At 42.6% G+C, this 112,791-nt stretch overlaps 3 protein-coding genes across 13 annotated transcripts; 2 read left to right on the forward strand and 1 right to left on the reverse strand.

Annotated features, from left to right (window-relative positions):
* Positions 1-5,568: 5,568 nt before the first annotated feature.
* URB2 (URB2 ribosome biogenesis homolog) lies at positions 5,569-53,066 on the reverse strand. 5 transcript variants are annotated; one of them, XR_010883715.1, is made up of 12 exons: positions 52,934-53,066; positions 51,040-51,216; positions 45,518-48,902; positions 43,348-43,508; positions 41,940-42,050; positions 40,731-40,973; positions 39,604-39,694; positions 38,297-38,436; positions 37,365-37,460; positions 35,559-35,621; positions 35,390-35,442; positions 35,239-35,315 (listed from the first exon to the last, which is right to left on the reverse strand). XR_010883715.1 is itself a non-coding variant. In XM_067293430.1 (10 exons), the coding sequence occupies exons 1-10, from the start codon at positions 53,057-53,059 to the stop codon at positions 6,020-6,022; spliced, it is 4,779 nt and encodes a 1,592-aa protein (XP_067149531.1). In that variant the 5' UTR covers positions 53,060-53,066; the 3' UTR covers positions 5,569-6,019. The 5 variants fall into 5 exon arrangements, 2 of the variants coding, with proteins under 2 accessions (XP_067149531.1, XP_067149532.1); XR_010883714.1 differs by having other exon boundaries at positions 35,390-35,621; XM_067293430.1 differs by lacking the exons at positions 35,390-35,442; positions 35,559-35,621; positions 37,365-37,460 and adding an exon at positions 5,569-6,253 and having other exon boundaries at positions 35,205-35,315.
* Positions 53,067-54,061: 995 nt separating this feature from the next.
* Positions 54,062-75,857, forward strand: TAF5L (TATA-box binding protein associated factor 5 like). Of its 3 annotated transcripts, XM_067293432.1 has the most exons (5): positions 54,062-54,112; positions 58,935-59,079; positions 64,028-64,132; positions 67,060-67,784; positions 73,852-75,857. In XM_067293432.1, the coding sequence occupies exons 2-5, from the start codon at positions 58,938-58,940 to the stop codon at positions 74,647-74,649; spliced, it is 1,770 nt and encodes a 589-aa protein (XP_067149533.1). In that variant the 5' UTR covers positions 54,062-54,112; positions 58,935-58,937; the 3' UTR covers positions 74,650-75,857. The 3 variants fall into 3 exon arrangements, with proteins under 3 accessions (XP_067149533.1, XP_013801583.1, XP_067149534.1); XM_013946129.2 differs by lacking the exon at positions 54,062-54,112 and having other exon boundaries at positions 59,011-59,079; positions 67,200-67,784; XM_067293433.1 differs by lacking the exons at positions 54,062-54,112; positions 58,935-59,079 and adding an exon at positions 66,241-66,331 and having other exon boundaries at positions 64,114-64,132.
* A 7,960-nt stretch (positions 75,858-83,817) lies between these two features.
* ABCB10 (ATP binding cassette subfamily B member 10) lies at positions 83,818-107,734 on the forward strand. 5 transcript variants are annotated; one of them, XM_067293436.1, is made up of 14 exons: positions 84,218-84,627; positions 91,022-91,097; positions 91,569-91,769; positions 92,114-92,316; positions 93,841-93,975; positions 95,580-95,726; positions 96,558-96,693; positions 99,142-99,237; positions 103,296-103,505; positions 104,183-104,262; positions 105,581-105,761; positions 106,007-106,050; positions 106,517-106,551; positions 107,127-107,734. In XM_067293436.1, exons 3-14 carry the CDS (start codon positions 91,607-91,609, stop codon positions 107,416-107,418), a joined length of 1,722 nt encoding a protein of 573 aa, XP_067149537.1. In that variant the 5' UTR covers positions 84,218-84,627; positions 91,022-91,097; positions 91,569-91,606; the 3' UTR covers positions 107,419-107,734. The 5 variants fall into 5 exon arrangements, with proteins under 5 accessions (XP_067149535.1, XP_067149537.1, XP_013801542.1 ...); XM_067293434.1 differs by lacking the exons at positions 84,218-84,627; positions 91,022-91,097 and adding an exon at positions 83,818-84,118; XM_013946088.2 differs by lacking the exon at positions 91,022-91,097.
* The last annotated feature ends 5,057 nt before the right edge of the window (positions 107,735-112,791 follow it).

Genomic DNA, 112,791 nt, shown 5'->3' on the forward strand with positions numbered 1-112,791 from the left:
CACCATGTAACCCACAAGTTGAGGTGAGCCAGCCATCTTGTCTAACTATTATTACAACAAGGTGAGGAAGGCAAAGGTCCGAAGAACCTTGTGCCAGTGGCTGCACCCATCTTTAACACTAAAGAACACTCCTGTAGGTGATGGTCACTAGGGAACAGGCTCTGAGGTAAGGGAGTTTCCATAACATTTCCACAATGGGGTTTTTCCAGGGATAGGGAGGGCTTTATATTCATAAAGGTCCCGATACAATCTCATTCTTGATGGCTCTGAACCCCAAACAATGGACGATCTTAATCTGAGCCAAGGGGATGTCTTTCATAGTCTTACTTATGCAAAGGAAATGAGGTTTTTCATCAGTTCCTAGAGTTTAAGACTGGAAGGGACTATTAAATTGTCCAGCTCAACCTCCTCCCTACCACGGGCTATGGAGCATGCCCAGTTGCTCTCAATTGAACCTAAACACTTACGTCTGACAGCATTGGCTGTGTTAAGGTGAGACTTCACTCTGCTTTTTACATGAATGAACTAGCTGGCCTGCTCAGAGAGAGGAAGAATTTCTTTCTCCCGAGTCTTCTCGGGATAAAAGGTCAGGAGAAACACCATTGGCCTGTGTCAACAGAGATGTGCTAGCCTCTGGGACAAAGGTCTGGTAAGAAAATGACTATACACACACAGGACTGGAACACACTGAATTGTGTTTCCCCAGACATTACTATTCAGTCAGATACAACCTGACTTTATGAGTCACCACCGTTCACATTGTGAAGACAAATGACCCAGCACAGCTCTTGTGTCAGTAGATGTAATTCCAATGACTTCACGGGGATGAAACCTACTTACCCCAAACTTGGATTTGACTAAGTGCACATAACATGGATGAGCGTCCTGCAAGGAAAATGTTCAGCAGCATTAAATCATTCTGCCAGATCTATGATGAACACTTGATCAAAGTTGTGTACGCTTAAAAAATTCCATTGAAAGAATGTTCCTTAACAGGTAGGCAGTGCATTAATGAAAGAAAGTATTTTCCTCAAATTATGCCAGAGGAAGAATTAATTACTGGAAGAATGGGGGAAGAAAAGGATCTCCACCTTCTGCAATCTCAGAGTACTGTGCTATTTTTGCCTCTTGAAATCTAATTTCCATGAAACATTTCTGCAGAGTGCATATTTTCTGAATATGAATTGATTTGTAGACTTGCTAATATGAATGCTATAATTCCAAAATAAAGAGACAGTGCCCTGCTCCAAACCCTTTGACTGGGAAAGACTGTGTTTCAGAGGGAACCTACAGCTCATGCCATGGTATTGTGAGCAACCAGTACCCAAGTAGGAGTCAGACTGACACAGAGAGGCTTAGAGCTCCCTCAAGGTGGGTGGTGGGGAGGGTGTATATTATCTCCAGTGGTATAGGTTTAGTTCCTACCCAGAATATAAATACATCTCCACTTTGATGCTAATGTCTCCCGCAAACTCATGCTGATGCAAGATTCCCATGTAATACAGTACACAGTGTTTGCCTGTGGCCAGTTGCATTCAGTGGAGTTTACAAGACTAACAAGATAACTTGCAGAGTGTTCCTAAAAGTCTGTGTACGCTTTGAGCATTGCAGCTTGAATGCCCTCTGCTTCTTCAGCTTCCCTTCCATATCCTTTTTATCCCATCTGTACCAGTCTCCCTAGCTCCTGCTACCCAGTAGATACTAGAAAAACAGCGGTGCTTTTCCCAGCCAGCTCAACTCTCAGAAGAACATGTGTTGCAGATCGGTGTGCCAGGACCATGTCACACCCCGTGAAGTGTCCTCCTGAATGCACAGCTCTGCAGATGCTACACCCAGGGATGGGCTCTGGGGGGGAGTCTGCCCCATGGACAGGGGACCCAGGCACAGCGAGTGCTCCTGAGACCCCCATGACAAAACTGCCAGGAGTTTTATCATTGCCACCTAAAGATGGAGAGAGGGACCTGGCAGAACTCTGTTTCTAGAGCTTGGTTTGGGGGATTGGGCAGGACTTGAACCCAGATCCTACTCCACACCAAGAGCTTGCAGTGCCATCCTGTGCCTTCTGCCTCAGGAACAGGTGGGAAGCCAGCACAGGAGAACTGGTGTGGGCAAGAGAAACCATCTGCTCGTCACCCCATCATCCCTCCCTCTTTAAACTCAGCACTCCAGCATATACGTGCGTTTTGATCCTGTCATCATTAGCCAGTCCTCTCCCCACAGGTGGGAGCCCTTCTCCTGGCATGCACAGTATGGGAAGGAGGAGGGAGGGGATGCCAATTTCCCCAGCGGGTAGGCAAGGTAGCTCTCACCTATGCCCTAGTCTCCAAAGAGCCATTGGCCGGAGGAAGAAAAGTCCTCTCTGCTGCTACCCCAGGAGCCAGAAGAAAGCAGAAGTTGGTGCTTCTTGTTCTCTGCTGTTAATATTGCTCTCTCCTGGCCTGAGCAATTGGCCAAAGCTCAGGCCCTGCAGGTTATTGCCATTCTTAGGGGAAGCTGTGACAGTCTGTTGCTTCTTTGATGGATCCCTGCTTATCAGCACAGAAAAGTCCTGTTTCCCCGAACACAGTAAGACTCAGACAACTGGAGATAGTTCCTTCGCCCACAGCCTCAACTGAGAAAGCCTCCTGCCTCTGGCTTTTTTCTTAGTGTCGGGCTCTCAGCACCTTTCCAAGCTATGGCTAAGACCTCCTCTGCTGCCTCCACCCCCAGTTTCTCTGGGCCTCCTGTGTGCCTCTCCCAGGCATACGAGCTCCCTTTGCTCACACTGTGCCCTGAGCGTGCCTTGCATTTCGGGCAATGACCGCGGCTGTTTCAGCTCCTTGACTGCAAAGAGGCCTTACCACCTCCTTATAGCTCTTGGAAAAAAACATCTTACCCCCTGTCATTTCGGAAGGAAATGTGAAATATTATTTAGACATGCCTCAGAGGCCCACTACACCACCACAGTCTACACACCAAAGCACAATGGAGAACAGAAACAGGTGTCAGAGTGTAAAATGAGTTGGACCCCCCTTGGAAAGGACTGCTGCGTAAGGTGGAGCAGGGACCCCAAACTGTCCGTAGGAAACTGTCCTCACGCATAAGTCAGAGACCTCAGCGAGAGCCAAGAGCCAGCACAAAGCCAGGCCTGTGCAAAATACTCAGGATAACATTTCTGAAGTCTCCAAACATCACATTTCAGTTTCTTGAAAACAATCTCATTCAGCGATACAACTTGTAAAATGTTGGGGGTGGGGTGGGATGGGGGGAGAGGCCTATTGGAAAATAGGATTATTTGAATTTCAATAGACTTTCAAAGTAGATTTACTTTTCAAGTCAAACTCATGCCCTTCCTCCAAAGGAAGTTGTATTAGAAGGAAATCCAGTTTTCATACAGGCAAGTTGGGGTGAAAAAGCCCTCAAAACCAAAACCCAGCCCTCAGACTGAAGACTACTCATGAAAGTACTTTTATTTTTCTTTTCATTATTGTTTATCTCAGCTATTAACATTCTGCTCATACCTTCATTAGCATATGAACTGGCCACATCCGGTCTTTTAAATCTCTTTGCAGAAACAAAAGAAATACTCTTGCTCTAGGTAAATACAGCAGTGCAGGTGCTCCTTGCAGATAAGGTAAAAAAGCAATTTCAAACATTAATAGCAACTTATGAAAGCCATGGCTGAATTTTTAGTAGCTGAATGCCAGAAACAAGTCCTGGGATATGAGTACATATTTCAAATTCATCTTTATTCCAGCACAAAAATCCAGGTTCAGGGTAAATTGAACAAAGGGATTTCTCTTTTTGTAAGAAAACACAGTACTGCGGTTATGTTCAGGTCTATCAGACATGAGCATCCAGTCTGTTTCCCATTATGAGATCAAAAAATATCTAAGGAGATGCCCATTTTGCAGCTAGCAGCTGAATTCTAGCAATGGCAAGAGGCCACCAGAGAAACGGGCTAATTTCTGAAAAGATATAAAAGTGGTTGCTCTGAATCCTAGACCAAGGTAATGGTCTGTGGCAGGGTATGGACATGCCACAGCCAGCAGCTAAAGCAGACACATCCAGCCCAGAGAAGAGCTCACAAAATACCCCACTCCTCCATCTCTCCCCCAAAATAAGACAAAATTGCAGAAGCGTCAAGCTTGCCTTGCAGTTCCCTGCCGAGGTTGATTCCCTCTGGGAGGGCGGCCACTGCGGAGAACGAGGCAAGGAGACGCTGCCCGGCCCCTGGAGTCGCAGCACCCCTCGGCCAAGCACTCATCTAGTGCTGACATGGGGCTCGATTTCCAAGCTGACCCATGTCCAGGCACTGAAGCCCACCCTGGGAGCTGGCTGCTCATGCAAGCTCGCCTCCCCAGCCGGGACCCTGGCATAGGAAAGGTTTTGTGGAAACCTGGCTCTTACTGTCCTTGGCTCTTAACCCCACGGCTGTGTTTCCCAGGCTTGGGGGAAGGCAAGGGGCAGAGGTGCTTATTAGCTGCTTCGGGGAATAGGAAAGTTTTGTGCAAAGACATGCGCTTTGAAACGTCTACCTTTGGGCTGGTGGGGAAGCTATCACACCAACAACTGCAGCACCGCTTCCCTGTGCACTCCCTTTAGGCACATGAATGGGATTTTTTAAAACTAATTAGCTGCTATTAAGTGTTTTAAATCTCATACACTGAATTATAGTTTCCCAGATCTTTTATGTGTTGCAGCTGAATTTCTTTTTCGATATCAAAGACTGCATTCTTTTTCTTTGTAATATATTTTTAAGAGTGACAAGAGATCGATAAAACCATGTAATTTAGGGATCCATAAAACCCATGTAATTTAGCATCATATACCATGCTTTAATAAAACAAGACATACCAGTCAGTTGGTATGCATGCAGGTATATACATCTATGTCTCTGATTTGTTTTATGTTCTGCTATGTGCTTTTAAACCCTGACAGCTATTTAATACTTTATTAGGAAAAGCAAAACTTAATTAAAATATTGTGAGTTTCCTCTTCTCCTCTTAACGTAAAAATAACGATGTGCCCCCATTTTTGCATGGGAAAGAAGGAAGAAAGGGCGTTAATCATTCCCCATCCCTTAAATTTTTTATGAGCATTTATGCAGTTAAACAAACCAACAGAGTTTTTCTATAGACTTTCCTCTCTGGACCCAGATGACTGTGACAGACAGTCAGCAACCAACCTCAATTATAAATAACTTTTGGTTACTTAATGTGACCCTGCCTGGGAAAGGGAAAACTATGAAACAGGCAGCCTTGAGTCTTTTGGTAGGGATATCCGTCTGCTTGTAAAGGACAGAGCCGCTAGCCAGCCACAGAGCTCCAAACAGCTGGGTTGTTTTGCAGTCATTCAGTATTAAGACTCAACCAGCCATACGAACATGTCACTTGATAGCTGGCCATGGTCACACCAAGCCAGGGAAAGAAGTCAGGAGTAAACTTTTCTTCTGTAAAAGTGAGTGGCAAGCTGCTGAATCACTCTGGCAGGCAGGAGTCAGCGTGTCTCAGGGAAGGGAGAATCAATGTCTCCTGCAGGGAATATTAATAATAAAAACAACAGCAAGGACATTCAGGACTCCAAAGAATCTTTATATTTAGTAAAAAACATTCCAAGAGTGGCTCTGTGCAAAAATTAATATTTCAGGAGCCATAAAACAATATTCATTCTATATTTATGATGCAACATAATTCATCCACTAGGATTTCAAAGTGTTTTACAGTCACACACTGAGAAAGCATCTCATTTGCCGTGAAATGCAGCCGCCTTGTCATGGGAGCAAAGCAGCTGACAGAACTGTCTTGGGCGTAAGGGAAAAAACGTTGCCATCAAGGGAGCTTGACAGAGCTCGGTAGGGCTGCTCCTGTGTTTAAAGGCTACGGTGGACCTAAGTATTTGCAGGAGCTGAGCCGAGGTAGATGAGACTAATGGAAAATTTAGGTACAGCAACCACAAACTTAAATAGAAGTTTTAGACAAGTCTTGCTGAAATCTATAATAATTCATGCAAAACAGATTTTATCGTCCTTTCCTCCCAGTCAGGTCTCTGTTAAAACCTTGGTGAAATGACTTAACAAAACCCAGCAAGAGCTGTGAGGAGCAACAAGTGGTTTGTAACCCAGGAGAAATCCACCTGGGCCACCACAACTGCAGCAAGTGAGGCACCAAGATCCCGCTCCCTGGCGCAGGAGAAAAAATTGGAGGGGAACTCTCCAAATAAAATTGGAGGGGAACCCCCATTTCTTCTTCACTTGATCTGTAGCAGCCTTTCCCTAACAGAGGAAAAGGAATTCGAAGTTACCACTTTGTTTATTGTGGACACTCAGTATTCATCAGCCCATATGTATTTCCACCAATTCCATAAGATTGAATTTTTGTGAATAGTACATTCAATTTAATCAGTAACAACTAGAAATACCCTTCAAAAGAAAAAATGCAAAATGCAACACCTCTGACACCAAACTAAATAATCCTATATGCATAAATATCCTTGAAATAAAGTTGTATCAGATGCAACAGAAGCTGTGACATGGGGCATGCTTTGTTCCAGTCTGATGTACATGAAAAATTAAATAATGCACTCCCAAAGACAGTCACAACCCCAAATCCAATCTCCCTCTAAAAACAGAGGCATAATAAATAAAATAGGCTGCCAAAACTGCCTACATAAGTCCCAGCAATGCCATGCATTTGTTATTTTATGTGTATAGGTATGTAAAATTTACATATGCATGGACACACACAGTTAAAAATTAAAAGATGAAATTATATTTAGTCAGGGACAGAGTTTGATTTTGGACTCTCTATGAGGATTGAGTGTTTCTAAAATAACCGTCAGAAATACAAATATATGGAAAAGGAAAGAAGTTCCAATTTTCATTAAAAAAAAGCTTCTGCTTATTAACAGGGCTTATCTTTGATACAAAGGTTGCTAGGAAAAGAGGAAAGAAAATGTTAGCCACAGTTTACATAGTGCCAATGCAAGTACCATTTGGTGGAAATGTGTATGTTAATGAGCATAGAGGAACATTGATTTGGAGCACAGCAAAGAGCATAAGAGCATAAAAACCTCTATAGTTCTTTGAAAAAACAATCAACATGGGCTGCTGGAGGGTGTTCACTGAGCCATGCAGTATTTTACACAAATAGCAAAGATTTCTTTCTCCCTGGCTGTGGTATTTCAGCCAGCACTAGGTTCATCTTGAGGAAGTTCTACAAGCCTTTCGGGACAGCAGGGCAAATGTTAGCACTGTTTTACAAGGAGGGGGAAGGAGACATGCTGGAGTGACTTGCCATGGCGAAGGCTGTGCACGGGAACCTGCTCGCCAAAATCTGCCTCCTCCTGCCCAGCCTCCGCAGTGGCCTCACTGCCCTGCTCCTGCCGAAACACCTTCTGCTCTTCTGCCCCTGCTTCTGTCTTGAAACAGGTGCTCAACATAAACTTTCTGAAAATCTGTCCCCTTACACCTCTGTGCACACTGTAGTATCAATAATGTGAGTATGGTGTAAGTGCTTGCAGAGGACGGTGGTGTATTTTGCGTAAAAATATTTAAGAGTCCAAAGGTGAATTAGAAATATATCAGATGGGCTTTCCAGGGGAAGACACAATTCAACAGAGTTTAACTAGGCCTGGAAGCAGTAGACAGAGGTTGTATTTATATCTAAGCTCCCAGCAAGATTATCTGTTTAGTGGTATTACATAGCCTAGGCAAATTCCCATTGGTCATTCATGCCTCAGCACTTTATATTTTTTCTGGGAAAATAGTAACTTTTGGTGGATGCCAGTTAATGTGTACGGCAAAACCAGCATAGATGAAACAAAGAATTGCAAGTGGTCATCCCATATTTTAGTCTCAGTCCTAGAACCTCTTATAAATAATACGAACAAGCATTTTTCAGATCAATACTGTGATGCTCTGTTACCCAGGTGCTTATATTTTTCATGACCCCTCCCACTTATCCAGGCACTTTCTGTAAGCTGGTTCTTTCATTTCAGACATGAAAATATTTTTAAAGCAATTCACTGCCACTCTATTATAATAATGTTCACTGCTAGTGAATCTAAGCCAAGGACTCCTGGGACGGTGAATACCTTAATGTTCTTGGAAAGGCATTTAACATCTAGCTCTTTCTATTTAAACCCCACCGATCACCCCATAGACTTAATTTTCCCAGCCATTAGGTGAGGCAGTAATAGCTACTCACCCGGTTTGGGGGCAGAGCTCTTTGCAGGGAAGGACTTGAAGAGTTAAGCAGTTAATGAAGAAGACCTTTCTGCCTGCCACAGGGATCACTGTTCCTGTGCGGGACAGTGTGGCGATGGAGCCGAGCAGTCCCACCATACGGCCTTCGGCGTCTGACGGGCTGATTTACGTGTTCAGCCAGACACCTACCGCCAGCGCAGTGCCCCTGTTTGAGGCCTTGTGCTCAAGGACATGTCTCTCCCCTGCCTCAACACTGCAGCATGAACCACAGCGTTCGATCTGATACCAGCACAAAAAGTGTCTCCATCCCGGATTCCCCAGCCAAGTTACAGCACAAGGACCATCGTCCAAGCACAGGGAATTTCTCTATCAGCAGTTGCCCTTGGTGGACGCTTCGTGCCGGGCAGGGACATCTCTGCGTGCCCCAGAGCAAGCACAGGGAGAGGATCTGCGCTGCTCCCCTGACAATCACAGCACGCGCTGAGGACCGCGTTTCAGTGCCACAGCTTAGGCAAAAATCAAAAGGCTGCACTTTGCTCTAAATATCTAATTGCTTTTTCTTTCCATGCTGTTTAATCAGCAATAAATACAAGAATAAAATGTAAGAAAGGCCAGCTTGGGCATACCCAGAGAGCTCCCTGCTCTGGCGTCTGGTCAGTACACCACGCCCTTGGCTCTTTGCTTTCCTTGCTTAAAGCATCGCCCCCTCTTTTAGGGCACAGAGCCTCATACGTGCCCATCCAGCACTGCTGTGGGCTGCTCATGAGCCTGGTCCCTGTAGCCGTTAGGCATGCGTGGCAGCCCACATTATTGTCTGGCTCACTGAAATCTCCTCCTAAAGCATGCAACTGCGCCAGCTCAGCTACTTCATGCCACCGAGAAGGCACCCGGTGACAATAACTGAGCATTTATACACTCTTCAGAGGAGGGAGAAGGCTGCATGGGATTGGCCAGGAGGAAAGGTAGATTTGGTGGCCAGAGGCAGGGCCAGATGGCAACATAGGGCTCATCGCAAACACAGATCCCTGCACAGACTTTCTGGTTGTCCAACAAATAATTACCATGTCCCTTTAGGATGTGTATAGTGTGTGGCAGTCCAATTACAACCCATGAAGCAGGAGGAGACTGCGCCATAAAACAGTAACTAATAATGAAAATTAGCCTGGAGGGAGCAGGGAGGGAGAGACTTTAACTTAACTCTTTCTTTCCTTTTTTTTCTTCCTTTCCCTATGTTATTTCCTTTTCATTTTCTTTTCCTCAGCTTCTTTTGTTATTTTTTCAATCATTGCACAGTTCTTTTGGAGTCAAGTACTTTCAGTGTTTTCAGTGCTTGATTAGTGCAGGCCTCTACTTCTGCCAGGCAGGGACAGAAATGCTCGAGGGCAGAAGCACTGCCCGTTTCAAGACGGTTGCCCATGAAGCCGTGCTCCAGGTGATCCACCAGCTCTGAGAAGGCAGCAGAGTCTCTGAGTGTAATGCTGTCGTAAAGCTGCTTATGGTAATGGAAACTCAGCATTCATTATGAATAATCTCAGATTTTATTTATAGTGACAAAACGAGAAGGCCTTTTATGCAATATCCACTAAGGTTACCCAGGTCAATAGCAGCCTAGTCATAGTGACTCATACTGTGGAATTAAATATTTTATACATAGCACAGTTATCGTCTGAGTCTGGCTTGCCTTCCAGTAACTGCCTCTATCTCATTTTCCTCCTTCCCTCCCCAAAACAGACTGGAGAATACAAAGTGTTGCATACAATGCAGCATTTGGTTCTCTTTGTACTATGTCAGACAAGAGTCAGTGATCAAAGACACAAAAGGGAGAGCTTTCACTAGTGCTGTCTTTGGAAATGTCTTTGCCTACCGGTCCACAGGCAACAAACACATGGGTATAGGATGGGGCACCGAAGGCTCCCAGCTGCTGTGCTCGCAGGCGGTCCTTGCAGGGTCAGATTGTTGCCATCCTCACAGCCAAGTGACTTGAGGACCAGGCAGCTGAGTGACTGTGCAAGGCCACTGGTGAACCTGCCAAGAAGAGCCGGGGACGGGGATTAAAAGTTCTGAGCTCAAGGTCCCGCTAGGGGATCACCTGTGAGCTTTTATGCTTCAGATGACTGAAGGGCGAGTGATGCTTGCTGAAGCCTTTTGCTTTCCAAACCCCCTTGATGAAGGAGCTGGTGCCCTTGGTCCTGCCCTGCTGTCCCAGTGCTGCTTCAAGGAGGACATCAGGACAGCCCCTGCTGGAGGTGCCAGTATAAAGGCTATTTTAAAGGGAATAGAAGCCTCAGAGAAACAGCACCATTTGGGCTGGAGGACTTTCTTCACCTTGGACTTGAGAAATCTGCAGCAAAAAGCTCAGGCCAGCTGTCAGAAAGGATCTGAGCTCTATATAATCGAAACCTATAAAAGTAACTGCACTGAACTGCAGAGCATTGGTAAGTTCCCAGTCTCAGGAAGATCTACCCACTTTTGCATGTTAAATAAGGATAAAGAAGAACTACTGCACAAATCCATCCAAAATCACTGGAAAGAAAGAAGGAAATGGATGTATGATTTTTTGTGAGAGTAAATGACCTTCTGTCACAAGCTTCCATGCAAGGATGAGCTCCCTTATTTTTTACTTTATTGGGTTAACTTTGGCTCTTACTGAATACACGGATCCAAACTGTGGACCTAAAATGCCTTGCAAGTGAGCACAAATCAGGACCGATTCTGCTGGAGGCAGTAGTACCATGGCCGCTGGAAGGCAGTTCAGCTGCCGGCTGTCTCGTGTTGCGCTCAGCTATTGATTGAAGCCTGTGCTCTGAGCATACAAGCTGTACTCTGGCAAAACAGGCACCGGGGCAGAAAGTTCAGTGGCTTGTGCGAGCCCCAGGAGGCAACATGTGCTCTGCAACTGGTTTTTAAATATGTCATTGAGAAGCCTTTCTGAGGCCATGCAGCATGGAAGCTGGTACAGTTTTTCCCTACTGACATGAAACTGTGAACATATTTTCAGGGTTTTCTTTTTTCTTTTTTTTTCAGTAGAACTGGCCAGAAGGGAAACTACAGTGAGTAAAGGGCTGAATTGTTTTGATTTGAGTCTTTCCCATTTGGAAGGGACATTATGGGAACAATGGATATAATAAAGTGATACTTGTTTACATGACTTTTCCATTAACAGAGGAGAATTTGTGGGAGGTGTAAACTTTTCCAGACATTCAATTTGGGCTCTTTAATGAAACATTTTAGCTAAAGCATCAGGGTATAAAAGGGTGATTTACCACAGCTTATTGCTTACTGAGGGCAGTGCAGAACATTTTAAATAACTGTGAGTAAGGGATGGAGCCTACACATCACAGCACTTGACAGAACATGCAGTCTTCTCTGCATTACTACCCAGCTACAAACCCAGACCACAGTTACTATTTCCAAGAGATCCATGATGGCCCTACTGAGTCCGCTCAGGGAAGTAAACACTTCACTCAGAAATCCCTAGTTACAGGGCTGGGTCCTTCCAGGGCAGCAGAGCACCAGTGTTGTTGAAGGAATCATTGCTGTGTGTCATGTAGCAGCTCCTTCTTTGGCCTGAGCAATGGAACCTCTTTCACTAAAAAAAACCATGTTCAGCTAAAAACCTAGGTAATCCCTTTCCTCTCCAGGAGAATCACAGCTCCAGCAGGGCTGGGCAAAAGGACTGTCCATTTACTCTACAACCAAAAAGTTGTTTACCTCTGCAAGGGCAGCAACTCTTCACCACTGCCCTAACTTGGCCAAAGTGGGGTGAACCCAAAACTTTGGCATGAGACTCGAACCACAATCTGTCACCTACCATCCAGGGACTCACCAAAAGGCTCAAAGCGATTTACTGTGCTCTCCTCTGTATGGCCAAATCTCTCTGGCTGCTGAGATGATGCCTTTTTTGCTAGGAGCCGACAGCAGGTAGCAGTTCTGTCCTAAAGCAGTGTCAGTTATCTTACTTTCTAGGGCGCCTCTTCACTGCCGGGGGAAGAATGCAGAAAGCAGAAGGAATTTGTAGTTCAACATACTGCTAAACCTCCTGACAAGGCCAGCATGCTCCAGAGGAGCTGGAGTGTAAATGAAACTGGAGGTCAGAGTTGGGCAGGACACTTCCCTCAAGGCCAGGTATCAGAAAGCACTGATAGCCATTGCACTGCCTTGTGGAAGCATCACTTGCTCTAAGTCAGTTATTGATCCTTTGTACAACTGCTTTTTGTGTAATTAAATCTCTAGAGATGATAGGGGAGAAAAATGACTCAGGAAAAGAAAAGTATCAACAGCTGCAGCTGAGATGCAGCAGAGTTTTATGGATTCAGGATGCTGAAACAAGCACCATGAGCTTCTCTAAAAGAGAAATGAGTTTCTTACACAAAGAAACACCTGGGGGTCAGATTATGGTAACTGTCACTTCAAATGGAGTTATAAAAGGGAGGAATTCATACCCTGGAGTTTTAGCCTTTGGATATATCCCTGTAAATATGAGGTTCTATGGAGGAGATACTGACTTCTGTGACTGGGGAAATGCTGCAATTCCACAGCACACAGCACTGAGCAAAAGGTCTTTGGCCTCTCTGAGTTTTCCAGGACTGTAAATGACTCTAATAATGAATTTACAGTGTGTCATCACCATGCTGAAAAAGTGTGCATGTCTGTCCTAAAAAAACAGGCTTTTCCACACAAGGAGTTCAGTAGCACTAATAGCTGCCATTAACTAATAGCTAAGAGCACTTGTCACTTCTTTGTGGGTCAGCTGTGAGTTTGTGCACATGACATCCATAAATGACATGAGGAAAGGAGGTTCCTGTACATAAAACACCGCAGAAAAAAAGTGTGAAAAAGAAAACATCTCTGGAGGGAAGCTGTATAAGGGAAATACAAGTGATTAGGCGGCACCAAAGTGGCCAGCGCAGTTCTCACAATTTTGAAGGGTCTAGTGACCCCACAGTTCTCACATTTGTCATTACAAAACAGAGAAACTCTGCCACAGGAATAAATCTTAAATGCAGTAGGATGTCCTAGAAGTAAATGTATGAATAGCTTGATTTGTCCTGATGGATGGATAGACATTGTCACAGTCTACTTCATCTGACAGGGCTAAGATTCATACATGGTACAAATTAGTTCAGAAGAAGAGGACTGCCATGTGCTATTAGTGTTACAGTTGATCTTAATAGCTATGTACTATAAACAGATTTTGGTGCATGGCTGCTTCAAGCGAAAAATGAAGAGAAGCCCAGCATATCTACACAAAGCAAGAATCAAAACCTCTCCTGAGCACATTCCTCTTGACAGAAGACTTTGAAACATGGGAAGAATCAAGCTAAATCCTGTCCTGTTTTCCCCCTCTTGTCCTCCCCATCCACCCCGATGATAACTGTATTTGGTGTTCTTAAAGGGTGCTGTAAAGGCAAGGGAAAGAAGGAACTGAATCTGTGCTGTGCGCGGCTTCCCGACATCAAATCTGAGCACTCCTAACACTGTTAATTGTTCGGCTCCTACCCTTTTCACAGTAGAAATTCAATTTTTGTTTATCCCTCTGCCACCCAAGATAAGCAGGACTTTTGGGTTCCCACATACTCTGGCCATGCGCCATGGTTTCGTTGCCTGGACATACAGCAGGGCTGCACCTCCAAAGGAGGGGAATTTAAATGAGAAGAGGCATCAGTGAGCAGTTAATACAAAGCAGTTAACCTTTCTCTTGACTCAAGAAAAAGAGACGGTTGCAATACAGAGCTACAGGTTGCATCCTTCATTCCCTCACCCACTGTACACCCGAATAAAAGCTGGGGAAAACACACTCCCAAGTCCTGTAGCCAGCAAAGGCAGCTTGGTGCTGGGGGACTCTCTGCACGCAGCTAAAGAGAAGCTGCACAGCCGGGCAGGCAGGGTCCTGGGTCGTGTCCTAGGAGAGGTGATGCTGTCCCTGGCTCTGCCCATGACTTGCAACACTAGGTGAGCCCAGAGGTACCACTGCCTTTCCTTTGGGCAGCGGTAGTGCAGCTTCCCATAACGAATGGGGAAAAAAAAAGACATATTTGTTTACATGTGATCAGCTTCTGAATATATTTGCTTTTTTTTTTTTCTCATGAATAGCTCTTATTTCTTCTTGGGTACTTCCTGCCAGCTAGAGCAGAAGGGAAGGGAAACAGAATGTAATCTGGGTGTTAGTAAAAGTCACCCTTTGCAACCAGAAAAGATACACACGTCTTCCTTTTCCTTTTTCTCCCTTTTTTTTCTAAAGCAAGCAATCAAACAAAATCCACCGGGGAGAGCAATTCATCATAAAACCTCTGTGTTTATTCAGCATGTCCAAGAAGATTTCTGTCTTCTTATAATTATTTGCAGCATAGGAGTTTTAAGCCGTGCTCCTCTGCAGTGCAAATGAACCAGGTGGGAAATTCCTTGGAGTCCCACACCGCCCTATCTGATGGGCAGCCTCCTTCTCTAGTCACTAAGCAGGAGTTAAGATTGATTTCATTACCGTCAAGGGTAATCACTCTGACTCCAGATTATGATACTTCTTCCCACCTCCCTCTCGTCTCCTAATCCTGTCACTTGCAGGCAGGCATGCATGCACACACACACACTCAGCCCAATTTCCGCATCTATGTGACATATTAACATAGGATTTTGACAGGTATCCAAGTAGAGGCTGAGAGCCGAGTATCTTTATGGAGAAAATATTTAGCTGTAGTGCAGTAAGGCAGAAGGCAAGGGAGTTGGACCAACGTGATGAAGAGAGCGGTAGTGAAGGAAAAGATGGGGTGGATAAGCAAAGAAGAAAGAACCTTTAACACAAAAGCACAACAAACAGAGGAATGTGAAAGATTGTTTCTATGGCAATGTAAGTAAGCCTGCAAAGCTGCTGTCTGCAAGTAAACCTACTTAAAATGAAATGTGGTAACTGAGGTAACAGAGTCTGTGCCACTAATGGCAAAGTAATTTAGCAGCGTTAAGCTTCGTGAATCCCCCACCCCTTCGTCCCCAGTTACAGCGTAAGAGCTCTGCCGCCAGGGTTAGTGTCACGGGGGGCCGTGTCCTTCCCAAGCGGCTGCAGACCACTGGCCTCCTGCAAACTCTGCTCTTCACTGATCACTCCTAAATGGATGCTAAATGCTTCCTAAGGCATTGCTCAGTGCTACAGCTCTTCCTGTGCACTGCACATGGTGGCTGCAGGAAGAGACTCTGGAGGCCAGTCCCCGCTCTGCCCCAACGCCACCCTGAGGCCCTTGCACCCCATGCTGTGGGCACCCCTGGGAGGTCAGCCCCGCAGCTTCAGTCAGGGCCTTACTGCCCTCAGTGCCCAAGGGAAACGCATCTCCTCACGTGTAAACCAGGCTCAGGGCTTGCTCCAGCAAGACGGCCTTGAATGCTCCCTTCCCACATCATTTTTTCTGGTCTTAAAAAAGGAGTGCTTTAGACACTGGCTGAAGCCCCAGCTGAGCTGTGTAATGGACATTTGCTCCTCCGTTTCTGCTGTTGCCTCCTCCGTCTCAGCCTGCGCTTTGCCTCTGGCTCCAGAAGCCTTTTTGGGATGGGGGGGCCTGCAGGGCCCTCTGGCAGAGGCAGGCAGGGCAGCCGCCGTGGCAGGCAAAGCCCGGCATGAGCTCCTTAGCCCCACAGCAGGCACGAGCTGTCTGGCCTCTCGCGTCCTGTCTTCCCGACACCAGCGTCACTGATTCACCAGCGCTGCATTAAGCCTTCTCTTTAGTGTGCCTTAAATCCGTGACAAGAGCTTGTTAAGACCTTGAAGCAGTGTGCATTGGATATACCATAAAACAAAACACATTACTTTGTATATGGTAAATTAGAATTCCTTTTCAGGTCAAACAGACTGAAATAAAAGCTTAAAATAGAAAGGAAATGAACTCAGATACAGCTACCTGACTAATGAGCCTGTTCCTAGTCTGCTGTAAAGAATGAAAGATTATAAAAAAAGAAATCAGCATTTCCTTTCCATGACCTCTCTCATAGAGCCCCTGTCTGACAGAACCTGACAGCTCCCTCCTGGAGATGTGAAAGACCATTCTTTCCAAACCATGCCTCGAATGACAAACTCTCCGGGCACTTATTGCCAAATCCTAACCCCAGATGCACCTGGCCAAGTGTCAGCAATGCAGATGTCCCCGTCCTGGGAGATGAGCCCCTCCTGCTCTCTTACCACAGACAGTCTGTGTTATACCAGGAAGGGCAACAGTAGAAGCAACAGGCCAAATTCACAGGTGACAGGTAAACTTGTCTAAATTAAACATTGCTGAGTGGTTCTCAAGTATAGTAAAGGGCCTGCAGCCAAGCATAAGATGTAGGTTGAAGTGCAAAGACAAGATCACTTCAACTTACATTCTTTTCTTATCAATTTTGCTGTTAGATACTTCTCTTTCAGCTATGTGGCATTTCAGTTCCCCAAACTCTCTTACGACTATTTATTTCCACTTTCTAAAAGTTGTAACCTAGCAGCTTAGGCACTGGGCTGAGGCTTTGGAGAGCTGGGTCTGGAGTGGCATACCACTGCAAATGCAACCACGGTAATACCTTCAGCCAAAAATCAGGGATAATACTTCAATACCGCAATTAAATCCAAGTTATGAGATCCTCATTTGAGGGACCTTTAAGTGTTGAGGGCTTATGCTGCTATATTTATTGTCTTTGAACCAAATTCAGCTTCTTTTCAACCTAAGACTGTTTGCTGTTAGGAACTACATACAGAACTGCACAACTCTAGCACTATGCCACTATCATCATATTGAAATGCACCTAATTTCCTTGGTGTCCACCTGAACAAAGCAGCAGTGTATCTGGCCCTTCCTCTTTAATTAAACCACTTTTGTTCCCCAAAATACTGTATCTGGATATGGTTTGTACTATATTAACCAAGTCATACTAAGCCTTCCCACTGCAGTCCCTCTCTCCAAAACGTATGGACACCAGTCACTTAGTCATTTAATTCTAGCTGCCCACTTTCTACTGGTTAGTGGAGCATACCCATGACCAGACCACGTATGTAAGGAAGGGAAGCGGTGCTGGTGCCTGAAACACTCTGAAGTCGTGACACCTTCTTGTATTTCTCAGTGATCTAGTCTCTGTTTCAGTTGTACTCTTCCCTCCTACTTCACAAGGCAAAGGCATGCTCAGCCTCCTGTTAGGACGGGCTGAAAGAGACGTCTCCTCCTTAAAACAAATATTCAGTAATACAGCATATCAGAGACACCCCCAAATTCTCTCTTTTTCTGTCCCCTTCAAGTTTTGTTTTCTGTGGGTTTTTTTTTGTAATAATAGTCCTTGTGTAAGCAGCCTGCTTGACAGCTCTGCTGGCTAAAATCTGCTGTTTATCCACAGAACAGGAACGGCTTGTGCTGCTAAAGCTTTCTTATTCTCATCACCTACATGCCTCTAGTCTGCTTTGAAGAAGCACCTCTAGGGGTGAAAGCACACTTCTGTCTCTAAGCTAAATTCAATCCCTGATCTCTTTGCAGAGACTAACAACAAGGGAGACATTTGGCATGATTGATGGGAGCCAAATGAATAATTCATGGCAGATCATTTATTTTGATGAATTTTAGCCTCTTTTTCTGTTTGTAAATTGTCTGCAAGTAGCTTATGAACATCTCAAATGTATATGGGTTTTGAAATTAACTGCTGGATACTTTCCACAAATAATTCTTAGCCTGTATATTGCTCATGAACCATTCAGTGGAAGCATTGGAAATTTCAAATTCTAGCTGTGTCAATTAGCTTTGATTGCTCTCATGAGCCAGAAGCTCATCTACATAGTACCGGTGTAAATGCAGAGAAACGCCACTGACTGTGCTGGGGCATGACTCCAGGTTTATGTTGGTGTCACCAGCCTCAAAATTGGCCCAGAAAACATTTCTGTTCTCTAAGCAGGCGGGTAACATTTTAAATCAGGTGTCCTCAGTGACCAGGAGGGGAGAAAGTAAAACAAAATAATTACATGTTTACATTTCTTTTCCATGAAGCATAAAATGTTTTGTTCCAGTAACCAGCCCTGCCAGTAAACACCCATATCTTTAAAATGTGTGGCTATCAGTCAGACACCTATCATTTCTTACCTGATGCATTTCCCATCAGTCACCATGACCTACCCGATTCTAGAAATCCATTAAATCAGTTTGCTAAAGCAAATCCCACACCTGATTCACCATCAAGCTATGTCAGTTCCACACCAATGTCATTCAGCTAAAGTCAATGGTATAAAACTAGAGGGATACGACAGTGGACTGCACTTACATTATGCATGTCACAGAGTGCACTGGCCCTTTTGGGTGCCTAAGATCATCCCCTGGCTGGTCCTCGGTGGCAGGGCCAGGTGGCATGGTGAGTGGGCTTTGCATCCTGGCAACCTAGTAGACCCCTTATACAAGGGTGACTACGCTGCCAGAGAGGAGAGATCTCTTTTGTGAAGCCCGGGATGTGGGAAGAACTAACTCCCTTGGCTTGGAGAGATCTAGAAAAGAAGGAGGGAGACCATGCCTCAAAATCCCAGTCTTCCTGACTGGGGAGAGGCACCAAGTTCAGACGAAGCTCAAGTAGGGTCAGGGGCACCAGGAAAAGCTGTGTCTGGGACCAATAAGGTGAGGTTGAGGTGATGCTTTGATACCAGGAAAAGATCCAGCTAAAGCTGTCTGCAGACCAAGGAAACAACAAATTCAGGAGTAATGAGTTTGGGGGATCCTGCGGGACAGATTGTGTATTTTGGGTTGTGTGGCTGAGCCTGGTAAATGGCTATTACAGTCTGCCTGGGGGACGAGAGGAAGTTAATTTTGATTGAACGTTTTAACTATAGTCGTTTAGTAACACAGACTCCAAGAGAGGGTTTCAGTTGATGGGATGTTGGCTTTGGGAAACAGAAGGATCTAACATTGGACTGGGTACGTCCAGATACACATCCATTTAGTGAGTGCCTAAGTGATACTCATCCGGACCTAGTGGCCCTCGTGCTGAATCCCCACTGGCTTTCTAGGGATCACCACACTTATTTCACACAAGCTAAAACTGAGAAAGCAGATGGTACAGCCTGTCATACTGCGTGTGTGGATCTGATCTGAACAAATGCCCCAGCAGGGAAAGGCTGTCACCCAACACCCAGACCCACAGTTGCTATGGCTAAGCAGGCAGATAAGAGTCTTACTTAACTGTCTTAAAGCTGAAAATCTGCATGAAAATCCTCTCAGATCAGGTTCTCTGGCTTCAGTGAGGCCACAGTTACTCAAAACACACTATTTCAAACATCTTGACAGAACCCAGTTCAGGCTCTGAGTGGCATCTGGATTTCTATTTTCTCCAAACTTCTCTGAATGCAAACAACCTGCTTAGGACAGCAGCACAATAAGGGAAAAACACTGGTATTATTCCTTCAACAGAAACTAGCAACCAATGCTGCTCCTTCTTTACTTTTTCACACTTCTGCCCTTGAAACCCTCAATAACAGACCTCTGCTGCTAGCATTCCTGCTCTTTTTTGCCTCCACCACAGCTGTGCTTTTCCAGGCTTGCTGCATCGTATTTGTTTTCTCACTAGGGTCCTATTGCATCAAACTCCAGGGATGGAGGATGAGGCAGGACTTCGACTGCAGATAGCAAACACGAAAGTCTTTCACTGGCATGATAACATAGGTGGAGGTAGGAAGGTGGCATGTTTGGGTGGGGGTGGCATTTCCTCATGGCACTCCTGGCCCATCCCACATTTGTGTGAGCCTTTTTCTCAAATGCTTTTAAGCCTGTCATTGCCGAAGCCTTTTTGGCAGCCAAGTCTTAAATACAGACTCTAATCACAACTGCACATGTTGTACAATCAGCCTAAAAACTGATTAACTTTATATAAGCTTATGTTCAAGGTGCCATTCAAGATGGGGAGCTGGCACCAGTTCAGGGTCTGAGTCTGTGTCTTTTCCTCATGCATGCCGTAAAAAGTGCATGCCATACTTAAAAAGAGAACCAAATTACATATAATGGGAAATTAAGAGGAACAACCATGGAATAGCCTTCATAAATTAGATGGACCATCAGGCTATATTGCACATACATATATATATATATAAATGAGGGAATGAACTGCTGTGAAAACGCTTATTTTACTGAACACACTCAGTCTTCATGTGTTTTATTATTCAGTAGTTTTATGTCATCAACAAGGGGGTTTTCATTTCATTTTTAGAAAAATGCAGGAGGGGATATTAAACCACTTTAGCCTATATTGTTTCTGTAGAAGAAGGAAATGGGCGGTGGGAGCAAATTAAGAGCAGGAGATATTTGTTAGTGCATGTATCCAAACCCATCACAGAGGTAAATAGCCCTGTGAGTTCAGCTCAAACGCATTACACCTGATGTCTGTAACACAGCTAATGTTGTAAGGGACAGCAGTCATGCCTCAGGACATAAGCTGACCTACAGCTGAGGTCTGCCAAAAATTTCCCTCTGGAATAATACTGAACTCCAGAGAAGTCTGCATCTTTGTTTGAAATACTCAGCACTCACCATGCTGGGAGACAAGGAGTTTGACTCGACGGCCCTTTGTTCTGTTCTGGTACTTTCATCGTGCACTGTGAGTTTCTGGTTTTCTTGAGCAACTGGACATTATTTTCCATGCAATCCTCCATACAAAAATAACCCCTTTATGGCTCTGCAGTCCCCACTGGTCGTATTTCATATCCCAAGTCCCCAGTGCTTCTCATTGACTCCCGGTACACCGAAAGTGAACTGTAAAGCAGCTAGTGTTTGAACAGCTGCCAGGAAGTGCTCCTACTCACAGTGCTACTGGCTTTCTTTCCCAGGCAGTGGGTGCTTCATCTTTAAAATCAATCTGATGCATTGGCACGAGCCCAGGGAGCGTTAGGCCGTCTGCTGCCTAACTCTCCCCGTTTGTTTGCAGAGGCTTGCCATCAGCTGTTCAGACCCCTCTTTCTTCCCCTCCACAAATTTTCTTTCTTTCCACTAGCCTCCACCAGGATCCCAGTAATCCCCACTTTACTTTCTCTCTCTTAATCCGCCTCCAGAAAGCCATGGAAAGAAGCTTAGGAACACACAGTGCAATTAACACTGCTTCTAATTTACCTACCATGGTGAGCACAGTAGCACGCAGTAGGAGAGGCGGGAGAAGCTCGGGTTTCATTGACAGTGCTTGGCAGAGGCAGGCCCCAAGCTGAACATTATTTCTCTGTGGGGCTAGAGAATAGGATCCTGCTTCCTACACTTTCCCCCCTCCTGTTAACAGCAGACCACAAATCACTCGGGGTGAGAAACCAGCAGAACCCCCCACCAGTCACCTGTGGCCTGCTGGTGGTCTCAGTCGAACTCCCACTGCTTCGGCATCTGTAGCAGAAATACAGCTACCATAATTAGCAACGAGGTGGGGAGGGAGAACGAACAGGACTGCTGGAGCAGAGGCCTTTTGGGTATGAGACAAGGTACTTTCGTCTGGGACTGTGGGGAAGATTATGTCGCTGCTGTCTGCAGTGTAACTCGTTCTGCGGCTGTTAGAGCGCTCCAGCCTCCAAAGCCTTTGGGGATGGGCTTTTCGCAGCCCAGTGAATGCCAGAAGGACTCTGGGGAGGGTCTTTCCATGCCGCAGCTCTGCAAAGGGTGTTAATCCGAAGGACAGGTTCAGCGCTGAGCCTAGCCCAAAGAAATCTGGAGGGCCTCTTAGCCACCCTGTAAAGCCTGGCTAAAATCAGGTATCTGCTAGAGAAACAGGGCTCTACATCACTCCTCACACTCCTCCTCCATCCCTACCCTCCTCACCACCTTATGAAGGCCTCATCTGTGGAGGAAACCCTATCCCCGTCAGGTAATACTAAGGGCTCCTCAAGCTCTTGGGCAGAGTCCCAGCTAGCAGCGGGAGCGGGATGCACCCGCTGCACTGCCTGCCCTCCCCAGCATCCCTCCGGGAAATGCCCAGCCAATTTCTCTTTCCCTTGGCAGTGCAGCACAGAAGTGATCCCTTCGCACACAGACCCTGTAACCCTGCTGGAGTCACTTGAGGATGGGGCTCATTTTCCTTTGCTTTCTGGAAACAGTAGGGCCTCCCAGCATCCCTAAACACCTCCCCTGGGATGTGAGGAGAGAGGGGGTAGGCCTTACCAGCATCCAGTTTCTCTCCCTCCCCCATCTCATGCTTGTGGCAAAGCTGTATGACATGGTGCTTTGGTCCCAATTTGCAGCGCTCCTGCTGCTCTGGCGCAGCCCTCTCTTGAACAAAGACAGCCATTCAACCCAGCTTGCACAGTGGTTTAATGCTACAGATGAACATCTACCATTGTTGCCAGCACTTCAGTCCAGAAATTAAATGCAAATTGTCTTTGTCCCCAAACACAGATCCCCATTTCTTCATCCCCAGGAGCCTAACAGACACCCTCTGTGCTCCCCATTTGTTCTCCGAGTATCACCTGCTTGTCAGCTAATACCCTGCTAGGCTGTGGGGATTTAGCCTTGGGCACAGCCTGGTTGTGTGCAACAGCACACAGACAATCTTTTCAGGCTGTAGCTACATAGACATCTTGTATAGTAGGATGCAGTTCAAAATCAGAAAATCAAAGATCAGCTGGAAGGTCAGCAGGAAACAGTTAAAATGCAGCATGTTTCCTGTTCCTAAGGGATAAGCATCACTGCTTTGAAGCCTGACCATCCACAACTCCTTCACAGTTGGGGTAACTGCGAGATTGTGCCTCCAAATCTTGATGCAAGAAATCCTACCTCTCCTGCCAATGTCCCTTGTATCCAGGTATAAGAGGATAAAACTAAGCCAAGGAAAGTTAGGCTTGAAATCCAAGAAAAGTTTCCATGACACTAATCTATAAAGGTAGGAAATAACTTCCTGAGAATGCAGAGTGTTTGGAGTGCTTAATTCTGTAACAGAAAACAACAAGGAACACAGAAAACAGCTTTTTGACAGTTCAGCTGAGAAACCACAAAATTTAATGAACCTGGTTGCCAAGGCATTTCTAATTTCCCAGAAGCAGCCTTCCAGTAATGACCCTGAACATACAGATCTGGACTCACGCAAAGCTCCACTACGATCAACCTGATTCCCTGCAAACACAATATAGGCTTATATGAACCACACCTGACTGCAGCTGTCTCCTTCTTGTGGCTGGATCACAAATACTGCTGAAGACATTTGATTCCTGGGATAACAAAGATGGGCCTCTTAGCTCACAGTCCAGATACTTGAGTTGCTATAACTCTTACAAGACACTGCATATCTCCTGAGCTGCAGTAGCAGACCGCATACATGCTTAGCCTATCACAAAAATGAGATAAAATGTATTTGCTTAAACCTTTTTCACTGAGGCTTAAGCAAATATGCTTTACCTTATGTTGGTAAGAACTAGCGCAGTTAAGTCACAGTGCACTGGCCTGACTGAGCCTTCAGTTCACAGTGCATTGCACTTTTAGATCCAGAAATCCTGGGTTCATGCCTAGATGATGATAAAGCCTAAGGGCATGACGTTGTATCAACACAGGACACAATACCTGCACACAGCTGACAGCAGGACCAAGGTTTGTATCAGACTTATCATCATGGTATCTGATCACCTCAGTCCACTACCAGATATCACTTACCTCTATAAAGCAACAACATTCAGGTCTCCAGCTATGCAATCTGTGAGCAATGAAGCAGACAAATCTCTGATTTAAAAAAGATGAGCCTGCAATTGGCTGATGCATAAAATGAGAAGTTTTACTTAAAGTAGCCAAATATGTTTTTTCCCCCCACATTCAGAAATCTTCATCTGCACATTGGCTTATTAGTTTCCTCACACCACACACGTGCACACAGACACACACACACAGATCTGCTCTCCCAACATGCTGGGGGAAGACTCCATTTCCATGGGTCAGTTCCTGGTAGAGAGCACAGAGAGCTGGACAGTCTCATGCCAAGAGGAAATGATTAAAGCCACAGATCAACCAAAACCATATGGCACCAAAATGTTGGATTTTTTTTCCCCTGTAAGGGCAGCACAGGGTTCTTGCAGATGTTAAGGAGCTTTTTTGGCCTACAAAATGTGAATTAGCCCACTTGCTTGATTCTTAGCTGCCAAAACACCCAACCCAAGATGAAAGGAGCAAAAGGACCAACACAGTAGTTTAGCTTCAGGCAGCTGGCCTGTAAAAGAAAAGCAGTCATCAGACTGACAAGTGTCAGGGCTTACGATTTTCATGCTGTTGCTGGAAACCCCTGGAAACTGCTGTCAGTGGAATCAGAGAAGGTGAAGGGATTCCAGAAGATGCACGTTGAAAATGAGAGTGGAAAAAAGTTGGAACACTTAGAGCAGGTTAAGCTGCTCAGAGGTCTTCTCTAGAGACTGGCTTCCCCTCAAGTGGTCTTACACACTACATTAATTTCTCAGACTGATTTAACATCTCAGAAGCATGACAGTTACGGACGTAGTTACCACCCCTGACTGGGAGAATGTTTCACAGTACATACTGAGCTGCAGCTTTGTTTATCTTTAACAACCACAATAATAGCATGCGTTTCTGGAACCTGCAGAATGTTGTACGCCAAGCAGAAATCACTTCTCTAGTCACTGCACAAACACAGCAAGTGCATGAGGGGGTGAAATATGGCTGATGCTGGGATACAGCACTTCACAAGGAATACAAGCAGCCTGGAGGAGATGGCTCTGCCCAGGCCCAAGGACTAGAACCAGGACAAGCTGAAGACCCAGGAGCCAGAGTGCTAACAAAAGGTGAGTACACCCATCTCAAGCTTTGATCAGTGGAAGAGTAACAAAAGACATTGCTTTGTACAAGGGTACAGCACAGGGAGCCCAAACTCATCACAGCCCAGCTGAAAGGACTGACTCACACTGCTGCTGCTAACAGGCCACAGCTGGGTAGGGCTCATGTCCAGCACTGAAGACTGTAACCACCCATACTGTAACACACACTACGCAGTCTTCAGGACCTGCTTTTCAAAGCTCTAGAAACCACATATCCAAGTTAACATGAGCTGCAAGAAATTAGTCTCTCTGTGCTGTTTTCACCTGCATTCCACATTGCCTCTAAAAGACTAGGAAGAAGGGGCTACCCCGAAGTGCTTTTTTTTTAACCTGTCTTGTTCCACACTGCAATTCCCAACCCAGCTATCCCCTATAATAAGAAAATAAACACATTCTTAAAGTAGTATAAATAGAAACAGCAGAGCAGACCTTGCTTTGAACTGAACTTCACTGGGGATTTCTACTTGGGCTGTCTTCAGGCCTGCTTCCCACTTGAACATTTCCTACTAGCACTGAAACAAAGCTCAGAAGCACACTTTTATTAGAACCTCTAAAATTTTCATTTTAGGACTGCCTCAGAAGGACAGACTCCTGTCCTGTTTAGCTCCCAAACAATGGGTTGTTATTATTGCACCTTAAAGTAATGAAGCCTCAGCAGCTTGTTGTGTTCCGCTCATTCACTGAACCAGTTTGAAAAATCAGTTCTGGCTATGGAGAGGAAGCTGCATAATCAGCCCTGCAACCATAAGCCTCATTTCACTCCAGTCCACAGACCCTTTTCTCTCTCTTGCTGCAGAGTTTGAACAACTCCCTTGCTGCTGCAGAAAAGAGACAGAATCCAGTCTTGGGCTGAAGCCCAAAGCAAGGCCTTAAAGTCTAAGGTACACCATTCTGCTATCAGAGGTATGACTGCAGCACTTCTCAGTATGCTTGGGTCAGCTATAATCAAGGTAGCTGTGGTGGCAATAGCTACAGTGCTAGGCTGGTAGGAGCTACAGGGAAGAGAGCACCCCTTCCCACCCACCCCCCAGGCAATTAGGTAGCTCAATGAATTTTGAGCTTTGGAACTTGTGGGAAACTACATGAGAGGCAGTTTAGCTATGCCTGCTGCTGTGGGTTTCTCCTGCAGCACAGCTGTACTGCCAGGCAATGCCCTAGGGCTTTAGGGGCAGCCCTGCCAGATTTAGCTGCACCCCTTTAAGATATTACTTTAGGTTTTACCAGCTGCGTTTGTCCTGCTTGTCTGCCACAAAGATTACTGCCCCACAGCAGGGACCAGCAGGAGTAAAAGTGCGTTAGCTGCTCTGCCACTTGGCATTTTATTTTAAACTGCCCTCCCCAACAGTTTGGGGTAATGCACCAGGCCCCGAGTTGCAGGGTCTGAGGCAAGACACAGCTCCGTTCCGCTGATGCTGCTGTGGGGACAGTAACCTCCAGCAGGGTGCAGTGAGGGTGACAAGGCCTTAAACTGCTTCGGTTAAGCCCACCAGAGCCCCTCTGCCAGAGCACTGCAAGAAGCTACAGCTAGTGACATGGGGGGGCTGCTCCTATTGCAGCTAATAAATTCAGGCCACTTCTCAGTGTGCTTTGCGTGCAAACCCCGCACAGCCAAAGCAGAAGGGACGAGCTCCTCTTACAGCCATGCAGGTGAATAAGGAAGATCCTTCCATCCCTCCAGCAACCCCTGGCCCATCACAAACACTTCTATTTTAACTCAGGGTTTTCTTAAGATTTCAAACTAATTGAGCTTTTTCAATAAAAGAACATAAAGAAAAACATCTTTTGGGTCTGACAAAGTTTTTGAGTGAAGCTGTGGGAGTTTCAAATCCACATTAGTTAGAAGAATTCTTACCAAAAATATTTGCTCCATTTGGCAAGCCACTTTCTGTCAAAGTGACACGGGCAGACTACTTCCTACTTGCTCCTTTAGAAGCAAAAGCAGGAATATTACTATTTTCAGGAAACTTGAACTTTAAATAAGGAGTTAAGGGATACAAGAACAGGGCTGATTTTCTGTGTTGTTTAATAAAATCTGCATTTCACAGAATCATAGTATTTGTCCTGGATGCTATCAGCTGTAACTTTTCACTCCCTTATTGTTGTGTGGAGCTCAACAACAATTTGTACCTTTTTGCAAATATGCATTTGCTGGAATACAGCTCCTAGCTTTTTTTTTTTTTTTTTTTGTGCTACATCCTCCTCCACTGCATTAAAGAGCCCTCTAATACCTGGTCTTTTTGCCCTGCAGAAATATCTGCATACTAGAATTGAAAACCCATCTCAATCTCCTTTCTGCATCTCTGCACTTTATAATTCTGAAGGCTGCAGATCATGTATAGTGCCTGTCTGGAGTTTAAAAAATATATATATTTGCAGACTTAACCAATAAAACATTAATACCGATTTTAATTATAATAATATCTATTATCCTTATTGTTGTTTTTATTGGTGGTAATTTTGGTTTAATAACATTGCTGAAAAGCTCTGCTCAAAGAATGAGTAGGAGAACACCAATCCTGCCCTGAAGAGCTTAATGTCAAAAATTTGGCTTTGTGGAAGATATGTTGCAACTGCACACAGGTTATTGGGCTCACTACAGCAGAACTTTGTCATGCTCCATGGGCTGTGATGTGATACACAAGAAGTCCAGCCAGATGATCTAATGGTCCCTTCTGGTCTTAAGCTTGTGAATCTAAATAAACAAGGCAGTAGGAAGACAGAGGTGAAATCATTTAGCACGCAGCAGAGCACTGCCTAAGATGCAAATTGCTAAACTCGTAGTGTGGCATCCAAACCATGCAACCACCAAGCCTCAGCCCTTTTCTAAGGGGATGCCCCTATTCAGAGGCAACACTTTTCATGTCTTTCACCCACCATTTACTATCAGAGTAAGAGCAAAAGAGCATATGCGTGATAACATCCTTACACCATGTATTTGTGTGTGCTTTGAGAGCACAACAGACAACTCTTGAGGGGGTAAAGATGAGAAAGAAAGAAAGATTTCATTTGCTTTAGATTACTTTAAAAATTTCAGTGCCTTAAATCCCCTGCCATAGTCTTTCATGACCCTCTACCTCCTGGGTCCTGCAACTCACCTACTGTGAAATATTCTGCTAGATTATGCTGGCTCTCCTAAATACACCAAAGACATCATCAGCATAGGTTCAAGTCAAGCTTTCAAAAAGGCTTTTTTCAACTTCCAACTGCAAGTTATTTTCACTGTCTCCTTTCCTGAAGATCTCAGTCATTCATGACCTCCTTTTTTGCATTTGTGCATGCTGGCATACATACTGCATGGATGTGTGCAACATACGTTAGGCAAGAGAGAAGCTGCAGAGGCTGCACAGCTGCCATGTGGCAATGGCAGAGGAAGGAAGAGATGCACCTTGAAGGAAATTGCTCCTTTTCTTTCACAGTGCAGCTTTATTTACCTCTGTCCCCTGTTCTTCTCATCATCCCTGTTCCCTTTCATGTCTTTGCTATTAAAATTATAAGGAAATTTATTCATTTAATTGCTGTAGAAGCTGCCCAAAGATAAATACATTCAGCTTAATAAACCTTGTTAGCAGGAAGGAAGGGGAGAACGCCTAATTAATGTATTAATGATTATAATGCACTTTGAAGATGAAAAGTGCCATGAGCTGTGAGGGAGTGTTTCTGCCCTCAGAAGTCCCAAGGAACCGCATACAGAAGCTAATTCTAAACATTATTGCTACTACGTGTGTCAGGAAGAGTTCCATGTATAACAGCTCCTCAGCACCCTGGACCTGCATGTAGAGGCTGACCCATCTTCCAGCTACTGCTTGTGTTGAGACAACACAACTACAGATTCTTCTCCTGGAAGAGAACGGAAAAGTGATGCAGGCAGGAACTATTTAACGCAACTCATCCATGCACTACAGACACATGGCCCAGCTATATATTATCACACTTACCTAGAAAGAAGGGATTGGTACTTCAGACCTTGACAGTTAAACACGACCATTTCTTACCACTCACACTGATGAGTTGTCTCAATCCATCCTTAAGACTTCCCCTCAACCAAGAGCTACTGGAACAGTCCCATTGTTAACAGATGAGATGTGCGCTCCAGAGATGCTCTTAGAATAAAGACAGTTTAGGGCAGGTGTGAGGGTAGAAATACTGTGACAGTTGATAACCTCTAGCTATTGCAGAGAAAGGGCAAAAGGGTCAAAGGAGATTTCCAGCTGGTGAAGTTTCTGTGGCTCAGGAACAAAAGCATTTCTTGCCCCCAGATTTCTCCTCATCCAGACAATACAGCACAGGCTGAGATCCAAAGAACAGATTTGTCCCTTGCTGCTGTAAGAGATGTGCCTTTACAGTAAGGGACAATAAGTAGCTTAGAAAGTCTTTTATATGTCATTGCACAAACAAAATATGAGCTGCTAATAACAGGTTTCTTAGACACACATTTCCTTTGGATGTAGTACCAGGAGGCACATACTCTAGGCTCTCATTATTATTGGTTGAGGTTATAAAAACATTAACAAAAAAATTTTAAAATGCCAGTCTGAAGAAATCAGGTACTAGCAGCTCACATTTGCATAGCTGTCTCCTGAAAACATTGAGTAGTCTTGAGTAATCTTAGAAAAGAACCTAAAGTGCATGCAGACGCAACAGTAAATTTCATATATGTGCAGTGGGAGGGCAAGAGAGGCAGAAATTATGCTGTCAATCTATGTGCTTTCTGGTGATCATTTGGGATATTGTGAATAACACTGCACTTTGAATAACATTGCAACTGTAATAACACTGCACTACTCACCTCTGGAGCATTTAAAGGTCTCAGTCTGCCTAAGTACCCATTGCACATTAAGCATTCTGCAAACCTCAGAAGTCCCTAATATGGAAGGCTAACATCTGTGTCAGAGACCAAAAACTAAAGCATAGGCAAGCGAACCGCTATACCCAAGTGACCTGCAGCAGATCCAGGAATAAAGCCAAATCGGTGCTCTGAGCTTTACTCCCAATAGTGGGTGCTCAGAATCAACTGCATTACCGTCTTGTTGACTAGAACAATCAGCAGTCACTTATATTTGGGACCGACAAGCTGTGTTCAAGTGGCAACCCTTCTTGTCAGGCTAAAGCATCTGTTTGTTCTAGTCTTTCCTCAGATGATAAGCATAAATGGTTACTTTCCCTTTAGGGGATTAAGGACTGACAATTACTGAGTGGATGCAGAGTAATAAATCAGTCTCCCCTCCACTGGTTAATACACTGACCAGCAGAGCTGAGGCTTTGTTTGCACAGGCCATGTAATTCGCCAGCAATGGTAGCTGATCAAATTTGGTTTTATGGACTTGTCTGTTTCTTGTGTCACTAAATAAAAATTTGATTGTTTTGTTACCTAGTCATTTACTCTCCCATCCTTCTTCTAGGGAAGAAAGAAAAACTAACACCACTATTCCCTAAGGTTACTAAAGGGAACTCCCACATGCTGCTCTAAAACTGGTATGAAAAACTAAACATAGATCAGTCACTTCTCCCTGCACTGTTTATTTTCCCACCCACTGTCTCTCACACCTGGTAGCATGTTAGGACAGCAACTGCCCGCTCACAGCACACACTGCCACACACAGGGGAGGCCCTTGAATGAAGCCTCTGGGTCCTTGTAATACCCAGTAAAATGATGGATGTTTAAGATGCACTGGGAGAAACAACCTGGTGTTCAGAGCTGCTCTGCTTTCAGTTACCAGGAGTGTCTTCCTTTCTTTTAAGCCGCTGATGACTCAGGATCTGATCATTAACAAGGTCACCCCAACAGCAAAGAACCTGGCGATAGTGAGACTGCACCCCAGCTCTCCATTCCCACTCTCCTCCTTTCCTATAGCAGAAGCAGTCCACATTTGGTCCTCATCCTTATGGATAATACCAAATATTGCTGTCCTATTCCTGAGAAACCTTGGTAAAGCTCTCTGAAAGTCTGAGGAACCAATCCCTCAAGTGAAGACTGTAGGAATAAAAGAAGGGGTGCCTGAATCTAAAAGAAAGAAATCTGAGCTGATGAATGGATTAACGGGGACATGTTCATGATTTCCTTGTCCTTTTATTCTTTTCTTGCTCTCTCAATCCTCCCCTCTCCACCAGCAATCAGCAGAAAGACTCCTGTCTCTTCATTGTGGGGAAGAGTCAAAAAGCCATTACAAAGACTACCCTGCAGGAAGAAGAGGGCCCCAAATATGTGGCAGCCTCCATGAGAAACTGTTTAGCTAGGAGTGAAAGATCTGTGGAGCTCCCCGCCCTGCCTCCACAAAGAAGCAATTTTGAATACAACTTTTGCAAGAAGTAACCAAACCAGTGCCAGTTGCTTTGGGGTAGTATAAGCTGGTCTCCACCAATTTTAAAAGGAGAGCCCCAGAACTGTGTTGGAAGAGGCTTATTCTGACACACAAACAACTCTATACCTAAAGACCAAGCAGCTACTGCTGAAAAGTTATTGCAGACCCATACTTCTTGCCACTCTACCCTTGTGCTGAAATGGGCATCCAAAGGACAAAATGCATTTCTGCCATTTTCTTTCCTTATTATCTTTAGAAATGTGTAAAAAAAAAAAAAGTTAGTGTCCTTTTTCAGGAAGAAAGGGATTGCAATACAACTTAGACACTTGGTATTTTGGGAAGAACAGATTGAATGACAAATCTCCATGAAGAACCCCTGAAGGGTTTGCTAGAGGGCTCTCCTGGACTGCGGGCTTTCTGAGAAGTTCACAGGGACACATTTTCTCTCATGAATTTTCCAGGCTTTAAAGTTACCAAGAGAACTTTTTTCATACTTTAATAATGCACGAATACAAATTGTTACTACTCAATAGCAAATCAGGTTTCACTTCCACTCACTTGCATCTGACAAGTCTTCCAGCGCAAATGCAGTTAACAGAAGTGTCTTGTTTTCTGGAAATTGTAATTATTTGCATAAGATGTCACTGAATACATAGTGCTAAACGCCAACACTGGCAGAAATGTTACAATGGCACTTTTTTTTGTTTCTTTTTGAAAAATAGAGCAGACATCTCACTGAAAGCCCCCCAAAATCATTTCCCCATTCTTGCAAATACTGTTTAGGACACAAATGCAAATCTCCATCTGAATGGCTAGAATCTACTTCAAGTGCAAAAGCAATTATTGCACCTCAAGGCAAGTGTCCTTACAAGTCAGTAATACACTAAGATTAAACAGTCCCAGTATAGCTATTATCACTGCAGACATTTAATGGTACAGTAATAATGATATGGGAATCTATCAAAATACTCCTTTCTTCATACTGTAATGTTTTAACCCATAAAGGAAGTTTGGAAGGAGCCTTTTATTTTCCAACAGCCACAGACCCACATCAAGAAGTAAACAAATATAAAGTTACTTAACCATTTCAAATTCAAAGGAAAGTACTGAGCATGCTGTCTCCTCCAAATAGTTAAGACTAGGAGAAAAAATTCCTTCTAAACCAGCAAAATAAATTCTACCACCTTACATCACCTTTTTTTTGAGCATTTTTATCCACTACAGCAATATGAACTAAGCATCAAGCCCCAGCCCCAGATAAATAGAAAAATCTGGTGATTTCCACTGCAGCAGAAAGCAGCTACAAAAAAAAAAAAATATATATATATATAGGAATAAATAAAACCAACATAATCTTTGCCAGTTGTGACTCTGCTCTTCTCTTCCATCCTGTCTCTTTATTTGAACTGTTTCTGTTTTGTTTTTTTTGCATAGCAGAGCCAGCCTCTGCTGGAACCTTAGGCACTACCCTGGCACCAATAACAAACCATACGCCCAGGGACACAGGCTGAGCCTGTGGCAGAGCTAGTAGGACCCACATCTCACCACCTGAGAGCACTGCCTATGAGGGATATTCTGTCAACCCAGCAGCAGTGAGAGAAACCCTCAGAAGAGATAGGTTGCATCAACAGTTGGAAAACAGGCCAAGATTCTCTGTTGCAAAGGTCTATAAGGACTCTGGTTTAGGTCCACTCACATGCAGCCAACGCTAAGCTTAAATAAGGTCTCAGTGTTGTCCTTTAGACATGAGACAGTAGTTCTTCCAAATCCATTACCCTCCTAGTGCTCAGAGGTCCTTAGCTAACCCAGCCTCGGAAAAGACAACTCTGAAGCAATGATTTCACGAGGTGCTTTTATACCTTTGCAGGATGGCTCCATCATGTGGCAGAAGAGGAACACTGCACCCAAACGGGAATGTACTCAGTAAAAGGAAGTCTGCCTTCTCAGTAGGTGGTCCTATGCCAGTGACTTAATTTATTCTAGCTAAAAACCCCAGAGCAGTTCTTGGACAAAGACCTAGGATTAGTGAGTGAAATACAGTCTTCTTTTTAACCTCCTTGTAACTTCTATACAAAAACACTGCTTTGTGTTTTGGATTTCTGATGGTTAGTCCAGGGAAGGATGATGACTATAGGATGAGTAGCAGATGGATAGCATACTTGAAAATAAATCTTTAATTTTGGCATGGTTTCAATTTTTCATTCATTCAAGCAACGTATCCTTTTTATGACAGGAGTTTGTTATTTCTATCACTGCTGTCCATATAACATGTCAGTTACATGTTTACATTGATATCAACACCTTAGGTAGTCCATCTCCTGTAAAGGGATGAGCTTTTGATCTGTGTGCGGCTTGCAGTTGCATGCCTTTATCAGGGGAGCCTTTGACCCTTACAAGCCAGAAATGCTACCTCATTTCCTTCCTCCCCGGTTCAAGTCTTGTTCTTCTTTATCACTCTCCTTTCCAGATCCTCTCCCAATGCTCATAACCTTCCTTCCTTTACTAGTGCATTAACTGTCTTCACCCTCAAGCCCTCCTCTCCCTGGTGCCCTCTGACTGCACCCCACTCCTTCACATTTCCCTTCTGAAACGTACCAGGCACCTCACTCACTCACAGCCCTGTGCACTTAACACAGGAGTAATTGCCCTTCCCAAGCTCTGACCCACACCAACTTTTCAACTCTGGTTGTCCTGTACCATGACTATACTTCACTTCAAACACAGTGGTAAGCCATATTCTAGTCTTTCCTCTGCCCATCCCTTCCCCATACATTAAAGCAGATAATCATTCTGAAATCCCAACAACTTTGTGACAGAGTAATGAGTTCCTGTTACTAACTGTGGGTATGTGTGAAGGAGACTTTTTTTAATGGTTATTTAGGAGTTTGAAGCTTTAGTCTCTATCATAATTCTCAACCGAATAAATTTCTATAGTTTGGCTAATCAAAGGGAGCTATTTGATAAAGCTTCCTACAGGCTCAAATGTGATTAATTTACCACAGCTTACCAAATTACTGTCAGCTGAGCTGCAATAAATCCAGGGGTTGCTCTTAATCTGAAGTGAATCCGAGGCAACAAGGCTCAGCTTGGCCCAACCCAAAGAGGTCTCAGCTAGGTCTTAGTACCTAGCATTTGCCACAAGCTAAAAATACACCAAGAGCTACCACAACTCAGATGACTAAGTGTAACTGTTCAGCGGCAGTAAATTGACTGCTTTAAGCAGTCAGTATTTTTGATTAGCATTGGATCATAGGATAATTCATTTGGGGGGGGACCTCTAGAGGTCAGACCAGGTTGCTCAGGGCTGGGCTCAACTGCAAAACTGACCAAGCAATGAGATACAAACTTTCAAGTTTTTTACTGTATTTCCACAGTACTGTAACAGTAGCCAACTGTACAGATGTACAACATCCACACATTTCCTCAGTACAAATGTAAAATAATATGGCACAAAAATACGTGTTCTAACTGCATTTAATTCTGCTTACCATATAAGCAAGAGCAGGAGTTAACCCTCGCAGGCTTTTATACCACAGACGATTGCTTCCACCCAAGAGCCCCATTATGTTGCAAAGCTTGCAGCAGGATACCCACTGCCGGGCTGCAGCGAGCTCCCCATGGCTCCCAGGGAGCTTGCTCAGGGCCTGCACAGGTGCAGCAATTCAGCCATGTGTGACAGACAGAAGAAAAAGACCTAACAGCACATTTTCCTCCCAGTTCCCCTTTTTCCCCATTATAAAGGCTGACTGTAGAGAGACAGATGCAATCCATGTTTAAATGAAACCCTTTGGACCCTACTAGTCATCCCGAATCAAACAGCAACTGAGGATTTTCTGAGCACTACACAAGATCAGATCATAACTGATCATGCAGCAGTGGGCAGGATTCATCACGCAGTATATTTTTCCTCCCCCTGTTTTTTCGCTTTGTGATAATGGTTGTAATCATTGTACAGATCTTTAAAGACTTCCCTTACACCTGCTGGTAGTGACGCATTTAAGAACTTGATGTCTCGTTCAATGCAAAGGTCAAGGATGCGATATATCCCTTCTGTAAGATGTTTCTTCACAGCTGGGTGCAAAGTCACCTACAAGAAGAACAAAACTGCATTAAACTTGAAGACACAAAGGCAGGAGAACACTGTCTTCACAACAGGTATACCTTAAGTGCTGACACCATGTAATCCAATGCATCAGACCATCTGGAATCGTCCACTAGATACAATCCAAAATTTCAAGTTATGCAATATTCTCCTGATTTTTTGCAAACGTGTTTTGCAAAATAAGCATGTCTCTTGCAATAAAATGCATACGAGTGCAACTATACATACACTGCTGTGGAGGTAAAGACACTGATCATCTTGCAATCACGTGAAAATTCCTCAGCAGAAAAGCTGTAATTAAAAAAAACTGAAATACTTGCCCTGGATTACACATTTCAATAGATTTTGTACAACTCATCAGGTCTGGACAGTACCAAGACGTTAGCTGTATGCTACTTAAGTCTTAGTTTCAAATGAGCCCTTCCTTTAGGCTGCCCTATCATTTACATTAGGTAGTCAATCAATTTTAACTTTTATCATTTAACAACTTGATATTTAATATTTATCTAACAGTTTGTATCTGAGGATTTCAGTGTATTTTACAAGCTTTAATAAAAGGAGCTTCCAAAAAGCTCAGGAGATGTGTATTTATTTGATCTGCTTTAACACTGGAAATCAAGTGTCTTGCCAGAAGTCATGCAGAAAGTCGAAGGTAGAACTGGGACTGCAAGCAGAACTCCTGACTCAGTGCCCTGCTCCTGCCATCATCCCTCGCTCAACCAGCAGAACAGCCGCTACAACCAGGAACACCAGTGCTGACTCTGGAGTCCTTTGGTGCTCTAGGCAAACTGGAATTTGTCATGTGCTCACAAAGCACTTGCTAAATGCTTCACTGCCTTAGGCGGTGCTGTCCTCTGGCATAATCACACTATTTTTGCCAAAGAAACCGGTCTTATCTGTGTTGAATCCCAAAATTAGATTTATGCCTCCAGATCTAAGCCTCTGCACTCCAGGCCTAATGAAAATAACATAAAAGACTGTCATTAAAATTCAGACTTCTTTCTTCCTGAGGCAACTAATAAACTTTCCACTAATGAAATGAACTCCTAATCACTGTGTCAGGCTCCTGCTCGTCCTGCCCTAAACACAGAACAAGCAATATATTTTATTAGATTTGCTGATTCAGCTGGGGAAAATATACAATAAATATTAAGGTACATAAGCCTGTTTTTGCATTTGTGACCCTGAGGAGTTTACACATCCAAAACTTGTCATTTTCCCCTACATCAGCTGATCTAGTAGAAGGTTAATAAAAGATGTTATTTCTCCCTACCATGCACTAAAGTAACAGAACAATTGAGCATCACAGCTGCAGCAGCACTCCTAGAGAACGCATTGTGCTTGCCTCTCCTTTTCCAGCACAGAGAAATGATTTCACAGCTCCTGACATGACAGGACGAGGTGTCCCTCTTGGTATAAACACCTCAGAGGTGCAGTTAAGGGAATTGCATCTCTCACATCACAAATTAATCTGGACCCATTGCCATACTTGGGTCATTCTTGCTTTGCAGTGCAGCTTCCCCTAAACACCATCCAATAGCACTATGGGAAGCAGAACCAAAGATTTAAACAGCTGCCACTGCTGGCTGGCAGTTAATTATGCTTATAAATGTTTTATGATCTATATAGTTAGTGCAACCAATTTGTCAAGCATTACAGCGCTCTTGATGGGAGATATTAAGTGTGTGAAGAGGTATTTCACTTCTGCTGAATTAAGCAACAGCTCAGAGAGAACATGGGAAAAGCACCGTCAACAGTATGAAAGAGGCTATAGATGCCACCTATTCCAGCAAGGAATCTTTCTAGGTTATCACTGAACCATTCACAAGGATATATATTTCCTAATATAAAGAGGAAGCACTGATTTTTCAGGAGGGGGAACCATTCCAGAACTACGCTTAGGAGTAAGTGACTATGTTTATTCCAGTAACTTTCATCAGTTTTAGTTTGGAGACCCTTAAAAAGGGTTCCAGTAAGTGTGCAGATGCCCGAATAAAGAAGCAAAGCTACTGACAACCTGCTTTTCTTAGTTACCTGTCACAGACCCTCAGGGTCTTCAGATCACAGGCTGAAAGCCATTGACCTGGACTTGCATGAGATGAATGGTTAAAGACAGTCTCTTTTCTTTCCCTGTAAAGCAGCATAAAAGGAGATGCGTAGGTTCCTCTGCAAGACAGGCATGCTGAAGTCTCCACTTCCTCTGATGGATTCTCTTGAGTTCTATCAACTCTTACCAGTCTAACAGACAAATAAATCATCACCTACCTATGATGGATCTATTCCATCAGAGACAGAAAACTCCCCTTTGTCATAGGGTCTGGTGGCTCAATTCACAGATTCCCCTTTCCATACCCAGAGGTTCCATACATACATTACTCGTCTGTGGTTTCAACAATCACTCATCACTTATCGTGTATCAGTGAAAGTTTTACACAAAACTTTCCTAAAAGTCTTACAAGACTTTGTACTCAAGCCTAGTAAGTGCCCTTTTAGCTTGAAAACATCATTTGACAATTAAAATCAGGCCCCCCTTTCTGAGTGAAGGCTCTATATTCAGTGATGAGCAGATTAAGAGAAGTTCAGAACTAGTGAACTAGAGCACAAGTAGTCTTACCATTAGTTTGTCTCTAGTATTTGCTTAGCAAAGTTACATACTACATAAACAATAAGTGACTCACCAGGAAAGCTAAATAACACCTAAAAACTGGCCTATCCCATCATTTTGCTTCCAAACCTTTGCAAATAACCAAGCAATAGAAAGGGCAACTGAGTTTAAGCTCTTAACAAGATCCTCAGGAACCCTTGCTCAAAATAACTGGCAGTATGGATCAGAAGTGTATTCTCACGATGCACTGCAAATTTTATAAATTAATAGATTTTACAAAACAACACAATTGCCTTTAAAACAGCAACTCCAAAGTCAGCTCACTCTCATGGCACTTTCAAGACAGATGAGTGCATGTTACCTTCTGCAATTCAGTCACATATTGGGCCACAATGAAGGCAGAGAACACAGTGAATTCCTCTGTTTCTGCAGCAATATGAGTATACATCCGTTCCACCAAGTTTGCACATTTCAGTGTAACTTCAAATTCATCTGTGTTGCCTAGAATAGAAAACAAGTTGCAGCTTTTTGAGGCTTAAGAATATTAGAAAAGCATCCAAAGACTCACACAGCAATCTTCTATGATTCTTTAACTACATAAAGCCAACATCAGCTTGCCTATTTAATCTTTTTTCTTGTTATCAAGACACAGCTGAGAGAACCCACACACCCTCACATCCCTACATGTCTCTCTTACAATGGTAATGCTGTAAGAGCACACTGATTCCAACTCCACATGCACTGCAAGGCAAAAGCATTTGTTTTACATGCTGAAATGCTAAAAGCAGCAGCTATGGTCCCTTCCATGATCCAGTCCTCCAACCAGCACTGTGGAGGAGAGAACAAGCAGACTGGAAAATGAGATTCCCTACCTGACAGGAAACCATAAGATGTCTTGGAAATAGCATATTAAGAAAGCTTCCTGATGAGATTTATTATGTGGAATATCTCAACAGAAGCCACAGCACTGGAGATAAAGAGAGTGAATCTCTTTCACTTGGCTACTTGCACATTCATGCTCCAGGGCCAATGCAAATTGTTTCACAACTTCAAGTACAGGAATTTTCTTTTCCTTTCTTTCTTTTCTTTTCTTTTTTTTTTTTTTGAGATACTTGCTCCAACAATTGCAATTCCTTAACCATACAGATATACCATCCAATCCTAACTGATGCTTCAGACGTGCAAGATCCTGGTTTTATGCTTAGCACAGACTGATGAAAATTCAGGTCTGTAGTAAATCCACTTCTAGTCTTGAGAAGCTCCACGCAGTAGGACTGACTTGGGGCTGTCACTCAGGCATGTTAACATGTATCACTGGAGTTCACAGCCACCATGATGTAAATGACACCTTGGTATGAAGAGCAGAAACTGGGCACAGCCTTACTGGTTCCTGTTTATCTGCCAGCCAGTCAGTGAAGAATACCTTATTCACCCAAAGCAGTGCTGTCTGGAGACAGTTCCCAGAAGCATCAGTTACCTTTGTAAGTCTAAGCTGTTACAAAGCTTCTCCTCACTTCTATGTACAAGACAGATAGGACTAATGGTTTCAGTGCCACAGCTAGGTTTTAACGATTTTACCTGTGGTGTCACAGGCTGCCCTGTTTTGCACCTCATCTTCTAAAATACACAAGATTAGAATATAGTGTGTAAGTGGAAAAGATATAGTACCTCTGTCTCCTTTCTGACGCCCTTCGTGCATAACAGAAACGACCAGACGATGGAAACTGTTCAGGAAAGATGGTGCTGCTTTTAACATAACCTGCAATGACAAGAAATGAAAAATGCCTGAGATTATGAGGTAAACGGAGGGAAGAAGGCAGAGTTACACCACCCCCAGTCAGAGTACATTCAAGTCCTGTGAAGAAAGCTATATAGCTTATACAGCTGTCAGGAACAGAGAACATCTTTCCATCCAGCATCTGTACAGAAGCTACCACACGAGAATCCTGGTGCAGGACTCCTGGCTATACTCATATATAAATAACAAGTAAATCGCACTAGAGTTACCCTATAACCATTAAGCAGTGTTTGAATTAGTCCCTTCATGCCTGGGGAATTTGCTCTAGCTGATCAAGAACCTGAGTAGCCAAACAGATGATAGACTAAAGGTCCAGTAACACTAGAGATCACTGTATAAAAACAATCTGGATAGCAATCTTTCTACTACAGTGTTTTTGTCAGGACACTTTAGCCTTGCTTTTGGAATTGGCATATTTCCCTATCTTTAACATTCTTTACTCTCAGTCCTGATGTAAATGCCTGAGGCCCCTTTCTTTTCTTTTTCCTCCTCCCCTGCCTGTATGTTCCTTGTGTGAGTAGTTCTAGCCCTGTATGTGTGCTGGCATGCCTCCACTTTCCCATGCCAGGGTGACAAGAACACCATGATGGCACAAAGCCTGAACAACATTGATTTTAACAAGTCCCAGCCCTATTTTCAAAGGCCTGCAAAATCTTGATCTCCAGTAAGAGTTGACTTCTAGTGCCTAATCCATTTATGTTTCCAGAAGTAGGTCATGAACAATCTGGAAAGTTTTACCTTAATCTAGCCTTAGAGGTTTATAAGCAATCTGCTGCCAAAGACTCTAACAATGCAGGTATAAAAACAAAGCAGGAGAGCAACTGGAATGTTGCAATTTTGAGATTCCCAACCTTCTAAGTGACAAGTGCTACAAACATTTTGGCACTACCAGGACAAATTAATTCAAAGCTACTATTAAAAAAACTGTTTCTGATCAGTGGCCTCTGTCTCAGTTCTTTCTACCTTCTTCCACTCCTCCTACCCCCCTCAAAGGTACCTTTGGATGACACTGCAGAATAGAGAAGAGCACTTCATGGACTCCCAGGAAGATACTGCCATAGTCCTCTGTCTTCAGATGATCTAGTGGGACTGTTAGGAGAACGCTGAATGCCAAGGCCACATGGTGAGGGTTCAAGAGAACCCCTTCTCCTTGCCTTAGCAGAGCTGCTGTGGTCTCCAGAATAGGTACAACTATGGTGGAAATCAACACTTGGTCCTGACAGGCTTCTTTGGTTTGCATCTACACAAAGACAGGAAGCAGAGATGAGGTGTGCATTACCCACCTACCACCAATACTCAAACACCAGAAAGCCATAATGCTCTGGCTTGAGCCAGTAAAACTACACTAGTGCAAGCTGTGGTGGCAGGGAGACTCCTCCACTTTAGCTATTCTGCTGTAGCTGTATACTAGGCAGAGGATATAACACACACTGCTATAAGTGTGGACTTGTAGCTATGCACCAGTCCCCTAGAAAGGGTGCAGAAAGGCTACAATTACCAGCACCTCTTTGCACCTTCTCACATGAATGCATTGATCCAGAAGTTCTCTCCTCCACAAGCACCTTGCAGACCCACCAAAAAGAGCAGAAATTTCATCCTCAAGATTCCCAGGCATTGCGGAGCCAACACCAGACAAACTCTAGGCTAGAGAGACCATCACCATGATAGAAAAAAACCTACATCACTAGGTTTGTATGCCGTACAGTCAAGCGTGGGGAACTTGGCTTTGCTTACTTTCTGCCAAGTTTCCTATTCATAATTCAGTGCTTTTTTTTTTTTTTTGACATCCCCCCTTTTCTATGAGCACTCCTCCCCCCGCCCCATTTTGTTGCTGTTAGCCACATGTCACAGCAGAAGCTAAGCTGACTATTTCCTTCTCTTTTGGATAAGAGGAAGGACAGGAGACTCAGACTCCTTTCTCTGCAGCCTAACAAGTTTCTCTCAAGCTCCAGATTACACAGCATTGCCCTAGACAATTACTGCTAATAAGAAGTGGGTGACCTACACACTATACCCACCGAACATTTACTTGAGCAAGGACAATACAAAGGGTCTAAACCAAACAGTGCAAGTGAATCTGAAATTGTCTAGTATGCCCAGTTACACAGAGAATACTGGGAAGAAAAGGTATGTTACAGACGCAATCACTACAGACTCCAACAAATGAAAGGGATAGGTAATGAAGTTACAATAAAGAGATACTTACAGCTAAAGCTGTGATTATCTGTGGGCTGGCAAACCAGAAAGCTTTTTCCTTGTCTCCACTTAATGGGCAGCTGAGCAACAATTTGATTAGAGTAACAGCTGACAATACTTCCTGCAGAAAGCAGATCAGCAATCAGTCAAGGATACAAGAGGCACTGGTTCATTTCTAGTACAGCAGAACTCTTTCAAAGGCAGTGGCAGTTTGGGGCATTATCAAAGCCTTGACACATGAAAGCTCTCTTACAATACATCTTTGTGAACTGTGAAATGATTAGCAGCTCAACAAAATTAAATATTCTGAGCAGCATCTGCCTAAATACACTATGTGCTGCATCTATTTTAGAATCACTTTATGGTATAAAAAATATTTAAGTGATTTTAAGAAAGGAAAACTTCTTCCTTCAACTCCTCCTGAGTAACAGAGGGAAGCAGAGAGTGTATAACATTAAGAATGCTATGTTGGCAACAGGGGGGAATTTACTTGCTAGCTGTGATGGCAGACTGATTAAATAAATATATTACAAGACAAAGCCAATTGGTCTTTTATCACTGTATTTCAACCTCACAGTGCATGCATACATATCCAGTGCCTATATGGTCGGGTTCTTGCAATATATGAGTATTATGGGAATTCCAGATACGTTTTCAAAAAAGACCTATTAGGTATTGATGTGGCATATTCATGCCCATTTCTGACAAATAAGACCAACAGCTAGATAAACGCCCAGGCTTTAATATGAGTTTCATTCTCAAGTCACTGAGCTTTCTATAGAGGGTACATCTGGCTTTTTAGCTTTAAGGCATTCCATATGCTACTCCTGCTGCTTAAGCTTCCCTGGAGAAAGGCACACTACTTAAAAGCTACTGAATGGTGCTTGGTTATTACAGAGTAAGAGTCTTTATAGAGCCAAATGCTGAAAACATGGGTGCAGTTTAGATTTCAGAGAACTGCTAGCATTTTAAAAGTAATATGCCTTTTAATCCTGTTCTGAAGAGCCAGAGACAAATGGTGGTTAAATTCACTGACTGCTAGTGTTGGTTGTGCAAGAACTCTGATCAGCAGGTAGAAAAAAAAATTTTCAGCACAGCCTATAAGATCACATCCCAAGTGATTTCTGTTGACAGTACATGAAATCAGAATTGCTAAGTCCTTGAACAGGACAGAAACTTTTTCCATAACCAAAAGTTGCCATAATCTTTCACAGAGGGTTCACCTGTCTCAATTTATGTCAAGAGCATACTTCAGCACCATCATCAAGCCCTTAGCCATGCAAGTTAATTCTACCTGACAGCTGAACATAAAGTGGGAAGAGAAAAAAACATCAGATGTCATACAGCTAACACAATTTTTCAAGATATAGAAAACTGAAGAAAAGCATGACAAAAATAAACCAAAACTCATTCCTTACTTTAGCATTCTGTTGCCAAATGTTCCTCACTTCAAGCCCCCGCAGCACCAGCCTCATTATGGCATAAAACTCTTCAGCAGAGCAGTTTCCTAACAGCTGGACAAGCACCTCTGTCAGTTCCATCTCTATATTTTGAATCACCTGGACTGTGATCTCAGGACCTGCATATTCAAGAGACACAAACATGTTTGAATCACTTCACAAGACAGGGACTAGCATAGGTAAGAACAGGAGAAAAATAATCAAAACTTAGGACAGCCCTGTGGGTATCTTTTCAACAATTACATGCATAGATTGCCCCATGCTTTCCCTTCACCTTCCCCCCTGCTAGGGTGAGGAATTGCTGTTCTCGGATATTTCATACACTAGAGCTCACAAAGCAGTCATCATACCCATAAAAAGCTTTCACTGTGGAAATGCGGTGATAAAGTTTGCACACAAGCAAGGGGAACGGACTAGGCAAGCTGCAGGGTTTTAGTATGCCTGTTGGCAAGAGAGCCATCACAAGCCATAAAGGCATTAAGCTGACAAAGTTTAGTTTTTGGTTGATCATAAGCCATACTCCCCACTTATACAATTCAATTATTACTACATACCTAGTCTAGACTAGCTTACAATTTTGACCTATTCTACAGTCTTATTCTTTAGTTCCACAAGTGTCCACAGGATCTGCTGAAAAGTCTTCTTCAACAGGAATGCATATTTTAACTTATTTAATACCTTACATACTCAGAAATTCTCATAGCTTTTTACAGTGCTTAATTAGGTCTCCAGGCTAAAGCGCTTTACCAATCTTGCATTAGTAAAGTGAAGCACAGGGCAACAGAGAGAAATCAGCAGAAAAATTACAGTAGTTGAAACTTGTTCATGGTCCTTAGTCCCACTGTAGAATCCCTGCTGTCATGCTGCCCTGTACTGAACCCCAAAACTCTGGAGGATCAAAACACAGACCAGAAAAGAGAGACACCAATCCTGTATCTACATGTAATAGTTCTAGCTGAAACTCAACTGTGCAAGTACAGGATCAGATTTTCCACGCCGAGCTGTGCTCTAGACTTAACTACTTAATGCCAACATAAAATCTGAAAGAATGACAGTAGTATGCTAGAGCATAGTAAAAGCAAGACAAAGTCCAATTGTTCAGAAAAGGCAAAGGGAACAGTTAGGTTCACGTGGTACATCTCATCTGCAGTAATTAGTTCATCTCACATTCTGAACAAGAGAATACAAGGGAGCCACTATGCCACAAGGCTAGCAAGAAGAAAAGTTTTTTCATGCTGTTTCTAGCCCTGGCTCCTTGTTTGATGGGGACAGAGTGATTGATTTGCCAGTTTCCCCCAGATTTTGTCAGAATTATGGGTATTCAGCATTCCTGATAGTCAGATGACTTTCCTTCTTTAATATCCTCACCTATCAGGTACAGACAAAAATACTTATCTTTTTTTTTTTTTTTTTTAAGTCCTCTGACATCCTCAGGTGAGACATATCAGATTATCTGAGCTCGTGCACATCAGCTGCTTCAGTGCAGCCTACTATACCCACCAAATGAGAGGAAGAACAGTGCTCCTTCAAAGCCATGCCTCTGGAAGTACTACCACATTTTGGTTATTATCAGAATGCTTTACAGGCATGAGGCAATGAGGAAATCAGCTCTATTTACTAAGAGCTACAATATAATCTCAGAGAAGCAAGGACAACTTTCACACCTTGATGACCAAAATTGGTATGACCATCTGCACAGGTACCTCTAAAAATCTTTCAGTATGCAACAAGAAAGGTCAGAGATGGAGGAAAACCAGGTACTTCAGTCCCTAAGCTACTACTGGTAATAGAGTTCCAAGATAAGCAGAGAAAGTTATCTTTCCCTTTAGTGTATCATGCACAAAAAAATAGCCACAGGATGCAGAATCCATGGATATGGATTTAGATTCAGAAAGATCTTCCAGGATACCCATATCAAATTAGACGGCCGCTGTGGTCTAGATACCACAACATTACCTTTGTGAAAACTTTTCTGTTGGGTATTTTAAAAAAAGCATAAAGCAGTAGGCTAACACAAGTGGATAGATAAACAAAACAAACAGTTTTTTTAAAAATTCTATAAAGGACTTTTAACTCGCCTCTGCACTGCAAAATTAGCAAAGGAAATGGGAAAAGGGAGCCTTCATACCAGCAAGCAGCTTTTTTACAGCATAAACCACAGTTACTGCAGTTTCTTTTCCAGGAGACAGATCTGGTACGGAGCAGAATACAGTTAAGAACTGCAAGGCAGACTGAAGGAACTGGAGATGATCCCCTGCAGAGGGCAGCTCTCTCAGTATCTGAGAGTAAAACTTTTGGTACAGTTTAATATGGGGATGCTCCAAAAGTCCACTGAGCTCTTTAGGGTTCTTCTGCCAGTCCTTTTTACTGAGGACATGGCTCAGATCTGCCTTGAGAAGAGTAGTGACAGATGGTATGAATGCTATAGGCAAAGGCTGGTTTTGCATGTTGCTCTGAAGACCATGTTCAACAGCTCTTCCCATCTGCAGAATTGCTGGCTCCAGCAAAGCAGACAGCACATCTGCAGACTGCAGTTTCTTTTCTGGTTGCTGCTGAAGGTAAAGTGTGATGACATGACACAGGGTGGTAAATGCCATGAGCAGCAGCTGCCCAGCTGCAGGATTCCAGTTTTTACAGTGTTTACTTCTGGCTGCACCAGCATCTGGCTTGCAGCTCACCAGGAAAGACATGAACTTTTCCAAGTTGATTCTCACACTTTGTCGTCGTTCAACAATCATCTGAAGAAAGTGCTCCAAAAAGGTTTGAGCTTCCTGGAGATACTCTGCCCAAGCAGGATCAGTCAAAATATCAGTGAAGAATTTGCTGGCTGTAAACAGGGAGGTCATTACAGCCTCAAGAGCATCGCTGGCATGAAAAATCTTAAAGACAGAGTTGGCATTCCGGCCAGCTTGCAGGCACCTCAGAAGGTGGAAGCAGGTCCTTAAAAACTTCAGTGATAACAGCTTGCTGCAAGAGACATTAGCCCTGGTATTGGCTACCAAGGACAGCAGCAAGAGAAAACACCGGATACACTCTGAGGGAAAAAGATTGTCTAGTTTCAGAAGGGAAGTAATTTCTAGCAAACGCAAACAGCTTTCTAGCTGATCTTCTTTCAGGATGACAGGAGAACTGTTTTTCGCTAGCAATAATATACATCGGGCAGCTTTCTCTAGTGTTTTCCAAGGCAAGTTGAGTTCATCCTTTGGCAGTTTGTTTTCTGATGGTGCCTCCACCAGTTCAACAGTTTTGCAAGGAGCCAGCATCTCTTCATGCCAAGGGATGTTATCTGCAGACAGCTGTTGAAGTGGCAGATCTACAGAACCTGTAGCAGCAGAGTGTAGCACCTTACTGAATTGATGAATAAGGCTGCTCAGAAAAGCACAATGCAGCACCTTCATTTCTGGGAGAAAGGGACTATGCAGCAAACGAAGAGATACCTTTCCAATGCTGATGGAAGGCTCCTGGTCTCCATCAACTTCCTGAGCTTTGGCCAATACTAATGCCTCCAGAAGCATGTTGGCAATGTACTCCACATCTTTCAAGGAAAGATACGGCAACAGAATAGTCAGGTTGGAGATGACAAGGTGCCAGTGTGCTGTGGGGTAGGTGAAATCATTTATTGCACTTATATCTCCATCCCATGGTTCAGTTTCTCCCCTATTCATGCTGGATCTCCCAGACTCCAGGATGAAAGTTGCAGCATGCTGCAAGGCCTGGGGATCACCCTTCGTCTGTATTAAGATCATCTTCATTTTCTGGAGTGTGAGCAGTTCTAAGCAATATTTACTAGTGGAGGCAAAACCACTTGCAAGCGCCATGACTTTCTCCCAACACTGTTCCTCCACACCAGGGAGGAGAGCTGAAATGCCCCAGTGCCTTACAGCAGATGCAGTAACAGCAATTTCAACTGATGGAGACACATATTTACTGCAGCTAATACCAAACAAAGTGTTTACTTCAACCCAAGTGTAAACAAGGAGCAGAGTAGAGTCACTGGCCTTCCTTAACCAAAGCTCTGACTTCTCTTCCTCTCCCCTAGGAGCCTGCAGCAGTTCCAGCAGTGGCTGGATTATTCCCTTCTGTATCTTTGCCAGCAGGCTCTGAGCGCGAAGGACCACAGGGGAAGGAGTGACATCATCTAGGCTCCTCATGTTGAACAGAAAAGCATGCAGCACCGAGCTGACGGACATCAGCTTCAAGACCATGTCAGAATTGCCTTCAACAGCAGGAATGATAAGAGTCTGGCACTTCTCCACTAAGAGACACAAAATGTCCAGAATCTGGTGGGGTGGCAGCTCAAGGAGGCACTCACGAAGCTTTGCTGTTAGGCCAGCAGACAAGACAGGCATCCTCAGTTCATCATCAGCTGACTGGCAAATGACTGACAGCACCTCCTCAAAGAGCCGTGGGAAGTGCCGCAGCTTGGAGTAAGTCTGAAACACAGTGCCGATAAGAGCCTCCTGAGGCTTCTTTGTACGTGGCTCAGAGACCTTTGCCTCAATCCAAGCAGAGGCCACTAAGTCACCCAGGTTTGGCTCCACAATCAGGTGGTTTAATGACATCAGGAGTTTGAGACATCTGAACCAAGCAGGAATGGAAGCTTGAGAGTGACTCATTAGCATCTGCGCCAGCTTGCGGTAAAACCCAAACTGTATCCCCTTGTGCCGAATGCGGTCACTGGCAACATTATAGATATCACTGCTAAGCACCAAGTTTAAAAGCTGTTCCAAGGCAAGCAGCTCTGTGCTCCAGTCTGCAGGGGAGAGCACATCCTCCCTTGCACCCTGCTGTAGGCCAGAGAGCCTGAGACAGTCAAAAAGCCTGCTGAACATGTGGAAGCACACAAGGTGGTTTTCTGCCTTACAGTAAGAGTCCAGAAAGAGCTTATACAGCAGGGACACCGAACCTGCCACAACAGCCCCATGGAGCGCAGGTTCACAAAAGCCACTGCCCAGCTTGGTCCGCACTGTGTTAACTGGTAGCAAGAGACTTTTCAAAGCTCCTTTTTTCCTCTCCTGGAGCTCCTGTTCTGGTAGCAGCTCCTCTCTGTAGGATGAGAAGAGCTCAGGCTGGAACAGTCCAGCCTGCAGCAGAATCTCTACTTGATTTCGGATTTCCCTGCTCCAGTGCTGACGCACATGGCTGTCATCTGCCTGTGTCCAGTTCCTCACAGTCAGCAAGTGCCTCAGGAGCAGACATGGCTGGAGCAAGTGGCTTGTCACTTGCCCAAACACACGATTTGGGTTGGTCTGCTGCCTCTGGATCAGGAAGTACTGAGCAAAGGTAAGCTGCAGAATGCTGAACAGCTGGGAGCCCACAGCATCATCAGAAGCCAGTTGCTGACAAGCCAGCTCAGACAGCTTGCTGAGGAGATCAACCAAAAGCTCACATTTAGCTGTGTAAATGATGGAGAGTGAAGGAGTAGAAAGGATACCACTGGAGCAACTCAGCACTGTGCCAATGTTTCGCTGTGTTTTTTGAGAACAGGACTCCGACAACCTTTCATTTATGACCTGAAGATTGGAAGAAACAAACAAACCCCACAGTCAATTTTGCACACAAAGATCAATCTAATCATAATGAGCCAACATCATTTTCTGTGAGCTCTGGCTGTAAGAGGGAAGGAACAGAGATCTGTCAGCGGCTGCCACTGGGCCTCCTGTGTCATAGGTCTCGGACTAGAAGCTCCTCTGGCAAGAACAGTGTTCCTTCATTTGTTTGCACCACAGGATGCACGAGGAATATCTCATTCAGTATGACTGCTACTGACAACAGCAGAGACCATGTACATTTGAACCTAATGGCTAGTCTTGCAGACAGGGAGGAAGGGGAATATTCCCTCCCTCCTTGCAAGGTTCCTGAAATTATTCCTCCTCATCCCCCCCTCCCCCCAAACAAACAAAACAAAAACGCAACAACCCCACTTCCTACTCTTGATCCAGGACACTTATTCAGTATGAATGCCCACGACTAAATATCATTTTTATGTTCTAAGAAGAGCCCAGGCTTCCTGCGCCTGGAAGCTGAAGGACTGTCCTTTCTCCTTTTGATACACTGTTCTAAAGAATTAATGCTTACTAGAACACCGATTTCCCCTCCTCAGACTTTTTGTGGGCATTTCCACAAGGTTTTCTTCTTGGATCCCACTTTTTTTATTTGCTCCTTTTTCTCACCTCCATATAATCTTGTCAGCAAAGAAATTAAATGACAATTTAGAAATCTGCCTCTGTTCCGTAACTAAAACCTCAGCTGTCTCCTTGGTGCCTCCTAGTGGATGGTTTATCACTGTATTCAAACAGATTTCTAAATCCTTCCCACAGCACTCTCCCTACCACCTTCCTCCTTGGTCATTAGAGTACTCTGGCCTGTAACTCTCATCCTATCTGCAACCAGACAGGTTTCACGCCCAGGCCATGTTTAAATTTAGCAGGCTATCTCTGTAACATCTCTGAAGCACAGCTCCTTCCATCCAGCCAACTCTCTGTACTTCACAACTCATTCCTTCAGGTGAAAACAGTCTTGCGCTACTTCTTTCCATCCAGAGCACTACTACAAAGGCTATTTTCCTAGCCATTTTGGCAGCCTTCACAGTCATCCACTAACTCTGCCATTTCTGTAACCAGGAACTTGAATAAGGAGTTACACGCTGTGGTTCAATTCTGGGCCAAGTTAAGCTGTAACTGACATCTCCATTAATTTTCTGCTCAGGCCAATAACGATTTGGTGTCACCACTAAATTGGTTTAACTCAACTCACACTGAGTAACGTAATGCTTAAAATGGAAAGCTGTGGGACCAACAGGATTTCAGCTGACAAAAAACATTTCCTGCTTCCCAGTCAGACTTTCATCTGCCAACACTGTTCATATTTCCAGTGCAGCACAGTAACTTCTCTCCAGGTTCATAAGTCTAGCATGCAGGGTTCCACAAATGAAGAGAAAATGAGGAGAGTTGTGCCAGAAACATGTCATGTGACAGATGCATGCCAAGGGAGTAACAGTTAAAGCCCCCTTTGATCTTCGCCCATGTACCTGCACATACACAGATAGCCCAGAGAAGCATACACACAGATATAGCAGTACAGGAAGTGCGATTGCTGGGGAGAGGGGAACCTAGCTCCCTGGAGAAGGGGAAATCAAAGGAATGGCTCCTTCAGAGTCATCGTAAGCAGCTGCAAGTTCCTAGGCAGGGTCAGCTGAACAGCACCTCACAGTACACATGTACTCAAGCCAAACATGCTGATGAGCTCCACAGCAAGGGAAGATCTCTCTCTCACGAAGACTTCTAGGCATAATGGTAATATACACAGTAAATTAAACACAAGAGCAACAAATGGAACTCAGTCTTTACTTACCTACTGAAATACTTAAACCAGTTCCCTCTCTGACAGTTTGCAGAAATTAAAGACAGAAAGACAGATGAAGTTTGAGATTATTACTAGAAAGCTCTGCCATTTTTAATCTTAGTTCTGCACAAATATAAACTATATTGCAGAATCGAAAGAGAGAAGTTCTGTCAGTAAGCACCCTAAAATCACGAGGTTAATTATTATGTATTTCATATAATACCCTACATTATGAGGAAGGGTCACATATGGTAGCAGATACTGCAGTTATCCACCACCTTACAATATAGCCATAATTTTAGTTACCTGTGCAATAGAAAAACTGAGATTGATTGTCTTTCCATTCTTTAAAAGATCCTGTAGTCTTCTACTGTGGATAACATTGTCTAGATATGTCCAGAGTTTCTCAACAACTTCATCCTCCAGTTCAAGTTTCTTGTTGTAGTATGAAACCAATGTATGGCTTACCCAGTCAAGTAATACCTGTTAACAAAAGAGAAAAGAAGTGATCTTTTATAACTCCCATATGAAAAGGTAACCAAAGTAGGAGCCTCTTCACAATTACAGCACAGACCATGATCCGAGAACAGCTCTATCCAAGCAGCATGGGTTCTGAACAAGCGAAGAAGTCCACCCTTGCAGGTTGCAATCAAGACCTAAATTTTTAAGTCCCTTTATCCTAAATCCATTTTTGGCTCTGCTCCCCTGCAACTTCACAAAACAGCTTTCAGGAGTCAACACCCCACTGTCTTTTCACCAGTTCCTTCAGCAGCAGGTGTAAGTGTGAAGTTTGAAACTAATTAGTAAAGATGATCTTTTGAATCAAAGACCTTAAAAATCAGATGATTTTTGCTTTCTGACAATTGCTATACCTTTCACATCCTACTCTTGGCAGATTTAAACGTACTACTTAGGAATTTAGGCCTAGGGATTTAGACACATGCAAACCGGAAAAGTTTAAAAAACCCCCCACTGATTTAAACTATTGATTTCAAAATAAAATTATGGCATATGACTAGTTTTTATGATATAAGTAACTGAAACAATAGGAACTCAAAACACTGATCTCAGAAGGTACAAACTCTAGACCACACAAAACTCCTAGTCTGAAGGAGGAACAGCACAGGACAGACCAGTGAATCAAACACCTCTACCCACGGAAACTCTGATTTTCACTAGCAAAGTTGGTGAGGCTTTTGCAGCCTGCAAAAATCAAAATTAATAGAGCACTGGAAACGATTGCAAGTTTTGTGAGAAACTAATGCAGAAACAGACAGAAAATAAGATTTCTCTTAAAGAACATGTATTCAAAATACTCTCTTAAAAAGACTTTAAAAATTAAGAAGCATAGACCAAAATCTTTAAACTACAGTACATGTGACACAGCTGTTTCTAGACAAACATATCTGATAGAATATTTTACATACTGCTTAAATCATGCAATACAATAACATATATATTTTAAGTATGCTTAAGGACTTTCCTGGTCTAAGCATTCCAGAAAGACACTATCATGTTTGATACCTAGGCCAATAATTAGATCTTAGAAGATGACTGAAAGATTGCACAATGATTAATTAGCAGAGACAAAGATAGAAAAAGTCCAAGAAGAAAACTTCATGAAACAGGGTCAAAACAAAAGACTGAAGGGGAGATGGTTGGGGGTGGTTTCCAAGCAGAGAACACTGAACCACCTTCCAAGGAAAAGTCCACAAATTCAGAGTGCACTCTTTCCTAATGCACAAGTTCAGAGCACCAGGAAACACATATCTAGTTGCAGTCAATTCTCACACCCCAAATTTTTGTTCTTAACTACGACCAGAAGCACCAGGAAGCAGCTGACAACGGCTTTAAAGTGTAGAGGATATAATAAAAGATGCTAATGACAGCTCTGAAGATGGTGGTTTCCCATTTATCCAAGAGATGGCACACCCAATACCCTCTCTATAAGGAAAAGTATTTTTCCCCATCCTAATGGAGATCTTACTACTGAGGCAACTCAAAAACAAAGTTATGAAAACATTTCATACAGCCATGCAGAAATGAAGAACTGTCCATCACTCACCACTAGAACTATATTTGCACTGCTTGTCTAGAGGCAAAGGATTAAGCAAATCGGTCTTGCTTTTATGAACCAGTTCATCCTCAGTAACAATTAATTATTATTTTTTTCCTGCATTTATCATTAAAAAGCACTTACTTGCTCTTTATTAGGAAGAAAACACTGGTGAGAAATCCATGCGAAATGAGCTAATTTGAGTTTGTCTTCCCAAGAAGTCTTAGAACTCTTCAGCTTCAGGTGAATCCCCGAATAGATTGCTGCCATGGAGACAATCTATGAGACTGCAAAGCCAAAGGGAGAAACACAACTGAAGTAAACGTTAAATTAAGAGAAAGTGGCAGGACAGAAGGGCTGCCCAACCCAGCATCTCTGCCACCCTGAAGACAGCCCGGAGGTAGCAGCTGTAGGTGCCGTTTCTGGGTCCCCCCTGGCACCCCCCAGCCCCTTCCGCACCATACGGGCCACACACTGCGCCCGCGGCTCCCGCAGCCTCCTGAGGCCCTCGGCGGCAGCGCAGCCCCCCCCGGGACTCTCATCCCCCCCAAACCAGTAACGGCCCCCACTGGCATCCCCCGCTTCGGGCTCTTACCCCCCACAGCCGTTACCCCCCCACCCGGGCTCTCACCCCCCTCCCCCAACCGTTACCCCCCCACCCAGGCTCTCCTCCCCCCAAAGCCGGTATTCCCCCCCGCCAGGCTCTCGGGTCCCCCCAAAGCCGGCACCCCCCGACGCCCTTACCGCCGCCCAAAACCGACACCCGCCGGGCTCTCACTGCCCTCCCCCAACCGTTACCCCACCCCCAGCCGGCTCTCCCGCTCCCCCGCAGGACGCGGCCCTTCACCGGGCTCTCCCCAGCAGCGCCAGCACCCGTCCCCTTCCCAGCCCGCCCTACTCCCTCACCGGCCCGCGGCCCGGCCCGCTGCCCGCGGCCCGCCACCGGCCGCCCCTCGCCACCGGCCGCCCCTCGCCACCACGCGGCAGCGCCTCGTGGCCGCACCGCCAGACAGCGCTAGCCGAGCGCCGGCCGCGGGGGGCGGACCGCCCGCGCCCATTGGCGGCCGCGGGGCGCATGCGCGGCGGCGCCCCCCGCCCTCCCCCGCGCTCGGTGTGTGTCAGCCGGCCATGGAGCGGCCGCCGCCCGCCGCCGCCGCCGCGGGCCCCGGGGCCGCCCCGCCGGCGCCAGCAGCAGCAGCAGCCCGGGCAGGCGGCGGCGCCCGCGCCGGCAGCGCCGCCCGCCCCGCGGCGCAGTGACAGCGCCCGCCGCCGCCCGCTGGCCCTGCGCCTCCCGCCGCCGCCCGCCGCCGCCTGCGATGCACAGTGAGTGGCCGCGGCCGCCGCAGCGCCGCCGCCGGGCAGCGGGGCGGGGGGGGCGGCGGGGCCGGGGCCGCGCGGCGCGGCGCTGCGGGGCGGGCGGCGCGGGCCGCCTCGTGGCGGAGGCGCGCAGGCCCGGCCCGGCTCCCCGGGAGGCACCGGCGGCGCCGCCGGGAAGCCGTGCGGGGGGCGTCCCGGGATCTCCTCTTACCCCCTCGCAAAACGTGTGGTTTTAATTAGCAGCGTACATCGCTTTCCTGCTTCTGTGCCCTGGTAGGGGAAGACTTTCGCTTTCGCGTCTTCTCCGTGAGCTCCCCGGTTCTGCGCGGAGGCAGCGCCTAGAAATACTCCCCGGCTCGGGCCGGTGAGGGGTCGCGGGGCTGTCTGCCTCGGGCCGGTTGTCCGCCGACAGCCGAGACGCCGCTCGCGTTTGGTCCGGCAGCTTCCCCTCGAGAAAGAGGGGTTCGCGGTGGAGGCCGAAGGCACAAGGTGATGCGTTGTGGGCAGGAATAAAGTGTATCCGGCCAGGCAGCAGAGAGGAGCTCAAGCGGATGGAGCATGCTGCTTGGCTCTGTCTGCAGGGGGGAAAAAAAACAAAGTTTAAGGCACGGACAGTGAGCCAAATCTAAGTCCAATGCAAATGGATACAACTTCTCCTGAAATCACAGCTGTTTCTTCTCTGCCTATTCCCATGAACGCTGCTGTTTGGGGAAGAGCCTTCTCCATAGTTCCTGCTCTCTGGAACGGTTTCCCCGTTTTGCACCACCTCCCCGAGTCTTTGTGTCGACTTGTCGTGTTTGCTTCCCTGTTTTTTTTTTTAATTTCTTTTGCTGCATGTGTGAAATCACTCAGTTCTAGCTTGAGTAATGTCTTTGTATCAATTTATTCATACCCTGTTTATTCTGAAGTTTTGTAAATCTTTCATTATTTTTAATGTCACAAAATTGAAAGTCAAAGGATTTAGTATTGTCAGACTCCAAATCTGTAGGATAGTAGATTCCAAATTTGCCGGTACGTACAGGGCTAAAACGTGGTACTTCTCTGCCCCATAGGCCTGGGGCAGCATTCTCAGGAGAGACTATTTGAAATGTGCTTTTGTGGGTTTTTCTTAAGATTTATCATCCTTGGTGGTTCTTTGATGCCCTTCCTCAGCCTACTGGAGGGAAGGACCTGCTGCCCCAGAGCCAGGAGAGGAATGCAGAGTCTTTACAAGCAGCATTTCCAACACTAGCTTTCAAGTTTTTTTTCTCCTATGTCTGTACTGAGAATATTTTGTGGCCAGGGAGTTTGCTTGAATGTGTACCCATGAAGGAGAATAGTCAGGAAAAGAATTTCCTTGGCTCCATGCTTAGTATCCAGCTAATTTCCAGCTTTTCTAGGAAAGAGGAACTTGTGCTATGTTTTGTATGATCAGCCTCTTCTCTGGGCTTCTTCCACGTTTTTGCTTCCTTTAAGAAAAGTAACCTAATATACTTTCTTTACAAGCTCCAATGTTTGGCACTGCAGAAGATGCTGTATTGTAGCTGTACAAATTCCCTGATGTGATCTTTCTTCTCTCCTTCTTTATGTACTTTGCTTATCAGTAGAAATAGCTAACAGTGTTAATGTTTATTGTCCTCTCTGAATGTTTGAGAATAATGAGGCTGTTAGAACTTACGAAAAATTGTTTCACACTTTCTGCAGGCTTGGGCAACGATTGCTATGTGCATTCAATTTTTTTTTTCATATTTTGGAGTTTATCTTCAGTTACGAGAGCTAGAGATTTAAAATTGATTTGGAGATTAAAATGGCAGACTTGTCCTTTTTTGCCTTTAAGTTCTACATCATTGAGCTGTTGTGAACTGACTCAGCTTGAACCCATTTGAGGCATTTTGGCAGGCCTTTCTTAGTTTATTTTATGATATACTATAATTTTGAGGGCTTAATAAAGAGTACTTGTAGGAAGTTTGGTTTTGGTGCTGTTGAGCTTTTCTTCTGTCTTTCACCATGAATACTTTTTCCCTGCTCCTGTGGCATTGCTCTTTGTATTACTGAGTGTCAAGTGTAATGCAAAGTTATACAAAAATCTGAAATGAAAGTAGAGGTGATAGTCACAGCAATAGTGTCTAATGTCCACGGCAGTTTCTTAGTGAAGCACCATTTTCTCTAAGGTAGTTTCTGCTGTCACCTGGCAGCAGTGGGGGGGGGAAAAAAGATCTTCTTGAGATACTGCTCATAACACTCGGTACTGTTACTGTTGGGAGCAGTATACAAGGTAGGTGGACAGAGCAAGAAAATGTACAAATTGCACAAAGCAGCTGCAAATGTCACCTTGCTATTCTTGGCTGAAGAAACTGGGGCTTCTCTTATATTCTCTGTCTGAAAAAGCTTGGGCTCGAATTAGCTACCAGTGACTGCTCCTCTCCCTGGCCATTCTTTCTTGCTGCTAAAATATCTAATCTTGATATTAGAATTTGAGACTACTGGATGATCTACTGCCTATTTGCCTCTCATTTCAAATTAAACATTTTCTGTGTTGGTCATCTACCTTTATTTAGCAGTAGCAGGAAAAGACCAGTCTGAGGGCTCCTCTTTTTTATTGCTGTTGTTACAAAGGCTCCCCTGGAGTCCTGCATCTTTTGCACGTCAGTTTTTTAGTCTCTTTGATGCATTATGAGTTTATGAGGAATTATCTGTATATGTATGCTGTGCCCTAACGAATAAGGGTTTCTTCACCAAATCTAACCTAGCACAAATTGATCCTGTAACTACAGCAAAAATGTACGGGAAAGAATATTTCTAGGTTCACTTTGTGACTGAACCACAGACCTGAGGCTGATTTGCGCACAGTTTTGGCTAGCTAGGCCACTTCAGAAACACTTAGATGAATCTGTTCAGTGCCATTTTGGGAGTGAGTTTCTTTTGGACTGTAAGCCACATGTAATGATCTAATTAGAAACTCTCAAAATCAGTTTCTGGACCTGAAATTGATGAAAAGCATCACAAAATTAAGTTGCTAACCTAACCTAAGCTTGTGTGGCAAACTGTGTGCAGAGGTGTTAGTGTGGACTTGGGCCAGTACATACAGCGCATACTGCTAGCTAAAATGCAGAATGACAGCATAATATGTTGTAAAGCTTAGCTAAGGGTTTTTATTTTTTTTTTATGAGGATGTTAAGATGCTGGAATTCCCTCCGTCCATCCTTTTTTGTGGACTTCATGAATTCTGTCTTTCCTACAGTTCTGTGCAGCAGAAAAAGTGTTACATGTGAGACAAAGTCAACATAATTTCTCTAATTGCAAGGAAGATTAAAAGGAAGTTTGCTTTTGGAGTGGAAAAAGTTGTGATTGAAGCTCATGATTTTAATAGGTCTGTCTGGAAATGCTTTGAAAACCCCATACCTGTTGATGCCCCTTCCCCACCCTCAGCAGTTATTTCACCTCTGAGAACAAATGGAAACCTTTTTAAGGTTTTCCCCAGAGCATGTATGAGTTTCCAATTCCACATATCTTTTCAAAGTAACTTTTGCTAAAACCTTGCATCCCCATCCGCTTGAAACTTCACAGAGAGCTTATTGTTCTAACAACCCGTATAAGCAGTAAAGCATGCATGGGTATTAGGAAAAGCTCAATTATGGTCATATTTTTTAAGTTGTCATTTTGTTAAAGCAGGGCTCTTGAAAGGGAGAATAAAGGGCATCCTTGTCTGTCTTGCTGAAACAGTTGTGCTTCATCGGATTTGGCTACTCAAACCGGAGAGCAATGTGCACTTGTAAAATATATGGAGGTCTTTGATAGTGGGACTGTGAGGCGGCCTGTGCTTTTTATGTTGTTTTTCCAGTAGTATAGAACCAAACATCCATTTTATTTTATTTAAAGCCTTTTAGATTATCTAAACTTCTGTCTAGAATCAATAGCTATTGCCTAAGGATTGGTGGCAGTCAGGGGCTATTCAAATAGCAAGGGAGCTATTGCATTCATCCTACTGACATTCTTTTGTTACAAGCCAGAGGCTGAAAGCTGGCATCGGACTGCTTTTGGTCTTGGAGATACTACCAACTGGCATTTGTGAGAATGGCTTTCCAAATTTATTTAAAGGAAATGTCAAAGGATTTTTTAATTTTTATAGGAGGGAAGTCTAGAGAGATGGAGGCAGGTGAAAAAGATGGGTAGAAGGTTTTGCTTTTGTTTTTAATTTCTTTTCTTTTTTTGGGGGGGGGGGGGGGGCTTATCTGACTGAAGTGCCAGAAATCTGTTTCCAACCTTTAAGTTCAGGTGATAAGCTGTTGCTTCGCGGATTGCTTAAATAGGTGTGCTATTTAAAGCATTTTTATTCTGCAGTTTCTTTCTCTGTATATTAATTTCTCATTCCCTTGACTCTTCTGGTATCATTTTGTTGATTGTCCAAGGAGAACCAGAAAGTGACTGAAGAGGACCCAAACTGCTAATGTGAAAAAGCAAGGAGGAGAAACACTGCCTTTTTATGGGTTATTTTTAACAAAATCAAATACTTCAGCTTACTGCTGCAGTTCTCTTACCCCTTTAGTCCAGAATCTTCAAAGGTGTTTCTGATTCCTCAGGGAAATTAATAGAAGTAGGCATTAAAATATCTTCAAGGATCTGATTCAAAGGGTCTAGTTAGGCCAAAGAACTTAAAGGCAAATGCCCAAAGGCTTTGTTTCATACTTCAATAATGAAGTAACTTGCAATTGTTTGACTTCAGCAACGGAAATGCTGAGCTGTTTGTTTTCTATTAGTGTTAATACAGCTATGGTCTTATATTGGCTTTAGCGTATACTTACACAGTAACAGTGCCTTCATGCCCTGTCATATTTTCTTTTCTTTTGAGGTCATGAAACGCGTACGCACAGAACAGATTCAGATGGCAGTGTCCTGCTACCTCAAACGCCGTCAGTATGTGGACTCAGAAGGTCCCTTAAAACAAGGGCTGAGGCTGTGTCAGACTGCTGAAGAGATGGCAGCTAATCTCACAGGTAATCCTAATATTTTCCTTGCACACTTCTTGACAGCGTCAAGGCAAGTGTAAGTATGTGTATTGATTAAATAGGTGAATGCGTCTGTATATATAGACCTTTTTCCTTCTGAAATGGAGAAATTTTGCAGTGTTAAGTTGGCATGAAATATGAGCTTTCAGAGAATGAAAATATGGATGAAATGTAACAAAATGAGATTCATGGTCATTAAAAAAGCAGGTTGAAATATCAGGTCCAGGTAGTTGAAAATGCATATGCTGTATCCTCAAGAACATAAAGTCTAGTGAGCAGTAGTGCTTTGGGAAGGAGGCGAGAAAAACTTAGATGAGAAGTTAGGTAGAAGCAGGATAATCCGGTGTACCTTTCTGCTTTGGGAGGGCTATATCATGTGAAACAAAAGTAATAGAGGCTGTTTCTTTCTCTGGCCTAGTCAATTTTGCAGCTTTGAATGCTCCTCTTTGTGTCACTTGAAAATATTCTTCAGTGGATGAGACAGTTTGTCTCCCTGTGTGCCCTTCTCCCCTTTCTCAAAGGCTTCCAGATCTTGTAATGCTACCTGCTTTTGTCACAGGCAGAACTTGAAATCTTCATTGTAATTATCTTTATTATAACAAACTATATTAGTACTTGAACAGTACTATAGCAGTACTTGAGCAATATTGAACAAATACTGAACGGATGCAAGCGATGCAAATGTTGTAACTAAAGATTGCACTTAGCTTTTAAAACTAATAGAAACTAGGCTGAGCTTTGGGTGAAAACAGGAGAAAGAATTTTCTGTTAATGAAACTGCTTGGATGTGATGATATCCCAGGCTAAGAGTGACAGAGACTTTGTTTACTTGTGCTACAACTTGATTTGACATTAGTTGCTGTGTAACTCCGTGCTTGTAGCTAGATAAGACTGGCTGATAAAATGGGTCTTTCCACCTCTAGAGTAGTTTTGCCCTAATTACAAGCCAAAGATGAATGATTTCTGGGTAAATGTCTAGGCTGACTCTTTTAGCGGTCTGAAGGAAGTTGGGTAAAATATTTATTAGAGGTAACTTGCACCTTATTTTTACTTTTCATTTCCTTGTTGCTTTCAGAGTAACTGTTGGAAGTTTGTTGCAACTCCTTGAAGTAATACTTGTGTTGGGGGCAAGGGGAATGAAACTGAAGTAAAATGGTGAATTGTTTTTGATGGGAGATTCAAGGGGAGTGGTGGGCAGAAAGGTCAGTGTTGTAGTGAGATTAGGACTTGGGAGCAATTGCTATCAGGAGGTATACAGGGTATCTGAAGTGGAGGGAAAGTTGAACTGGAGTGCAAGCCGTTGCCTTTGCATATGGCATCATACAGAAAAGATTATTTCAGTAAAGAGTGTGAATGTGTGTGTGTTTGGTTTTTTGTCTTTTTACTCATCCTCTGCCAAGTGTTATTACTAAATTTCTTGCCATTAGTCCGTATCCTCTTGCCAGTGCAAGGGTTTTGTGGCTGGTGATTCAGAACTTAGTCATCAGTTTTCATTAGAACTGAAAATGGTCTGGTATCATGTATTCAACTAGCTACTACTTCTTCATTTCAAATGTAATTGTAGTAAGCTATCAGTGAGTGTGCTACAGTTCCCTGAATGACTGTATATCTAAAAAGAAAAACTCAGCTTGTACTTTTCCCGACAGTAGAGTTTGAAAAGATTTTCTGCTACATTGATCTTGGTCTTGAAAAAGAACTGACCAGTTTCTAAAGCCTACATTGCTTTATTTCAGGGAAAGCCATAAAATACTTCTTTCTAAAGGCATTTTTGCTTGTTCCTTAACAAAACTCACCTTGCTTTTTCAGTTCAGCTCTTTCCTTGTTTGCCTTCTAAATTAGTGATTCTGTATAAATGAGAGGGTCACTTATTTCTGTCTCCCATTCTGTGTTTTTTTTTTCTTTCAAAATGAAAAATGTCCTCTGTTCTTGCTTTTAAATAGTTTTGTTTCTTGGTCTTGCATTTCTTCTTGTCTTCTTTCAGAGACTCTTCAGTTCAGCCCATCTCCATTGCTTCATATACTTGCTGTATTTGTACAGCTCTGCTTTCTGCAGTATCTGTTACCAAAATAAAGTGCAGAGCTTCCCCTTGACCATTCTGTATTTCTCTAAAGAAGTAGAAGAATATTTTCTTGCCTAGCAGAGCCACAGCAATATGAGGGACACAATAAGTGACTGAGGGACAGGCTCCTCTAATGTCGTCTGTAGTATTCTATTAACACATAAGACTATGACCCAGTGTAGAATCATACATCATTACACCCACAGAAAAGAGGAATCAGGTGCTGTGAAACAGTATTGTAGTTGCCCTGTGTTTGTTAGCTGGAAGCACTGCTGCTGTTAGCCAAAGCAAAACACCAGAAGGGTACTGTCCTTACCCCTGAACCGGTTCCTTTGAATTTGCTATCAGGGCGCGTAAGTGGTTGCGATTACAGAAGTGAGGTCAAGGAACAGATGTTTCCAATAAAGGTTCTTATGACCACTGGGAAGAGTGGAAAAGAAGCTGTTCATGGCAGATTTTTTTTAATGTATAAAAAATATATGGCCAATGTTTTATTTCCAGCAGGAGAAAAATTTTTCATCTTGTTTTGGGATCAGTTAAACTCTTGATTCCTTTAGCAGTTTTGGTTGTTGCAAAGTTTTGGGAAGAATTAGAGTTTGAACTTGTTATAACTTCCTGGTATGTAGGGTTTGTTTACCGTTTGCTTGATGAGAACAAGCATCATTACTGAAAGAGCGGGACACGATGACTTCCCAAGCAGACTGCTCTGGGATAAGTAGCCCAAGGTGATATACCTTTTAATTTTGGGATCAAGTTACTTCTGTGGAGAAAATAAAGTAGGTGGTGTACAAGGGAACACTTGATAGAGTTATGTCCAGTAGGTTATGCTTGTGTGGCATGAACAAGATGGCAAGTTGTTCCCGTTCCTGCTGAAGTGAAGCCACCAGAAGTCTATGAAGAGTTGATCCCTGTATGTAAACCTGTGGGACAGCATAAAAGACAGGCCTTGGCATTGGCATTTTCTGGTGGCCTCTGCTTTTCAGATGAGCAGTGTGGATGACATTGAAAACTACTGCTAATTGCTTTTGAGTTACTTTGTGTATGTGCATCCGAAGTTTACTTTCTGATACTGAGCATTGATTCTGTCGAATTGTAAGCCCAAATAGTAGCACAGATGCTTGAATTTAGGCTTTAAGTAATACCAGTAGATTGCCTTGTAGAAATATTAAAAAAAAAAAAAATTCTTTTATAAATTGCTGCTCTGAGCTTTAATGCAAAACACTGGGCCAGGGGTTCCCACCAGCTTTGAGGCAGGCTGTAGAAAGTGCAGTGTGGCTCTATCTTTCAACAGGTTATATTTGTTTATTTCGAAACTGATTTGAGAGGAGATAGGGTATTGGTGCTGGAATCTGTTTGTATTTGTTTTTTCCCGTGAGGGGGCTGATTAGCACAGCCCGGGTCTCTGTTTCTGAAGCTGAATTCAGCTTACCTTGGAGAGCCAGTAAGCATAGCTACTGTATTTCCATTAGCTCCAGGAAGATAGACCTGTGTCTTACAAAAGGGGGGCAGGAATAGAAACAGGCTGCATGTACACCCTGTGCCTCATCTCTTTCTAATTAGGAGCAGTGGGATGAGCTGGAGGCTGGCCTGCCTCCCTTTAGCATGTGAAAATTTGATGATGATGTTCGTAGGCTTCCAGGGCTGCCATAGTTGTGCCTCTGTGCGCGAGCCAAACACTGGAACAAAAGGTGATCAGTCAGGACTAGAAAGAGCAGAAGAGAGGATGAGTAAGAGGGAGGAAGACTGAAAGAGATGTTGTAGGAGCTGAAAGCAGGAATGTTGAAAATAATTTTTGTAGAACAGTTATGAACTGAAGAAAAAGAAGTAAGAGGAAGAACAGAATGAAACTCCTTGCCTTGTCCTGCTCTTCTTAGAAGAGCAGAAGATTTAAGATATTAGTTAAAATTTAGAAATGTAAATTTTGTTACTTATGCTTTTAATCACTGGTATTTGTGTGTGCTTGGGCATATGGGTGGCTGTCTGCAAACTGACACGTAATTCTCTGTCAGATTCTGAGGTGTTGGCAGAGGAGCAAAGGTTTGGTTCCAGGAAAGAAAAGCCAGTTCCCTTTTTAAATATTTCAGAACTGTCTTTACCGGAGTTAATACTGACTGTTCTGAAAATCAGTTTAATACCGTCTCAGGCAACCATTACAGGATCTCTAGCCCCCAACTGCAGACTATTCTTTTTTGTATCATTTAGGCCGTCAAAAGATAATTCCTGGGTGTATAGACCAGCTGTTCTTCAACCTAAATTTCCCAGCAAGCAGGACACATTTTGATTTAAAGACCAGCAAGTGTTTGCTTAGAGAGTGTTTTTACCACTGCAGGAAAACCAATAAATGACGATCAATAACCAGTCATTAGGCACGAGGAATCTGGGACTCTGCGGTAGTGTCACTGCAGACCTGTTTCCTGTGAGTGTGCTGTGATCTGCGGTGGCTCCAGCTGAAAGAGAAACTTTGTTTTGAGGAAAGTTACAGATTGCCTTCCTCATCTTTCCCAGTGCCAAATAGTAAAACTGCTGATTGTCTCCTAACACGCTAAAGGGATCTGTAAAAGTGTTACTCTGACTTTCTTGGGAACTCAAAGCTGTATTTGAAAGCCTAAAAATGTGTTTTGGGGTGATCTGGTGAGTTACTGAACTTTTTTTAAAAACTTTCCATATAGTTCTTAGTTCATGATCTGTCTCTGTTGTGTGACATTTTAGATTTAATGAATGCCCTGTTTAGATGCTTCAGACTGTGTCATTTCCAGACAATTTAAAAGATGAAATGTCATCTTGGTAGCTGCATTGCTCTGGATCTAATGAGAATCTTTGATGTTTGTAGGGCACGCATGCAAAAACTCCTTAATTTTTTTTTTTTCCCCCCCACAGTCCAATCTGAATCTGGTTGTGCCAACGTTGTGTCTGCAGCTCCCTGCCTGGCAGAGCCACAGCAATATGAAGTACAATTTGGACGATTACGCAATTTTCTCACAGGTAAATTGCAGGAAGGAAGAGGGAAGTAGCTGAACTTCTGCAATTTCAATGAGTAAAAAACACTATAATAAAACTAAAAATGTTTCTAACTGAATCTTTTGATTTCTAGTTATGAGATTTCAGTTACTACAATTAGAAAGAAATATTTATCTTTCTTCTACCTTTGTACTCAGTACCTTTGGCTCTTGTAGAAAGCCATCTGTCCTTTCTTGTTCAGTCATTTGGCCTTTGTATCTGTGTAGAAGTTCTGGACAACAGCAAATTCTGGACAAGAGGGAAGAGATGTTTAGAATGTTTCATGCCAAAAATGGCAGGTAACTTGGAAATCAGTGTAGTTCTCTGCTGTCTTTTAGGTTTGTGGATTTTGTCAATAACTGCCTTCTTTTTGTGATGGTCTAGATTTTTAAGGGAGAATTTGTTTCCTTAAATTTTTCTGTACTAGCTTTTGAGACTGGAGATATATGACAAAAAGGAAAAATGTTTTTGTTCTGTGGTGTGATGCAGGTGATAATCATGATCTTATTTAAAAAAATAATAATAATAAGGCACTTCTAGAAGTGTCCTTGTATCTACTATTAGTCCCAAAGGTAAGAAGAAGAAAGCAGACAGGATTTTAGAGGGTAGCACCAAGGGAAATGAGGTTACCACTCTTTCCACCTTTGGACACATCTACATTTGTCCAGTGTAGGAATTTGTTCCTGGTGTGCCTAATACTAGCATTAATATTCCTGATAGTGTTAGAAGGGAGAGAGAGGGAGGGAGGGAAGCAGAGGGAGTGAGAAAATAGTGAAGTCTTAACCTTGCCATCTAGAGCAGTTTAATACCATTGCATTATAGTATTGGAGGGTAAATTCTTATGGTTTAATAGTGTTTTTAGAAGTATGACTGTTCTCTTCAGTGGCTTAAATACCAGTTTGGCAATGCTACATATAATTTCTTAACATTCCATTGTTTGAGACCCATAGGTGTCATGTTAGCAATCTTTCAAGGCATTAATGTCAACTGTTTTCATCTCTTTTTGTCACTTTTGTTCAGTTTTGATTTCTTACTCCCTTGCAGGAACAAAAGCAGTTATGTATGTAACTTGCCAGCCAGACACAAGACACAGCAGGACATTTCTCATTTCTCTGACGTCTGCCTACAGTAGCACTGAAGAGTGGGCAATGGACTAGACTCACTGAATAATTTAGGAATTATTCTAGAGGTCTCTAGTTCAGTCTCCTGCTCAAAGTAAGGCTAACTTCAGAGTGAGATCAGGTTGCAGAGGGCTGTGTCCAGCCAGGTTTTGAAAATTAAAAAGTATGGAGATTCCACTGTACCTCTGGCCCCTGTTCCGGAGATGAGCAATTTGGTGAAAATTTCCCTTGCTGCAACTTGCCTTTTGTCCTCTCACTGAGCACCTCTGAGAAGAGGCTGGATCCATTTCTAATATAACATCCCATTACATAGTTGAGCCCAGCCCCCCCCCCCCCCCCTTTGGTCGTCTTCAGTCTAGACAGACCCAGCTCCATTCCATTACCCACTTCTCATATATTCTTGGGAACTTTATTTCACTCCCATCTCTGCCAGCTTTCCATCCCTTCCCTGTTCTCCCCCCTGCAAAGTGAGGTCCTTCCCCTTGTTGCATTTCTGGACTAGAGCACCTGCTGGTATAATGGAGAAAAGAGCACCTACTGGCTGTTTAGTGCTTTTGCTACACACAGACCACTGATTTCACTGGCTATGGCTCAATTTGACTGGGATAGAAAGGAGAAAGATGCTTAAGTATGCATATATGTGTTTATATACACTGCATACCACAAGCACACACATCCTCTGTAGTCATTCATATGGAGACAGGAGAGAGGCACAGTATGGAGAGGAGAAAGTCTTGAATAATGCTCAACAGGAGAGGAAAAATAACTTAATGGAAAAAAAAAAATGTAATGGCGAGTGGCGGGGGGTGGGGGGGAGAGCAAGTTGAAAAGAAAAAATGCTGGTTTGATAGCAGCAATGCATATCTTGTTCCAGTAATTCAGATGTATTTGCACATTTGGGCTTGCAGTAAATCATTATTGTAGCCCTGTATGCTGCCACGGTGTTTTATGGCAAGGATCTGCTCCTTACAGCTCCCTGCAGCCAACTGAATGTGGGAGGGAAACAGCCCCAAGAAGCTGGTGAAGGAGGGGTGGAGCTGTTGCACAGATTAGTCTCTACAAGGTACAGCATAGCCTAATCAGGAGTCTGTTACACTATGTACTAGGAGTTACTGCTGGGATTTGCCTTGGCACAGAGAGAGAGAGAGAGAGAGTGCGAGAGCGAGCGCACGCACACGAACAGGCACGGAAATAAAACAGGAGCACAGCATATTGCAGCACATTTTCAATACTGTTTGTAGCTTCCTTTCCTCCAGAGATAAATCAGTTCCATGCATATAAAAGCACCAGATACAAATTTTATTGAAGCTGAGAAAAAAGCCACCAAAGTTCAGGCCCAGATAACCTGGGTAAATAATTTTGACTTAAACATGATACTTAAATACTATTTTTAATGTAATAAATTTTAGAGCCCATTTATTGCAATAAAATGAGTGCTGGGATTTTTTTATCTTCCTAAATATATAGGAGAAAAAAATCCAACTCTCATCTAGTTTATGAGGTGGTATTTTAATATCTGGACCACACCTAAAAAGGGGTTTGAAATCTGTCCCTTTTATTCTGACAGTGTACCTTATTGACTTGAAAAATCTCTGTTCAAATCTGTAATAGATACTGTGTATCCCCTTTAGGTGACAACAGGGATTCATTTAGATGTACCAGCAAAAAGAGGGACTTGCCCTCTTATGCCGCTGGCAAGGTTTTTTGCAATAATTGTCCTTGCTCTGTTTTATTCCCAGTAGAAAGTGGATTGAGAAGTCATCCAATGTTTGTTGCTGTTTTTTTATGTAGATTCAGATTCTCAGCACAGCCATGAAGTGATGCCTCTTCTGTATCCCCTCTTTGTCTACCTCCATCTGAACATGGTCCAGAATGGCCTAAAAAGCACAGTGGACAGTTTTTACAGCCGCTTCCATGGCATGTTCTTGCAGAACGCCAGCCAGAAGGATATCATTGAGCAGTTGCAGACTACCATGACTATTCAAGATATCCTGTCCAACTTGAAGCTCCGAGCTTTTCTGGACAACAAGTACGTCATCCGCCTTCAAGAGGACAGCTACAACTACCTTCTTCGCTACCTCCAAAGTGACAACAACAATGCCCTGTGCAAAGTCCTGACCTTGCACATTCACCTGGATGTGCAGCCTGCCAAGAGGACTGACTACCAGCTCTACGCCGGCGGGAGCTCCTCGCGCAACGAAAGCAACAGCCTGGAACCCAGCGACATGCCAGCTTCTATTCTGCAGAACGAGGCGGCCCTGGATTTACTACAGGACAGCATTAAACGTGTCAAGGACGGGCCCCCTTCCTTAACGACCATCTGTTTCTATGCCTTCTATAACACAGAGCAGTTGCTGAACACTGCAGAGATCTCACCGAATAGCAAGCTGCTTGCTGCCGGCTTTGATAATTCATGTGTTAAGCTGTGGAGCCTGCATTCGAGGAAGTTAAAATCTGAGCCCCATCTTGTTGATGTGTCCCGCATCCGTCTGGCTTGTGACATCCTGGATGACGAGGTCTGGATATCCTCTCTTCCCCCCCCCCCCCGCCCCCAACCCTCCGCCTCCCCTTTCTTGTTGAGGTATTTTGGCATGCGTTGTTGAATATCTAATAGTGTCATGGGGGACCATGAGGCTGTTCCACAACCTGTCTACCTTGACACAAATTTTATAGCCTATTCTCATCCCTATTTTCTCCTACAGTGGTTGTAAATGCTGCATTGAGGTCCAATGAGCGTGTGCTCAGGCAACAGTTTGCTAGTCCTGGCTGCTTTTCTCCTTTCTCCAGCTGTTCTTGGAACAGATCCTAGCACACAGGCAACTAAGTGACAGGTCACTGGAGAGGGCTCCCTCCCCTAAGGAGCATGAAGCCTTCCTGTGGATGGAAGGATGAAACAAAGGGACCTGGGCAGTAAAAACACACTATAGTGAACAAAAACTAGAAGGAAAATGGCTCAGAACAACCTGTCAGAAGGTGGGGGAAAAGGGGAGACAAGCAGGAAGAAAAATAAAGACAGAGTAAGGAAAGAGCCAAAGGAGGCTGGTGTGAGGTCTCAGGAAGAAGAAGGGGTGCCTAAGTGCAAGTCTATGTTAAGGAGTCACCTTAAACAGAGGTGAAGATTTAGTATGGAAAAATTATGCAAAACTTAAGGAATCTGCAGTGTAGAAACCTCAGAGGCTTCCCACTCTCTTGAGTGCTGGAGAGGAGGGCAAGGATGTGTGTGCTTTCACATGCCAGGCTAGATAGCATCTTATAGTTTACTCTTTTTTTTGCCTTCTAGTCACGCCCTTCCTCCCCTCTCACCACAACTACCCACGTAGCATCTTTTATCTGGTTAGAGATCAGAATTTGTGACTCTTCCTTTGTTTAATCACTCCTCTCTTGAAAAAGGCCTTTTTTGTTGCTACGTTAAGCAGTTTGCAGGAGAAACATCCCTTTTTCCACTGTTTTATTTTCTTCTCATAAAGAATACCTTGTAGCAGGATTCTGCTTATTTTGGAAGAGTGCAGAGAGCTTGCTGTACGCGATTATCTATGGTTAGGGATTGCTTTGTTAGCTTGAGAGCTAGAGGCAGGCATCCAGGTACAACAGCACAGCTATGTGCTCACCGCTTCCCAGGTTAACTCATTCTGCTGAGTAAACAGAAAAGTGGGTCACACTGGCCCAGGATGGAGCTATGGACTATTTTCATTATAAGCTGCAGGAGTCCATAGGACAAAAACTGGTAAAAGACCAGCATAGACCAAAATCATTGTTGCCCTGAATATCTTCACTACTGACAAAACAAATCATGACCTGATAAGGAGTTCAAAGTTGGACGGGGGGGATACCAACGTGAACACACTGTTGGTTACGTGTCCTGAATGCAAATGAAAGACTATGGACTACAAAGGAAATAAATTTGGTTATCTTGGGGCCCTCAAGTGAAAATACACAGGCACCCAAGATGTCACAGCTGGGAACAGACCAGTACATATTTGGGAGCCACTGGGATGAAAGCCACAAATACCTAGATACACCAAACAAGTACCCTGGCTGGGCTGCAGTTGTAGTAATACAGCTCAATGCGAATAGAGGCTGTATTTCAGAGTCTCATTGGAATATGATTAACAGCTATTAATAGAGATAATTTTGATGAAAAGATTGACAAAGAACAAAAAATCTTATGTGCTTTGACATTACTTCAGTGTGTTCTGTAGAATGACTTAGGAGGATGTTACACTTGACTATCTTTTGTAGGGTTTCTTCATTTGTAGGGTTTATTTTGTTTGATTTCTGTATTGTGTAATTAGGTTTGGATGCAGTACTATATTTAAATAGTGCCTGACATAATTAGTCTTTGGCTGGATTTCTGATTTGCTGCAAGCAAATAGGTCATTCAGTTTATGAACTTATAAAGGTTTAAGACTGGTAGTTTCAGTGGTTCTCTTTCAGAGGTGGCACTAAGGTTACACTGTTAGGTTTATTAACTTTTTTGATGCACATGTGTGTATGCGAGTGTACACACACACATATGCACGCACATAAATGAGGCTGAGATTTGGCAAGAAAGTTAGAGAAGAACAGTTGCTCCTAATTGACATAAAGCCTGAGTGTCAATGAGGTCAAAGTCTTCCACTGGATGTAGTTTTAGTGAGTTTTGTTCGGTGAGGTGCCCCAGTGCATTTCACCAGTGTCTTCCTTCTTGGAAATAGGACAGCCTTACCATTTTGGGATAAGGCAGCTCCATTTCCTTCACAGTGGCATCTCACAGAAGCTTTAAAGTCTCCCTTACTTAAGGTCCAGTATAAAATGCAGTTTTGCAGCTGTGCAAATGGCCTTATTGTTTGTCTCTCTGCAGCGTTGCCATGCATGTCGCTGATACTACACAAATCAGCAACAGAAAGTAATATTCTTTGTTCCAAGCCATAAGAGTGGCAGCCTTTACGTTCCATGAAGACTGAGACTTGGCCCTGTTCAGCTCTGCTTTTAAAACACGGAGCTGTGGTGGGCAGGGAGGATGATACCGGGGGGTGGCAGATGGGAGGGGAATTCTGGAAGAAGTGGTAAGAAATGTGCTGCAAAAAGAGCCATGGTATCTACCCCCACATCTTCCCTGCTAGGAAATTCCTACTGTAGGCAGGTAAGAGATCTTCTCTTTTGACATCTTAATAGCACTACAGGATGTGAGAGAATGTGGCGCCCAGGGAAACTTATTACTAGTAAAAAGAAACCTTTCTTCACCATAATGTTACTGTTATTGGTTTTTTGAGGCTTGCTTATCCTCTTAAGGCTGATGCTTGGTGGAAGGATGTAGAGAGGCATCAATTTTGGACTGTTTTTCTCCTCCAAAACATGGTTGGGCTGGGAAGATGAATGAAGAACTTTTATTGTTTTAGAAAAAAATAGAGCATTTCTATGACAGCATCCCCACATTACTAAAACAAGCTGGTTCATAGGAGGACACAAGTGAAAATTACTGTTTCATGGGAGAAAAGAGTTCCTCATGGAATTAATATTGCTTCTTTTGTTGATGTCAGGTGTGTACACTTGCTCTCTCCCTGGAAAAACATTCCCATAATGAGCTCTTATTGCTTTATTTCTTCCACCTTCCTTTTGAGTTCTATTCTGTCAGAAGCTCAAACACCTACATCATTTCCTGGTTTTCATAAGTAATATAGAGTAGAAGACACATCAACAGACTTTTTTTCAGTCAGATAGTGTTTGCTGCCCAAAAGGTTAAACACATCAGCAGTAAAGTTCCCTGGATCCAGATGACTGTCATGCAGAATCCACTAATTTGACTAATTGCTGAGAAGCTGGGCATTCTGTCCATAGGTATCATATTCAGAAGGTGTCCTTTGTAACAAAAAAGCTGAAATTTTATGTTCTTTTTGACTTCTTAGTAATGTAATCTTTCAGAGCCTGGTAGCTCAGGAAGAATTCCTGTTCAGTGTTGAAGAGTAGATTTTTAGCTTATTTTAGTAGTGCTGGTAAGTTTTCCAGTTATCTCCTGTTCCTTAAAATCTGTTTTCATACTGCTTCTTTTTAAAATAGGTAGTACAAATAATAAAGGGCAGTGTTAAGTGTGTGTAGGTTATTGATTAAGATAGCATTACATAATTTAATTTCTTGTACATTCCAAGTAACTACAAACTGTTCATGCTAATGTGCAGTAGCAACCACTTCAGAAGGGGCCAATGGATATCTCGGTAGTGCTCAGTGGTACGTTATATCCAGGAAATGCATTCAGTGTCTGGAATAGGTATCCTGAAAAAAAACACCATGAAGAGGGACTCCCTTCCTCCTTGCTGATTTATAGCACAGGTTGCAAACTTTCTATAGCTGCTCACCTACAGTGTAGTAGCTCTGGGATGCAGGGAGAGATGTGCTTGATCTGACAAAGAAATGGAGCTTGATTCTGCAAGGCAGTAATTTAGTAGCTGTATTTCCAGCTGCTTTGTTAATCTGGTTAGCAGACTAACCTGGATAGAGAGGAAATGGAAAAACTTAGTGACTCAGAAGCATTATAGGTATACTGTTTTCAGTGAGCCTATAACGGTAACATGCAGCTGTTATGCTAAGCAGGTGTCAAGCAGAAGTAAAAGATAAGATTTGCTACCTGTGAACTCTATAGAAGTGTGGTTTTTAGTGCTTCAGCTGGCATTTTGAAATAAGCTGCAGCTGTAATGTAAGAGACAGAATACATGCTTGCAGACAGCCCAAGGAGCCCTGTATGATTTTGAAGGCACAACATTAATTACCTGGACTTGCAGAATTTACTAAAACTATAGTACAGTATAGAGAACTTGAGTGGGCTTCCACTGGTGACTTGTCAGGAATCTTACGGTCATAATTAAATAGTATAAAGTGCTGCAGGTATCAGCCTCTCTCCTTTAATGTGGTAATATAGCCTAGAGACACTGTGGATTCCAGCAAGCAATGCTCTATCTGAGGCAGAGAAAGCAATTTGAATGAGAATGGGGCTTTGCATGCTAGAGCCTGCAATTTTCTGTGCCTCACCTCCATAGCAGAGATGAAGTTGGCTCCAAGCCACATCATAAAACTCCCATGGGCACTGACTATTCTGAAGAGAATTAGCATTGCTTAAACATGGCTCACCGTCTACCGTCTCAAACAGGTAGCTAGGAAGGAGAAAGACAACAAGCTAGAAAATTCATAGTTTGATCACCTCTTGAAATGAGGTTTGAGACCCCTGGATGCGAAGGGCTCTGAGGACTGCTGGTAAGTCTGAAGCAAGACTGTCTCTCTGGGTCCTGAGATCAGGCCGTGAAATGTCATCGCGTCAGCTGAGGGCGCCACTCACTGTGCACTGACTTCTGTTGGTCATCAGCAGTAGGGCAGCCCTGGGGAATTCGGTTTCCTCTTGGGGCAGGAAGTGTTCGTTCTGCAGGAAACGGGCCACTCTGCAACGATAGAAGTTAAAGGGGCTGCTCCCAAACAAAAGGGCATTGTGTTGAATGTGATGTGCACAGATTATCCTTAGATGAGTGTTACTGATTCTGTACTGATTGAAAGTATCTGCGTGACAGTCCTGGGGAAAAGTGGTCTCGAACTACTGCGCAGATGCCTCCCAGGCCTTGGTTAGCTTCTCGCACTCTGTCAGTGAGACCCCGGCTTGTCAGGGAAGGACACTCTTTTGGGTTGAGATCTGCTGAAATCTGTGCAGTCTGTAGCCTTCGATTGTCCAGAGATGCCACTTGAGTAGACTTTCAGAGACTGATACTGTCCACTGAGAAAAGGGGTAAAACTCCCAAATTCCTTTAGCACAGCTCACTGAACAGTTTTAAACATGAAAACCTTACATGTTGGTTATGTGCTCTGGCATTTGAATTGGAGAATTACAGGGAAAAAATAGTTTCCAATACCATCCTTTTTGTGACTATTCATCTTCTCCTTCCTCAAAATAGATCATTTGACTTAAATAAGCTGCATACATTAGGTTCTTCTGAAGGGTGGGGATGTGAAAACATCCTGGTGGAGTTTATATGGAGAAAAAGATATTATGGCCTTACTGAGTCTCTTTTCACATGTGGGACTAAGAAAGAATGTCCAGCAAACAGCTCTTCATCTCCTGCGTTTTGTTGAAAGACATCTGGGCTTCTTTTTCTCTACTGTGAGATTCATTTCCAATAATGACCACACCAAAAGAGCAGATGCCAAGATCGCTTTCAACATCTCTGCCAAAAGTTTAGTAGAGAGCAGACAGGGAATAAGCAAATGTATTTAGCAAGTGTTTTAAAGCAAGAGACATTTGGAAAAAATATCATAAAATATTCCTTTTTTCATATTTGCATAGAGTCTCTGATGAAGGTGCATTTTGGAGCAGGCATAAGGCTACACAAAATGAAGATAAAGCCTTTATAAAGGTCTTATCTCCACATCTCTTTCAGCATTGTCTCAGATGTACAAATGTGCTAGGAATGTCTGTGTCTGTGTTGCATTGAATGCGCCATCTCTAAAATAAATCCTTCTGTGTTAATGCCCTGCCTTTTTTCCTCATGATGGTTCCTGTATTTGCTGAAGAGATAAACATGCTTTTCTTTTTTTTCCTTTTCTTTTTTTTTCTCCTCCCCTCACCAGGAGGAAGAGGATGACAGCATAGGTACAGAAATGAAGATCCTGAGAGGACACTGTGGACCTGTGTATAGCACAAGGTTCCTTTCAGACAGTTCAGGACTCTTATCTTGTTCTGAGGACATGTCCATCAGATACTGGGACCTCGGAAGTTTTACAAACACTGTGTTGTACCAAGGACATGCCTATCCTGTCTGGGATTTGGATATTAGTCCCTGCAGTCTGTACTTTGCCAGTGGTTCCCATGATCGCACAGCAAGACTCTGGTCATTTGATCGGACGTACCCACTGCGAATATATGCAGGCCATTTGGCGGACGTGGACTGTGTCAAGTTCCACCCCAATTCCAACTACTTAGCAACGGGCTCCACAGACAAAACTGTGCGCTTATGGAGCACTCAGCAGGGCAACTCAGTGCGTCTTTTCACAGGTCACCGTGGCCCTGTGCTAGCGCTTGCGTTTTCTCCCAATGGTAAGTACCTGGCGTCAGCAGGTGAAGACCAGCGGCTAAAGCTGTGGGACTTGGCTTCAGGAACTCTTTACAAAGAACTGAGGGGGCACACGGACAACATAACGAGCCTTACTTTTAGCCCTGACAGTAGTTTGATTGCTTCAGCGTCAATGGATAATTCTGTCCGGGTCTGGGACATTCGGAACAGTTACTGCAACGCCCCTGCAGACGGGTCTTCCAGTGAACTGGTTGGTGTATATACCGGACAGATGAATAATGTACTGAGCGTACAATTTATGGCCTGTAATCTTCTTCTAGTGACTGGAATTGCACAAGAAAATCAGGAACATTAATTTTTTTTTCTTTGGGAAGTGGGTGGGTGTATTGAATGCCAGAGTCCATTACAAGCTGAAATTAAATTACTGACTGTGAAACACTTTTCTTCCTCTGTCCCAGTGAAAGGCATGTTCAGAGTGATGCAAATGTTTTAAAATGTCTTGCCTACAAAATGGCCCATGCTGTTGAATGGAGTGAGGAAAAAGGAGGAATGAGAAAAATATATATACATTCTAATCTTGTACTGGTAGGGATGGGGAAAAGGGGAGGAAATGCTGTTGTCCAGGAGCTTGGGAAAACCAAAAGCCTGGTCCAGAGAAGTGAAACTGCTATCTGGATAAGCTGCTGACCTGCACTTAAATATCCTGCATTGACTGATGGGCACATCTTACCTACTGTTAACTGAGGCTTGAGTGTGTGTAGAACTACTGGCCCAGTGTTTTTTGTTTCTGTTTTTGTTGTTTTCTTGGTATTGCGGAGGACCAGTGTTGTAAGACCCTTACATTAAAAGAAAATTGTGTATTTTCTACAGTGAATAGTGGTCTGAAGTATTACAGCTCCCTATAGCACTTCTGCAATGTTTTGGACTACTTAAGTAGAAAATACAGCCTTTCTTTTTAGTAAGGGAAATGGAAATCTGACCTCAGTTGGGGCCCATCTCTGCACTGTTGTTGAGGTTTGGTTCCTGGTACTAGCTGTGCTACTTGTATTTATGGTCCAGAAATTAGTAACTTTCTGAATCTGGTTGCACTGTGTTTTGAGGATGGGAGGACAGCGGGGGTTAGGGTGGTTGCTTAAAGGACAATAAACAACTTGCCTTGGCTGAAGGAGAGCATGATGGAACCGAACAGGCTAAGTCTGGACTCCTAACAGAAACGGGGCATGTCAGTCCACCACTGCACCTCACAGAAATATTTCCGTAAATGGAATTGGCAATTGGGGCGGGTGGGAGACAGGGAGAGAGAGAGAGGCACAAAGTGACATGGGAAAAAATAGTATTACTAAATTATTGTGCATACACAGAGGCAGCTTTGCCAGTGTTGGATTTTTCTCAAAATGTTGCAATATGAGTTTCATGAATACTTTGTGAAATAAATCATCAGCATTTAAAACCAGGATCTGAGGAGAAAGCACGTTCTAATTTGTCACTTGGAGAGATTAAATATTTCTGCTTTCTGGAAAGAGTTATTTTGTATTTTGTTTTCTATTAAAAGCATTTAGTTTAAAAAAAAAAAGTGGTTTGGTCCCTTTCTGGGAAACTTGCTCTGACTTGCATGGGAAGGAGAGGGCAGGATCATGTTTCTCCTACACTGCTCAAACCAGAGGCTGCCTGGCACTTGCAGGGTGATGTGGTGGTCTTGCTCCCTTGCCGTGTGCTGGTTTGATATCCCCCCTACTCGCTTTCCAACTGACTTGGCAGGTTATAGAGCAGGGTATTGACATGACTTTGTAGATCAGCTGAAATGGAAGTGAAAAGGCTGGGTATGCTTGGGGCTGTCACTGTGCACCAAAAAGTCTTGTTCTGCAGAGCTGTATTACCTTTAGTTTGTGGCTAAACTTTAAAGTTTATTTAAAAAAAAAAAATAATAACTTAAATTTGTGGTTCTAAAACTCCTCTTTTGAGCAAAGACACAATCCTAATGTCTCTTAGACAGGTTGTCAGTATGAAATGATGATTCCTTTCCCCTTTTGAGCTTCCCTCAAACTTTCTGGACTTCCACTAGAGAATTCTCTTGAGAACATCAAAATAATCTAAGAGTTTAGAGGATAGCTCACAACTGCCTTTCTTTTTTGCCCACTTAGCTTGGTAAATTACCAAAACCTTTTCTCAGAAAGGTGTTTGACCTTTTTGAGATTAGTAAGTGTGTGCTGCACCTCTACTCCAGGAGTACCAGAAATCCCTGTGTACACTGGAGCTGACTGGCGCTGCTAATCTTCTGACTGCTAATTCTGGCTGAATATCAAAATGTGAAGTAGCTCAACAATCCCAGACCAGGATTGGGCATTTTGAAAAAATGGTATGGGAGACAGTTGTATTGATATTTTGTGCTATACAGGCCTTCCAGAGAGAGATTTTCTCCCTCAGTTCTATTGACTTGACACTGCTCGCCAGACTAAATGCATTGTATCTTTGACCCTGCAGTGATCTCTGTGGTTGTATTTGGAGTGTTTTTGCCAGATTCCGTAGATCTTAGTCCAAAATTTCGTAATGCATCTTAGCAAGGTACAGAAGTGCTTGGCTCTATGCCTTTGTCAATACCTAGGAAGGACATGGCTCACCAGCATTCACAGGAACTCATTTGCTGTTTGTTACCTTACATCCTGAGCAGTGTTGAGTTTCAGAGCAGATGGATTTTTGGTTCTGAAGTAGATTTAAAAAAACAAAAAAACAGGTGAGATGGGCAGTGAACAAAGCTTCCTTGTAACATCTTCACTTTTACAATGCAGGTAGTTTTTTTAATAATTGGGGTATTCCAAAGTATTTTGCATACAAAATGGACATGTAAGAAGAAAGAGACTTTGGAAGCAAATCATGTTTTATGTATGTAAGCTAAAAAGATACAAATGTAATTTCTGAGGGGTTAAAAAATGTTATCATTAATGAGGGACTTAGAACCTATCATCTTTAATGTATTGTTTGGACAGTTTTTGGTGCTCATGGAATGTAAATGTTTGAAGGCAGGAAGCCAGGAAACAATCTTGACTATAAGAAATGACTGCAACTAATTGACAGTCTGAATTTCAAGGCAGTTTTGGGAGAATAATATGAGTGGGAGGAAGAAATACCTTAAGTGTGGCAGAATTCAGATGGTAATCTCTCTAACAATGTGTATTTCAGAAATAAGTCTGCATTTGTGCAGACCTCCTCCTTACTGTATTTTAAATATCTCATATCACAAAAAAAGAAGGCATTTCAGTTTGCATAGTCAAGCACTCAGAAATGTTAGTAAGCATTGAGCACCCTGCATTGCCGCTTGCGAGTATGTGTCTGATGCAGTGCTCAGTTACATAATCGGGTGCTCCTTCCCCTGCAAAGCTCAGCTGATTTCATGTGTGTCCTGGACGATGCAAGGCGCCTGAGGCACTGCATGGTATCAAACAGTGGCTAATAGTAGAGGCTTAGAGAAAGTATGAGAGTGAGAGCATATCAACAGTAATCCTCCTGTGGTGTACACTCCTGGCTTTTTGCAGTTGTTCTTCTATAGACTTCCTGAGCTGCAGGCTGTGCATCCACAATAGCTGCGGATGGATTTAGTCTCCAGTCATTTTGTCTGGTCTCTTTTATTAATCCATTATATACTTTTTAGCTTCCACAGCTTTCTGCAGCAAGAAGTTCTACACCTTGATTTGGCGGGGAGAAGGAAGGGGAAAGTAAAGAATTTCCATTTTTGATGTCCATTGTCTGATCATTTCATTGTGTGCCCTAAGATCTTGAATTGATAAAGGCAATGAACAGTAAAACACCTTCTCAAAAGAAGTCGTGAAGTCCAGGCCACAACATGGTGGTTGGAATAAATATGGACAAAGCTGAGGTACAAGGCCATGCTTAGTCACTTAATACTGATGAAAGAAAATGGTATTTGCTCTAACAAACAGAAAGTGTAATGCAAATTCACAGTTGCCCTGCCCACTTTTAACAGTATCATCTCCTGGTTAGCATATTGCCACATTGTGCAATCTAAATGTTTTAGCTTCCTTCTTGGTTAATTTCATCATATTCCTCCCCACTCAGGTTCCTTTTTTAAATAGCTTTTTCTTAAAAATGTCTTTAAGAACATTTTCCAGAAACGATTTTTCCATTAACAGATCCTTAGGATTTTCCTAGATAAGTAAAAAGGACTTCAGTCAATTCTGCTAACCATGTTCCAACGGTTACTGACTATTAGTCCTCCAGACTTAGGAGGTTCTTCAAAGTCTTGAAATGGCCTTCTTTGTGAGTGGTGTCTAGTTGCTTGTGGTGAGCCAGGGTCTAAAACTGTACCATTACAAGACACTGCTGTGACAGTTAAATTAACTGCCTGAATGTCCCTGGCCAAAGACTATATCCCATCACGCTGCACGTTAGCTATAATTTTTTAAAAGTATTGGATAGGAGCCAAAACTGACTGAAATGACAAAGCTCACCAAGTTCAGAGTATTTCAAGTACAGAATACTAGTGAAATCTGTTGCAAGGTTAGCGGAGTTTGTTTGTTTTGTTTTTTACAATTTTAAACATATGCATCTGCTTTCCATTTCCTGATCATTATTATATAATAGCATTCCCCCTACATATTCTCTTTAAGTGCCCAGTTTGAGACGATGCATTATCCATTGTGTCTGTCATCCTGTAGAAATGTTCTCCCAGGACTGTGAAATTCTTTAACAAGGCAGCTGTGGAAGCTATTTCTATAACTTGATATCATAGGTGTTACTCTATAACTACAACACGCGTTCTGGTTTCAAACCAGAGAAGGGATCGGATATATTCAGCTGAGGGTCAGAACCAGAAGAGGGAAGAAGAAGACTTGTTCAGAGCTGTGCTTTATCAGCAGGCTTGCTTTCTTATCTAGTTCAGATCTTTGCAGTTCAGTTTAGGATAAAATTGCCTCCTCTTTGCGTAACCTGTCCTTGGTTTGTCAGTGATCACAATCCTCTCTTTACGACAAGCTTTATAACAAAAAAAAAAAGTGTACTGGTATATATCATGCAACATTGATTCCAGCAGTTATGGTAGGTAGCAGGACTGGTGAACCAGCTTGTTGAAATAATTAAGCTTTCCTCCTTGCTCATAAATCGCCTGTAAACATTTTCTTAATCAAACGTGGTTTTTGTCTGTGGCTTACAATTTTTCAACAGAGGCAGGCTGTAGCATATTGAACTACCTGCTTCCAGCTGAGAGAGGCCCTTGATCTCGTGATATTCTCTGGGGGAACCTCCCGTACTCTGAGCCCCCCACCTCGAATTTGGAAGGCACCACATCAGACTTCACTTCCTCCTTTACAGTTAAGCAAGCAGGCTATCTAGAAACAGTGAGTGCTACTGCTCTGTTCAACGGCACAGCAGTGCTCTGGCTGAAGCCTACAGTGGCAGATCCTAGATGAGAGGCATCCCAAGGTTAGGTCATGCATGGAGTCTCGGGAAGTTTCCAAAAGCAATGGGTAGAGGAAAGGTAGGTGGACACTAAAGGGGAACTAGGCCTCTGGATAACAAATGACTCCTGCCAAAAGCAGTGTCTGGGTCTCTGCAAGCAGTGATAGTACCTGTCCACCATGGAAAGCAAAGATCTTTAAGGAAGAATCTCTGTTTCCACCTGCTTTTTTCTTTCTTTCTTTTTTTTTAACAACCTTCCTGTGAGGAACTCTGTGATAAAATACAGGCACAGGCAATTGTTGGAGGTGAAAAGAACCACCTCTCTTCAATTTCTGAGGAACTAGAGAAAGATGAAGGTTATTCCCTCCTCTCACTGCACCACTTCTGCAATGTGAGTAAAAGGTAGTTTGTTCCATGTTCACTGTGCTCCTGTTCAGTGCTGCCTTAGGCCAGCCCCAAACCTGGCTTTGCAATCAGTAGTGATACTTCATAGTTCATAGGGAAAGAATTGCTTACTGCACTGATTAAGGAAACTGGGATTACACCACAAGACAGCCCCTGACAAACTAGTGCTGACTGCCTATGAAGGATGGCCATTTGTCCAGCATCCAGAAAAGTATAGCAAAACTCATGAAATGATAATTTGTCCCTTAGAACTAGCATGAATCCTTCCTAAGCTGCACATAGTTTAAAATCAGAAAACAACCAACTTGGAAGTATTAGCTTTGATACCCCGAGGTCTGCAACTCTGAGCGCACACACGACTTCCTAGTATTTTAGCTTAATATGTCACATCTTCAGTCAATTGCTGGAGTTGAAAGAAGTCATGTTTGCACAGCTTTTGCTCATTTTGGTATTAGTGAGCAGCTTAGCTGGAGACTTCTGTCCTGGACTGCTGTTGCTTTTGTCATTTTTGCTTAAGGCAAAATCAGAGCAATCTGCATGTGGTAAACAAACTGGAAAATAATAGCCAGAATTTTAGGCGCTCTTTTCCCTCCTGGCAACTCCTCTCCACTCGTGCAAATGTTTCATGACCACTTAGGATGACTGTATAACCATGTGTGAGTTTTGGGTTTGTTGTGGTTTTTTTACACTTTTTTTTTTTTTTTGCCTAAAACGGCAAGATAAAGCTCTCCTGCACCTAAACCTCTTGTCACCTTTACTAGTCAGATCTCCTAGTCAGGGAGGAGGCAGGGGAATACTCGTTTGTTTTTTTCTTTTCTTTACTTCCTCATCTGTAATTGTTTATTACTTCTCCAAAGTCCCTTAAGAGAAAAGCATCCTTTGAGTTCACTAACAGCCATTTTGCTGCGGCCAGTGCATGAAATGCAAGAGTGAAGAGAACCTCTGTATCTGAAGCACTGTTTGTGTCTATGCTGTTACATTGTGAGCACATGGTGCTGGTTCTAACCTGCAAAGTTTTACCAAGATCATCCCATGCATCTCTCGGTGATGTTTACATGCATGGCCCTCTGAGCCCTACCCCACGTGCCTCACTGATAGAGCTGCATGTGCTTTTCCAGCTCCTGTGCACTGTGCACCTGACAGTGGGAACTGCATGCCTTAGTCAAGTTTGTTTTTGTAATGGAGATGTTTTGTTTCAAATGGCACTTCAAAAGACCATACATTGTGGGACTTGAATGCTTTGTTTTGCTTTTGTACTGCTTCACTTGATGCTAAGGCTTTTGTCCTGCAGTACCCAGTGCTTTCTCCTCACAGATGCAGAACCAGACTGCAAAACTATTCAAACATCGAGCAGTAACTAAATATAAATCCAGCATTTGCAGTTTTATCTACAACATGCAACCTCATCAGGTTTCACACACCAAATCAAAATAACCTGGGGACAGGACAGACTAGAGAGGACGTTCTGCAGTACCCGAAATCCTGTGGCACTGGAGGCACCCACGTCTGCCCAAGCTTTCCTGAGCGTGCTCTTGCTAACACCATGCTTGCAAGCTGCCTCCCTTTCCCCTCTCTGCTGTAAGCTGCATTGCGCAGGTTGGGCATGAGCCCCATAGGGGAAGGGGGCTGGGGCAGGTTTTCCAAAGCAGCAGCCCATTTGGGGTTGCTGGCCCTCGGTGCTGCACCCAGGGCCCCAGCTGCTCTCTGTCCCCTGGTCCTGGAAGGCCCTGCAGGGAAGCTAACGGAGGTGGCGAGGGCCAGTGCCTGCTGGCACATGGTTGCATAGGGCACTGTGGCAGGGGGCTCCCGAGGCCGTGCTGCCCCCGAGCTGCAACGGTCAGCTAACCAGAGCGGCTCCCTCAGCGGGGGCAGGACCGCACACGGCCTCTAAAAGCTTGGAGCCGCTTACAGGCCGCAATAGGCTACATTAATCTTCTTTTCAATGTAAAAAAACAAATCGGGTTTGTTTCCCCCTTTTATAAACTATTTTGCATCGTTTTACTCCAGGAAGCATCTTCCTTCAGAAAGCCCCATTCTCGGTGAGCGAAAGCCTCATAGAAAGGATTTTGACTCATCCCTTCTCGACGCCCATGGGAGATGGCAACAGGTTGGCGTTTGGAGGAAGAAGAAGAAAAAAAAAAAGCTTAAAAGAGAAATACTTTAACGCTGGAGCCGGGGGTCAGGTAACGATTTCTCCCCCCCCCCCCCGCCGAGGCCGGTGGCGCTGAAGCGGCGGTTGGCGCGGCTCCACATGGCCGCCGCCCCCCGCGCAAGCCGCAGCCGGGGCCCGGCCGGGGAGGAGGCCGCCTCCGAGACTCGCCCGGAGGCGCGGCCGGGCCGGGGCAGGGCGGCCCGCGGGCCCCTGCGGGCGGCGCTCGGCTGCCCCTCGGCGCAGCTCCGCCCCGTGCCGCGAGCCTCGGCTGAGGGATCGATTGGTTGCGCCTCGCTTTCGAGGCAGCCACGGGAGGCGGCGAGCGCCAGAAACGTCCCCGGGGGCATCCCGGGCGGGGGGCCGGCGCGAAAATGGTCCCCGCGCTCCGCAGCGCGCACGCGCGGAGGCACCCCCGCCCGCCCTGCCCCCTGGCGGGCGCCGCCAGGGCCGGTGCCTAGCAGAGCCGGCGGGCGCTGGGCTCGAAATGTTAATTAGAGACAAGGAGCTGCTTTTCCCGCAGTCGGTGAAGTGTCTCCTTCGCCCGCCTGGAGCTGGCAGGCGGCGAGCTTTCACAGCAGGCCTCGCGTGAGCGGGGGACTCGGCGGTGCCGAGCCATGCCGCCAGCATCAAACCCCACAAACGCACCTATATCTGAGATTAATAATCATGTGGCACTCCCCTGCCTCCTCTCAGTGCGACTTTTGCTGTTCTAAAAGCAGCTTTTATGCTCCTTTGCCTGGCGGCTTTATTTTGTTTGCTCTGTTAGGCACCAAGACTGCTGTAAAATTATTACAGGATTTTGCTTAAATGCACAACTTTTCCTTGATAGTTTCAAGCTAAATAATTAAAGGAGAGAGAACCTGGATACGAGAAAGGGGAGGTAAAAATAAAAATCTCAGCAGAGCCTGCCACTTTGCTGGCTCTCACGATGTGGGCACCAGAGCATTTTATGTTGGCACAAACGTGCAGCAGATCACCGGAGGGCTGCAGGGAAGGTTTATGCTGATCATATTCAAATATCGAGGGAAAGGGCTCCAGCAGGGCGGTTATTTTCCCAGGATGAGGCTCCATCCCTCGGCGCACGCTTTGGGGTGTGCAAACCACGCGATTTCCCTAAATGCAGGGAATTTGACTGTCAACATTTGTGGTACCGCAGGACTTTTAGGGTAATTTCAGTCACTTGAGGACTTCAAAGCACAGCGGCCCAAGCCCCCCCGGGCCTGCCGTCGCCCTCGCCGCGAGGGGGCCCGGGCCGAGCTCCCGCGGGCAGGGCCGCGCCGGGCGCCATTTCGGAGGCCCCGGGCCCCTGCCGACGGCGGTAGAGGGCGCTGAGGCCGCCCCGCGGCCGGGCTGGGGCCGGGGCCGGGAGGGGGCCGCAAGCCGCCGCCGTATCAGCGGGGACCAGAGCGGCTCGGGCCCCGGCCGCACCAGCTCCCGGCCCCTGGGCGGCGGCGGCGGCGGCTCTGAGGCGCCTCCTCCCGCTGCAGACCCGCGCGGCGGGGACCTGCCGCAGCAGCAGCGCCGCCGCCGCCTGGGCCCGCCGCCCCGTCCCGTCCCATGGCGGGCTACGCGCCGCGCCTGCCCTGGCTGCTGCCGCTGCTGCGCCGCGCTTGGTCGCCCCCCTGGGCCCGGCCCGGCGCCGCGGCCCGCGGCCCCGCCGCCCTGCGCGCCCCGCGCCGCTCCGCCAGCAGGTGCGGGCCGCCGCCGCCGCCGCTCTGGGCGCCGGGCAGCGCCCCGCGCTCGCTAAGCGCCGCCGCCGGGGCCGGGCCGCCGCCGCGGGGGGGGCCCGCCGCCGCCGCGGGCTTCGAGGCGAGGAGGCTGCTGGCCCTGGCGCGGCCCGAGCGCGGCAGGCTGACAGGTACCGGTGGCCGGGCGGGCCGGGGGCCGCTGTGCCCGGGGCAGCGGGGCGCCGCAGGCCGCGCTCTCCCGCCGCGGCGGGACGGGGGCGGGGGCACAGCCGGGCGCGGGTCCTTGAACGAGTACTTAATGCAGCCAAAAAACCCCAACCCCCCTGTCCCCGCCTCGGCATCTCCGCGCCGGTTGCCGTCTCGGCCGAGGCCCGGGGCTGCTCGGCTTCCTGTCGTTGCCCCGAGCGGCTGTGAAACTTCTCTGTTTGGTTCCTGTGTGGCGAAGCCGAACACGGCGGTGCGCGGCTGCGCCTCTGGGTAGACGGCACCAGATAGTAGAGGCGAACTTCTTCTGGCACTGCTTCCCGCAGGGATGACGGCTGTTAATGAGAAAGCAGCGTCAAACTTTTTTTTTTTTTTTTCTTAAAGTCATCTTTATTGGTGGGCACTGTGTGTGTGCTGCTGTGATAGCTCGCGGACAGTAGGCCACCACCAAACTTCGGTAGTTCCCGGGAAACGGGTAAATTGTGTTCCTGTTTGTAACTTTGCTTCAGTTAAGAGAAGGAGTTGAGGGAGCTAGACATTTATTAAGAGGCGATTCTGAGAAATAAGATAGAAAATATTTTGTACCTTTTTTAATTCAGTGATTAGTTGCAGGACTTCTTTACGCATTAACATTACATTGCCAAGATAATTTGGATCCAAATGAACTTTTACTGCAAATGATAGGTGTTTGTGGCACAGAAGTACTTGTTTTATACAGCTCCAGCCATTGTCTTGCAGTTAGCAAATAAAAGCAGGGGATAATTAACAGGACAGGGCTGGATGGGGGAAAAGGGTATCATGTTCAGCCACGCTTCGGTCTCGTTCAGGATTATTTTTCTTTGCCAGCCTATGAACTAAAAGCAAAAAATCCTTTGCTAGTAATTAATGCTCAATCTAGTTACATTTTGGTGAAGAAGTGAGGAGCTGATCAGATAGATTACTATCTGATTTTTTCAATGAAGTTCTTAATTTTTTCCCATTGTAATTGCAACAATAAAGAAATCGGTTGTTTTAAAGATGGGGCTAGAGACTCCTAACTAATAGAGAACTTATTTTAGTTCCCTTTAATGAGTAGTTGCTGTCAGCTTATAAATCACAGGCAGGATACAGTATAGCAGTTTGTGACTGTGTTCTTAAAATAGGGTTGGGTATCCTTAATCTGTGTAATCTACTGATGTTTTTTATCTAAGTAAATCTACTATCAGAGTTACTAAAAATCAGCTACATGCAATTTTCTGTTTTGAGATGACAAAATGGCTGAATTAAAGTTTTTAAAAAAGTAACTCTTTGATGATACTAAATCATGAAAGCAGGGAAAAATATGTGAATTCAATAACTGCTTTTTAATATTCTGTTGGTCTTTGTTGTGGGAGAGGGGAGAATTTATGTAAAAATTTTCTTCCTTAATGACACCCTATATAAGGGAAAACTTGTTAAGTTGTAATTAAGTGGAAGGAGGGAGAAGCTAAGGAGGAAAATATGGGGGGTCATTAAAGAGTGCAGGAATAACAAATATAGTTAAAGATGCCTTGTGGTTGTAGGGAAATCACACTTGCGTATTCCATCTAAAATACGTTAGAATATGTTGTGTTTTGGTCCTGCTGTATCCTTGTACTGAGATATTAGTCCCGAGAAGCTCTGTATCTCTGCTTGTTTTACCTGTGCCCTGTAAAGGAAGGGAAAGGTTAATGGTTTCACTATATGAGACAATGAATCTGGGGTAAAATATTTAATCCCTTCTTCAAGCCCATGTAACCAGTAAACAACTATTGTGGGATCTCCTAAGAGGCTTACAGGTACAGTTTTGTTTCATAAAAAAGCTGACCTCCTCCAGACCTTTTGCATTTTATATAATAGGTAGTCAACAACATAGGTGTATAGCATTGCTGCCTTGGGGGGTGGCATTGTCTGTATAGAGTAGAGGCAAACTTCTTTTGGCATTAGTTCCCATAAGGATGATGGCTGTCAGTAAGGAAACGATGTCAAACTTGTGGGTTTGTTTTGTTTTGTTTTTTTAAGCCATCTTCTGCCCCTTCTGCAACAGGATGTGAAGCAGGTCACGATAATCTTCTTGTTGTGTTTGCGGATTCAAATTCATGGTCGCGGAAGATGAAGTAGTTGCACTGGTGTCAGTGGAGGAGCAGGGGAAAATCTGTAAGGAAATTGGGCAAGACCAGGTTCCCCTGTACTGTGCCGTGGGGAAACGGTGTCAGCCAAGGAGGTGCAGATACAGAGGGCGAGGGGACCTCCTCCAGTTTGTGACTGGCAGCCAGGGAGGTGTTTGCATCTCGCTTTGCGGACAGCCTCTTTGCCTCCAGTGGGCTCAGGGAAGTGTGGCGTGCTGTGGCTGGGAATTGCAGCGCCCCGGCCCACAGCCCTACTGCGATGCTCCAGCACCAGGGTGAGCGTCTAATGCCCCACAGTCCATTAGAGAGGAAAACAAATGTGCCAAGTATCACATTGTCCCCCCCCCCAAAAAACCAAAACCCCCACACCCACAGGCTGTAGGATGTTCCATGTTTCCTCTTCGGTCACTGCTGTAGCTGGGTGCAGCTGGGAATGTGTTTTAAGCGTGACACACACTGTTAAATTTTGTTGTTTTTATTAACGGTGGGAAATACTATGATGGCAATTGACTCTGTTACCTGTTACTGGCCACAGTTTTGTACAGTGAAATTATGAGGTTTTTTTTAAATTCTGCAACACCTCCCAGACTTGACCCAGGAGGGGAGTTGTTTTTGGAATTCTTTGGCTGTTCTGTGCGATCAGGTCAAGTAAACATGTGTCTTCAGTTAAATCCGGTTCCCAGAGAAGAAGACAAGGCCGTTGTTGACAAAATTAAATCCTGCTGTGTGTGCTAGGCCACAAAAATGCCCTTTGAAAATGATCCTTTTTGTTTCCCCTGTCTCCTTGTTTGTCCCTGTGAGAATCTGCCTGTTGCACTTTATCCAAACCGCACTGCAAGTAGACAATAGTTCTATTGAACTGCAGAAACTTCTGAATTTTTAATCCATTAGAAAAGTGTTCTCTTTTCCCATATAACACTTACAGCAGGTTGACTCAAAGTGAGAAAGTTTGTTTTGTAAACAGGTCTTCTCTAGACATGTGCAAGAAGTGTTACTTCATAAGTTTTATTTTAGAATTTTGGACATAATTTGTAGTAGCTGCTTCCCTATGAGTTAGGATTACCATGAAATCAGAAGTACACTGCCTCACTGCCTTATTCAAAATCCGATTTTCTTTTTTTTTTTTTTTTTGTACTTTGAAGTTATACTGGATGATGCACTTTTTCATTCTTCTAAATACTTGAATTGCTTTGGTTTTTTTTCTTTTTATAGTTTCTAATATGGAATAAATTCCTTTAAAAACAGTTTTAAGAAACATTAAGAATCAAAGTGTTATACCTAAGACTACCTTACTTCTTTAGGTATTTTCTTTGTAATTTAGTCTACAAATTATTTTAATAATTCACTAGTTTCTTTGATTGAGGTAGTAAGCAACTTGCATTTTTTTGTACAGGATGCAGGTAGAAATGTAGAACGCCTCAGCTGTGACTATTATTACTAGAAGATCATTCAGTTATTTCTACTTGTACAAGCTGACATTTTCTGTGCTAAGTACTCGAGTAGGAGTGAATATCTTTGAAAACTTTTGTTTTTTCAGGAAAAGAAATCAAAGAAATAATACATAATTAGTTTGTAGTAACAGTTAAACAGTTTAATTTTTAAACTTTTGCTCTTCCAAGCTTTGTCGCACGAATTTGACCATCAGCAGGCAATCCACTTGCTGTGTTAAGGATATGCTATTTTCCCCTCCCTTGAGAAGTTAATTAAAAGTCAGACAAGTGGCATGTCTTTGAAAAATCAGTCCTCATACACTCACTAAAGCCTTGATGATGAGTTGGGTTAATTCCTCAGTGGGCGTAATGGGAAGGAAGCTGGCAGGAGCAGAAAGGCTTAAAGGCACTACTAGAGTACGCTTCTCGCTGGAAGCTGGACTGAACCCCAGTCTTGTAAATCTTGCTATTTCTGTGAGGTCACCAAATAGCGGGGAAATCCCTGGGCAAAATTGGGCTTTACCCCTCAGGTCTGCATGAGTGGCTACTGTTTTCTAGTTGCTACGTTTTGTTACTGTAAAATGGTTCTGTTCATCTAAGAGCAACTCAGCGACCGCACCTTAACTTGGATTTTTTGAAGGTAATACTTGTGGTGTTAAAATCGTAATTACTGTGTGTATGATATATACAGGGATAACTTCCTGATTGCTTTCACATGTGCAGTGCGCCTTTCGTAGGAATCAGATAGGCCAGACCTTTCCCCTAACCCCCCCCCCCCCATAGTGTTTCTTCTGTTTTTGTTGGTGTTTGGTATTAAGCAGCCTTGTAGCTTTATCAAAAAAAAAAAATTGGTTTTCTTTGGCTGGTTGGTGACAGTTCTTTATATTGTTGGTGAACTTTTAATGAAGCAGCTTGGGTAAGAGCTTGGGAAAAGGGAAAGAGTAGCTGATCACGTAGGGGTTTAGAGCTTAAATTTCTCCAAGGAATGTTTCTGCTACACTTCATAATTTTGGAAGATAGAAGGGAAGATAGCTAGATTGGTCTGACATAAAAACTGTTTCCTATACAAGAACAATATGAACAGTTAAATGCTTTAATTTTAAACATATTTAAAAAAGAGTTGTATTTTCTACTGCAAACTTAGTTATTTTATTAATCTCCGGCATCTGTTGTTGGAAACTTAGTTGATTTTTATGGCTGAGAAAATCGCTGTCTTTGAAAGGGAATCTGTTTTTTTTAATATCTCCAACTAAACATTATAAGTGCATAATTAATGTTTTATGCTGTTTTAACATGTCATGATGTTGTATGATAAAATACAGACATTACTAGTTTTTCCTGCTTTTCTGAGAAAGCTCTATGCTTCTGCTGTATCTGAACTACAGACTGACCCATTGCCCTGAAAAATTATTCCAGGGATGTTGGTGAAAACTTTCTGGAGATACTGGCCTGGGTATATGAGCCATTCTTCTGTTGTGTTTTGTTTCTTCCCTCCTGTAAATTGGTGACAATCTATGGACTTTTCAGCTGCTACTGAAGGCAGGTTGCCTTTTCTTTGCTTCTCTTGTCTGTCTGATGTAGCCCCAGTTTTATAAGTTTCCTTGATTTGCCTCACATTTTCTTTATTTACATCTCATAACCTGCTGAAAAGTAATTTAATCTAAAACATATACCTTCTCAGATGTGCACTGCTGTGTGACAAGATTTCCTGGGCAACAGACTATAATATTCATTTCACATAGCTTAAAGTCTGCTGTGACCTCCTTTTTGTCAGTGAGAGCTTTCAGTGTCACTGAAGTATCTTCGTATCTGTTGCTGAACACCTTGTACTCCTCCCTTTAGCCGGTTATCACGACGACAGCCCTCCTCTGAACGGGAGGGTAGAATGTGTTTGCCTATGCCTGTTTCCTCAATTAATCAACAGGGAGGGTTTTTTGTTTGTTTGTTTTTTAAAAAGAGCGGCAGCACAGCGTTTGTTCTATTTAACAGTTGTTCTGGTATAATCAAAGGGAGACTTTCAATTATGGAACCTTATTTTGCGTGCGATTTGTGATTAAATTAATATAAGCACACATACTGCTTAAGAGGAAAGCTAAGAACGACATTGTGGATTATATAAACTTTCATCATCAGGACTGTATTGTTCCAATATGTTATTGACGCTGTGTCTAACATTTAAGTAGTTTGGTAGTCTGCAGTTTGCTTGGTGTGTTAGTATTTACTTTTAGTTCAGTTAAGGCTGTTGGAAGTAATTACAGTGAAGTCCACACTAGTCTGAATGAAGAACAGCTGAAACGAACTCCAAGCCAGGAAGATGATACCACTAGACAGAGACATACGGGATTTGTAGCTGTGCCGTATTCTTCCTTGATTGAATATCCATATATTTAGTTTTCCAACTCGGTCCATAACTGAGAAATGATCTGGACTTGTGGATACTGAGCTACTACATAGCACTGTGCCTATAAGCAATGCCTTTGACCATCTCCAGCTGGCTTATAGACTGGCTTTTCCTGACAGGAGATGACTTGGCCCTTGTTAGATCTTTCCCTGCTGCTTCACAGCCTGAGTAGAGCAATGCAGCCAGCCTGCGAATAAGGTCACCGGTTCCCATCAAGTTTCATCTAGGAAGTAACATGCTTATGCAACTTGTCTGCAGGATGGGTCGCATGGGTTTGCAGTAGGGAGTCTTCACTTTCTGCCCTGCCTTCTTGGTTTCCATAGCTTCATGAGTCGCTTAGTAGCATGGCGCTAACGCTCGGACAGCACCGGGATTTTCACTGCAGTGTCCTTTTGCCTTTAAAGACATCATCTGCTAGTAGACTGCCTCATTTTAAAGCAATCCTCTGAGTGGCCGCTTTAAGCATGGAGTTGGCTGTTTTGAAAATTATGCTGTATAAATGGCATTGTTTCTTGTGGTTCAGTGGTTTTCACATAGAGTTCGTTCAGTTTTCAGTTAAGAGGATTTTTTTTTTTTTCTAGCTCTCAGCCTTTCAGGCTTGGCTTGGCTTCTCAGAATCAAACTGTGGTCTTGGCTCAAGGAATTTCTTTGCAGATTAAAGTTGAAAAGGCCAAATCCTGGTCCAGTGCAATCATCATTCTCTGTGATACCACCTTGACCTGAGTTACCCAGGTTATTCCACAGGTGGCCTTGCAAGGGCTATTCAGCAGCTCTGCTCATCAGTGAACAGACTGCTACTCATACTTAAGCTACATTTCCTTTAGACCATAGTAAAGAACAAAACTAATCTATGAAATGTTTGCCAGTAAAGAGTAAACCAAAACAGTTCTATATAATTTTTGCAAATAACAGCAAATATGCCTGAACATACGCAATGAGTGAACCTGCTCTAAAAGGAGGTGTTAGTTGCGGCTGGTTTTCAGATCAGGTGAGTACTTCAGTTCTTTCCTATTTCAGAAAGAGACAACTGGAAGTTTTAATACAGTAACAGGCGCGAATAATGAAAGCCTAACCAAACTGGAGTGAAGGGTTGTGTGGGTGATGCTGAAAACTTCTGGATTATTATGCTCTTTAGTTTAAGGATGACATCTGTGCAAAGTTAACCTTGTTTGTGGGGGGCGGGTGGGAAGGGTAAAGCAGAGAAACAATTCCAGCCCTGTGATTGTATTTGCAGGCTTTTCTTAAAATCTTAAAATGTGCCCTAAGTTAGTTAATTCAGGGAACAGTGACTACAAATATTCTGTTTAGAACTGGGCTTAAAAGGACACAGATTATTTAGTGCTAGCAGTCACAAGCTTAATAGAAAGTTCAAGTGAAAGTTATTTCATACATGCTGTTTTATTAATGACCATTAAAATTCAAAATATATTTTTGTTGCCTTTTCCTTGTTGATTTGCAGCTGCTGTTGGCTTTCTGACAGTTTCCAGTGTCATTACCATGTCGGCCCCTTTCTTTCTGGGGAAAGTTATTGATGTTATTTATACAAATCCCGGTGGAGACTTTGCTGACAGCCTGACCAGCCTGTGTGCCTTGCTGAGTGGAATCTTTTTGTGTGGTGCTGCTGCTAATGCTACACGCGTCTACCTCATGCAGACTGCAGGTAAAAAGAGAAAACAAAAAGTGGTACTGGGAGTTGGCCTTTTTCCTCAGAGTCCGCTTATCTAATGATCTGAAATAAATTCTTGGCACTGGCTGAGAAATCCTCTTGCAATCTGTATTTTCTTCTTACCAGATCAAAGGTGAATTAATATTGCAAAGATAAGCATGCTAGAATAGTTATTCATTTTTGTTTAAGTTCGCTGCCTTTTGATGTATTGAAACTTTGTAATGTGCCTTGTTCAGTGCTGTGGAATCCTATGCTTTTTATACTGTCTGTGTCTGTTTTGGGAATATATCTGTGTAAAGTTTTATATGCCGTGCTTTACTGACTTCTGTTCCTGACAGGACAAAGAATTGTGAAACGTTTGAGAGCAACTCTCTTTTCCTCTATTCTGAAGCAAGAAACTGCTTTCTTTGACAAGACCAGAACAGGAGAGCTGATAAACCGCTTATCTTCAGATACAGCACTCTTGGGCCGTTCGGTGACTGAAAACCTTTCCGACGGGCTCAGAGCAGGAGCGCAGGCATCTGTGGGGGTTGGGATGATGGTACGGTGGTCTTTTCCTTTCTTGTCACTGCTTGTAGCACTCACGTTTATTTGAATTCTGCTAGGTAATCTGTGAGTGTGGTTCAGTCCAGAAATGGTTGTGGTTTTTGGATACAAGTGTACTCCACTGGATATTAACATCCGCAATAACTTTTATGTATTGCATTGTAATAGATGGTATTCCTATAGCCACTTGTTGTTTACTCACAACCCATAGTTTGAGGAATGAAGGATTAAAATCAGCTACTGTTGTTCCCCTTGTTTATCAAGCAAAGTATAGTAGGCAAATAGCTCAACTTTATTCTTACTGAAGATGTTAAAATCAGTGATAACTTTTCTACGATTGTATATAGAATAGGGTGTGAAGGGCTTGATGTTAAACTCACTGAAGTTTATGGGTTCTGTGTAAAGCCTAGGTAAGCAAAGGCAGCACTGAATATTGAATTACTGCTGAGGATTTTTACAACAAATCATAGTCTTTCTGCGTTAGTCTGTCAATAAAGAATATGTTTAGGTAGGGAGCATGTTAACAAAGGCTTCAGTGCAGTGCTTCAGTTAATGTTCCCTGCTGGCCAGTTGGTTTATGTAAAAACCTAACATCTGTTCATGGTTTATGTGGCCTGAATTTCATTGTGCTTATCTGAGAAGAGATACGTTGGTGACAATTGTCTGAATGAAAGCGAACAAAATGAAAACCTGCTGTCTGCTCAGGGGGGAAAAAAAAAGGAGTTAGCAAAAAGTATCCTCATAAAAATAAGCTTCCAGGATTGATGTTAGTAAAAATTGGTAAGAAAGAAGAGATTGTTTTGGACTAATTATAAAGCCTGTCATACAGCTGAGTCAACTTTGAATTTTTCTGGAGATTTTTCTGTTTGGAAGACATAAAGACAGCAAGATGAAGTGAAAACATATCTTAGATCTACTTTTAAAAAATCTTGTGAAAAGAATCTACTTTTGCATAAAGCATTGATGCTGATTATTGTTATGTGTGGTAAGATTTTGCAGCAGTAAATTAAATATATTATTCCAGGTTATGAGCATGCTTTGGTGCTAAGAAGTACTGGTGACTCCCTCTGTTCCTCACTTACACAAAAGTGCTGTATGATATTTCTCTACTCAAACTTTCTTTATTACACCATCTATTTTAAGCGTGTGAAAGCCCGTTAGAAACTATGTAATAGCTTAAGACTTTCAGCATCCCCGAGAGATTTTCTGGTAGGCCTGTTTATAGACAGGTTAAGATACTTGGCTAAACCCACGCAGCAAAGCAGTGAGAAAGCTAGAAATGAAATCCAGACCTCTTTACTTGCAATCCTTGGTTCTAACCATGGGATACATTCAACAAAAGCTGTGGAGGAATGCGTATTTTGCCTGGAGGAAATAAAACATGATAAATGAAAACATGGCAGCACTAAATTACAATCTAAGTAACAGAAAAGTCTGGCAAGGGAAATTGCACTTCAGTATTCCAGCGGATTATTCTTAATCTGAACATTAACCCTTGACACATGCCTTTTTCTTCTAGTTTTTTGTGTCTCCCAACCTTGCTGCATTTGTTCTGAGTGTTGTGCCACCCTTGGCTGTCCTGGCTGTGATTTATGGAAGATACTTGCGAAAACTTACTAAAGTGACCCAAGATTCCCTTGCAGAAGCAACACAGGTAATCTTATAACAGACACTTTTTAGCTAACTTCAAAGTTACCCTCATGTACTTAGGTTAATATCTTTGAAGTTACAGATCTTCTGAAGATAATTACATTTTTCATTGCCTTGAGCCATGCTGAGCCTGTAGTTTTGCACCTGAACAGTATGAAAGCTAAACTTTAGTAACACTTATCCAATAGATCTCAAAACCAACCATCTTTTGTAAAGAGCTGCCCATACAGCCTAGTGTGGAGGAACCAGGATGTCTTGAGAATTAGGAAATACACATTGTGGAAAGGATAAGGAGGTTAGGCTCTTTAGCTGTAGGAGAACATAAAAGATCAACCTATGAAGGCCTGTATAATTTGGTGCATGGATTTGAAAAACTCTTTCCTTGGATGGTTATGAACTTGAAGCCCTCAGAAGAATCCTAGCTGGAATTTTTCTTTTAAGAAAACTTAGCTAGCAAGTCTTCTGGAATGTATCCTTGATTTTTTTTTTTTTAAATCTCATTAATGTTTATGAGGCTAGACATTTTTTAAACTTTTCCGGGCATCTCAGCATATATCCGCATATTTGGGAGAAAAGCAGAGGGAACTGTTGCTTCTGAAGAGTCTCTTGTAAAGGGGATTTCATTATGTTTGCTGGCTGCTCTGGAATCCTGCAAAATGCTAACAGAAGAATGATAGAGATAGAACGATCTTTTCCTCTTGGGGTGGGGGGAAACATCACTAGGATGCATAGAAATATAATTAGGAATGATTTAGTTAAAATATCCACATTTGTCAGCTGTTTTAAACTTGGGATGTCCTGCGTAAGGCTTCTGCAAGTAGACTGTGCAGAAGAAAGATTAGCCCTCTTCTGTTTATCTCCCTCATCCTGTGTCCAAAGGAAGCTCGTGCCTCTGAAAACAGGCTGTGGGACTTCACATGAAGGAGCACTGTTTATGAAGTGTGCCATTCAAATCTGCAGGCTGACAAGGGGATGGAACAAGGAGAATTATATTTTTATCTTGTGTTTTTACTTTCAAACAGGGCATTGTTTTTTGTAAGATCATCACAGTGTCTATTTACATCTAGTCTAATTGCTCACAGTTGAGGTTGTTTTAGAACTAATATTTTACTGTTTAGAAGTGAAAATAAAATGCTGAGTTGAAATGGGACATTAGTAGTTGAGCTAAATTAATTCCCAGTGCTGCTTTGTTGAAATGACTGGAATTGTGCAGAAAATAACTGCAGGCTTTCTTGCATGTGTTAGTGTAGAATAGGATATTTATTTTTCCCCGCCCCACATTGTTATTGCAAATTGTTGTGAATAATAGTTTTCTTATGTATGTTGTTCCCATCAAACTCAAGATTTTTAAATCCCGGTTTTGTATTTTTCTTTCTCTTCTAGCACTGAAGTCAAGGCAGTCTTGAAGTTCTTCTCAAAGCTGCCTGGGCATGCAGTTTACTTTTAACATAATAGAATTAAAAAAAAGAAGAAAAGTTGGGGAGGGTGGGAGAAACTTTTCTGTGGAGATTAGTGTAGTTATATTGGTTTAGCTTTCAGATGTTCTGTAATATGAGCACTTCAAATTAATGTGTCTGTGCATTTGTTTTGGTCTTTGCTTTAATGTAGTTAGCTGAAGAGCGTATTGGAAACATAAGAACAGTTCGAGCTTTTGGGCAAGAAATGTCTGAAATGGAGAAATATACAAACAAAGTCGATTATGTACTACAGTTGGCTAAAAAAGAGGCACTAGCTCGGGCAGGCTTCTTTGGAGCAGTAAGTATGTTTTGATGAAAGGAACCATGTTATGCCAATTGTCAATTATTTTAAAATTCATGAGGATATTTACACATCTGCAAATAAATTAATTGAGTGTAAACTGAACCTACATAAAACTGTGGGAAGAACGGACTTAAATCATTTTAAATTGCTGTGAAACTGCATCTCAAGATACAGTGGTATGATAAAGCTGAATATAGTTTAACCCTCTTTTTCTGCCCACACGTTGACTGGTACTGGTGTTTATCTGAGCCTATAACTTCCTTTTCGGGAAGCTAAAGCAGTGGAAAGCTTCCCCCACCCTTAGTGTTTTACAGGTTTGGCTTCCTGGTGAGATGAGGATCAATGCAAAGGAAGCTGGGGACTGCACAGATGGGGGCAGAGAGAATGAGATTGCCTTTTTCCATAGCAGCTTGCTGTAAATTTGCTTAACAGTATTGTAAAGCTGCAACCTAATACAGATTATCAGCTCTTCTCCGTGACTGACCGTTGAGAAAAATGTTTGGCATTCCTTCCTATCTGGCGAACAGGGTAAAAAGAAAAAAAAAAAAATTGAGTTGCTTGCCTTTTGGACGCTTGCTGGATAGCATGTTGCAGTGCCATTGGGTGCCTGGCTGGCTATTGGCTTGCTTTTGGTTAGAATTGGTTTTGTTCAAATTTAACTTCTTTACTGTAGGAGGTCTCAGTCCTCTAAAAATCTAGATATGCATAGTATGGGAATTCTTTTGTTAGAAGGGAAGTTCTGAAACAAAGAACATTTTAGAGGGTGAAGTTTAAGAAGTGTGTGACAAAATCTGACTCTTCCTCTTTTTCTGTTTCGTCACCCAGACTGGGCTTTCTGGAAACTTAATTGTCCTGTCCGTCTTGTACAAAGGAGGGTTACTGATGGGCAGTGCCTACATGACAGTTGGTGAACTCTCTTCTTTCTTAATGTATGCTTTCTGGGTTGGAATAAGCATTGGAGGTATGGAATAAGAAATTAGATTTTCTTCACTTCAAAGCATTACAGTCAGTATGGGGGCGGAGGGGAAGAAGCTCTTAAAAGATGTGGCTTTCTTGAAAAGTCTCTTCCAAATGATCTTCCCAAGAAGTCATGCATATTTTTTTTCTGAAGAGTTAATGAAAATAATTTATAACTCAATCTTAATATAAGCTTTACATTTTTCAAAAGGAATACTGATGTTTCTTTTTCATTATGTGACTTTTTTCATTACTTTTTCATTAAGTGACTGATACATATTGCTCTAATTTTTATTTTTTGTCTAAATTACGATGCTTGGTGTGTTATATAAAAAAATAATAAATGTAATCTGTTTAGAAAGGCAGGTAGAATTTAGCTGTAATTCTGTATAAAGTATCTTAAACTGGAACAGTAAAGTGCCAGTAGAACACTACACTCTAGTGCTAATCTGTTATTTTTTCATACTAACTCTTTCTTGAAGCTCAGAATCTGTAATCTACTGGCCCAGAAACACACTGCTCATCTTTTTTAGAGAGCAGTCCTTGCTGCTGCATACAGACAAAAATGAAGATAAGGTGCTTTGAAGCTTGACAACTGGTTGGAAGGGTTCTTTTTTAAAATGAGCCTGTTGCTTCTGATAGATTGGCAGGGCAGTGCTGCTTGTCTGTACTCTTTTATTTTCTAAGACTAAGCCTGATATTATGGGAAAAATGAAGATGTGCCCAAGGGCAAAATTCGCAAAACCTTCTTCCTCAGATATCAAAATCCCAGTGGCAGCTGTTCTACCTACCAAAACCCCATCTTCTCTGCTTAAATCATTCATGTTTGGTCAAGAGACAGACATCTGGCACTTTGAAACATGGAACACACTAACATAAAATACATGGGAAGTAATGTTAGCAACACTGAAAAATTGTTGTTGAATTAACTTTTATTTGCAATAAAAATAGCTTTTAAATTCTACTTGAGATTGTTGAAGAGTATAGTTCTGCACAGAGCTCCTTCTCATGGGGACACCAAAGTAAAGGTATCTTGCCACAAGGTGCCTGTCTTTCTTGGCGCCTACAAAGCATATAAATCTTCTGAGTGCTATGTCTACTCTGTGTAAGTCATCATCAATACATATAGGAATAATTTGTCCCCTAATTTGGGACTTGACCACTTTTAGTTATAATAGTTTGCTGTATTTTCTACCAAATGTTGAAGCCAGGTTATTAAAAGTAAAAAATATATTTTCTAATTAGTATTTGCTGTGCACATTATATAATCTATTTCATGAATGGCTGTGAATCTGCAAACGCTGGTGTCTGTTTCCAGAGGCTCTGTGAGGCTCAGGCCTTCTGCCCATTGCCCTGCCGTAGGCCGCAGAAGCTTTGGCTTTTTCTTCCAAGCAGAGGGCTTCTCAGTGCAACTAGTGCCTTGTCTTGCCAGCTTTCAGGCAGTTCCCTGCCGTGGCGTGATGAAATGCCCCATATTCACTTACAGACTCCTGAGTTTGCACTGGGGTCATTGCTCTGCAAGAGTAAGCCAGTAACCCTTTTTTAAGATCAGTACTTGCTGAGGAATGAAATACCTGGGGTTTCCTGCCCTTCTGAAACCACTCATTTTAAGGCAAAAGCAAAAATGAGTTTATTCTGTTGGAAGCCAGAGGTTCTGAAATCAGTTGCTATATTTTGAAAGAGATGCAGAAAAATGAGAAATAATACATTTTATATTTGTCTTGCTCCACTCTGGCTCCAGGTTGGTGCCTGTGTTTACTTCCGCTATAGCAGACCCTCCAGTCAAGCCAGCTCCAAGATGACTCACACAGCTAAGAGCTGGGATCCAGTGCTGTAGGCAGGCCTTGTCCTTGGCCTTTGCTGTATCCAGCAAGGTTTGAAGGGTGCTGACTTGGGAGACACACTTCCTTCCGTTGTCCTTTCTCCATGTAGCTTCAAGTGTCACTTCAGCCTTAGGCTTTCAGCCCTTCCCCCCACCCCATGGTTGATTCAACCAGTGTCTTCTATGATAGTATAATCCTGTCTGACAAAGAAGGGCTTTTGGAGTGCTGCTTTCTACTGAATGGTTTTGAAAGCGTAGCTGATTGTAACAAAGCTATTTCTATAAAGTTGAATGTTGCTCTTCATGACAGATGAGTGAAAAAAGAGTTGCTTTGCTTTTGAGTGTACACAAGCTTAAGTGCATAAACTTTTTCTAAGTTTTTCTTCAGAATTTTTTGTTTTACAGATACAAATAATAGTGAATAAGGCTTATAGCTAGTCTCACTTGAGAGCCACCAATGATGACACATCAACTTGCCTGAATGGTGTGTGGGAGTAAAAGATCCCCTACACATCTGATGCTTGATTGTTGGTGATGAAAGCTGCAGCAACAAAGTTACTTTCTCCTAATGTCTTCCATTCTATATCGATGCATAATGGTGTTCTGGTTTTTTGTTTTGTTTTGTTTTAGGCCTAAGTTCCTTTTATTCCGAACTAATGAAAGGATTAGGTGCTGGTGGACGTCTGTGGGAACTTATTGAAAGGAAGCCCCAACTTCCATTTAATGGTTGGTCCTTGGTTTGTTATTGCTTATAGGTTGATTTTTTTTTTTTTTCTGATTGGTCACCAGTACTTCAACAAGAAGTTTATAGTACTAAAAGCTAGTAACAACTTACAGTATTTTGAAAGAAATTACATACAGTGGTATTTGTTCTGACTTTTCCTATCTGTGAAACAGATGATGGAAAATTTCTTTTAATCAGAGATTTTCCAAGCATGACTTGAGAGTGAAAGGAAGGAAGGTTGTGGAGCTGGGATGGGGAATCCTGCTTCTTGAGAGGGCATAGGATATGCAGAAACAGCAAATGTTACTTCTGGAATGATTGCACTCCTCTCTCAAAAGTAGCACTACCCACATTTTCCCCCTCCTCCTTTAGATGGGCAAGGAACCACAGTAGTATGTGCGTTATCTAATTCACCTGTAGGTAAGGGAGTTATTGCTGCCCTTTGCTGCCTTGGCAGCCTGCCACACTAGGCAACCTCTTAGTTTGGCATGTGTAGTGTTGGCCCTAGGTATGCAGACATAATATTTTTGGTATAGCTGCAGTGGTCTAAGGATACAAACAGGAAAATTTTGAAGGGGAGGCAATGTCTTTTATTAGCCAGCTTTGACATTGTTGAGGGTGTGGGGAGAAGCAACTTTTATGACAAACCAATCATTCACACTGAATTTTTTTCACAAGTTGTTTTAGTCCCAAAGAGAACTTTGTGTGCCTGAAAGCATGTCTCTATCAGTAGATCTTTCTATCAGTAGATCTTTCTATCAGTAGATCTTTCTATCAGTAGATCTTTCTATCAGTAGATCTTTCTATCAGTAGATCTTTCTATCAGTTTATAGATGAACCTAAAATCAACAAAAAAGTGTTCACCTTTGGGAGGTGTTAGATTATATACAGAAATAGCTTGCTGATATAGTTATCAAATCCCCAAAATAAGATATGTAAACTCCATCTATATATCTGCCTTTTTGACCTTATAAAGATTTATTGCTAGCAACACCTATTTTACTGCTTTATTATTTGGAAGCCAGACAACGTCCTCCAATGTTGAATATATTTTGTATAAACAGCATTTGTCTATGTCTACTTCATTGAAGTAGTTCAATGAGCTGCTTATACTTTTCTGTATGAATTGCTGTTGTATTTCATCAGTTGTGTCCCACTAAGTCAAAGTCATGTGTGACTTTGAGCTCTGGCTTTATGGAATGGGATTTTAGCTTTCCATTGGTTGGTATGGAGGGATCTTTTGATATGTTCTGCTTCAAATTTTTGTTTTGCTTTTGTCTCCTTGGACTAGAATTCATATGGGTCTTATTCTGTCTGACTCAAGTCTCACCGTTGTCTCATTTCTCTTCCACAACTCCTCCAAAACTGCAAGCCTCTAGAATACTTTTAAATGTGTACAGACTTCACATTGGCAGGGAAAAGCAGTATTGACTGTGATAGATGGAAGCTGAGACTTAGAATAGTCCAAGCGGTAACCACCAGCTGGCTAATGAAGGGGTAGCTACCCACTCTGTTGCCTTTAGCAGTGCAGCTAGCTTAACCTTCCTGCCATGTGTAGCCAGTGCCACACTGCAGTTTGCCATGCCATTGATAGACCTGGTGCAACTCTTAATTTTGCCATTATTTGGATGATGGGGTTTTGTTTTGTTTTTTTTTGTCTGGATTATTTCAGTGGTCTTCAGAATCTTCACAGTGCTGCTAGCACAGACTGGGCAGTAAGTAGTAGTACCGGGGCAGGAGCTGGCTTTCCGACTGAAAGCATTCTGTTGCTTAACTACACCAATAGTGACATTCAGAAAACAATCTTTATTATAGCTTGAATATAAATTAGACAAAATTTCAGACATCTACATTGTTTAGGCTTACAGAAAGTTTCTTTTACATTTCCTTTCAGTATACACTAAATTCATAGGAGAGGATATAAACCTTTGTCTCAAGAAACAATTATAGTTGATTTCAGAACTCATCAGGCAATGCAGCCAAAAAACGATTTCTCTACTGTCCAAATTCATGTAAAGCATCTACTCCCTTGGCCGCTTATCTTTTATTTTCACTGAACTCCAGCTGTATTATTTTTTTCCAGTGACAATAAATATTTCAAGAACAAATTATAGTATCTTTTTCCTGTCTCTAGAATCCAGACAAGAAACCATCAAAATCCTGTATATAGCTTTTAGATATTTTACAGTAATATATAGAGGAAGGACTTGTGATACCAGACTTCCTGTATTGCAATAGATTTCAGTTTGTAGTAGGCCATGAAATAGACTGTACAGAACTGGAACTGAGAAGAAAGATAAGCGATTACTTGTTACTTCGATGTAGTAACGATTATGCTGCTAGCATGTGGTTTAGCAAATACATTTGTTTTCCCAAAGGGAAGCTTACAGACTGTGGTGCTTACTTAACTAGCAAGTTACAACCTTTATGTCCATGGATTAAAGTCTGGGAAGGAGTCTGAAATTGCATGCTGTTACTTTTGTCATTTCTATGCTACTACTATTAAACTGAAAGCCTGGAGAAGAGGAAGAAATCTGGGAGAATGAAAAGCAAAATAAATGATTTGCTGTTGGGGCAGCAGGACTTGGGAAATCTTGTTTGCTACTGCTTAGTGTCTGTGTTTCCTATCCATCTTCCCCTCCCAGTTACCTGTTTAACCAAGCATGGGCATGTGCTACCATGTGCTGTGGCTAGTTCAGGGTTACTTATGTGCTGCATCTGAAAAAAATTAAGGAGCTTGAGTTGCAGGTCTTCAGCATGAATTCCAGTCTGGGTCCTGCTCCTCTACTGCCAGTTTTCACAAAACTGGGAAGACCTTTGTGTCACTGAGACTCCATCCTTCTTTACTCTCCATCAAATTACTTGAACTGACTGATAGTTTTAAAGATCAAGGGCTTTCTGGAAACCATGCGAAAAGTCATTCTAAGAGCAGATCAACTTTATCTAGCATTTTATTACTTAGCCAGTACTTACAGCTATTGCCTCTTATTGTGTTTATCAGAGCTAATTAATATGTTAATTGTTTTAAAATAATCTGTGTGTATGCTCACTTAAAATGAGACCACTGATGTAAAGGACCTATGATAGATACAGTTAGTGCAACTTAGCAGAGTTTTACTTTGTATAGCTGTGTCTCACTAGGATTTATCGGGGCCTGAAAAGTTGTTTCTGTTTATAAAGTGGTATCTGTTTATAAACTTTTTCTAGTACTGATATTCTTTTAAGATATCTCTTTAAATGAATTGCTGTTCTCCAGAAAGTAGATGCTTTTATTTAACTTTCACAATCATTCATTCATAATAGTTTGCTGTGGTATTTCACAAACTGAAACTTTAGTTTCGCTGAGCTGTTGCCTAAGAAATCTGCCTCTGATTGGTCTTTGAACACTATTTTGTCCTGAATTTATTATAATGTATGTTCCACTTCCAAAAAAAAAAAAATCTTAAAAAAAAGGCCACTAGTGCAACAAACATAGAAGCAGTTTTGTTGCAGTGAAAGCCTTTGCTTAAAAGCTTAACAGTTAATAAGCAGTGGAGACTGAACTGTCTGTGTCCAAAGAGGAGGGTGTTTCAGGTGACTTTTGAGACTTGGTAAAGGGCCAGTAAGTGATTTGCAATGTTTATCTTTTTGTGTCTGTTCTGTGGCAAAAGGACTTTGGCCTTCAGCACTCTGTCATTTTATTTCATTGATCCAAATTGATGAAACTTAAATTGCTTATAATATGTTATGTTTAAAAATTTAGGTAGCTCTACTAAAAGCGAGCACCATTAGCTGTTGGTGTTAGCAAGATGCAAATTCTACCTCTTGCTGTATTAGCCTACAGCTTCACTTGCTTGTAAGCAACCTAAAATCTTACTCAATAAGGGCTGATGTACCATGCTCTGATTCAGTCATGGCTGAAATACAACCCTTGTGGTTCTGTCTTGTGGTTTGCAGCTATCTGTAGATCTAATGTGGAGATAGATGTTTCTACTCAGTGTCTGTAAAGCAAGTTCAGGTCAGGGTTGAACTGATTTTTGCTTCTGTTCACATGTTTCTGTATTTTATTTTTGTCATATAGAGGGAATCATATTAGGCAAAGACACATTCAGAGGTGCTTTGGAATTCAAGGACATTGAGTTTGCATATCCAACACGTCCAGAAACATCCATTTTCAAAGATTTTAGCCTCTCCATTCCAGCTGGCTCTGTTATGGCTCTGGTTGGCCCAAGTGGTACAGGGAAATCGACTATTGTATCCCTTCTGCTGAGGCTGTATGATCCTGTCTCAGGTATGTTTGTGTGTTGCTCTCATTTGTGACTACAAATAATTGATGCTCTGCAACTCGGACACACTTTACAGACAGTTGGGGTCCCTGTGCTGAGGTCGTGATGTGACTCTTCCAGTGACACAGTGTGTTGCCCTTTGGGGTGTACAAGTACCTTTTGGTGGTGACTGAATACCTTTGCATTTCTGTTTTGCCCTGGCAAGACACCACAGTGACTCTGAAAACAGTGGTAAATGTTATTGCTAAACTGAGGAAGAAAAACAGCCACTGTGTGAGAGCCCCATCATCTTAAAGCACACTGTAGGTAGGAGGTGACCCCGCCCCTCTCTCCAGCCAGTCTGTAAAGGCTCCTGCCGGTGAACACACCAGCATGCATCTGCTCTTGCTCTTGCTTACGGGAGGCTTTATATATGCTCCGTCCTCGGTCAGCCTGCGGTCCTACTTCTCATGCCTTATGGCAAAGACAGTCTTGACTCGGATGTTAAAATGAGGGTTATAGCACTTGTAAATAAGGACAGAAGAGAGAAGCATTCTGTGAAAAATAAAACCTTCATATGATACTTAGAGATGGGTAATATAAGAGAGTATGTGGTTCCCAGGGGGCTTTGTTCACAACTGTTCGTTTTGCCTCTTTTCAGTCCTTGCCAGAATCTACTTGACTTACTGTTTCTTAATTTAAGGTACTATCACTGTTGATGGCTTTGATATCCGCCAGTTAAATCCACTGTGGTTCAGGACAAAAATTGGAACAGTGAGTCAGGTAAGGAAGAAAAAGCTGTCTAAATGAATGAAGTAATTTAGTACAATCAACTTGCAGTATCTCACTTCCTTTTTCTTTTTTTTAACTGTATAATCTTGCTTCTCAGTGAAAGCAGTCTCCTCCTTCCATCTCGCCATAATTCACTGCTGTCATGTACGTTTTATTCTAAAAATAGGTATTCAGAGCTAGTCCCATTATTCTGTAGTCTGTTTTTACACAATGATAAAGATACAAAATGTTTGTTTAAAAGAAAAAAAGTGTGTGTGTGTGTGTATGTGTGGAGGCTGGGAAGTACATGTTTGCAAATGCCTAAGGGTATGAGCATCTTAATGTTTAATCACATGATTCCTGTTTTGTATTAATGGAAGTTACACAATCATATTCTACACAAGCCATTGAAAATTGACCGTTTGTGCTTTGCTTTGTGTCCTGGAATACGCAATTCCATTAGGAAAGCATGAAAATATGGCACTGTTGGCACTTTCTCACCCTTCACAGCAGCCCCCAAACTCTAAAAATACAGAAAGATGTTCAATGACCTCTTAAAAATAAGCTATTCGGCCAATTAAAATATGTATGTTCCTTCCCCCGTCGCCCCAAAGGCTTCACAATGCAATTGGCTGTTAGGTTGATGTTCTGATTAAAAGCAAAATGATAATGGGGTGTGTGTTGCATTTCAAAACATCTGCTTTATGTGACAATGTCACCGAGATTTTTTGTGCAAAAATGATTCTCCTGTGAGCATATTAGCATTTATTCTGTTTTGTCCAGTCTTGAGTTATCAGTAGTAGATTTCATGCTATAGCATTTTTCTCCTTTATTTTATAGAAAGAGCAGACTTAGCTTGTTTCAGCCTTTTTCCCATTGTACAACACTTACCCTATCTGCCAGTCCTCTCCTGTTTTAAACTTCCGTAGGAGTTAAATGCACAAAATAGCATTAAATTTGTATAGAGATTGTTAAGAGAAGATTCATTCTAGATACAAATGAAGATACATAATGCAATACAAAGGGAGGTTTTCTGTTGTTTGAATTAATAGATGTTTGTGAACTTTTATATTAGGGATTGAGGGCCATGTCATGTTTCTGTCAGTTAAGAAAATATTCTTTCTTATTTTAGAATTAGATTTGGCTGCTCATTTTAGTTTTACAAGAGTTATGTTCAATTCAATTAACTTTAGCATACATGTACTTTTATATGGATATAAAATCAATTAATGCTGGATCTTGTAAAGGGGATTTATGTTACTTGAGATATAGACAATGCATGCATGTAATTATAGATACATCATATTAGCTATGCTTTTGAATTTATCAGGAACCAATTCTGTTCTCCTGTTCTATTGCTGAAAATATTGCCTATGGTGCAGAGGATCCTTCTACTGTGACTGCAGAAGAGATTCAGAAAGTTGCGGAAATAGCTAATGCTGCTAGTTTTATCAAAGATTTTCCAAAAGGGTTCGACACCGTAGTTGGAGAAAAAGGCATTCTACTTTCAGGTAATCCTTATATTGTTTATTCTAGAAAACCCTATGCTATAGAGCAAAGTAAAAATTACTTCTGTTTTGTGTCAGCAATCAGTTTTTCACCAAATCCTAGCCTACCATAAGTTTTAACAAATGCCGCCTTCATCTCCATTCCCCTCCTAAAATACATGAGTCTGATTTTGGTCAGCCCAGGCTTTCAGTTAAAATCAGTTCACATGTTTTCTCCTATTTCAATTTACTGAGCTTTTTTCCCTCAGGTGGACAAAAGCAACGAATTGCGATTGCTCGAGCTCTACTCAAGGTAAGCCAGCACCAAATAACTACTTAGTTCTTCTGGTGGGATGCAGAAGGGGTAAAAAGGAAGGGGTTAAAAGGGAAGAGGCCTTTCAGTGGGAGAGCTGAAAAGATCTTTAAAAATATATATCTGATATTAATAAGGGAGTTTGAAAGAGGATGGACAATCTAACTAAAGGGAGTATCCTGACATAAGTGTTACTTCCTATTTTCGGATCATGTTTTTGCAATAGGAGTTCTTGCTGACAGTGATAGTAAACTGTTACTTCTGTTTGAAGACAGAAGAGTATTGTTTCTATTTTGTCCTCTTAGCATTTAGACTTAACGGTAATACTTTGAGTGACACTCAGTTCTTAGGATGAAATATATACGTTTGCTTGGAGTTTTATGCTGTATGAATCCTGTGGTCTATTGCTATAAATATTCAGATCTTGTCTAATTGCACTTATGACCAATTTTACTTTCTTCTTCAGAATCCTAAAATTCTTCTGTTAGATGAAGCAACAAGGTAAGAAAGAAAATAAACAGAAAATTAGAATGATATAACTGTAAAACAGATTTTGGAGGCGTTCTCTCTTTCTTCCTCTGCATGCCCTTGCATAAGGTATTTAGCATCTATTTTTCCCTACCACAAGAAATGTGCTTTCCAGAATGTGTAAATTGGTTGGGAGACCTGTGATAAAAGCTGTTTACACAAAGTGGAAAGGATAGCTAGCACATTGTACTACAACTTTTCATGGAGTTAAATTTGTAATATGTAACTTGATAGTGGAACATCTACTTTGAAGCTTTTCTGCATCTTTAAATTAAGATGATGATTATACTGCAGTATAATTTAAATTTATTTCTGTGAATTAAATTGGTGTTATTCCTTCATGTATATTTTTGCCTATGAGAATATGTAATAAATATACTCACGTGTGCATTGAGCATGTTCACAAAACATTCCTGCAGTTCCATGGGTTCATCTTCACCAACAATAGCAAGGATTAGGAGTTACAGCAAAATAACCCTTATGCCAACAAGACTAAGCTGTTTTAAAATAAAATTATCCTCTTTCTGCCCCACACCTTTTCTTGTTAGTGCTTTGGATGCTGAAAATGAATACCTAGTGCAAGAAGCTCTAGACCGGCTAATGGAAGGGAGGACAGTCTTAATTATTGCTCATCGTCTGTCTACTATTCAGAATGCTGATCTTGTCGCAGTTCTTGGCCAGGGCAAAATTATTGAATGTGGAAAACATGAGGAACTACTTGCAAATCCACATGGACTTTTCAGGAAACTAATGCAAAAACAAGCTTTTCTTCAGAATAGTGATACTTTTGCATTAGACATACAATCCAGAGAAAAGGATGTATTAGAAGAAAATATATGAGAGAATGTATGAATTATGGAAGCTTATAGCTGCAAAGAATATAACTTATATTTCAGTTATGTAAAGTAAATGTTATATTTTTCCAAAATGTACAAAATATCCTTTGAAACTTAAATGTGTTTAAACTTTTTATTGAAAGCTTTTTAGTAAGTATTGTAACTTTTTAAAATGTCTATCACATTGAGATCATTTCGTTTCTGCTTTGTGTTGTCTTGAGACCATTTAGAATCTTCTTTCCTGTAATGTGCTGTATGACAATGTGCTGCATTCTCAAGTATGTTCAGTGCTTTAAGGGTAATTAAACAACAGAATCTGATCATTTTGATCTCACTGTCTTTTCCCTTATCAAGGAACTCTTGTTTTCTGTGCTTGTCACTTGTTTTAAAAAGCTGGAATTCAAAAAAGCATGACACGAATGGTCTCTGGAAGTTCTGTTGCTGACTTTCACAGCATCATCTTTTCAGTTACCATTTTACTCTGAAGTGGAAAAGCTGATTATGATCACCATCTGCAGTAACCGTAGAGAATTACATATGAGAACTCGTTTTTTAAAGAGTATGGAAGTATAAGTTGGAGGAGAACTCTTAAAAACTCTTAAACAAACAAACAAGCAAAACTCATACTTTACATATAAGGACAAAGGAAGTGTAATTTTTACTGAATATTAGTTCAGCATAGGAAAATCTAAAATTTGCATGCATCTTTCTTCCCTTGTCTATTCTGCCAGTTCTTTAGTTTCACTCCCCTCCCAAGACAGTCTCCAAAAGAGCATATTCTTATCTATGTGTGTTTTTGTCCTTTTTTGTTTAAGGCATATATAAGTGTGTTTTCACTGTTATTTAAAGGTTTATTCATAGAAATCCCATTTTTTTTTCTTAACTACCTTGTCTCACCTTCTCAAGGACAACTAGTGAAATAATAACATCACATTAATTTGAATAACTAGGAGGGGATGTTTGGCAGTAAAGAGCAGGCTCCATGTTTGTAAATTAAAAAGCCCCTTCAATAGAATCTCTCTTTATCCTTTCTGAAGGTTTAAAACCCCATAACGTAATTCTAAAAGGCGAGAAACCTTACCGTTTCTATTCTCGTCTATTCTAGGAAATCTACTTGTTGAAGAAATTCTGTTGGCAATAGATGAGTTACCTACTGTAGGGCAAACTTAAAATGTTTCTCTAATGTGCCATTAAAGGCACTGTGGAACATGGTGAAAACACAAAAAAGATCCCTGTGCTATTGAATGAAAATAAAATTACATGTAGATTCAAATGTATCTTCTGATATATTTCAATACACTCTTACCAGCAGCAGAGATTGTATTAAAGATATGTCAAAAATATGACTGACCAATACTTCATTTCAATGTTGACTAATTATTCCTATTGACTATTTATTGTGTATTTAGAGAGGCTTGAACCTTACTCAGAGGTAATCCCTTCTTAGGTGAAATGCAATGAGTGCCTTATTCATGAGTTCAGACAGTGAGGTTACAAGAATTGTTTGCAGCTAAACGGAATGAATGTTTTATGTTATTTGTTCATTAGTTCTGGCAGGTGCTGCAGTCAAGTCTACCTCCAGTTCTCAAAAAGGTGAATGTCTATCATGACAGATATGTTGAAGAGCAGACTTTATTCAGGTTAGAATGACTCAAAATAATCCTTGGAACAAAGCACAGATCTCAACAAGGTGAGAAAACAAAGGCTTTTGTAATCTGCAAGCTTTGCTGGGCAACACCAGACCTGTGGCTTACACATGTACGACATACTGTATGCAATATGGCCTTTGTGTGCATGTGGTATGCTGTCTGCCTCCACAGCAGTGCCAGTTGGCGTTCTGCATGGTTGCATGCTGGACTGTGGGAGCCTCAGTAGTCAAGCTTTATGGGGAAATTTGATCCTTTTGCTAGAGGAAACTATTAAAGAGACAGTATCTCAAAGGAAAGAAATTCTTGTATTCTGTTTTGTTACAAGAGTTTAATGGCTGCCTGTTTAAGGCTGAAACTGTTGGTGCATATCTGACAATCCTGATAGGCATCCTTTGCTAAGGGCCACTTTATTTCATGCTCCTGCCTTGTGCAGTGTGGTCCATAAGAGGAAAATGAGCCACACAAAGCAGAAAAGTCTTAATGTAAGAATATGTGAGTGGTACACCAGAAAGCACTATAAAACAAACTTTGTTATACTTCCTAACTGTATTTTCCAGTATTGACTTCAGTTTTTAGTAATACTGTATGTCACAGATAAAGGATTAGATGTAAAACATTTTTTACTTCATGCTATGCTTTTACTGTTAATAAGATGTTTGACCTTCCAAAAATAATTTCCTCTCCTGAAACTTTGAACCTAACAGCTGTACTGTGTATAGAACACTATTTATTGTTTACTTTGAAGTCTTGTTAAAAAGTCAGAAAGAACATGTTATTATAAAATGTCACACAACAGAAAAATGCCCTTGATTGTATTTCACCTGAAACAGGGAACACAAAACTAAATTTTCCAAACTTCAAATTCCTCATCAAAAGCCAGATCCTGAGAGGCAAGACTCTTTGGAACAGAGAAGAATAAGAATTTGACAGAAAATAAAAACTATGGAGAAAACTAGTTTGAAGATTTTTCTAACTTTAAACCATTATTCTTCATATGTTTTCAAAAAAAACCTTCTCCAGTTATGCAGATGTCAACAGCTGCTTACTATTCTAGTGCATGGATAAGGTGTCTGGCAAAATAGTCTCCTAACTTCTGAACTCACTTGAAAAGCTCTTTTAATGGGGCTGTAATTGCAACACTGAAATCTGCTGACACAGTTAGCACATAGTGAAATATCCCCAGCTGCAATATGATTTGGCAGGATACCCTAAACACTCTTCACTGTGATGTACACAGTCCATTTTAATACTAATATTTTAAGATGGTTATGTTAACAAGTACCAAGTGGATAAAACATTCAGTGAAAAATGGTAGGGTTTCTTTGTGATGTATAAAGAAGACTTGAAAAGGGCATAGGTCAACTTAAAAAAAATTCTTAAAACTCATGATGTAGCAGTTGCTTTGAACTCAAAATCTTGTCTCTGCTTTGCTATTTGCTATTTCTTTTGATTAAGCTACTGTAAGTAGGAACAGGCTCAGTTTCATGAAGGATAGTATTAACAGACTCAAAACACAGCTGTGTTACTCCTCATGTATTCCAGAGGCCAAATTCAATCACAAGTGAATACAATTTAGTAAGTCAAATTAAGTTTATCCTACATTTTCTGAAAGAAAGGCCAGACCTTCTTCCCGAATGGTAGAGTTTAGTGTCCTTGTAGCCATAGCACAACGCATAATATAAAACTATCTCTCTTTTGCACCACATGTATTGGTGTTCTAACTTGGTCTAAACATATCTTCCCTGTATAGAAAAGTAGTAAAGATGATTTCCAGTTTTTTAAAAAATAAATGTAATTATTTTTACACATATATACATATATGAATTTTTTTTAAAAGTCAATTTCTATTGCTAGTGGCCCTATTTTAGTTGATACCTGTAGGTGTTATTTCAAAGTCATTTATTTATTTATTTATTAATAGCACCTATTTTCACCTTTGCCTGGGGGCCAGAACTGTTTCTTTTTTAAATTTTGCTACCTAGTCGTGATTTTCAGGGCTCAAATACTGTATCTAAATGCTTTCAAAATCACCTTGCTAAGTTGAATATATTACTTAGGGTTGAGTACTTGCAGTCTTAGTGACAGGCCAGCTCTCAATATGCACTTTATGCCTTCCCTGTGTTCCTAATTTATTTGTTTTGTAATTCCTGGGAGCATAAATGTTTTCCTGAAGGAATTAAGACACTGAAAATAAATTGTGTCTTAAGTTATTATGTTACTTAATTTACTTATTAAACTATTTATTATTTTAATACTTAAAGACAGTATTGATCAAAGCATCATCACTGCAGTGAATGATGGGTATTTCTGTAAAAGAGCTAATTTCTTCAAGTCAGATTTCAAATGTTTATTAAACTTTTTGTTTTAATCTTTTGATAGAGTCTCTATCAGTATTTAAATCTTTTAAAAGGCAGTGGATACCATTTAGGGGAGCAAGAGAAGAAAATATCTTCTCTGAAGTCTTAACAAAGTCTGTCTTCATAGACTTTCCAGTGCTCAACATTTTCAGCTGTTTTGAATTGGGAGAATTGTTGCAAATTGCTTAAGAGGTCTTAAACTGATGATGCAACAAGCCAACAGATTACAGTGCTGACCTATTGGGGAACTCTGTATTCTGATGAGCAAGACATTACATTTCTTACCTTTTGAAAAAAAAATGTATTAATCTTTCATATGCATCTTTATTTAAACCTCTGTATAGTCCCATAAGGTGCATTCAGTTAGGTTTGTTTCCTACAAACCATCTGCAATAAATACAATTCATGAGAATTTCGTTTGCTCTGCAGATGATGTGGTCTGGCTGCTGCTATCCTTTCAAACTAATTTGTTTCTAAATAGATAGGCAACTATTTGTGGCTAATCTAGCTATGGAATATTTTCTACACTGTTTTTCAATCCATTGATAAATCAAAAATAGAAGTACAAAAAGATTAATATTCTTGTACATTTTGAAGAGGTGGCTTTAGTACAAGTCTACTATTTCCATTCTCTTAGTTTGAATCCTGACTAGGTCACTATTGTCAAAATTGCCTCCAGGACATTCAATTTTTCATGTGAAAAACAAGTACTACACAAGTCCTTGTTCAAGGACTGGTTAAGTCTCTACCCAGTCCTATTAGTACAGTACAATTAACATTAGCTAGCTTTCCGAGGCTAAAATAAGATTTAAAGATTGAGTTGTATCCTCTGTCCTGCAGATGGAGCTCTAAAACAGGTCTGAGACAGCAAAAGGAAACATAATTCACTGAGTAAATACCTAGGCAGGGTTCAATCAGCAAAAACTGCTTACACTGTATTATCTTAAATATTTTAGAAACAAGATGTTTTGGAGATCTATCAGTTTTTAAAATACTTTAAATCTCACTGTTGATGGATGTTGGGAGATGTAGATGGCAGCTTGAATTTTACTCAGATTTTTCTCCACTTCCTTGTTTGTGTATGGATTTTCTGGTTGCTTTATTTTTTTCCTGATGAAACACCAGTAACATGATGGTTTAGCATCACTGCATGGAGTAAAATAGAGAAGGCTATATAGCAAGATACTTCATTAATGTAACAGTATAGTGAAGTTCCACTAAATGTTCATATTTTGCCTTTCCAATAAAATCAAAGCAACAGGACACCAGGTGAAATTAAAAGGCAAATCACTAAAACATTCAGACAGAAGTTTCATTCTCTGGTACTGCAGGATGATGCATTTCAAGTTTGTTTTTCTGCTTTTCAGTATG

The sequence above is a fragment of the Apteryx mantelli genome, chromosome 3 (genome assembly GCF_036417845.1).
Source record: "Apteryx mantelli isolate bAptMan1 chromosome 3, bAptMan1.hap1, whole genome shotgun sequence".
In the NCBI taxonomy this organism is placed as follows: Eukaryota; Metazoa; Chordata; class Aves; order Apterygiformes; family Apterygidae; genus Apteryx; species Apteryx mantelli.

What these genes read in the sequence shown, in the direction of transcription:
- TAF5L (XM_067293432.1), top strand. Translation starts at nt 58,938, where the DNA reads ATGAAACGCGTACGCACAGAACAGATTCAGATGGCAGTGTCCTGCTAC. An exon ending in GATGGCAGCTAATCTCACAG is followed by an intron (nt 59,080 to 64,027) that starts GTAATCCTAATA and finishes TCCCCCCCACAG; the next exon opens with TCCAATCTGAATCTGGTTGT. An exon ending in GTGACATCCTGGATGACGAG is followed by an intron (nt 67,785 to 73,851) that starts GTCTGGATATCC and finishes TCCCCTCACCAG; the next exon opens with GAGGAAGAGGATGACAGCAT.
- URB2 (XM_067293430.1), bottom strand. Translation starts at nt 53,059, where the DNA reads ATGGCAGCAATCTATTCGGGGATTCACCTGAAGCTGAAGAGTTCTAAG. An exon ending in TCAGTTTTTCTATTGCACAG is followed by an intron (nt 48,903 to 51,039) that starts GTAACTAAAATT and finishes TCCAATCTTCAG; the next exon opens with GTCATAAATGAAAGGTTGTC. An exon ending in TTTGGCAACAGAATGCTAAA is followed by an intron (nt 42,051 to 43,347) that starts GTAAGGAATGAG and finishes TGCTTTCTGCAG; the next exon opens with GAAGTATTGTCAGCTGTTAC.
- ABCB10 (XM_067293434.1), top strand. Translation starts at nt 83,818, where the DNA reads ATGGCGGGCTACGCGCCGCGCCTGCCCTGGCTGCTGCCGCTGCTGCGC. An exon ending in CTACCTCATGCAGACTGCAG is followed by an intron (nt 91,770 to 92,113) that starts GTAAAAAGAGAA and finishes TGTTCCTGACAG; the next exon opens with GACAAAGAATTGTGAAACGT. An exon ending in GGGCAGGCTTCTTTGGAGCA is followed by an intron (nt 95,727 to 96,557) that starts GTAAGTATGTTT and finishes TTCGTCACCCAG; the next exon opens with ACTGGGCTTTCTGGAAACTT.